General features: G+C 41.7%; 2 protein-coding genes and 1 pseudogene across 2 annotated transcripts; all 3 read left to right on the top strand.

Annotated features, from left to right (window-relative positions):
- The first annotated feature begins 13,751 nt into the window (after window positions 1-13,751).
- Window positions 13,752-28,106, top strand: SLC38A2 (solute carrier family 38 member 2). The gene is made up of 16 exons (XM_060024631.1): window positions 13,752-14,089; window positions 15,222-15,419; window positions 15,710-15,791; window positions 15,937-16,052; window positions 18,979-19,052; window positions 19,155-19,247; window positions 19,378-19,459; window positions 20,883-20,965; window positions 21,363-21,421; window positions 21,513-21,680; window positions 22,089-22,168; window positions 22,285-22,385; window positions 22,956-23,080; window positions 23,432-23,576; window positions 23,681-23,778; window positions 25,086-28,106. The coding sequence occupies exons 2-16, from the start codon at window positions 15,304-15,306 to the stop codon at window positions 25,182-25,184; spliced, it is 1,521 nt and encodes a 506-aa protein (XP_059880614.1). The 5' UTR covers window positions 13,752-14,089; window positions 15,222-15,303; the 3' UTR covers window positions 25,185-28,106.
- Window positions 28,107-39,345: 11,239 nt separating this feature from the next.
- Window positions 39,346-40,683, top strand: LOC132433618 (4-hydroxybenzoate polyprenyltransferase, mitochondrial-like; annotated as a pseudogene).
- A 30,952-nt stretch (window positions 40,684-71,635) lies between these two features.
- On the top strand, window positions 71,636-139,728 carry SLC38A1 (solute carrier family 38 member 1). Its single transcript, XM_060024632.1, has 16 exons — window positions 71,636-71,793; window positions 94,223-94,428; window positions 103,232-103,307; window positions 103,594-103,709; window positions 125,172-125,245; window positions 126,699-126,791; window positions 127,098-127,179; window positions 128,162-128,244; window positions 129,630-129,688; window positions 129,810-129,926; window positions 131,175-131,254; window positions 134,394-134,494; window positions 136,762-136,880; window positions 137,388-137,529; window positions 137,632-137,729; window positions 139,519-139,728. The coding sequence occupies exons 2-16, from the start codon at window positions 94,307-94,309 to the stop codon at window positions 139,618-139,620; spliced, it is 1,464 nt and encodes a 487-aa protein (XP_059880615.1). The 5' UTR covers window positions 71,636-71,793; window positions 94,223-94,306; the 3' UTR covers window positions 139,621-139,728.
- The last annotated feature ends 4,451 nt before the right edge of the window (window positions 139,729-144,179 follow it).

The following is a 144,179-nucleotide window of genomic DNA, read 5'->3' as shown; positions in this document are numbered from 1 at the left end:
AAATGTTTTAATTTCTAATATGGTAAATATCAACAGAATAAGCCACCTGAAGAAAACTCTTCGTGGTCCTCAATAATTTTTGAAAGTGTGTGCATTTGGGCAGGGGGGAGCAGTTCTAAGACCAGAAAGTTTGAGAACGCCTTGTGTAGTGGTTAAGATCACAAACTCCAGAGCCAGGCTGTCTGAGGTCAAGTCCCACTTCTACCACTTAGGATTTGTGTGACATTGAGAACAGTTGCTCAACATCTCTGTGCCTCAATTTCCTCATCTATCAAATGGGGGTAATAATAATAGTGCTTACCTTATTACCTTGTCATGAGGCTTAAATGAGTTGATACGTGCTGTATGTTATCCATCATTCTCTTTGGTGTCTTTCCCTTCCTCTTCTCCACTCCGCAGTTCATTCTCTTTTATTCTCATTCTCATTCATTCCTCTCTCTCTCTCTCTCTCTCTCTCTCTCTCTCTCTCTCTCGCTCTCTCTCTCTCGTTCTCTCGCTCTCTCGCTCTCGCTCTCCGGCCCTCGCTCTCCCCCCACCACCATTTTTACTTGTTTGGTTTTGCTTGGTTTGGTTTGATTTGCTCTGCTCTAACTACTGCTGCTTCTGCCCTAGGCCAGCAAGTAGCTGTGACTGGCGCTGCTTCTCCAAGAGTTAAAGGCTTAGCTGCCGAGACCTTCCCCAAGGACCACAACGACCGCTTTCCTACCCCTGTGCTGTGGCAGCCAGTTATACTTTGAATTTGCCCTTCACAGACGCTCCATCAGCAAAAGACAACTGGAAAATCAAAGTAAGCAACACTAAGTTTTTAAAAACACGCTATGTCAGATGAAGTAGAATGTAAAGTAGAAACTTTAGCCTCAGGAATAATCAATGAAACAGAAGGAAGTAGAGAGAAAATGCAGGCAATTACATTCATTCCTTAAAGGAAAAGGTGATATTTATGCAAACTCTTGCCAAATTCGAACTGTTTTCTTTCACAGCCTTCCATCTCCTTTCTTAAATCTTTCTTCCACTTCCCAAAACGCCACCCCCCAACTCCTAGAACCTTCAAGCCATCAACTGGCCTCAACATTCTGATGAACTGATCAGATTCCGATCAGAGGCCGATCATGAGCACGTTCTGAGGGCCCTTTAACCTTGGGGTGGGGGTCAGGGTTGAGTTTTATTAAGTATACAATCACAGTCCCTTGTTTCTGTATTAATATTCTAATCTATAAAGTATTTTCACATAAATATTCCTTTAATTCTTGACAATCAGCATGGGATTATTCCTATTTTATACTTCTGGAAACTGAGGCTCAGAAAAGTGAGGCCACAAAACTTTGAACTCACAGAACCGAAACTGGATTACAAATGAAATTGGAGAACTGTGAAAGACTCGGGGAGGGGGAGAGAGACTTGGCCAGGAGGGGCGGGGCCTGATGGAGAAAGGTGGAGCTAGGCTATTTTTGTTAGGGGGTTACCACTTAAGCAAATCTGCTTTACTGTGGAATTAACCTCTATTAATTCCCCAGGGTTTTTCACAGCGTCTTTATTGCCTCCACAACTCAAGCTATCCATTCTCTAAAAATTCCAAGATTTATTTATTTATTTGTTTGTTTATTTATTTGACAAATTTTTTGTACAATGGCTACCTTGGCGATACTGTTCTAAGGAGGAGTTTAAGGAAGGTACACCCGTATGTTTTATATTTGTGCTGCTTCAGAATAGAGTGTTTGTAAATTGAGAACTGTCCGTATGGCATGTGTGATGTCATTAAATATATATTCGGTCAGTCCAAAAGTATCTGGCATTTGTCCTTTACCAACATTACTGAGTATTTTAGTTTCTCAGTCATGCGAGCTTAAACTGCACAGCCGAATCTAATGAATGTCAAACTTGTGCAGTGACTCAAGTCGATTAAAGTATTTTTAAGCAGAAAAAAATTAAGAGTCACAAAGGATCAATTGGGGTGAATAGTCATGTTAGGGGAATACAAAGAGGAATCCTTTTGAACCATCCGTTCTTCTGAATATGTTTAAATGTGCGTTAAATACAACTGTTAAGAAAAAAATGTTTATGTGAAATAACACACATCTGAAATGGGAATGTGTTGTTCTTTGTATGTAAAAGAACTGCTATGCAATCTGAAATATTTTTTAGTAATAGAAATTATGTAAGTTAATAAAACTATGCCCTTTTACCTATTTTTGATAACTATCAGCTCTGTCCAATAGTACTTTCTGCAGTAATGAAAATCTCTGCCCAATAGAGGAGCCACTCGTCACATGTGGCTGTGGAGCCCCTGAAATGTACCTAATGCTACTGAGTAACTAAATTTTTAATTTAATTTTAATCAATTTAAATTTAAATAGCCTCTTGTGGCTACTGGCTGTCTTAGAGAGTTATCAGGTTCCCCTCAGCTGTAAAAAAAAATCCTATGATTCTATCATTCTAAAGACCCCAAATTGTGAGGCCAGGATTAAGACTGGGGTTATTTATTAATTGGGTGCAGAAATAAAGTAAGCTAACCTGACAAAATTTTTCAGAGGTTGTTTTTGCTCTTATTTAATAAACATCAAAAAGTATTATGTGCAAAATAACAAGTTGGACAATGGGATATATACCCATGCTCAAAATATATATCCCTGACCGGGTAGTTTATATCTAGTGGTAAAGAAAGAAAGAAAGAAAGATAGATAGATAGATAGATAGATAGATAGATAGATAGGAAGAAAGAGAAAGAAAACAAGGAAATATAAGAAAGGAGGAAAGTGGGAGGAGTTTGGACAGAGACTATGTCCCAGTGGGTACACTGGTCTCACAGTTTCTGTTAAATCCCAACTCAGTACATCTAACAAGACAAGGCTGACCAGTAAACTCATCCTTTTAACTAGTATTGCTTACTAAGCTCCTATTTTAGGACAAACAACTGTGCTGAGCTCTGGTGACACACTGCTGAGAAAGACAGGATGCCCTTCCGGAAACTTAAGAATCTTCTAGGAAGTAGAGTCAGGTGAGCAAGCAATGAGAATACAATGTACCACTGCAGGCATAGATTCTAGGTGCCCCAGGAGCACAGAGAAGAGGCTTCTAACCCAGTCTTGGAGGCTCAGGGAAGGCTTCAAGAGCAGAAAAGAAAGTTCCAGGAAGAAAAAAAAGAAAAAACCTGGAGTATCTTCCCTATTGAATCCACCTAATATTTATATTTCTTTGTGGAAATTTCCTTTTCATTGGGCATTATGTCATCGACCATTTCAAGGGTGTTCACTTCTTGAGTACATTTCAATCGATATATATTATTCAAACTGATGATTGAACAGCTTCATCATTTTCCTGGAGGGCTTACCATGTCCTAGGCGCTAAAGGTATATGTGGAGACATTTCTCCTAAGGAAAATAAGTTCCCAGGTCAAATATTTCAATAATCTTCCATGCAAGAAAAATGTAATACTGCCCTGGGATGCATGGTTTCTTCTTAAGAGTTTCTTTTTTAAATTATGTGATTTTCTATCCAAACTAAATTTAGACATTTCTCCGAAATAAACTTTAGGAAGGCTAAATAAGTAAAAGGAAAAAAATCCCCAACGAAATGTAAATTTAATATTTCAATGCAATTATGCTTGTTAGTAGGGAATTTCTATAGCATTGTGACCACAACGTGGGATTTACCTCGGACAGTTTGGGTTCAAATTACAGTTCTTCCACTTACAAGCTGGAGGGGACTTGTTATCTAACTCGACTGTGCCTCAACTTCTTATCTCTAAGGAATGAAGTTAAGCTGGTTAATGGGACAATAACAGCTCCTACTTCACACAGTGGATGAATTAAATAATCGCATATTTATAAACAACTGAAAATAGTGCCCGCCCCAAGTACTACAAGGACATCAGCTATTCTTATTAATTACAATAATTCTAATTGCAGAAACCTACGAGAAAACAATACACACAGTTCTGGTGGGAAAGTTAAAACTGGTGTGGAAAAAAAGGGACATCCGGCAAGTCCCCAGTCTGTACTTTTGCCTCAAGGTGGGAGTGAGAGAAAAAAGCCCCCAGAACAGACTGTGAGGAAACCTGAAAAGAGCAAATCCATAACGCTGTCTTCCCAGGCAAAGCAGTCGGTAAACAAAGATCTTAACTTCCTAATTCGGGCTAGTATATATATATTTTTTAATTTGCTTCCAAGACTTTGACGGAGCGACTTGAGGAAAAGGAAACGGTCACAATTACTAGAAAGAACTTAAAAAAACACTGGAGATGAAGCAGTTGGAATACTTCTGGAACAAATGTTTCCTTGTAAGAGCAGAGATAGGGGCGGGGTGTCTGTGTAATGTCTACTGAACGCAATAGAAGGATCAGAGGAAATCTTCGCCGATTTCGATTTCCAAAAGTCTTAACGGGGAACCATCTGGAACCTGCTGCACAACAAATCCCACGTTCACCGAATCCTCGAGGATTTCCTCGTGGGTCCGGGAGTTTCATCTGACAAATACCAGTGTCTCTGGGACTCCCCGGGTACAAGGGATGGGTCAAGGCCTCTCACCCTTTCGTCCCTCCCTCCGGTGCACGCTTTCACAGCCACAGTACCCCCACGGCAAGAGCCACGTACACAGGCACCGACAGCTGCCAACAGGGCGTGATCGCTTCCCAGACTGCAATCTCCCCAGCAGGGCATTCCCACGCGGCCAGGGGAGTCCGTGAAAACTCCGCAGGGCCTCGAGGCCCCCTGCGGCTTTCCTCAAAGGACCCCGAGAAGAGCCCTGATGTTTAGAGCAGTGTAGGTTTTGCAGGTCGCAGGCGCGGGCTGGGCGCGCCCGGTGCAAGCCCGGCTGGCGTGCACTTGGCAGCCTCCCAGCTGACGGAGCTGGACCAAGGGGACATTGCGGGGGCCGAGATAAAGGCTCGCGTCTCCGCACCACTAGTCTCCTCTCTCCTGGACTCCCCGGCCTCCCCCATCACTTCACTCTTCTCCTCCCCCCCCGCCTTCCCCTCCCCGGTTCCCCTCCTCTCCCCTCCGCTACCCTACCCGGGGTCCGGGAGGCGGCGCCTGCTGAGTCACCGTCACGTGGCCCCGGGTGCGCAGGGGCGGGCTGCGCCTCGGCGGCACTGGCGCTCGGAGCCCTAGTGGAAAATTTTCGGAAACCTACTGGGGCTGCGCGCCCGAGGCCCCGCCTCTCTCCCCTCTGCCCCACCCCCACCCCCACCCCCTTCCCGGTCCCCGGCCTTCCGGCCGCAGCCTGGCGCGCCGCTGTGGAGGTTCCTTTCTCCCCGGGAGCGGCGCTGCGCACGCCCCGCCCGCCGCCGCCCCCTAGGCTGGCGCCGCCCGCGCCGCTGGCCCTCCGGCCGGCAGCCCTCACTTCCTTAGCGACCCTTCTTGGAGCTCCGAGCCGCCGTGCGGTCTTGCCCCCGACCTTGTGTGTACCCGGCTGGCATCCTGAGAGGCGAGGAGCGGCGTCCTGGCGCCTTCGCCTTCGCCTCTGGGGCGCCGCAGCCCCCTCGGCCCCGCCACCTCCGATCCGCGTGACACGGGTCCCCCCCATACCTCTTGGGGGGGGGGTGGAAGACAAAGGAAGGAGATGGTTCCAGTGGGCGTCTTGCCTTCTACTCATTTAACGCCCTGCATTGCCTCGTCGTTCGAACACATCGTGTACTCGGCCCTATTGTAAATAGTTTACTTACCCCCGTTTACCACCAGGAAAATAAACAAGTTGTTTTCCCTACCCCATAACATTCCCCACTTCGTTTTTCCAGCCACGAATAAAATGTATTCCTGAGACAGCAACTTTGGGGAGTTCGTTGGCCTCACCCACCCAGGGGTGACAAATGGTTACACAATGACGATATTTCACTCAAAAGGGGTGTGTTAATGTGCGTGGATCACTTCAAGAAAGCAAACATTTCACAGTTTCCTCGACTGGTGGACTCTTGGACTGTCCTTTCGGATGGGTGTCGCTGAATGGGGAGGGGGGTTGAGAAGTGGCGTCGGCACCAGGTGTCTCACGATGAGGTTAGTTAGAGGTGGACGCAGGCGTCTTAATCGGACACCAGGTACCAAAGATTTCGTCCAAAACAGTGGGAGTTTTACCTGAATAAAGATCCCGGAACCAAGCCCAGATATTAAAATGCTTTCCAGCTAAGAACCAGAATTGCAGGTATGTTAATTTTAATAAATCCTTATTTCAGTATCTTAGCTCTGGGCAAAGAAAGATACGGAAACTGACTGAAGGCCAGGAATATAAGTCCATGGTGGCTTAAGAATGTTTTGAGTAGAACACATCATTCAGTCGCTGTCATTTTTCTCTGGACAAGAAAACAGACTGTTAACAATTAAGCGTAAAAATAAAAGTATTTTTAAATCGCTCTATTTTGGAAAATTATGAGTCTGAAATTTTAAAGTCGCTTACTGCTCATTAGCAGGTGTCAGTTTACCCAGTGAAGGAACCATGGTCAATTTAAAACAATCCATCATCTTTCTGACACTGTTTTCATTCATATTCATTAGTATATACCACACCTACCAAAATGGACCATTCCAAGGTCATAGGAAAATGCCATTGGGTAAAAACCAGAAAAAGGTCTTTAATCAAGTCATTTCTTCCCCCTTTATTTGGTGAGGAGATGAGATAAACAGAGTACTGATACTCTAGGAAGTTCTACAGTCCTGACATAAATAAGTTTATACTAAAATGTCTGTAAAGCTATCTAAATATTGCTAAATTTTTTTAAGGTTGAGTTTCTGTGCACACCATAATTTTCTTTTTCAATGAGTGGTGAGGTATGCACTCACAAAACGTTAATGCTTGTGAACGTATGGATTCGTAATAAAAAGTGGTTTTTTTGCGTGACTATGTTACCATGCCAGTAGGATCAGAGACATCCACAGCAGTACTTCCCGGAAATATCATCTCTCTTAATAAAATTGACTCACAGAATTGGTACTTCTTTCTTTTTCAGTGGATGTGGCCCTGTCTGCACATGAGCCCTGAAACCACTGCAGCCAACGCGTGACCATGACAGGCAATAGCTCCAGCATGCTGAAGATGGCAGAATGAAAAGACGGTGAGCTCTTAATCTTTGAGGAGATTAAAAGGCCTAGGACTAGAGGCCTAAAAGAATTAACCTTAGGACTGCCCTATCTGTAGACTTCCGATTATACGAGATAGTAAGTGTCATTATTTAAGCCACTTATAATTGCATATTGTGTTTCTTGCAATAAAAACTCTTCTGCTACTGACAACCTCTCTGTGGTAGCTAGCCTCCAGAAGGCCCCAACGATCCTCACCTTCTGGTAGTCACATCTTTGTATAATCCCCTTGTACATTGGATCGGGGCTTGCTTTTGTGACTAGTAGAATATGGCGGAAATATAAAATGTGATTTCCAAGTCTAGTTTATAAAGGCATTGCCTTGATCTCTCTTGGATCACTTGCTTTGGAATCAGCCACGTACCATGTCATGAGGATGCTCAGTCAGGCTTGTGGAGAAACCTTCTTGGAGAAAAATCAACTGGCCAGTACCAACTTGCCAGCATGTGAGTAAGTGACCTTAGAAACAGATCATCCAACCTTAGGCCATCAGATAACTACAGAAATAGTTATCATATGGCTACAACCTCATACAAGACTCCAAGCTAAAACACACAATTGAATTGCTCTCGAATTTCTGATTCATACAAACTTTGAGAGTTTCAGCCACTGAGTTTTGGAATAATTTTTACACAGCAACTGCTACCTAGTAGAGTATCCTTCAATACCAGAAAAACACGCCAAAGTCACCTGGGTGCTCAGACTTACTACTATTGCTTGGGGCTTAGGAGCTGTCTTAACAAAGATAAAATATAGCCCTTCATTTGTTGGGCCCCTACTAAGCATAATCTCAAGAATAAAATATAAAATATGACAAGAAAAAAAAGAAAGGAATTTATTGAGGAACCTGGGAGAGATTAATGCTAAGAAAATATGGAAGTCATTGGAATAAAGGGAGGCATCTGAGCTGAAGGGAAATGGGGGGCGGGGGTGGGAGTTCACTATTCCTCCATAATGCCAGTGTCCATACTTGAATTTTCAATAACACTGTCTGGACAAGAATGTCAAAATGTGTACATTGCAAAAAGTCATATTAATTAGGTAAAATGAAGCCATTAGAAAGCAATTCTTGAAATCAGTTCTCATGCTTGTGGCTTACAGAAGACTGGCCTCAAGGAAAAATCTGTCCTTTTCCACCATCAAGTCATTGCAACAGACGTTTATTATGTGCTAGGCACTGACGGATAAAGTTAAATGTGCTAATTCAATCAACACTGTTGAACTCCTTCAGTGTATGAGGCACTGTTCTAGGCACTGATGATTCAACGATGAGCAAACCAAAAGACTTATCCTTACTTATCCTTGTCTCCAGAAAGGAGTTTGAGAGGGAAAATGCAGGAAGGGGGAAGAAATCATAGGCAAATAAACAAATAATGAAATAATCTGTTCTTATACCATGAAAAAATACAAAAACTAAAATACGACAATGAGGAAATGGAGATTGCATGCAAGGGGCAACTTTTGCTAGGATGGCCAAGGAAGACTTTTTTTTATAAGTTAGAATAATCTCTTTTTATTTTTAATTTTTAAATAAATGTATTTATTTATTTTTGGCTGCGTTGGGTCTTGGTTGCTGCGTGTGGGCTTTCTCTAGTCGCGGCGAGCGGGGGCTACTCTTCATTGCAGTGCGCGGGCTTCTCATTCCGGTGGCTTCTCTTGTTGTGGAGCATGGGCTCTAGGCACACGGGCTTCAGTAGTTGTGGCTCGCAGGCTTCAGTAGTTGTGGCTTGCGGGCTCTAGAGCGCAGGCTCAGTAGTTGTGGCACATGGGCTTAGTTGCTCCACGGATGTGGGATCTTCCCGAACCAGGGCTCGAACCCGTGTCCCCGCCGTTGGCAGGCTGATTCTTAGCCACTGCGCCACCAGGCAAGTCCAGAAGACTTTTTTTTTTTCAGGAGTGATATTTAAACAGACCTAAGTGATGCTACCCAAACATAGAGACAAGGAGATTTCCAGGTGGAAGAAACAGCAAGTACAGTGCCCTGAAAAGGGAATAACTTAAGAGTATTTCAGGGACAAAAAGAAAATCATTGTGGCTAATACATAGTGAAAAGGAACAGTATAAATCAACTGTACTCCAATAAAAAATAATTTTAAAAGAAGATAGAATGATGCAACAAAAAGAAAAGAAAAGAAAAGGAAAAGAGTGGCAGGAGACAAGGCTGAGGAGGTAGGCAAGGGCACAACCAGGTAAGGCCATGGTGAGTGAGGAATATGGACTTCATTCTGGTTGCAATTAGAAACCACTGAGGGCTTTCACAATTTATTCTTTTAAGCAAGGGATTTCATTTACGTTCTGAGAAGATCTTACTTTCTGCCAGGTGGAGAGCAGACAATGAACACCAAGAACGGAAGCCCAGAGATGAGTTAGGCTGTGGCGTTTGCAGTGATCCAGGAGAGAGGCGATGGCCGCTTGGACTAGGATCCGAGTAGTGGAGATGGCAAGATTCTGAATATATTTGGAGGCAGAACCCTCAAGACTTGCTGATGGATTGGGTATTTGAGGAAAAGGAGGGCTCCCTCATGAATGGTAGCATTATACTTCTAAATTGTAAAGAATTAGGAGAGGAACAGTTTTGCTAGGGAAGTCAAGAGTTCTGCTTTGGGCTTCCCTTTGGGCGCAGTGGTTGAGAGTCTGCCTGCCGATGCAGGGGACACGGGTTCGTGCCCCGGTCCAGGAAGGTCCCACATGCCGTGGAGCGGCTGGGCCCGTGAGCCATGGCCGCTGAGCCTGCGCGTCCGGAGCCTGTGCTCCGCAACGGGAGAGGCCACAGCAGTGAGAGGCCCGCGTACCGCAAAAAAAAAAAAAAAGAGTTCTGCTTTGACCAGTAAGGAATGAGATAGATGCTGTTTAGACATATTAGATAATATGCTTTCTACTGTGTACTCCTACATTTATTCATTCAACAAAAATGTATTACCAGGTACTGTTCTAGGTACTGGAGCTAACAGTGATCAAAGCAGGTTAAACCTCTGCCTTCATGGAACTTATATTCTAGTGAGGGAGACCAACAGTAAACAGATAAATAAATATAATTCGGGTAGTGGTAGGTACTTAAATAGGTACTTCAGTGTATTTCATTCATCCAAATACTCAAAAAGTACCTTCTTTTTACAAGTGACTAGGTCAGTTGTGATCAGCCAGATTCTACCCTAAAAGATATTAACAGAAAATGTCGTACATAGACAACACGAAAAGAAGTGGCACAAAAAGATACTTACAAAGCACTACGTTCAAAGTATTGAATAGAATGAGATCAGTTGCAAATGGGAGCATCAAATAAAGAGAAATTAATGAAAGGTCTGGCATTTAAGGTGGGCCTCAAAGGAAAGATAAGAGTTTAGATACATGGTGATAGCAGGGAAGAGGAGGTATGAAGAATATTCCAAGCGGTGGGTAAAGTTTGAATGGGATATGGGAAATGGTTCGAGAACAGTGGCAAACGCACAGCGTAGAAGAAGGGGAATGTATTAGTTATCAATGGCCGAGTAATAAACTACTGCAAAACTTAGTGGCATAAAACAACAAACATTTATTATCACTTATTTCTGTGGGTCAGGAATCCAGGCTGGGCTTAGCTGGGTCCTCTCACTAACGTATTAGCTGGGACTGCAGTCATCTCAAGGTTCAGCTGGCCATGACCAGCTTCAATGCTTACTCTTGTGACTCTTGGCAGGCCTCCCTGGGCTGTTGCCAGAGACGTTAGTTCCTTGCCCTGTGGGCATCTCTGTAGGACAGTTCACAAGATGGCAGCTGGTTTCCCTCAAAGCAAATGAGGGAGAGAGCAAGAGAGAACAAGACGGAAGCCAGAGACTTTTTGTAACCTAATCTTAGAAGTAACATACCATCACTTTTGCTGAATAGAAGCACATCAGTAGGTCCAACCCATATTCAAGGAAAGGGGATTACAAATGAGTATGAATATCAGGTGAGGTGCACTGAGCTTCATCTCAGAAGCTGCCTACCACAAGGAACAGTGGGGGATTAGGATGGAAATATAGGCTAGTGCCACTTCAAGGGAAGCCACGAAAGCCAACCTGAGAATGAAACTACTCGGCTGGACATGAAGGGTAGAGACAAGCAAAGATAATGTGGGAGCCCACTTCGGGCAAACTGAAATGCTGGATAAATAGAATTTTGAGGACCATCCTGAAGACGATCTTGTTCAACCACAGGTTGGGAAACAGCTAGAGCCCCCAGAAACAGACCCACTCTATTTTATTAGGTGATAATGGTCAAATAATTCTACAGAAGAGAGCTATCTACCCTCCCTAAAAACTTCTACCGACCTATCTTGACAATGCAGTGCATTCCTGAAAATCCAGAGTTGGCAACTAGTATTTGTGATTATTTTCCTGTCTTAGGATAGGTTTACTCTTAGTAGCTTTGAAAATTCTTTGATCCCAGCCCACAGTAAGGAATAGATTTTACTTCATAACTCAGAATATATACATATTTGTACATAATCCAAATTAGTTTTATAGAATAGTACTAGCATTACTATATATGGCATACTGATATTTTAAATTCTATTTTGTTCTATTGAATTAAAGAAAAAAAAAAGCGTGTAGTAATCCACTGAATTCATCACTGTCCTTTCCTGGGTCCCATTCTGCAGGTCTGAAAGACACTGTTCTGCTAAAACATTTGCTTAGGAATAGAGCAAAGTCATAGCACTTCTGACCAACAAGAATTTGGCGGTATAATTTCCTAGAAATTGGGTCAGGGTACTGTGTCCCATGCACTCTAGCCCAGGGCATAAGGGCAAAAACTCAAGCACATCAGGCCTCACTTGGAAGCCACTTGAGTAACCAGATATGCCTCAAGTGGCCTCTGAAAACATGAATCAAATTTGCAAACGAAAAATCAATGTTTCAATACCTCCCCCTCTTTTTTGTCATTTACTGTTCAGGTTCTTGTCATAGAGAAGTCAGAACAGGATTACAGGCCTCCCCCCAACACACACGCACACACCCCCTCAATTTTACAGGTTTCCTTAAGCCTGCACTGCAATCCAAACCACCAAAACATCCAATGGACAAGAGAACTAGTCTGAGAGTAGGATTTGCCAACCATAACCACCTCTGACTATGCAGGGGACTAACCTGGATGAAGAACTGATTTAAGATCTTTTGATTTTCATCAGTTGAAACCTGATAGAAAGGAACTTCCAGCGAGTCCTCTCTAACCCACTACTAAGATTGCTTTCCAGACAAGAGTTGATCGGTGTTATTAGGGAATGTGCGTGGAAGAAAGGTAAGTTTTTTCAGCCCCAAATGTGTATCAAGTGCCAAACTTGCCCTGGGGAGCTCACAGTCTCCCTGGTAAGACTACAAACTTGAACAATTTTGAGTACACGACAGCATAGGTTTTAAAAAGTCCTCGCCACATGGGTTAGAAAACAGTCCCTGCAATAAGAGGGGTGACGAGGGAGCCTTTCCTGAGGCTCAGTGACTAAGCCTTGAGTGATGGTGAGAAGCTGGGCACTAAAGCAAGCAAGAGTATTGTTTAGGTGAGACTGGTCTGACCAGTCGAAGGGGTGGGGGAAGAAAGCAGTATAAAGGGGAAATCGGGTCCCCCCACGTCAATCATGAACACTGGTGCAGGCCGAGGGCACCCGCAGCCTCACGTGCCACGGAAATAGACAGTTGTACAGATTTCCTCAGGAAAACATTGAAAGCAAAAATTGTGATCACACCCAACCCTGCCCAATCTCTCCCACGTCCTCAAAAGGAAGAGAGCAGTAAGTCAGATCGTTTGTTTATTCATTCATTCAACCAACAATTCTCTCTCCTAAGAGGCCTTTGTTTCCAGCCTTTCCGGCAGCACCGAGTATTCCACAGCGAAGGGGCCCCCTAGTTGCCTGGCTCAGCAAGACCACATCAACACTGGAAGGGGAGGACCAGCATTCCAACCGAGGCAGCGCCTATGTAAATACAAGGAGAGAGAGGCGAGGAGAGCTCTCCAATTGGGGTGGGGTGGTGGGATGACTGCAATGTGTTTGCGAAGGGAAAGTGGGACTCCTACACTTCATCGGAAGAGCGAAGCCCCCAACCAAGGACCCCTTTCAAGGAGTCTGGCTTATTGGGCAGGAGGTAGCTTTACCCTTAATAGGGTTTTCCGTGTCCGTATAGAAAGGATCTCCCGAAATGGAGCTGCCAACCGACCTAATCAGGCTAGTTTTGAAGAGTGAAAGCAGGTCTAGGAGGAGAAGAAAGAACGAGAACAGAAACCTACCATGGAGACAACGTTGCTGCGTTGGCCCAACTTTGCTAGAGAAAACCCCCCATGTAAATCACAAAAATAACCGGCAGGAAAGGATTGGGTGGGTGAGATGTGTCCCCAAAAAGCCTCAAGGAGAAAGCAAAGCCTGCTGGAAACTCGGACAAAAGGGTATTTGAAGGAGAAGGTTCCTGAAAGACAACCGCATGTCTTGGGCACCAGTCCGGGCTGAAAGGGACAGAGCGGGGGAAGCACGGGGGGCGTCTTTCCAAGGCTGACCAGGAGACAGCAGAGCGGGGTTGGCCCGGGAGGAGGGGGGCGCCAGCGGGCGGGGCTCGGCGGCCCGAGTCAGCCGCCGGGGACGGACGCGGGTGGGGCTGGGTGGGGCCTTGCGGGCCCGGGCGGGCGGGGGGCGGAGCCCAGGTGGTGTTGATACACAAAGAGCAGGCACCCGGCGGCTGGGGCCCCGCCCACTGACGCGTCCTCCAAGGGGGCCGCTATAACCCGCTGCTCGCGCCGCTGGCTCCAGAGCCGCGCGAGGCTGCCGAGCTGGAGCGCTTTTCCTGCAGAACCGCCAGCTGCCCGACCACGCGTTCCCGCACACTCGCTCCTTTCCCTTCAGACGGCGGACGCCGGACGATTGGAGCGGCAACTTGCCATTTCCTTGTTTAGTTAAAATTGCTTTCCTGCCTCTAGTTGGATTTTCCGTTTTGTTTTTCTTTTTTTTACAATTTTTGTTTGAGAAAAACTCACCGAAGGCGTTTGCGTGTTGGTTCCGGGATACAGGAGTCGAGCCTACCGAGGTAATGCGCGCGGGGGCGTCTGCAAAGGGCTCGGGGCCCGGGCGGGAGTGGGGGAGGGGCGTCCGGGAGGGGCCGCGGCGGGAAGGCAGCTGCCGCGGTCGTTTACTCCTGGGGAGGGCTTTTTCGGTGTGCTAGCCAGCCTTCGATCCCGGTCCGCACCGAGGTCGCGGCCCTCCTCCGGGCGAGGGAGGGGCGCGGGGGCCGCGTGCCCGCCCGGAGCGGAGCCGCATCCTCCTGTTAGGGGGAGGGGAGCCAGCCGGGCCCCGAGGCTCCGTTGCGACAAGTCTTGTGACTGAATTGAATTAATAAAAATAATTATATAAACGGGTCTTGGAATTTGGGGGCGACGGGAGTGGGTTCGGGCTTTTAGTGTAGCGCAGGCCAGGATTGGGGAAGACAAGCGGGAACGTTTGACAATCGGCGATCGATATTGCATCAGTTTCCTTTTCGGGCAGAGGAGGGGCCGGCCCGGCGAAGCGCTCGCTAGCCAAATGCCTGTGGACTGGTGTGCTCGAGGGCACGGGCGTGCGCGTGTAAACAAACCCTTGACGCCTCTGCGCGCCCTCTGCTCCCTTTCTCGGGAGAGGACTCATGTTCGCCCTTTCCGCCCCCTTCGAGTCTGTCTGCTGCTGAGGCATTTCGCCATCTGGGGGCTCCAGGTGTGAAAGGACGAATTACGCGGCATTGCTATTGTAAATGTTAGAAAGGGGGAGCTGTGCGCCTGGGCTACATGCAGTGCACACCTAGCCAATGCCTGGGTGGGATGTTTGCCCTGCGTGCCTGTGCACGACCTAGGAGGCTGCGGGAAAAGCAAAACAGAGCCCCCGCACCCCTCCCGTGAAACTTGAGAGAATGGAGAGGGAGAAACACTAAATTCCGTTGGAGAGGGTCATCGGGGTCCGGGGGGGCGTGGGCCTCTGCAGGCGCAGCGCTGCAGGGGGACCATCTTTGTTCTCCGCGGCTCCGCGGTCTGTACTTTTCCGCCCCTCGGCGCGCGCCCCCGCCCTTCGCGCTCGGCTGGTACTTTTCCACTCGCCTGGCCGGGGATGAATCAGCCTAGCAGCGCCGCCCGGCGGCGTCACGTGACCAGGGCGGGCTCTGCAGTCCTGACGCGCCGCCTCTACCTTCACAGGCAGCCGCGCGGGCCAGTGCATCTCCAAGGACAAAAGGAGCCGAGCGTTACTCGCTGCGCCTGATTCCTCCTGCCGACCAGCATGAAGAAAGCCGAAATGGGAAGGTTCAGTATTTCCCCAGATGAGGACAGCAGCAGCTACAGTTCCAACAGTGACTTCAACTACTCCTACCCCACCAAACAAGCTGCTCTGAAAAGGTGGGAGAAGTTGTGTGCTTTTTAAAAAAACAGCCTGTGTGCATCGGAGGTTCTTTACCTGGAACTCTTCTTCTGTTGCTTTAAATTACTGTAGCGTTTGGAGAGAGCGTGTAATCTCTGGAAGATTATCCGGTGGTTGCCATGACATGGTTTCGTGTGAAAGTCGACTACTACTTAATACGCATTTAAGTAAAGATGTGTGACAGCTAAATGCGGGGACCGTTTTCTGTTGAAGCATTCCTTTGTATATTTCAATCCAATTTAGGATTTTTTTTTTTCTTTTTTTGTAGCCATTATGCAGATGTAGATCCTGAAAACCAGAACTTTTTACTTGAGTCGAATTTGGGGAAGAAGAAGTATGAAACAGACTTTGTAAGTTAAAAATAATTTATGTTTCTGTGGCTTTATGGAGTAAAAGAATAGTTTTACTTTTAGATTTCAAATCTAACTTGCCCAAAGCTGGTTTTCTCCATTTAATTATTGTTATATGTTTGGTTATCGTTTTCCCTCTATGTAGCATCCAGGTACTACTTCCTTTGGAATGTCAGTATTTAATCTGAGCAATGCGATTGTGGGCAGTGGAATCCTTGGGCTTTCTTATGCCATGGCTAATACTGGAATTGCTCTTTTTATGTAAGTATGTGTAAGTAGTGAGTCTGCCATGCAGGGCAGTAAATATGATGATACAACATATATTTTGGCTCCAGAGACTGAATTTACAGTTGAAGTAGTTGGCTTAAAAATCATTTGCTTAAAAGTTAAAATATGAGAAATCTGAAAATCTCTTTATTCTGCTACGTAACTGCATGATATCAAAAAAGCCAATTAGGTAGGAAAAATTAGGACAACTCTTAAAACCGATAATTAAACCAAAAAGTCTTTAAAGTCAAAGGGGATAGTTACAGTTGAATAGGGCTTGAATATTTAAAAAGAACTGTTGATAAATCCAGGGTAGAATTTTTATTCTGGCAAACTCTGAAGCAAGAAATATTAAAAGCATGGTATCCTTCAAGTCAGTTTGGTAAATTGACAGTCTCCCCAAGGACCTGTGGCTCCTTTTGTACATAAAGAAAACAACTTTTTTTTTTTTTTTTAATGTATAGGGTGTGGTGGTATTTGTCTAACCTAGAACATGTTTTTAAGAAAAGTGAGTCAATTTTCTGGACCCTGAAAAGCAACCCATATGTGATTTTTTAATTTATTTTTTGTTTTCTTTTTAATATTTATCTCTTCCAGGTCTATGTGATTGCCACAGCAAAAGATGAATATTTTAATAAGTACCTGCTTTGAATTCCCTTTTTTTTCCCCCTAGTTGTCCAGTTAGAATTAGTTACTCCTGTGCTTTCCAGCGTAAATACCTAGAATAGAATTTTGGAGCTGTAGAAGACTTTAGAACAGCAGTTTTTAACCATTTGGGGGGGGGGGGTCACTGACCTTTGGAGAATGTAAAAGCATGGACCTTATTCCCAGGAAAAAACAAGCGTAAAAGAAAAATACATGTGAAGTTTAGTATGCGTTTTCAGTGATGTTTGTATCATAGCAACTAAGATTGGGCTTCTGTGGGCTCCTGGCTAAGGAACTTTCAGTGGAAGATAGTGTGATTTACTATCAGGCAAAGAAACCACATATGCACGTAGCATGGAATTGTCTCTTTGCTACAGATATGTTTTAGTTAACTGACTGGTGCCTTCTACTCAAGTTATTTTTTTCTAGCAGAGTAGAATGTTCATGAAAAGAAAAGCAGACCTTCGCAAAGCTCTGCTTCGTGGTGAAATTCCACGCTGAAGTTAAGCATGGCTTTGAGCTTTGGAAGCTAGGATTCACTCAGCTTGCTTCATGAGCATGAGACTTTTTGACATCTAAGACCAAGAGCCAGGAATTTTTGTAGAAAGGACCCTAGAGTTTCAAAGTTTTTAGTGGGGTACTTGAATGGCATCATTGTTAAATATTTGAAACCCTTCCTAACTCTTAATATAAAAACTGGAGGCAGTTTTTAAATGCTCCCAGTGTGGTTATGGTGCAGAATTTACATGAGATGACATGGCACCTTTGTTTCGTGAGAGAAAGCAAAATTCTGATATGTTACCCTTGCACTTTTGAAATTATTTATACTCTAATAGGGTCTGTATAAATTTGATGGTTAACCATTTAATAAATGGTTAAATAATATTAAGAGTGCTAAAGTGAGTTTTTAAATCCATCAGTATTTTACAACGTATATTTGGAGGTACAGACGTAAATGGTTCAAAAGCCACATGGCTGCTATCATCTGGTTAAACAACTCTTGTAGCTTACCCTATAACGTAGACTCAACTTGAGGTTGAAAGTGACCTCAAGGGTTATGAAGTCTGTTCATTCCTCATTGTCCTTTCTGTGTAAAAGAAAGGACTGAATTTGTCAGCACACTTTGAACATTGTCTTTGATTAAGCCATGCTTTGTCCAGTTAGAGATGAGGCTGATTGTGTCATTTCCACTGCAGATTAGACCCCATGAAACTTGGGGCATTAGAATGGCAGCTTAATGCTACCACCTATGTTTAACTAAGAGACATCAGTTTCTTTGCCAGTACCATATAAGGTACTGTATTCAGTTTGCCAGTAAAGAATTTGGAAAATGTGACTGTCTTCTTGTTTGCAGAGTTTTCTATGAGTTTCCCTGATTTTGATTTGTTGTTGTTCCTTTTAATAAAAAGAAATTTATATTCTTCTTGGCTTGCGTGGGGGGAAGAAAGTAAAGCTGGAATGAGAGAGGACGTGTGCCCTAAAGGAAAGCGTAGTGGCTTAGTAGAGAACTTTTGGTTCCTCTCTATTCTTTTTTTTTTTTTTCTCCTGTTCCATCCAAGCGAAAGTACTGAGGGAGGAGACAGCCCAGTCGGACTGATAGCCTGCTTGTTCTAGCGCAGGCATTGTTTAACTGACAATGCTGGGCCTGTCTTCCATACCATGGTGTGCAATGTAGTATATGGTTCCAGTAGTTACTTCTCTGATTTGTGCCCATTTGTTTGTAAAGCTGTGCCTGACACTTAACATGTCAGTATCTTTCCCTCCACTTCCTTTATAGTCCCATTCCTTTGCTTATCTACGTGGTCCAAGTAGTCTCAAGACCTTTCCTGAATCTGTCTCATTTGTATTTCACAAGTAACTGGCAGGTGTTAAAACCATTTTATAGATAAAAGGAACTATACAATGCAGAGAAGTGGCAAGTACACAGCTAATTATCATGGTGCCAGGATCAAAATATAAGTCTTGTAACTCTACCACTGAAAAGTTAGGTTTTCCAGTGTCTCCCAGCACCTTTGGTTCAGTGGGTGAACCCTGTTCTTAACCAGTACTGTAGAGTTATTACCTGAGACATGATGCAGTCATGTTTAGTGCCAGGTAAGAGAACTTGTTGACACTCTAGTCAGGAGAGTGAACACCTGTCCTTGGGGGCATTCTGTCTAGTACACAAAATATTAGGACAAGTTCCATATTTAATCTTTAAATAAAGCCAAAAAGAATTGTTTTTAAATATAGACGTGCTTATTTATAACCCTGTGCCTTTTCCTTCTCTCATCAGAATCCTGTTGACATTTGTGTCAATCTTTTCCCTGTATTCTGTTCATCTCCTTTTGAAGACTGCCAATGAAGGAGGTATGGTAGCATTTTTGATATTTCTAAAACAGGTATGCCTGTCATGATTTTCTTCCTCTTATAAAATACTTGCTTCATGCTTCTGTGTTCCTTAAATTACAGGGTCTTTATTATATGAACAACTGGGACATAAGGCATTTGGAATGGTTGGAAAGCTTGCAGCTTCTGGATCCATTACAATGCAGAACATCGGAGGTAAGAATTTTTAAAGGACGATTTGGGTAGACTTTTTTGCTCTTTATGTAGCGGAGAGTGGTGACACATTACTTTTGGTGTCACATGCCACATTTTGCACTTGTAATGGTATAATTTTGTTTTCCTCCAGCTATGTCAAGCTACCTCTTCATAGTGAAATATGAGTTACCTTTGGTGATCCAGGCATTAATGAACATTGAAGATACAACTGGGTAGGTGCTAAGTAAGGTTACTCCTAAGAAACAATTACAGTCTAAAATGGTTAGATACATTTTTATCAAAGTTGGATACAAAATGATTATCAGTAAATTATTTTTTGCAAATGCTCCTGTTGAAACTGACCAAGAAGTCCTGCCGGAAACTGATTTGAAACTTTGAGAATGAAAGGCCAAAGACAGTAGTTATAGGACAAGTTATACTAGTTCTATAACTCTGAATAACAAATTTCTAACCTGCGTGTGAAAACAGGTTTTCTGGAACTACTTCCCTTTTCTCTTTATTTTTACTGTCCCAAGATACTATAGTTGAATAACTCATACCCCAACCTAAGTTAGGATTAACATTTTGAATTACATTAAAAATCAATTCCTGTCTGATTTTTGTGAATTTGAAATTTCATATACTTAAAGTGCAGAATACCAGAAAATGTATGGCTATGCTGTACAAACCTTGTCCTTCTAGCGAAGTTATTCATCCGAGTGGACTAACAGGTTTTTATCTAAAGTACACATGAGGAGGGATAATGTACTTCACAGCTTACATGCAGCTCATTATCTCAAAATAGAGAGGTTTGGTTATCTCTGTGGCATTTGAAATTTAGTTTAGTAAGCTGATCTTTAAATATTAGTTTTCTGTGTGTGGGGGGTCTTTATTGCTGAAGTGAGCAGAGTACAATTGACAGGGCAATTAGAATTTGAAAATAAGTGATTTTAAATGGTGTAGTTGATTACCTAAAAAGGAAAAGGCATTGCTAGAATTCTTAGGAGAGATGCATAACATTTTCTCTTGAGTTCAGAAGGGATCTTTTTACTGTTGGAGTCAAGGTGGGTCAAGGTGTCACAACATACTCTTGGCAACCTGGAATAAGTTCTTGTTTTAGGGGACTGGGTTTTGTTGTTTTGTTTTTGCCTATGTATATTATCGAAGCCTGAGAAATTCCTTGTTGAAATGTTTAGTAAGTACATTTGCTAACAAATGTCTGAAAGAAACTTGTTATAAAATTTCCTTGTTTCCAGCATCAAAAAAAGTGAGCTAAAGCTATGATGAAGTTGGCACACAGTTTTCTAAAAATGCTTAAAGATAAGATTACTGGCTTAACAATGCCACTTTGTTCCCTACATTAGTATCAAGCCTTTAAGAAGCATTTTATGTTATGAATCAGCTGGCAGCCTTCCCAGAGCAAACAGTGGGACAAAAGTTACCCTGTTTGAGATCCCATCTCTAACCTGAGTGAATATTCATTGAGCGCTCAAAGTTAGAAATCTATTCTGTCTATGTGGGCTTTTTGAATAAGCGATACTCTTTCCAAACCTGTCTTTTTTTAAAGTATAAAACGAGTCTTGTGAAAAGAAATGTATGTTATTCTGAGTATTTTTGTGGCTGGTTGTGACCTTGTTTTTCTTTTCTTTAATTCAGATTGTGGTATCTGAACGGTGACTATTTGGTTCTGTTGGTCTCACTGGTGCTCATTCTTCCCTTGTCCCTGCTGAGGAATTTAGGTGAGCACACCCATCTCTAAAGAAAATTGAAATGAGCCTCACCAGCTGGTTGGCTTCCTTTTCATAGAAATTAATAAGAGCTAAAGAGCCCCGAAAACATACCTTTGTGAATTTCAGCATTCAGAACTTGTAGGTCTTTGAAAAATTCTAGCAGGATGGTTACCAAAGGGCCCAAATATTCTGTTGACATTTACAACATCTTGTGCTTTATAAAAATAAAAAAGGATAGTTGTTATTGATTTAGTTATTAACAAGTATTTTTAAGTTATTCTACATCTTACTGTATAAGCATTAGAAATTTGATGTGTCCACACTGAAGTCTTGCAAGCAGAATTGAGTTATATTTGCCCTAAACCTGTTTTAGTAAACGAATACCAATTTTTTTTTCTCCTTATAGGATATTTGGGGTACACCAGTGGCCTTTCCTTGTTGTGTATGATGTTCTTTCTGATTGTGGTAGGTATAATTTTTCTTTAAAGCTAGAGATTCTTTTTCTAAGCCCTGTCACATTATTCAGTCTAACAAATGCAAAATAATGTATTTTCAGGTGGTTTGCAAGAAATTTCAGATTTCTTGTCCTGCAGAAGTTGCTTTTCTTATTAATGAAACCGTAAACAGCACCTTAGCACAGCCAACAGCTTTTGTACCTGATGTGGCTTTTAATATGACTGAAGGTGATTCTTGCCAACCACGTTATTTTATCTTCAACTCACAGGTAACTATAATCTTTGTGTCCTCAGAGGAAGATTTTAGGGAAGAAAACAGGGAAAATACCCACTAGAAATTTTAAAACACTCCCAAGGTAAAGGAAGATCAGGTAATAGCTGCCCTTTAGGAAACATGATTAGCTCATTATTGAGGACTGAGAAGAAAGTGTTGGTTTGTAGCTTAAAATAGATTGAGAGATGAAATGATCATCTGATGTTCATAACTGATACATTGGGAAATGGAGGATATCGATCACACTTAGTGAAAAAATTAGAAGAGTGGGAGCTAATTGTGCCAGAAAACATCATTTTAGGCTTTGATTCTAAGATTAATAAATATAAATACAAGCTGCAGAACTGTGATAACATGAGTTTGTTATATCAGGATATTAAGAAAGTGTTTACGTTTTTTGCAGACTGTCTATGCTGTGCCAATTCTGACCTTTTCATTTGTCTGTCATCCTGCTGTTCTTCCCATTTATGAAGAGCTTAAAGGGTGAGTGCTTTTTACCTACTTTTATATACATTTATTGGAAAAACTAGAAAAATTTTCAATTATTGCTATAACTGCTGCTAAAGTATGCATCTGTATTTTCCTTTGAATTTGTATAGCCGCAGCCGTAGAAGAATGATGAACGTGTCCAAGATTTCATTTTTTGCTATGTTTCTCATGTACCTGCTTGCTGCCCTCTTTGGATACCTGACGTTTTATGGTAAATAATGTCTAGTTTACAAAAAGGATAGTTAACGAAATGGAATTGATACTTTTATATGTATACTTCTGTCACTTTAAAAACTCGGTCTGTTTTGGTATATTTCATATTTGTGATGAACGATTGAATTTAGAGCTTAGAATTTCCTGTAGCGTATATTGAGTCAGTGACTTCTAGAATCCACGTTCCCAAATCTGCCGTTAGCCATTCGAGGGCATTTTTTACGTGATGTGCTTGCATTTAGGTTCTCCCACCCCCTTCAGATTAATACAGCACACACACACACACACTGTAAGCCAGACCATGGGATTTAGCTATTTAGCTCCTGTTGTTTTTAATGGGGGTCATGTGGCTAAATCTCTCCTTGGTATTTCGAAACTTTTTTTCAATGTTATTTTAATTGCATTAACCCTAATTCCAAATTAATCTTATTAACCTCTTAGTTTGTGGTCGTTTTGTGAGTAGCTAATAACTTTGGTGCAGATTTTCCCGTTAAGTTAGATTTTCTAACTAATCTCCAAAGAGGACAGCACACTTGAAGCTTTTTCTTTTCTTGGCCTTTCTCTGTAGAACACGTTGAGTCAGAATTGCTTCATACCTACTCTTCCATCATGGAAGCTGATGTTCTGCTTCTCGTCGTCCGTTTGGCTGTGTTGGTGGCTGTCACCCTGACAGTACCTGTAGTTATTTTCCCAGTAAGTAACCTTTCAGTAGGAGTGAATTGTGAAACATGAAGATTTGTGTGATTTCTGTGTTTTGGGAGAAGGGAAACACTGCTACAGCAGTATCGAGTTGATGCGGGTTTTTGAAGGTTTTTTTTTTTTAAATGTTTCATACATCTTTAAAACATATCCTGGGACACTTTTTTCCATAGTTGAAGACACAGTGATCTTTCTAGTGTTCAGATATTTAGAAAACAGCAATTGAGGAGGGGTACAATTTTAGTATTTAAATAGCTGCTAGTTGATATATATATCCTGTTGTTTGGGGTTTGTTTTTTTCATTAATTAAATCTGCAGTTTTTATTTATCCACTTATTTTTGCAGATCCGGAGTTCCATAACTCACTTGCTGTGTGCAACCAAAGATTTCAGTTGGTGGCGTCATAGTATCATTACAATGTCTATCTTGGCATTTACCAATTTACTTGTCATCTTTGTACCAACTATTAGGGATATCTTTGGTTTCATTGGTAAGTTTTAGGAAGTATCAAAGTTGCTTGAAATATCAGGGATTTTAATGTTTATAAAATGAATAACAAGTGATTCTTAAGAACTGGTAAATGTTCTTTTACAGGTGCATCTGCAGCTGCTATGTTAATTTTTATTCTTCCATCTGCCTTTTATATCAAGTTAGTGAAGAAAGAACCTATGAAGTCTGTACAAAAGATTGGGGTGAGTGAGAGATTATGACTGGAGAAATAATAATAATCTAATGCCAGAAGTTCCTCAACTGATTTTAATTTTAGTCTCCTAAATGTCGTTTATTGTAGTTTCATTTTAAGTTTCTAGTAAACAAATATATCTGTAACTGTGTACTTCACAGATGGAAGATTGGGAGAGGAGGTGAGAGATGGCTTGCCATCTAATATGTATGCTTAAGTTAACTGCAAGAAAGTTATTAGATATTTTAGGAATAGAGATAGAGTGTAAAGTAAAAATAATACAGACTCAACTTTCAACGTTGTTTAACCAGTATTTGTTGGACTGCCTACTACTGTATGACCAGCACTTAAATGGGCCTGGAGTATATAAAAGAGAAATAATGGGGTATTTAGTCAAATGAGACTAACCATTTTCAAAGCAAAGCTTGGGGGTTAGGGAGGGGGCTACTATTAGACTTTAAAGTATAATAACGACTGATTTTACAAAGAATATATGGTATGTTAACCACAAATGATCCTGGTGGGGATATTTAGGAGAAAGACTGCATTTCAGTCCTTATTCGCCACTACTATTGTAGTCTGAGTAAACTACTAGAATTGTTTGTGAACCAACAACTGTCATCTTATTTCACCTAAAATATGTAGTGCAGTAACTGAAGGGGGTAGGATTAGGAGTAGACCTCCTCATGTCTCTTAGAAAAACCTCCAGCTTCGACTCAGGCTGCATTTTTAAGATGACTTGGATTTGATTTTGTAAGTTAAATTTTTTTCCTTCTAAAAAATGTAAAAATCCCAGTCCAGTTCTATTATATGAAATAATTTATTTAGCAAAGAAAATTGTTTACCATTTCATACAAAGGAATGAAAAGGGAAAGTTTGAGAAGGTTTCAAAGATACAGTTACTTAGTGCTCTATAGATAACCCCTTGATCACTCACTTAAGACAGTTTAACTATCTTTAGCAAGGTAAAACTGTAGCTCTGTGAAGTATTATGGACATGCTTTTAGTAATTATAAGCCCATTTTTAAAAGTAGAAAGAGGGGGCTTCCCTGGTGGCGCAATGGTTGAGAGTCTGCCTGCCGATGCAGGGGACGCGGGTTCGTGCCTCGGTCCGGGAGGATCCCACATGCCACGGAGCAGCTGGGCCCGTGAGCCATGGCCGCTGAGCCTGCGCGTCCGGAGCCTGTGCTCTGCAACGGGAGAGGCCACAACAGTGAGACACCCGTGTACCGCAAAAAAAAAAAAAAAAAAAAAAAAGGAATATTTAGCATATGTTTTGTTGCTTGCTGATCCGTTTTCTCTGTGTGCTCATTGCAGGCTCTGTTCTTCCTGTTAAGTGGCGTAGTGGTGATGACCGGAAGCATGACCTTGATTGTGTTGGATTGGGTCCACAATGCCTCCGGAGGTGGCCATTAACCAGCAGCACCACTAAAACTCGATAGTCCATTTGATGCCAGTGTTGAGTCAACTCTCAGCTACTATGAAATTTCACCTAATTTTTCAGTTTCACTTCCTTTTGAAGTGCAGATTCCTCGCTGGTTCTTCTGAGTGCAGAATAAGTGAACTCTTTGTTTGTTTTGTTTTGTTTTTAAAGAAACTATTCTGTATGATAGAAATGGATATTAACAACAAAACCACGAGTCTCGGGTTAAGGGAAGTGACAATTTTATTCCATTCCAGAGAATGGACGAACTCTTAACTTTAATCAAGCCACATGTTTGGCTGTGTCATTGTTTAACTTGGATATTTTATGATTTTACTTGAATGTGCCTAATGGAACCATTCGATGTGAGAAACAATTCTTCTTAATTTACAGCAAAGTATTGAAATAACCATTGGGAAAAATACTATTATTTTTTTGTACCAAAAATATTTAAAGACCTCAGAAGCACTATTCTTTAAAAATTGCTTTTTTTGAACTTTATCCAAAAGCAGTTGTCAGTGAATTCTGTTAAAAAATAATTCATTGTTATTTAAAAACAAATACTAGTATTATGAAATGATTTGCCTTTTTGTAGGCATACTAAGCCAAATACTTTTTTTACCCAAAATAATTTTTAGAGAAAATGATGTAATGAAACATTGTACCATGAATAGGAGCATAGTTTTTATTTCCATTCAGACTTCACCATGAAAGGATAATTGGTTGATTGTGGCTATACCAAATCAGATGAACTCTCATCATCACCTTTCTTCTCTGTCCCCAAATAATTTGGTTCATTTAGACTCTGAAGTATTTATGGCTTCAATCTATTAGAATGGAAGATAATGCAGATATTTCTATGGGAAATAAAATAACTAATTTTGAGGTACCAAATAGTGCAATTGGGTAAAACAGGGTTTATTCAGTTGCATCTGCCTCCAGAGTTGTGTTAACAGCTCTGGGTTTTTTTTTGGGCCAGCCCTTTTTTGGCATTGCTTCCAGCAGTGGAAAATGGGCATTTGATGGCTGTAGGCCAAAACTATTCTACCCAGAGAGTACAACTTTTCAAAATGCTCATCTGCTCCTGGAAGTGTGAATTACTTGACAATGTATGGTTTAGTTGTGTTCATGTTTTGTCTACAGTAGAGGTCTAATCCATAGGTTACACCAATATTTGGTACAATATAAGTTCTCTTCGTATAGGCCACTGGGTTTCTCATGCAGTAAGCTTTTTAAAAAACTCATGTGCACTGGCTTGTCATCTCATTCTCGTACAACATAGAATTACTTGTTTACATCCAACAAATGGTTAGCTAGGGAAAACAGTGCAACCTGAGTGTAACTATTGGTCCGACTGCATGACCACCCTTCCTATTTTAATCCCAGTTAGAAGTGAAAAAATTATTTGGCTTTAAGAGCACATTTATTGTACGTCATGGTGTATGGTGAATATATTATTAAATAATGTGGTACTTTGCTCATCAGGCATAATGTCTAAAATCTAATATACATAATTCCATTAGTGGTTGGGGGAAGCAAATAATGGAATCATTCATTGGTCACCTGGCTATAAGGTTGTTCTCTTGAACTAAACATTGCTAGTTTTAGGCAAGGGCCAGAAATGTGGCAGACATGATTTTTGTTATGCATTCTTGTATTATATGTGACTAAATTACAGACAAGATGCGTCTGTAATCAAAGACCCTTGTGGAACTGGAAGACGTCTTGTAGTGCTACATTGGGTGAAACCAATGGTCCGTTTTTGTTTGTTTCTACGAAAATTAAAGTGGGGACCATCTCGAAAGGCAGTGAGAAGACAGATTCTACAGCACTGCTTTCATTCAGTTGGGCTCTTGGCACTCCATTCGACTCCAGAACCTCACCTCTAGCTCAGACCAAGAATTGGCACTTCTGGTTGGATTCCTGGAAAGAATTGCTCGTTGTGTATCTTAAGACTTGACCAGGGAATACCAAGTAAAGAGTTGTTCTCTACAGTTTACATCCTTTCTTATGGGAGAAAATACCATGGCAACCAGGAAGAAATGAAAAAACAAAATTCTTCTCACGGCAAATCGATGTGGGAGGCTCCTCCAATCTCCTGGCTGTTTGAGGTTCAGAATCAACTGCCACGGGTAAATTCCATTGCATGATTTTCTTGGAGCTATCTCGTCTACCTGGAGGTTCCTAAACAGTGAATTCCCAGTAATGAGCAGTCTTCAGTATTAAAACCACTGTCGTGTCACCTCATTTTGCATTACTGTCTTCCGTGGATGTTTCAGTTATAACTGTAATGTTATTTATAGAACAGCATTAATCCATTAAAGCTAACCTATTTTTCAATATTTATGATAATCTTATGTACATACATTGTCTGTCCATATGTATTTGTAAATAGGTTGTATATAATGTCAGGTTTGGGTCTTGGGTTCAAATGTATATATTCCTATAAGTTTCTTAACTGCATTTTGATGAATTCACATTATGTATCTATAAGAATGGTCCCAAAAGTACCTGTACAGAGATTTCAATAAACAAATTGTGTAAACACTAAAAATTTAAAATACTGTGTAAATTGTATTTGCAATAAACAGACTGGCTGAACATCACATTTTTTTCATGAAAACTTGGTGCAAGTTCAGATCTCTTACTTAAATTTTAAATAAGGTCTAAATTTTCAAAATGCAGTAGTTAACAAAATGATCTAGTGTAATAAAATCAAATATGATCTAGTGTGATTTAAGACCTTTGAGAGCCTGGGTGTGTTAAGCTTTCTGTATATAATGTAAATATCCCCACTGTACTGTTAGAGGCCAACAATTCCAGTATGACTTGTTGGCAAAGAGTGCTACACCGTTTCAATGAAACATCCTATGTTTGTTTTAACTGAACTAAAATAAATACATGCTTAATCCTGAGTAGCGGTGTTTTATTTAAAGTAATGATAAGTCGTGTCTGGTGCATTTTGTAAGCACAGCAACCTAGCACTTAGTAGGGTTCCATATAATGTTAGTGATTATAATGAAGAGAATGGTCAGGAAGTTTAAGTTGCTTTTAAGTTCCTAATGATGATAACCAAGTGTGAGGAGGAATGAAAAAAATGCTTAGCATCTGGAAGACCCAGGCTTGGGCCTGCTCTAAGCAGTGCGTCAAAATCACATCTGGGGAGCTTTTTTAAAATGCAGCTTGCTGGGGACTTCCCTGGCGGTCCAGTGGTTAAGACTCTATGCTTCCACTGCAGGGAACATGAGTTTGATCCTCGGTTGTGGAAATAAGATCCCGCGTGCTGCTGGGCTCGGCCAAAGAAAAAAAAAAAGGCAGTTTTCGGGAGCACGTGTGTATGTAGTCTGATTCCATAGGTTTGGAGAGCACCTTTTCTCCCAGAAAGCTACTGAAGTGATTTCTGATGCACAAATAAAGTAAGAAACAGGCCTGGGAAGAAGTCGGGTGAGTTCAGCCTTTGTGGAGTAGTCCCAGCAAAGGAGAGGAAGTGCTATGGCTGGAGAGGAATCAGACCAGCTGAGGGTTACCTGAGAGATGGACACTTGGGAGGAAGGTTACTAAGATACACAGGGTAGCTCAGGTATGGCCTGCTGGTAGTCTTAAAAACTTAGGGCTTAAAAAGTGAAATAATCCAAAGCTGAAACAGAGAGGAAGTTAGAACAGGTGTGCTGGGGAGTGGTTCCAAAGGCAAGGGAACCTTAATGCAAGAAATTTATATCCATTTACTAACAATGTTCGAAAGGGAAAGAATTATTTGTGACTAGAAAGTACAGCAGTTTGCAACAAATCTCAAGAACAAAAGACGAGTAGAGTTTTTAGTCATTCATCTGAGAAGCTTTGATTGAACACCTGTGTGCAACTAACAGTGCCCATGGGAAAGAGGCTGGGGTAATGTGTCAGACTCGGGTTTTCACAGAATCCATACAGTTCTCAGTTAAGCCATTTTTTAAAAAATACTGAACTGAACCCAGGATGCCAAGTTATTGATCTGAAATTTAAAATACACGTTTGGCGGATGGGTCCCTTGGGATAAAAATTCAGTCCTACAGCCAGAGAGCCAGATATTTCCAGTAAGCCTGAGGAATAGCCGAGGAACATCTCGGAAGAACCAGGGCTGATTCTCAACTTGGAAGTGCTCTTACCTAGAGAATTGGCTTAGTTAAGTTTCTGGTAACAAAGTAAAGAAGATGCACTTAAATTAGCTTCAGCAAAAATGGTGGCTGAGGGAGAGAGCTTAGGAGGAGATTGGGGTACCTCAGAAAATTAGAAGTTAGATAAACAGGCTAGATTTATTCTAGAGACCTCAGTGACAGGTGTGGAGACTTCACTGTGGGGCTCTACAGTTAGATTCCGAGCACTTTCTTCAGCCAGCCTCTCGAGATAAACATTGGCTAATGACGGGTCCTGCTCTCTAGTCAGGTGGGCAGGTGATACAGCACAGCACGGCTGTGAGACCCACCCCTAAGGTTGGGAAAATAGTTCTCACAGGAAGAGTCCTGTATCCCGGGAAACACCTCAGTTCAGGCAAACTGGGATGGTTGGTCTAATAAAACAGCCCAGAGATACTGATAAACTGTTTCTTTGGATTTCCTTTTTCCAACATAACTGTCGAATGAATAAATATGCCCTTCACAGCAGAGTTTTGGTGAGGCTCAAAATTTCAGCAAAAATGTACTAAATGCTTGCAAAATAAATACAGCTAGTACCATGAAATCAAACACTCAGACTTCAAAGGTAAAGTTCAGTCGTCTTTAACGAGAGGGCTCCAACCGGAAGGCTTTCTTGCCTAGCCTATGATCTACCTCCAGGTACCGGAAGCCATCTTTAACCTCTACCACATATAAGTGAGTCTGTGGCTGTGACATCCTTTTCCAAATCCCAGCCTAATTTGGTAGTCCCCCCACGCAGGGTGAGGGAAACATTAACACAGCAAGCCTGATTGCTCACTACTTATGTCTTCGAGGGAATCATGAGTGACCGCTGGCCAGCTCCTGGGAATGCTGCCCTCAGAATGTTCGTTATGTGAGTGACTGACGATTTTGTTATATACACTTGAAGCAACGTATCATCCTCTACTGGCTTTTCAGGTTGCTTTACCAACACCAAGATTGCTGATGTGCACCTGATTTCATCGTTGGGGTTCTAAGTCTTGGTTGCCAAGTCTGGTTGCAGAGCAGAATAGGCCTATGGGACCAGGAGTACCGCCCCCCTCCGCCTCCTGCCCCCTGGCCTATAAAAGCCATGGACCTTGAGGCACATTAGGGCTTCCCCAGGCAAGGACATTCCGCACACGTCCCTATAGTTCAGTGCTGGGAAAAGAGCATTCTTGTGTGGCCTCGGACAAGGAAGGTCTTGGAAGCCCGTGACAAACCTCTCTGGACCCCCCCGTTGCATATTTTTTCCTGTTGCTTTTGTTCTGTATCCTTTGTTGTAATAAACCTTAGCATTGACTATTAACTGCTATCGAGCCCTTCTGGTGAATCACCAAATGAAACACTTACGGCGTCTTTTCTCTCTACATCATCAGTTGTCAAACCTCATCAGCATCTCTTGCCTTCTCCAGGAAGAACCTATTCACAATGAAAGCCCCAAAGCAAGTTTTACTAAATATTACCTGGGGTGTGGGGTGTTGGAGGGTTAGATAGTAAAGGGACTTTTGACACTGCACATGCCACCGTGTGCAACTTCAGAAAATCCCATTTGACATATTTTTCCCCCAAGTCGGCCTGGCTGTGCTGTGAACTAGAGATTTTCTCTGTCCGCCCTTCCTCCCACACCAATACTCAGCCTGTCCTCTATTCTCATGAGTAGTTCAGCTCTGTCCTCATATCTACCAGTTCATCTCAGAGGAACAAAAGTTTGGAGTCATCAGGACCCACCCTCCTGAGATAGCAGTTTACTGGTCATATCTTTTTATTTCCAGTCTGCTTTTGAAGATCTCACTTCTGCTCCCTCCCTTCCTAAATGACTTACCTTAGTATTCTTTCTAACCACGTATATTATTTTCCCTGAATGGAGTTCTGGTAAGTTTAACTCTTTCATCTGATTATTTTTTAAAACTACGTGACATAGAGCCCAACCTGTGAAGTAGATAAGAGCAAAGCTGGGCTGGTTGAAACAGTCAGAGGTGAGGTCTGGAGCCTAAGTGCTCTGCCTCCCAACCTCTTTGCACCTGCTTCATCCCTCCATAATGATCCACAAGACGAAGCCTTAACCTAGGGCTTTATGCAACGGGGTTTGAAAAACGTGACTCTAAATTCTTTCAGGAGTATGAGACCTCAAGATAATAGGAATCCTGCCAGCCTGAAGCTCAGCTGCTGAGTCCCCTCTTTCTCTCCTTATTGCCAGGATGGTGGCCTTGGCTTCCTGTCTACAACTCAATCGTCTTTGTCTCAGTACAATCCAAGAGCCTCAAGATGGACACGAAGTTCACACAGAGTTCCAGTCTCCTTGACTGTGAATGTGTTGCTGAGGAGATCCTCAAGTCCTTCTAGGTGTATCTAAGGTGGAGCAGGTGAAGAAATCAAAGTGGAAAAGAGACACAATGTCAACTAATCCATTTCCTGTCCCCTACTCAAGAATGATGCCATTGCCAAGAATTGCTTTCAGGTTGCCGAAATTGTAGTCTTTCTAAATAGGTAGGGTAAGAAACCTTAAAAAAAATGTTGACCTTTGGTTACATCTAGTTCTGGAGGTCTTTAATTTTAAAAGGACAAGATATCATAAACCCATCTTCTGAACCCTCTGTTTCTCAGAGATTTGGGGAATTATTCCTAGGTCCTAAGTGTATAACTTTAAGCTTCCAAAGTTATATACATGCTTACTGAAAATGTGGCAAAATCACACATCGACATAGTTTTTAAGAGTGAGGTATCTGGTCTAAATAAGCAATAAAATACCCAAATATATTGAAGATGCCACTTTAAGGATACAATTCTAGCAAGCAGCCGTTTAGTTTTCTTCAGGGGAAGGGCACACCTTAAGTTTTGGTAAATGATGTATTTTCTTCCAGTGTCTCCAATCTACTGTAACCTATCATGGAATCGTGGTGTGTTCCAAGCCGAAACCAAGCTATATTTCTTTTTAATTTCCTTTCATTTTCTTTGTATTTTGCCTTGAAAGTGACTCAAAGTCTCAAGAGATGTGGAACTCATGGTTCACAACACTTCTGCTCCAGATAGAGGGATTGTATTTTTAAACTGATCCCTAAATAGAAAGATCCAAAGAAGGAAATATGTGAAATATGAAAATCTCTTCTCAAAATGCATGAGAGCCTCATAAATTTGAAAATGTTCTTCCCTCATAAACTGTTCCAAAAAGAAATATTTAGTACTTACCACCTGCATTGGAGGCAATGAAGCAAGCAAGAGACCGCTCTTTCTTGCTCGTGGGGGAGAAGCTAGTGAAACAAGACTCTTTCTTCACACACACACACACACACACACACACACTACACACAAGCAATAATACTTACAAGGCCAGCAGAGATTTCACTGCGGTACTTATTGAAGAAGAGTTCATAATCAACGATGCCAGGAGTTGCTCCACACTGGTTGTCACTATGCCACAGTTCATGGAAAGCTCTCCTGGTCTAGGTGGAAAAGCATGACCTTGTAGCTGTGCAAAGTTGGGTTCAGGATCTGATTTGCCATTACCAGCTGTGTGATCTCCAACAAGTTCCTTAACCTGCCCATGCCTCATCTGGCTAACCTTTTAATAGAATTTAGCATAACTCCCATCAGGTAGTGCTTAGCACACACCAGGTACTGTGCTGAGCGTAGTCACTAGAGGCGGTCCTGAGGGAGATGAGCCAGAAGCCTCATCCACAGCAGCAACCTTCAAGTCCAGGACTTCTGGGCAATGTACAGTGGTCTCTTCATTGGGGCTGATGCCCTGTTATGTCTACATTAGGTCTGGGTGTGATTCTTCTTGCTCCAAGTCTTATGAACCAAAAAGATAAGTTATCAGCCCTCAATATACTATACACTGAGAGTCAGAGGCAGGATAAATGAGCTAAATACTCCTGGAAGTCCAGGTCTGTAGCAATTCTAAAATACTGCTGGGCCGGGCTTCCCTGGTGGCGCAGTGGTTGAGAGTCCGCCTGCCGATGCAGGGGACGTGAGTTCGTGCCCCGGTCCGGGAAGATTCCACATGCCGCGGAGCGGCTGGGCCCGTGAGCCATGGCCGCTGAGCCTGCGCGTCCGGAGCCTGTGCTCCGCGACGGGAGAGGCCACAGCAGTGAGAGGCCCGGGTACCGCAAAAAAAATAAAATAAAATAAAATACTGTTGGGCCAACCTGAGGAGGGCTTCCTACCCTGGGATAGGATAAGTTATTTAATTAAGTTCCAGTTCTGCCCTTAAGAACTGGATTCTTCCTTTTATGATATCCTGTTTAGCCTTATCAGAAGTGGGAATGAGTGAATAGCTCTTCCTTAGGTGTGAGGCAGTTTTTCCAGCCCATTTTCTACTCAGAGAAGGTTAGGCCCAAGGGTTGTTTTAAATCCTGAGCAGTCAATTTCTCTTCTCCAGGCTAGTGGTCCCTTTAGCATTTGAACTCACTCGAAAAATTTAGTCCTATTCTTGTCTGATTCCAGTGAATTTCATATGCCAATAGCCATACCCACAGTTCTTTGTGAGATATACTTCCTTTTTAAATTCGAGCTTATTTTGAGATAAAATTAATGTATCATACAATTCACCCATTTAAAGTATAAGATTCAATGGTTTTTCGTATCTTCACAGAGTTATGCAAACTTTGCCAGTACTTACAAAACGTTTTCATCATCTCAGAAAGAAACCCCACACCCGTTAGCAGTCACTCCCGATTTCCCCAACCTTCTCCCACCCCAGCTCACTCTACTCCCAGCAAGAGGCAAAAATATACTTTCTGTCTCTATGAATTTGCCCATTCTGGACATTTCGTATAAATTGGATCATATACTATATGGTCCTTTGTGCCTGGCTTCTTTTACTTAGCATAATATTTCCAAGGTTCATCCACATTGTAGCACGTATCTGCACTTAATTTCCTTTTATTGATGAATAGTATTTCACTGTATGGATATACAGTATTTTATTTATCCATCAAGCAATAGACATTTGAATTGTTTCCACGTTCTTTCTATTATGTATAATGCTGCCACAAACATTTATGTACAAGTTTTTGAAAGGACATAAGTTTTCATTTCTCTTTACTCATACATCTTGAATTTTCTACATGTCTTTGCTTTATTGCCTCTCTCTCTATCTCTGTCTCTTTCTTTCTCAACTGCAATTACTGTGGGCCTATCTTTGGTGAGAAAGACACACCTTAATTCATTCACCCTATTTGGTTGGGAAAGACACACCTTAATTCATTCACCCTATCTTGTCCAACTGAAAAGATATAGCAGGTGTCACCTTAACCCATACAGATTTTAACAATATACCTTATGGTTGTATCTTGCTTTGATCCTTGCTCCAGGGCTATTTTAATCAGACTTTGTTATCAGAGCATTGCTCAATGCTACTTTATACTGTTTGTGGATCAGAAATGGTTGCATTTTGCAACCTTATTAATTCCCAAATTTGTAGACACTCTCTATTCCCTTTCCTGCTCGCAAACTGACCAATTGTTTTCTGAGCTCATCTATTTCTTATAATACCTTGCCAAACATAGTCATTAACAACCAACACAGGCTATAAACATTCTATTTTCCAACCTCTTCTTCTAAGGCTACAAATTCTTGAGGACTTGATGTGCCCACCAAATTACCTCAGATGACAATTTTATCAAATGTTTTGCCACTGCATAATGTGGATATACATCCATTCATCCTCCAATAATAGTTTTCTGCCACCTGCTACCAGCCCCTAAGCCAGTACCTCATTGTATGGGAATTTAATTAAAATAGAACTCTCTATGACATCCAGGCTAGACTAGGTGATGCTCTGGTAAAAAAAAAAAAACCAAACCAAACCCCCAGCATCTCAGCAGCTTAATTTACAAAATTTAGTTCTTGCTTATGCTACGTGCTCAGTGCAGCTCACCAAGGCAATGAGAAAGTAAAAATAGCTTGGACAGTAAAAATCTGTCCTACCATTCATCAGATTGGAATAAAAGACACAGATAAAGCCAGCCGCATAAGTTAACAGGAAACAATATTTCCCCCAAGGACACACAGCAGCTGGAAAGTGTCATAACAATCCCCTTCGTTAAGTGACTACCACTTTCTTCCTCGCTGAGAAACTGTTCTCTAAAATCGGAGACTATCAGAAATGTAAGTAATTTGATTTAAATTGTTGTTTGAAAAGATATCAGTAAGAGAGGAACAACCTACTCTTGCTGGGCCGGGTTGGGGGGGTGTCTAAGTTACTCTGATGCAGAGAGCCATCTGGATTTGCAGCCCAGATGCAGAGTTTCAGATAAGGGGTTTCTGCACACAGTGTCCCACATCTATCTTAGCTTTCTTTTTTCCAGGGAAACAAGACCCTGGGTCTACTCTGCAGTCTGAGTCTGAGGCACTTTACACTGCCTTACTTTGCTTGGAGCCTATCAAAACACTGATTTATTTAAATTTAACTCAGACTCTACCCTGGCCCAGAATTCTCTCTATCCTAGTTCCATCTTTCACTTTGGTTGGTGAGATGCACCACAGTTTCTCTGCTTTATGATCTCCTTCATAGCAATGGGCCGATAAATTTGATTTTGCCTAACAAAGGGTTTGTTTTTGGTGGTTTGGGGTTGACTGGGCTAAGACAAGGGATTCAACTCATTGTAAACTTTTGACAATGGAAGATTTGTATTTTGTATAATGAAATAAATATAGTTCTTGTCAGGCTCTGCCTTGGCCCTAAACTGTCTTAGTTTTCTGAAGATGAGTTACTCCTTTCCTGGAAAAATGAAGCCAATTGGTCTATATGACACAAGCCCTCACTCACAAAAGCTATTAGGTTTAGAAATAACAATAGCTAAAGTCCTAAAACTTCAGGGCAATTTGAGCACCAGGCCATCTCTTAAAATTCCATTGGAGCACAGCCAGGCTGCCACTGAGCCCATTTCTATCTCTGTCTCTCTAAGACACTAATTCCCTAGATAGAGGGAAGCCCCGCACTGTGTCCTGGGTAGTTGACATCTCTCAGTAATACGTGTAGAATAAAAGAGAAGGGAAGAGTTGTAAATATGCAATCTTTTCTCCACTCTCTATCCATCAGTGCGGTTCTCCCTAAAGAATAAGGAAGTCGATATTGGGAACTGCACCAAGAAGCCTCAGAGTTAGAAATCAGGGACATACACAGAGAAAGGGGTAGGACACCAGCCATTGTCCCAACAAGAAACAGATGTGGACAGGATAAAAAGAATTAATAAGGGAAGATGAAGAATCTGGGACAAGCAATAGCAGGGAACCTTTATCACCACTTGTCTGAAAAGGCAACAGGAGGGAAATGTAGAGCCTATTAAAAGCCAACAAACTACAAGTCCATCATCAGTCACTTCTCATTCCTTCCTCCCCTACAGCCCCTGCCCTGAGCAACCACTAACATAGCTTCTGTCTCTACGAATTTGCCTATTCTAGACATTTCATATAAATGGAATCCTACAATACATGGTCTTTTGTGACTGGTTTCTTTCACTTGGCATAATGTTTCAAAGTCCATCCATCTTGTAGTTTACCTTGGTACTTCATTCCTTTTCATGACTGAATAATATTCCATTGTATGGATTATACTACATTTTGTTCGTCCATTCACCAGCTGACGGGCATTTGGGTTGTTCCCACTTTTTGGCTATTGTGAATAATGCTGCTGTAAACATTTGTATACAAGTTTTTCTGTGACCCTATGTTTTCAGTCCTTTGTAGTGTATACCTAGGAGTGAAATTGTCAGGTTATACATAATTCTATTTTTTACCTTTTGAGGAACTGCTAAACTGTTTTCCAAAGTGGCTATACCATTTTGCATTTCCACTAGCACAGTTCTAATTTCTCCATATCCTCAAAAATGTTTTTTTTGTCCGTGTTTTTGATTATTGCCATTCTTCTAATATCCATTTGATAATGTACTTGGGTTTCTTTTACCAGATTATTGAGTCAGCCTCTGGGATACGATAGGAATAGAGGTCTTGGTGGGGTAAATGCATCAGAGAGGGGTTAGAGCCAGGGTCTTCTTTTCTTTTGCATATATTATACGTGTGCATTTATATACACTCACAGATACGTACGAACATACATTTGAGTTTTCGGAGAAAAAGCATAGTCACGAACAAAGCGTCTTTTCATAGACATTTGTATTTGTAAAGTGTTTCAAGGTAGAAAAATAACTTTAAACTAAATTCTGCTCCTAATTGAACACAGTGGGCATAGTAGTTTTAGCTGCCTGTCACATACTAAACAAAGTTCTTGATATTGTCAGAGTAAAAGTTTTAATATTCACATATGAAATTCTTCAGGTTCCCTGTGTGAAGGGCCTCTTTTAGAATGATTTCAGAAAAAAAAAAGGGATTCTCAGTATACTGCAATAACAGCAAGGACTTATGACTAGGCCCACAGTTCTTACAGAAATACTTAACCCCTTGCACAGCCAACCCTTCCTCTCCAGTAAAACATGCAGCTTAAAAGCATTCTGAGCTTCAGACTTTACCGTGTGCACCCTGGAAATTGTGCAATGTTAGCACTGAGTCCTATGTCAGAGATACTACAACACCAGCAGCCAGAAACCCAGGACTTCTACTGGTTTACTGGATATTTAATCACAATGAACTCCTCAACAATCATAACTTGCTTTTTAATGACAAAAATGAAGTGACATCTCTTGGTCTTTACACACATGATAGGAATAGAGGTCTTCACGGGGTAAGTGCATCAGAGAAGGGTTAGAGTCAGGGTCTTTACACAGAGAATTGTGTAGTTGGCTTAGGAAGGTGATGAAGTTGATGACTTCTATGCTTTGGTCTTCCAATTCGGGATACATGCAGGGGATATATGTGTTGGGAGCAGAGCCTAATGGCGTCTCCCATTTTGATAGTCTCAGTCAGTTGTTTTTTTGCTTTCTGTTCTTTGGATCACCGGAAGTTCTTCTTCCAGACACTACCCAGGTGCTGGAGAAATCGTGATGCTGAGAAGTTCAGAGAAATCATGGCGGACAAACAGATAATTGATGTGGAAGTGGATGTGTCGTGGGAGAAGTGGTATCCTGTTTGCAAACACCAGGTTATTCGGTTCTTAGGCTAGCCCAGCTGTCTGTAGAATGTCTGGCAACAGATTGACCTACTCTGCTAGGCCCAGGTTAATATGCTCCCTCGGTCTGTGGGTGGCAGGGGGTTACTGGAGTGATTTGAAATTCTTTTTCCCAAAATTGGCATGCGAAAGGAGTAATGGAGAGACTGAGTCTATGGAGAGAAAAAGTATGCCTTGACAAGCAGAGTAGAGCGAGTGAGAATAAAAGCAAATAGGGCTGCTATGTAGAAGAGTAGTGCATCACTTTGGTGAATCACAGGTGTTAGAATGGTTTGGAACAGGTACTGGTGAAAAATGAGGCCTAATGTAGTGAGTCCCAAGGTATCTGAAGTGGGTGCAATAGTCCCTACGGGGTCTACAATGACCAGATGTCGTGGGTACCTAGTCATTGGGTCATATCAAGAGTGGGGCCATCAGAAGTGGCTTCCGAAGTTTCCAAATACGTCAGAAAGGCTTGTTGGGGGGCAGTTCTGGGTTCAGATATCTCTAATCAGGAAGGACAGGTAGCTGTCCCTGGAAATGAGGATCTTCTTTCCCTTCACTTCCACCATAGCCCTAAGGTGGTTTGGACCCAGGAAGGAATCATTTCATTTGACTTTAAAGAGATTGCAAAGGATTGACTCTGTCTCTATCTCTCTTTTAATTTATTTTTGTTTTACTCTGGAGCCTATGTTCTTAGAAGAGCTAGCAGTGAATTAGCTCACTGAATATTACAGGTAATTTCTGATAATAACTGATATTATAAGTTAATAATCAGTTATTAAGCCTGGTTGGCAGGCTAAGGAGATTTGTGCTGTTATTTCTAATCTGTTTTATGGATTAGAATTTGTTTTTCTCAATAAGTATAATTAAATGTATGATCCAAATAAGCTCTGAATCTAATCCCATGGTTTTTTCTGTGTAGAAATTTTTCTATAATTAAGAATGATCGGCGCTCTCCGGAGCGCCATGCTGGGCGCGGCAGGCGCGGGGCTCGTGCGGCGCCTACGGGCAGGGACGCAGGTGTGGCTGTGGGGCTCGCGCGGCGCTCCCTCACCTTACCGCACGCTGCCAGTGGGCTCCACGCGGGAGACTGGCGGCCCTCAGCCGGGCGGGGGCCGCTCGGGCGGCGGCCGAGCCTGCCTGCGGCGGCGATCGTGAACTCGGCGCCCCGCCCTCTGCAGCCCTACCTGCGCCTCATGCGTTTGGACAAGCCCATAGGAACCTGGCTACTGTATCTGCCATGTACTTGGAGCATTGGTCTGGCAGCTGAAACAGGTTGTTTTCCAGATTGGTACATGTTATCCCTCTTTGGCACTGGAGCTGTTCTGATGCCTGGAGCAGGCTGTACTATTAATGACATGTGGGACCAGGACTACGATAAAAAAAAAAGTAGATTCGTCCCAGAAAGCAACAGAGAGGCTCCTCTCAATTCTGCAGAGTAAGATGGTGGCATCACTTTTGAATGCCACATAAAGCAACAGGATCATTTAGTGTCCTCACTGAAACCCAGCGTGAGAAGCGCCTGTATCAGTTGAATAGCTGGTGTTGCAAAGTGCAGTGTGCTTCCTTTCTCCACAGAGGAGCGGCCATGGGGGCGAGGTTACAAGAACAGCACGTCGCCCAGTAGCTGCTGGAGACATTTCAACTTTTCAATCCTTTGCTTTTCTTGGGGGACAGCTGACCTTGGCACTGCGTGTTCTTCTGTGTCTGAATTACTACAGTATAGCTCTTGGACCAGCATCCCTACTTCTTGTCATCACCTACCCGCTAATGAAGAGAATTACATACTGGCCTCAATTAGCCTTGGGGTTGACTTTTAATTGGGGAGCATTACTTGGATGGTCTGCTGTCAAGGGCTCCTGTGATCCATCTGTTTGCCTTCCTCTTTATTTTTCTGGAATTATGTGGACTCTAATATACGATACCATCTATGCTCATCAGGACAAGAGAGATGATGCTCGGATCGGGTTTAAGTCCACGGCACTGCTGTTCCGTGAAGATACCAAGCAGTGGCTCAGTGGCTTCACTGTGGCGATGCTGGGGCCACTGAGCCTGCTGGGAGTGAACGTCGGTCAAACTGTGCCCTACTACACTGCTGTGGTTGTTGTAGGAGCCCATCTGGCTCACCAGAGTTACACTCTGGACATCCACAGACCTGAGGATTGTTGGGATAAATTCACCTCCAACCGAACAATAGGACTAATAATTTTTTAAGGAATTGTCCTTGGGAATTTGTGGAAAGAAAAGGAGACAGATTAAACAAAGAAAAATATAGATAATAGAATAGAAAATTAGCAAATTAAGTTTAACTGGGGATTTTTAAAACAAACTTTTACAAAATGCTCTCAGGTCTTATTACCACATAACTAGATTTGAATAACAGTCTTACAATATGTTAATGAATTACAAACCAGTAGATGAAGTTGTAGAGCATTTTTGCCTGGATTTTAGTTCAACTATGTACTAGTCAAATTCTTCCCCGTCACAGAAACCAGGAACTCTTCAGGATTTGCGATCACCTGGAGTATTTAAGTTATAATTCTCATCTGCAGTTACAGGAATTATATGAGTTTTGGCACTTTAGAAAAAAACTTGATGTGTGTCTCATCTAAATGACTGTCTCTGTAGGAAAATGGTCTCTCTTTTTAGGGCAAAGTAAAGGCTGCTACAGGAAGTTGAGGCTTATTGTTCTTTGCATTGAACTTTACTTACTGCCAAAAGCTGTAATTCAGGAAACCGTTCTGTTTTTTATATTTTAGGAGAATTTAAATCAGTAAATAAAATTTTTTACCTGTTAAAAAAAAAAAAAAGAATGATAATTAGCCCCACATATCAGTTGCCACACTTATAAGATTAAAAACATTGCATAACTTAAAACCTGTAATATTATTTCAATCTATCTTCTTCCTGGAGCATTTTTTTTTTTTTTTTTTTTTTTTTGTGGTACGCGGGCCTCTCGCTGTTGTGGCCTCTCCTGTTGCAGAGCACAGGCTCCGGACGCGCAGGCTCAGCGGCCATGGCTCACGGGCCCAGCCGCTCCGCGACATGTGGAATCCTCCCAGACCAGAACACAAACCCGCGTCCCCTGCATTGGCAGGTGGACTCTCAACCACTGCGCCACCAGCACCAGGGAAGCCCCTTCCTGTAGCATATTGATGACACTGTTCATTTTAATCCTTAGAGAGGATCAAATGGAAATACAATCAAAAACTCAAATTAGTTTTTCGAGTGGACTTTGTCATTGCTTGCTAGTTTCTCAATTTCTGGAAGAATTCATTGTTTAAATGAATTGGGCATGGAAAATGACTCATACCCTGGTAGAGAACAGAGGTAGAATTTGGAAGGAGCTTTGCTAGAACTTCATTAGTCATTCTCTTTAATTCTTCATGTCAAATGCATAATGCTGTTTTGGCATTACTCTTAAGAATTATTCAATCTCTCCAGGAAGCTTTAAATGTTCTGAAAACAAACATTGCCTCAGAATTTTCAACTGGTGAGTGTGAATAGAGAATGCAAACATTTCCATAATCCTCCAAGAGGGTTTGAGCCAATTTGCTGTTAATGCTCCCTGCTTCTCCCGGGAAACTCCTATTTCTAAGGTGAAGATGTTTTCAGAAAAAGTTGGCTTTATGTAAATAACCTTCAGGTGCTTTATGAAAATACTATAACACTTCTATGGTGAAATTATTTATAGACGTGATAACAAAGAAAATTACAACAGTTCCGTTAGAACCTAGTCGGCTCTTCTTTTCCTTTTTTAAAAACAGCTTTATTGAAATATAGTTCACGTACTATTAAATTCACACGATAAAATTTACCCTCTTAAAGGGTACAACTCAGTGGGTTTTAAGTATATTCACAGAGTTAAATATACTAACTACAAATTTGCATATTTTTATATATAAATATAAATAATTAATTACATAAAAATATAAATACATTCTATTGTATGGATATAACACATTTTGTTTATCTTTTCCTCAGGGGATGGACATTTAGGCTGGGGTCAATACGGGGCTATTATGAATAATGCTGCTATCAATGTTCATGTACAAGTCTTTGGACATATGTTTTCAATCCCAATCATATTTTAAATACGCATTTGTATCGGTTATTGACGTGCTTTCTTCTACTGTGTGCTTTCTTCTGAGACAAAGGTACTATATACTCATTTACACTGTCTCTTTCTTTAAGCCTAAGTGAGGAAGAGAGAAGCTGAGGGAGGTAAAAGGGAGGGTCACCCAGGGCCCCAAAACACTCTTTTCGTGATACGAAATGAAGGGGTAAATTCACCACGGCTATCTTCCAATTGCATGTTTCTTTTTTTTTATGTGAAAAAAATGTAAGTAGGCAAACTAAGAATATACACACACACATATGCATAAACCTATGAATATGTGTTTGTGTGTGTGTGTGTGTGTGTGTGTGTGTGTGTGTGTGTGTGTGTAAAGGCTTCATCCAAAAGATAAATAAAAAGTAATTAAGAAAGATTAGTTTTGGGCTTCCCTGGTGGCGCAGTGGTTGAGAATCTGCCTTCTAATGCAGGGGACACGGGGTCGTGCCCCGGTCCGGGAAAATCCCACATGCCGCGGAGCGGCTGGGCCCGTGAGCCATGGCCGCTGAGCCTGCGCGTCCGGAGCCTGTGCTCCGCAACGGAAGAGGCCACAACAGTGAGAGGCCCGCGTACCGCAAAAAAAAAAAAAAAGAAAAAGAAAGAAAGATTAGTTTCAAATGTAAATATCAATGTTTTGGGTTTTTTTTAAATAAATTTATTTTTATTTGTTTATTTTTGGCTGCACTGGGTCTCTGTTGCTGTGCGCAGGCTTTCTCCAGTTGCGGCGAGCAGGGGCTACTCTTCGTTGAGGTGCACGGGCTTCTCATTGCGGTGTCTTCTCTTGTTGCGGAGCACGGGCTCTAGGCATGCGGGCTTCAGTAGTTGGGACACACAGGCTCAGTAGTTGTGGCTCGCGGGCTCTAGAGCACAGGCTCAGTAGTTGTGGCGCACAGACTTAGTTGCTCCGCGGCATGTGGTATCTTCCCGGACCAGGGCTCGAACCTGTGTCCCCTGCATTGGCAAAAGGATTCTTAACCACTGCGCCACAAGGGAAGCCCGGGAAGCCCCTCAATGTTGTTTTTAAGAGTATCTCTTTTGAATATCTGATCTCCAGTTCTTTTTGGGAAATCCAATTTTGCACAACTAGGTCTTGAATGACTTTATTTTACCCTTGTTCTAAGAAGCAATATGCTTACTCAGGCCCAGTTTGTGATTATAGGGTAAACTCAAGGGAAATAAGGTTTTTTCCCCTGCTTGCATCTTTTCTAAATTTAATTGAAAAATCATTCTTTCTTTTATAAAATCGATTACCAATCCTCATTTTATTGATATCATCTGATAATTAAGCAATGATCTGTGTGTAATTCCAATTGCAAAGTGAACTGGCTGTGTTATGCTGACATGGTCATCTCAATAGCAAGCAGAATGAGAAAGAGTGAATGCTCTCACCTCCTGCTGGGACTTCTCAGTATAATGATAACAAGCATCGGCTCTTATTGGTGCCAGGCACCATCATCATATCATTTCATATGCATTTTGTTTAGTTATCACAAAATACTCCAATGGTACCTTATTATCTCCATTTCACAGATGAGTAAACTGAGAGGTTGCAAAAGTCCCCAGAGTCACATAGGTAGTTACTTCTGGAGCTCAAATTCAAACCCAGGTCTTTCTGACTCCAGAGTCTACTTTTTTACCCACTCCTTTATAGTGCCTTTATATGTAATGAACCTGGATGAGGGCAAATAAACCTATAAAAACATTTACCAAATGACCTCACCTGTTTAGAACTCAGCTATTAGACAAACTCCTTTGAATAGAACAGAACTAAGGGTTGGGAAAGAAACTAAAAGGACCAATATGTGGTCAAAATAGAGTTTATAAACCCCATACACTAAAATATATACACATTGCTTATAGGATAATCCCTCAGGCTCTCTCTCAGAGCCTTTTTTCATTTTTCTAAAATATACATAACGAAATACATGAAATTTACCATCTTAACCATTTAAGTGTACAGTTTAGTGTTACTAAGTACCTTCATATTTCTGTACAACAATTACCACCATCCATCTCCAGAACTATTTTCATCTTAAATACTGACACTCTATACCTATTACACAATAACTCCCCACTCCCTCCATTCCCCAGCCTCAGGCAACCACCACTCTACTTTCTGTTTCTATGATTTGACAACTCTATGTGCCTCATATAAGTGGAGTCATACTTATGGAGTCATACAAAGTGGAGTATTTGTCTTTTTGTGACTGACTTATTTAACTTAGCATAATGTCTTCAATGTTTATCTATGTTATGACATATTGGAGAATTTCCTTCCTTTTTAAGACTGAATAATATTCCATTGTATGTATTATCACATTCTGTTTTTCCATTCATCTGTCAGTGGACAGACACCTGTCTTGCTTCCATGTTGTAGCTATTGTGAATAATGCTGTTATGAACATGGGTGTAGAAATACCTCTCCAAGATCTTGCTTTCAATTTTGTGTATATACTCAGAAATGGTGTTTGCTGGATCATACTGAAATTCTATTTTTAATTTTTTGAGGAGCTGCCATACTATTTTCCACAGCAGCTGTACCATTTTGTGTTCTCACCAACAGTGCACAAAATTTCCAATTTTTCATATCCTTGCCAACACTTGTTATTTTCTGTTTTATTTTAATAGTAGCCATCCTAATGAGTGTGAGGTCTTATCTCATTGTGATTTTGATTTGCAGTTTCCTAGTGATTAGTGATGTTGAGCATCTTTTCATATGCTTGTTGGTCATTTGTGTATCTTCTCTGGAGAAATGTCTATTCAAGTCCTTTGACCATTTTTGAATTGGGTTGTTCTTTCTTTTGTGGTTACCATGGGGATTACTTTCAACATCCTAAAGTTATAACACTCTAATTTGGATATATACCAGTTTAATAACATACAAAAACTCTGCCCCTCTTTTTCAGTTGTTATCATAAAATTACATCCTAATATATTGTATGTTCAAAAACATAAACTAGTCTCTTAAATTATATAGAAAACAAAATGTGGAGTTATAAACCAAAGCTGCAAATAATATCAATACTAGCTTTTAGACAAATAATTCTTTAAAAAATTTTATGTCTCTTAAATCATGTACAAATCAAAAAGTGGAGTTACAAACCACTTTTACAGTAACACTAGATTTTATAATTGCCCATGTATTTATCTTTATGGAGCTCTTTATTTATTCACATGGCTTTCAGTTACTGTTTATTGTCCTTTCATTTCAACTTGTGAACTAACTTATTCATTTCTTGCAGGACAGGTCTAATAATAACAAACTCCCTCTGATTTTGCTTATCTGGGAATGATTTAATTTCCCCCTCACTTTTGACAAAGTTTTGCTGGATATAAGATATTGGTTAACAGTTTTGTTTTGTTTATTCCTTTTAGCACTTTGAATACATCAGCCCTCTGCCTTCTGGCCTCCAAAGTTTCTGATGAGAAACTTGGTGATTATTTTATTAAATCCCTTGTATGTGAAAAGTCACTTCTCTCTAGCTGCTTTCAGGATTCCCTTTGTCTTTTGATAGTTTGATTATAATGTGTCTTGGTGTGAGTCTCTTTGAGTTTATTCTACTTGGAGCCATTGAGCTTCTATGTTTATACTCATGTCTTCATTAAATATGGGAAGTTTTGGGCTTTTATGTCTTCACATATTCTCTCTGCCTCTCTCCTCCTCCTCCCTCTGGGACTCCCACAATATGTATGTTGGTCTGCTTGACAGTGTCTTACAAGTTCTTTAGGCTCCCTCTGTTGACTTTTCTTCAATCTTTTTTCTTTCTGTTCCTCAGACTTGAAAATTTCCATTTTCCTATCTTCAAGTTCAGTGATTCTTTCTTCTGTCTGCTCAAATCTACCTTTGAATCCTTCTGGTGAATTTTAAATTTCTGTTATTGTACTTTCCAGCTTCAGAATTTTTTTTAGGATTTCTATCTCTTTATTAATATTATCATTTTTTCATATCTGTTTTCTTGACTTTCTCCACATTTCTGGACTTTAGTTCTTTCAGCATCTTGAAGACAGTTGTTTTTTCTTTTTTTTTATTTATTTTTTTATACAGCAGGTTCTTCTTAGTTATCCATTTTATACATATTAGTGTATATATGTCAATCTCAATCTTCCAATTAACCACTGCACCACCACCACCACCGCCACCACCATTTTCCCCCCTTGGTGTCCATACGTTTGTTCTCCACATCTGTGTCTCAATTTCTGCCCTGCAAACTGGTTCATCTGTACCACTTTTCTAGGTTCCACATATATGTGTTAATATATGATATTTGTTTTTCTCTTTCTGACTTACTTCACTCTGTATGGCAGTCTCTATGTCCATCCACGTCTCTACAAATGACCCAATTTCTTTCCTTTTTATGGCCGAGTAATATTCCATTGTATATATGTACTACATCTTCTTTATCCATTCGTCTGTCAATGGGCATTTAGGTGGCTTCCATGCCCTGACTATTGTAAATAGTGCTGCAGTGAACACTGGGGTGCATGTCTCTTTTGGAATTATGGTTTTCTCTGGGTATATGCCAAGTAGTGGGATTGCTGGGTCATACGGTAATTCTATTTTTAGATTTTTAAGGAACCTCCTTACTGTTCTCCATAGTGGCTGTATCAATTTACATTCCCATCAACAGTGCAAGAGGGTTCCCTTTTCTCCACACCATCTCCAGCATTTGTTGTTTGTAGATTTTCTGATGATGCCCATTCTAACTGGTGTGAGGTGATGCCTCTTTGTAGTTTTGATTTGCATTTCTCTAATGATTAGTGATGTTGAGCAGCTTTTCATGTGCTTCTTGACCATCTGTATGTCTTCTTTGGAGAAACGTCTATTTAGGTCTTCTGCTCATTTTTGGATTTGGTGGTTTGTTTTTTTAATATTGAGCTGCATGAGCTGTTTATATATTTTGGAGATTAATCCTTTGTCTGTTGCTTCATTTGCAAATATTTTCTCCCATTCTGAGGGTTGTCTTTTCATCTTGTTTGTAGTTTCCTTTGGTTTGAAAAGGCTTTTAAGTTTCAGTAGGTCCCATTTGTTTATTTTTGTTTTTATTTCCATTACTCTAGGAGGTGGATCAAAAAAGATCTTGCCATGATTTATGTCAAAGAGTGTTCTTCCTATGTTTTCCTCTAAGAGTTTTATAGTTTCCGGTCTTACATTTAGGTCTCTAATCCATTTTGAGTTTATTTTTGTGTATGGTGTTAAGGAGTGTTCTAATTTCATTCTTTTACACGTAGCTGTCCAGTGTTCCCAGCACCACTTATTGAAGAGACTATCTTTTCTCCATTGTATATCCTTGCTTCCTTTGTCATAGATTAGTTGACCATAGGTGCGTGGGTTTATTTCTGGACTTTCTATCCTGTTGCATTGATCTATACCTCTGTTTTTGTGCCAGTACCATATTGTCTTGATTACTGTAGTTTTGTAGTATAGCCAGAAGTCAGGGAGTCTGATTCCTCCAGCTCTGTTATTTTCCCTCAAGACTGCTTTGGCTATTTGGGGTCTTTTGTGTCTCCATGCAAATTTTAAGATTTTTTTGTTCTAGTTCTGTAAAAAATGCCATTGGTAATTTGATAGGGATTGCATTGAATCTGTAGATTGCTTTGGGTAGTATAGTTATTTTCACAATATTGATTCTTCCAATCTAAGAACATGGTATATCGCTCCATCTGTTTGTATCATCTGTAATTTCTTTCATCAATATCTTTTTTATTTTTATTTTTATTTTTTTTTTTGCGGTACGCGGGCTTCTCACTGTTGTGGCCTCTCCCGTTGTGGAGCACAGGCTCTGGACATGCAGGCTCAGCAGCCATGGCTCACGGGCCCAGCCGCTCCGCGGCATGTGGGATCTTCCCAGACTGGGGCACGAACCCGCGTCCCCTGCATCGGCAGGCGGACTCCCAACCACTGCGCCACCAGGGAAGCCCCATCAGTATCTTATAGTATTCTGCATACAGGCCTTTTGCCTCCTTAAGTAGGTTTATTCCTAGGTATTTGATTCTTTTTGTTGAAGTGGTAAATGGGAGTGTTTCCTTAATTTGTCTTTCAGATTTTTCATCATTAGTGTATAGGAATGCCAGAGATTTCTGTGCATTAATTTTGTATCCTGCAACCTTACCAAATTCATTGATTAGCTCTCATAGTTTTCTGGTGGCATCTTTAGGATTCTCTATGTATAGTATCATGTCATCGGCAAACAGTGACAGTTTTACTTCTTCTTTTCCAATTTGTATTCCTTTTTCTTCTCTGATTGCTTTGGCTAGGACTTCCATAACTATGTTGAATAATAGTGGTGAGAGTGAACACCCTTGTCTCGTTCCTGATCTTAGAGGAAATGCTTTCAGTTTTTCACCATTGAGAATGATGTTTGCTGTGGGTTTGTTGTATATGGCCTTTATTATGTTGAGGTAGGTTCCCTCTATGCCCACTTTCTGGAGAACTTGTATCATAAATGGGTGTTGAATTTTGTCAAAAGCTTTTTCTTCATCTATTGAGATGATCATATGGTTTTTCCTCTTCAATTTGTTAATATGGTGTATCACATTGATTGATTTGCATATATTGAAAAATCCTTGCATCCCTGGGATAAATCCCACTTGATCGTGGTGTATGATTCTTTAAATGTGTTGCTGGATTCTGTTTGCTCGTATTTTGTTGAGAATTTTTGCATCTATAGTCATCAGTGATATTGGTCTGTAATTTTCTTTTCTTGTAGTATATTTGTCTGCTTTTGGTATTAGGGCGATGGTGACCTCATAGAATGAGTTTGGGAGTGTTCCTTCTTCTGCAATTTTTTGGACGAGTTTGAGAAGAATGGGTGTTGGCTCTTCTCTAAATGTTTGATAGAATTCACCTGTGAAGCTATCTGGTCCTGGACTTTTGTTTGTTGGAAGATTTTTAATCACAGTTTCAATTTCATTAATTGTGATTGGTCTGTTCATATTTTCTATTTCTTCCTGGTTCAGTCATGGAAGTTTATACCTTTCTAAGAATTTGTCCCTTTCTTCCAGGTTGTCCATTTTATTGGCATAGAGTTGCTTGCAGAGTTTCTGCTGCGAAATCAGCTGTTAATCTTATGGGAGTTCCCTTGTATATCATTTGTCTTTTTTCCCTTGCTGCTTTCAATAATTTTTCTTTGTCTTTAATTTTTGTCAGTTTGATTTCTATGTGTATCGGTGTGTTTCTCCTTGGGTTTATCCTGCCTGAGACTCTCTGCGCTTCCTGGACTTGAGTCACTATTTCCTTTCCCATGTTAGGTAATTTTTCAACTACAATCTCTTCAAATATTTTCTTGGGTCCTTTCTCTCTCTCTTCTCCTTCTGGGAGCCCTATAATGTGAATGTTGTTGCGTTTAATATTGTCCCAGAGGTCTCTTAGGCTGTCTTCATTTCATTTCATTCTTTTTTCTTTATCCTGTTCCACAGCAGGTAAGTCCACCATTCTGCCTTACAGGTCACTTACCTGTTCTGCCTCAGTTATTCTGCTATTGATTCCTTCTAGTGTATTTTTCTTTTCAGTTATTGTATTGTTCATCTCTGTTTCTTTGTTCTTTAATTCTTCTAGGTCTTTGTTAAACATTTCTTGCATCTTCTCGATCTTTGCCTCCATTCTTTTTCCGAGGTCCTGGATCATCTTCACTATCATTATTCTGAATTCTTTTTCTGGAAGGTTACCCATCTCCACCTCATTTAGTTGTTTTTCTGGGGTTTTATCTTGTTCCTTCTTCTGGTACATAGCCCTCTGCCTTTTCATCTTGTCTATCTTTCTGTGATGTGGTTTTTGTTCTACAGGCTGCAGGATTGTAGTTCTTCTTGCTTCGGCTGTCTGCCCTCTTGTGGATGAAGCTATGTCAAAGACAGTTGTTTTAAAGACTTTGTCTAATAGGTCTGCCATAAGGTCTTTCTCAGGAACAGTTTCTCTTTGCTTATTTTTTCCTTTTGAATGGGCCTTACTTTCCTGTTTCTTTGTATGCTTTGTGATTTTTTTGTTTTTGTTGTTGAAAACTGGACATTTGAATCTAATAATATAGTAACTCTGGAAATCAGATTCTTCCCTTTCCCTAGAGTTTGATGGATTTTGTTTTTGTTTTTCTTTATTGGTTGATTGTTGTGGGATGACTCTGTGCCAAGGATTGGCATGAGGAGTAAACTTAGATCTTCTCACGTCTCTTCTGAGTGTATGCCTTTCCCTGGGCATGTGCAATAACTTTCCAATGTCCCCCACTTTTGCAGTTACCTTTGAATATCTTAGTCTTTAATGTCTGGCTACCAGAAGGGAAGAAAAAAGAAAAAATGATTAGATAAAAAGACATTGGCACTTAAATCCCTTGTAAGTAACTTCAGCAATAGGGGGAGGGACTTACAACAATGGAGAGAGATGCAACAACAATGGCCACCCACCTCTTTGTACCTCTGTGCTCAGAAGCAGTAATCAGTCATCATAGTACAGATCTCCAGTATTTGTAAGACAGGACCCGTACTGCCCACTCTGGCTCCTACAAGCTGCATACAACCTTCTCCTGGAATGTGTGCATGGCTGCCTGCCAAGGGTCTGGGGGGTGGATACTGGGTACCTGCTACTGTGCTGTGAGGTAAATTAACCAAAATTAACTGCAATTTAACACCCGCACCTTCCTCTGGAAGTTTCAAGCCTTCAACAAATTCCAAAGTTCCAAAATGGTTACATCAGACAGATTCTGCCAGTCCAATTTTTTCTAGGTGGGAAGACATTTCTGGTGCTTCCTATTCCACTACCTTCCCAGGATCCTCCTCCTAGAGACTTTTTATTGTTATTTTACCACTAAGTCTGACAAGATTTGGTATCTAGTTTCCAAGACCATAGTAGATCAGAAGCAGAAATTCAGAAAGAGGACAGCAAGCAGCTACAGGTAGGCCCACTGCCTCACATGTCATCAAAGTGGTGCCCAGAGCATTGCTGTCCCTGTCTCAGCCATCCCTGTCCCCCCAATGGCTAATGCTCTGTTGCCCACAGGCTACTGTCTGGCCCACCGACTCTAGGGCTTTTTTCACTCTGTACCTGGTTGGAAATACTCACTTTTCCTGACCAGTTGTTTCAGAGAAAGATTGCTACAGCAGACATGTGATATGTTTTTCCTTTTTTTATTATCATCTTCTCTTTCTAAGTGCTCAGAAAGCACCAACTCTTTTCAGCAGTGAGACCTTGCTGTTGAGCTACTCCGTCAGAATACACTTTTATTCAAAGAGAATTTTTTCCTCAAAGGCTCAACTGCCTCTTCCTGAAGTTTAGTTTTTCTTCCTTCTTTTCTTCCTCCCTCCCTCCCTCCTTCCCTTCCTTCTTTCCTTCCTTTCTTTTTTGGAGGTTCTCTCTTTTACCATTAAAACTTCTTACACCTGATGACCCCCATTCATGAGCTGAACACTATTTCGTTCCCACTGAGTTCTTGGACAAATGCAAGTCAGGAGATACAGTTGGGCATCTGTTCTGCATATACCATGGGAGTTAAATTTCTGGAACTTTCTACAATAGTTAGAAACTTAGTCTGTCCATATCATGAAGAGTACCTCTCTAGGGAGCATTGCTTCCTAATTCCACATGCCAGCTTATCAGAGGTTTTGCCCTGGCTTAGCAAAGATCCTCATACATCATCATTAGCTTCTTACCAAATTAGTGAGCATACACAAACACATGTATGTGTGCACACGCACACACACACACACAAATTAACTTTAATATTTAATCCTGGCAATGGTGCAGTAAAAATATTGCTTTCAAATATTGATAATGACATTATAAGTTGGAACATGTCTGGAAATCAATATAGCAAAATGTATCAAGAACCAAGAAAATGTTCATTGACATAGTAATTCCATTAAATTGTGTATGGTCTCAAGAGATAATCTAAAATGTAAGAAAAGCCATGTCCTGCATTATTTATAATACTGAAAAATTATAAGAAAATTAATGGTCAACAATAGAGATATTATAGTACATTTATCTATGGAATCTTATATTGGTATTAAAATAATTAGCATAAAGTCTATGTAACAACATATGTATGATACAATAACTACCATATACTGAATGCTTTCTATGTCCCAGGCCATAAATTAGCAATGTTGAGGATATTACTTCATATCTGTCTCACAATAATTCTGTGAAGTGGGTATTACCCCCCTTTGAAGTCTCTTTTGAAGATTCTTCTTTCATTTCCCCTGCCCTCTTTCAGTGATCTCTCTGAGTGACTTCCCCTTTCCAGTTAATAGGAGGAGAACTCCTTAAAGAAGCTCCTACCTGACTCCAGAGCATGAGATTTTTTAACCATTATCCTAAACTGACTCCTACTTAATATGGTGTCAAACAGAAGAGCAAAAGAAAATCAGATTACAAATTTATTATATCCACCACAATTTAAATTTTAAAGATGTTGCCTCTAGGAAAAAACTTGGAAGAGGCTACACATAATTGACGACAGTTGCCTTAGGGTCATGGAATTTTAGAGGGATGATATTTTTTCTTCAGAATTTCTGTAATGTAATGTAACTTTCTTATACTATAAGCATAAACACTTTAAAGCCCCCCAAATGGAAATAATTTGGTTCTTGAGAGTGATGGATCATAATTTTCTTGCTATAAAGCATTCTTTATGGTCACTGTAATGCTGTTTTCAGAATTTTTAAATATGCTAAGCAATAAAAAGATTTTGTCTGCTGCATTTATGAAAGTCACCATGATTAAGTTTTAAAGTTTTAGAGCTTAAGGACAGAAATTGTCTCAACAAGTGAATCAATATAGTGCTTTGTAAGTTTCAGTTTTTTATGTACATGGACCCACTTGATCTTTCTGACATCTGAAAGGTAGAACTTCAGCCTTCTGAAAGTTGTCCAGAAAGCCCCTTCCTAGAGTTTCAGTGCAGCCACAGCTCCACTGCGTGTACTGACTAGTCTGCATGCTCCCGAAAAGGGCCGCTAGGGCACTTGACATACACATCCTCCAGCCCTATCCAGGCACAGCTGGAAACACAGCTGCAGGCTGCAGCTGGCGGAGTCCCTGGTGTAATCATCACTGAAAAATGCTGAAGAGGAAGGCTCTTCTGAAGGTTCTTCCTTCCCACCACCCTCTCTTCCTGTCCCTCTGGGCTGACTTTTCCACTTAATAGGAAGAGCAATTCTACTTAGTGTTGCTCAAAAATTGACAGCTGGTGATGATGATGAGCTCCTCTCTTCTTCCCTGAACTTAAGGCTCTCCCAAACAGACCAGGCAAATTCAGCAGAAACTGCTGCTTTCATTCAGATTTAAACACCTAACAGGAAACACAGAGACTCTAAATGTTGCTTTTCTTTTTTAAAAGCACGGGATTTTTCTGATTATAAAATGACTACTCAGCCTTTTAAAAATATGTGGTAAATATAAACATACATTTATATACATTTTACTTTCACCATTTGAGAATTACACTGCGTATACTATTTAGTTTCCTCCTTTATTTTCAGTTAGCATTTCTTGCATCTTCCCATTTTATTAACGATGCTGCAAAATACCTTTTTAATGCTTTGTGCATAATATCATAACTTTAGGAACCATTCCTTGCAGGTTTGTTGTAATACTGGTGCCATCTGACTCCTCTTCCTGTATCCTTTAACGCCACTGAATCCTCATGGGCATTTAACACTCTTCGGCTTCAGTGAGAATTAAGCACAGGAAGAGGAAAAGCGGGCCATCTGTGCAGGAAGGTAAAACCAGTGTAAATTAAATGGGGTGTGAAAAAAAACCACTTATGCTCTTTAAATATGTGCTACTTGAGAGAAATGCTCACCTATGTACAGAACTAATCACTGAACACACAGGCTTCAGGTGGATGGCTGGTTCTGAGTATTCTTTGTCCAAAAAAGCAAAAGCAATCTTAGTTTTCAAAAATAATTATTTATGGCTTCAAAATGATCCCAGAGATTTTGATCAAACCTTAAACATTTCGAGTATGGTAAACCAAAACCAAAACAAACCTCCATCTCTGGCGTGGGTACCATTTTTCTCCCAGCTCTGCTCAGCAGTTCAGAGTTATTTTGGACCCTTGTCTCTTCAGCCAGGGCTGTTTGCTCACTCACTGCCACTCTTCCTCCCTGGTGGGTTTTTGCTCATCCCTTTCTTTTCTATTTCTCCCTCCATACCCCTCTTCCTTGTCTTCACTGGAACACGTGTAGTGGAATAGCGTGGTGGTGGAGAAATTATGCAAATCGCTGATCCCCTCTGTCCTTCAGTTTTCAATCTGACAAATGGGGATAACAGTACCTATCTCAGAGGACTGTGGTGAGGCACATATGTGCTACTTTCTGTAAAGCACTTTTAGAAAAGTGCCCAGCTCACAGTGAGAACTTAATCACTGTTGCTATTATTATTACTACTAGAAGAGCTTCCTAGATATGTTCTCTGCTTTCAGTCTCTCAAGAGTAGTGATAGAATAACTCTAGCTACCTCTGTGACAGTTCACTGCTTCCTATGAGCCGACCCTGGTCTAAGCTCTTTGCGTGGTTTGTTTTTATTCCTTACAACAATCGGCACACTGGAAATGACCCTCCATTTGACAGATGGAAAAATTGAGGCTTGGAAAAGTACCAGTCCACCTTTTACAACTTCTTTAAGAAATTGCAACATCCTTTTTAGACATGTTGTTTCTTTGCTAAATGTCCACAAGATAGTCTCTTAGCTGCCCCTACATTGCTTCTGCTTTCCAACCATGGGTATTAGATTAGTGCCTGGTAACTTATTCTCACTGCTACCCAATATGGCCATTCCAAGTCCACACTTTCAGCTCCAGTCCTGAGGTTACTTTAGATTCTGCTCATGCCTCTTCCTTTCCTCATCACCATTTTTACCCTAAGACAAAGATTTAAATCTCCATCTTCTCCTAGAAGTACAGTAAGGTACTCTACCCCTCTACTTCTTGGAGGGTAGAGTACTTACATCACCCCTGTCTTGAGTGTCCCTGACTATACACAACTTTAAGAGAAAAATCAATGCACGCAGTCAAGGATAAACGATCAGTATATGTTGGTGCAATTTTGGAACACGATTTTAAGATTTTTTCAGCCACTGACAAGGAAGCATAGAGTGTTTGCAGGCGGCTGTGATGGGTTAATACAGTGCTTCTCAGACTTCAGTGGGCATAAGGATCACTTGAGGATCTGGTTAAAATGCAGGTTCTGATCCCATAGGTCTGAGATCCTGCATTTCTAACAAGCTCCCAGGTGATGCCTGTGGTGTTGGTTCTTGAGTAGCAAGGGTTCAGTAGATATTTTTAAGGAAGAAGTTGAACAATTAATTGAGGACCACAGAAAAATATTAGCTTATAAAGAGATAGGGAATGAAATATAATCTACAAAAGGCAAACATTTATCTAGGAAAATAAAGACCCCTCACCTAAACCTATGTCTCCCTCCTCTTTTTAATGTGTCCTCTGGCTCATTTCTTTTCCCCTGCTAACGATGTGAAAGTGTCTTATAAGAGAAAAGCCAAAGAGACGGACTAGATACCTGGTGATAACTTTTTTCTAAACGAACATAGCAGCCCTGCTTTGCCCCATCACCTGGGAAGTGAGCAGTACAGCTGATGTGGGTTGTGTCCTGGCAAACCTTGCACGTGTAACCCGGCACCTCCAGAGGAACAGCACCGAGAATAAAACCACACGTCCCACTGCTCCACTTGCTGCGAGCTCGTCCCACGACAGGACAGAAATTAAGGAGAAACGGGGAGGGCTGGAGAGGCAGAGGCAACGAAGCAGGCATTGACTTTTCCTCCTGTAAAAAATAAGAAGGCCCCCCTGGGAGGTTTCCTACCTGAAGTTATCAGCAAATACTTTAATTAGAGTTCATACTTAAGCGAAGGCTCATTGCTGAAATTCACTGAAACCAGGGACTGGGCACAGGGGAGGCCCCAGGGGAACAATGGCGGGTGGGAGTGATGGAAGGAAGGCAAGCAGGCCGATAAGGAAGGTGAAGAGGACACTAGGGTTACTCTCTGGCCTGTGCTGGCTGTACCACGAGCTGCACGTTCCTCCCGTCTTATCTTGACCTTAGATTCTGTTACAGAAGTCAACAAACAACTCAGGAGTGTCCCCCTCACCTCGCATTTTTACTCCCCTTAGATCACATTCTTTTACTTTGCCTCCATTAGAAAAAGGAGTCCCCCGTCCATGCCAGCAGCTTCTCCTTTCATCTCCAAAGATCCACCTCCGGGCCTACCTTATGTTTTTAATGTCTTTCAAATGTCAGCTTGTCATGCATTTAGGTAGCTCAGGCAACCTATCCAGGAAATTAATTGGATGACCATTTCTATTACTTTGCCACGGGTATAGGAACAAAATGGCAAAATCGATAGGCTAGTAATTAACAGGGCTGATAAGCACAGTAGATCTTCATGACTAATACTGTATGTTACTCATCGCTTTTTAATCCCAACAAATAGTGAAGTGCCTGGTAATCACTCAATAAATGTTCATTAAACCACATGGATGATAAAGCTGAGTGATGCTAGAATGGCAGGATGATTTCTAATTGTTTGGTCCTGTTCTATCCCTCATATTTATAGCATATAACAGAAAGAAACACAGGCACTGAGAGCAGACAGATGGGAGTTTGAATTCTAGCTCAGCTACTGTCTATAAAATCTTGACTAAGTTATACTCCCTCTCTGCCCTTCACATCCTCCCTCTGAAAACTGGGGCTAATAGTGCCTACCTCAAAGTTTGTTGTGAAGGCGAAACAGACAACACGCAAGCACGTGACTTAGAGGTGGGCACAAGTAGGGGTTTGGTCATTTTTCCTTCTGTTCCTTCCCCTGCAATCTTCCTCGGTCGGCACCTCTGCAACCCTCCTATTCTCCCCTCCATCTCTACCTGTCCCCTCATCCCCCAACCCCACTTCGTAAAGGTCAGAAGAATGAGCTATCTTTCTTAATATGGATAGATCATTATCAACATTCCCTGTTCAAGAATATATGTGAACCTTGATCCCTTACTATTTCTCCCTGGCTTCTTTTTGCTTTGCTGCTTCACCAAAGAAGACAATGAAAAGCAAAGGGAATGGAAAGCAAAATCCAAACGCTTCCATTATAGTTTTTCATGCCCAAGAGTCAGACAAGAGGACCTTAGAACCTTTCTTTTTTTTCATTTTAAGATTTTTTTTTCTTTTTTGATGTGGACCATTTTTAAGTCTTTATTGAATTTGTTACAATATTGCTTCTGTTTTATGTTTTTGGTTTATGTTTTGGCCACGAGGCATGTGGGATCTTAGCTCCCTGTCCAGGGATTGAACCTGCACCCCCTGCATTGGAAGGTGAAGTCTTAACCACTGGACTACCAGAGAAGTCCCTCTTTTCTATTTCTTATCTGTTTATGACATGGAGTACACTAGGCTGTGTGTTTTAAAAAATAATTCTCTCAAGAATTGTTTTCTACTGTTACAAATCTCATTGGATAGACATTGATGATACACGATGTGGAAATTATGAGGATGAATTTAAGTTTATGCTACAGAGGACACCACAGGACACTGTCCCTCTCCCCCTTTAGGACTGCTGCTGTCAGAAGCCCTCACTTATCCGCCCTCTTGCGGAAGTATCTCTGTGAAAGAAAGCTGAGTAGCCCGAGGTCACACTCTTTTCCCAAGGCAGCCTGCGTCCCATGACTGGTCAATATGGAGGTAAAAATATCCGGGTCCTCACCCTAACTCAAGGCAGCTCTGAAGGGCCACTGCAGCCTTGAGCTCCTTGTGGGGTTGGCTGAGGCTTTCGCTGAGACTGTGTCATAGCCCAACTCCTCTCTCTTCCCTAACCTTGCTTCCTTTCCTCCCCTTCCTCAAGTGTGGATCCCAAGAGCATCCCTAATAAACCTTATGCTCGTTAACCTCAGTCTCACACTGTTTCCCAGGGAACCCAACCTATGACAGGTGTCTAATTGGTTGATTTTCAAACACTCTTGGTGACTTAGACCAAGATGCTATTTTACTCCATGTAACAAACACGAGTTGTGTCTACCATGTTTACCTATAGAATAAGAATGTCAACCAATATATTGTGGATGGCTAGAAACCAAGTACATGAAAAGTACCTATTTATGCTTACCTGACAAAGAAATGTAATTTACTTAAAAATAGTGTCTTAGCTGTGCATGGTTAGGACAATTCATATTATTTTAAATAAATTTATTTATTAATTTACATATTTATTTGGCTGCGTTGGGTCTTCGTTGGTGCAAGTGGGCTTTCTCTAGTTCTGGGGAGTGGGGGCTACTCTTCGTTGCGGTGTGAGGGTTCTCATTGCAGTGACTTCTCTTGTTGCGGAGCACAGTCTCTAGATGCATGGGCTTCAGTAGTTGTGGCTCACTAGCTTAGTTGCTCCGTGGCATGTGGGATCATCACGGGGCAGGGCTCGAACCCGTGTCCCCAGCATTGGCAGGTGGATTCTTTTTTTTTTTTTTTGAAGGCTGCTGAGTGTTCCACTGTGCAGACATAATTGCTTTCACTAGCCCCCTCTGAATGAACATTTGGGATGTTTATCTTTCTGTAACCAGCAGGTCTTTTTTCTGTTTTTTTGCTCATTGCATTGTGGTCAGAAAAGATGCTTGATATGATTTCAATTTTCTTAAATTTACTGAGACTTGGTTTGTGACCCATGATGTGATCTATCCTGGAGAATGTTCCGTGTGCACTTGAGAAGAAAGTGTAATCTGCTGTTCTTGGATGGAATGTCCTATAAATATCAGTTAAATCTATCTGGTCTATTGTGTCATTTAAAGCTTGTGTTTCATTATTAATTTTCTGTTTGGATGATCTGTCCATTGGTGTAAGTGAGGTGTTAAAGTCCCCCACTATTATTGCGTTACTGTCGATTTCCTCTTTTATGGCTGTTAGCAGTTGCCTTATGTATTGAGGTGCTCCTGTATTGGGTGCATAAATATTTATAATTGTTATATCTTCTCCTTGGATTGATCCCTTGATCATTATGTAGGTTCCTTCCTTGTCTCTTTTAACATTCTTTATTTTAAAGTTTATTTTATCTGATATGATTATTGCTACTCCAGCTTTCTTTTGATTTCCATTTGCATGGAATATCTTTTTCCATCCCCTCACTTTCAGTCTGTATGTGTCCCTAGGTCTGAAGTGGGTTTCTTGTAGACAGCATATAGATGGGTCTTGTTTTTGTATCCATTCAGTGAGCCTGTGTCTTTTGGTTGGGGCATTTAATCCATTCACGTTTAAGGTAATTATTGATATGTATGTTCCTATGACCATTTTCTTAATTGTTATGGGTTTGTTTTTGTAGGTCCTTTTCTTCTCTTGTGTTTCCCACTAAGAAAAGTTCCTTTAGCATTTGTTGTAGAGCTGGTTTGGTGATGCTGAATCCTCTTAGCTTTTGCTTGTCTGTAAAGCTTTTGATTTCTCCATCAAATCTGAATGAGATCCTTGCCGGGTAGAGTATTCTTGGTTGTAGGTTCTTCCCTTTCATCACTTTAAATATGTCATGCCACTCCCTTCTGGCTTGTAGAGTTTCTGCTTAGAAATCAGCTGTTAACCTTATGGGAGTTCCCTTGTATGTTATTTGTCGTTTTTCCCTTGCTGCTTTCAATAAAGTTTCTTTGTCTTTAATTTTTGTCAGTTTGATTACTATGTGTCTCAGCATGTTTCTCCTTGGGTTTATCCTGCCTGAGACTCTCTGTGCTTCCTGGACTTGAGTCACTATTTCCTTTCCCATGTTAGGGAATATTTTAACTATAATCTCTTCAAATTTTTTGGGGGGTCCTTTCTCTCTCTCTTCTTCTACTGGGAGTCCTATAATGCGAATGTTGTTGCGTTTAATGTTGTCCCAGTGGTCTCTTAGGCTGTCTTCATTTCTTTTCATTCTTTTTTCTTTATTCTGTTCCATGGTAGTGAATTCCACCATTCTGTCTTCCAAGTCATTTATCCGTTCTTCTGCCTCAGTTATTCTGCTATTGATTCCTTCTAGTGTATTTTTCATTTCAGTTATTGAATTGTTCATCTCTGTTTGTTTGTTCTTTAATTCTTCTAGGTGTTTGTTCTTTAATTCTTCTAGGTCTTTGTTAAACATTTCTTGCATCTTCTCCATCTTTGCCTCCATTCTTTTTCCGAGGTCCTGGATCATCTTCACTATCATTATTCTGAATTCTTTTTCTGGAAGGTTGCCTATCTCCACTTCATTTAGTTGTTTTTCTGGGGTTTTATCTTGTTCCTTCTTCTGGTCCATAGTCCTCTCCCTTTTCATCTTGTCTATCTTTCTGTGAATGTGGTTTTTGTTCCACAGGCTGCAGGATTGTAGTTCTTCTTGCTTCTGCTGTCTGCCCTCTGGTGGACAATTCATATTTTATTTTAAAAACTAAAATTTGGTTGACAAATTTCCTTTTCTATAAATTAATTTAGGAAAAATTGCTATCTTCAGGCTGTTCAGGAGTGTGGTATATTTCTCATTGTATTCAGATCTTTATTTATATATTAGCAAAATTTTATACTTTGAAAAATATAGAAAGATAGCCTATACATTTTGTGATAAGAGAATCCTTGGGTATTTTAGGTTTTCATTGTAAATATTTTATGTGTGTGTTTAAATTGAATTATAGGTGTGACAAAAGTCCAATTGTTTTCTTTTATTGACTTATTAATAATCCTAAATTCATCTGGAATAATAAACAGTAATAAATAATAGCATCTGATAAAAGAGGCACCACAACTGAGGAGAGAAGAGAAGGCATTTTCACAACGGGTAGTGGAATAATTGGTTAGCGATTTGGAGCAAATCAGTTTAGATTCTTAACTCTCCCTAGATGGATTAAAGAATTAAATGGGTGGAAAAATATCTAAGTCATAAGAACTAAAGCCAAGTTCTGGTGTATATTATCTTTTCTCTGGATAAGAAATGAATTTGTAGGGCTAAGAAAAAAAATTTCAACAGTTCATTGACATAAAAATTTTGATGTCTGAACATAAAAAATAATAAAAGGCAGACAAAGGAAAAACTGTAGCTACAATTATGACTTTTAAAATATAAAAAGCTTACACAAATGGATTTAAAAACACTAAAATATTAGGAGAAAATGAGTAAAGCACATGATACACAATTCAGAGAAGAAATAAAAGGTCTAATAAGCACATTTTAAAAATTCAATAAAACTGGTAACAAAAGAAATGCAAATTAAACCCAGAAACTCTTGTTCACTTATTAAATTAATAAAAGTGAGTAAAATTATAATACCCAAGAATGCTGAAGATTCAATGCCATGAGCAGTTTCACATACTATTAATGTTTTAATGCATACTTTCTTTCTAGAAAGTGATTTTAAATTTGTAGCAAGTATTTTAAAACATAGATACATTTTAACCCTGGAATTTCACTTCTAGAAATTTATCTATGGAAATAATCAGAGATGAGGGAAAAGTTTAATACACTTATATAAAAAGTAAAAATCTGAAATCAATGAGAATGATTGCAAAACTGTATGATGGAATACTTTGTAGTCTTAAAATTCTATGTTTTTGAAAAATTTTTAATGACATAGTAAAATGATCAAAACTTAATGTCACCAAAATACAAAACTGGACATGATTCTGATTGTAATAATGGTATGCACATATACAAAATGAAGTAAATGTCAATAGTGGTTATCTAGAGTCTGTAAGCTTATGAATGATTTGGGTTTTCTTCTTTAATTTGACTGCATTTTCCAACTTTTCCACAGTGAGAATAAATTTTACAATTGTGTGTATGTGTGTGTGTGTGTGTGTGTGTGTGTGTGTATTTAAAAAGTGAATGGGAGGTAAAGAATTGGAAGCATATTGTTAACTGTTCGAATCTTGGCCCTTAAATAGAAGAAAGATGAGAGCTATAGCCAGAGAGAAATGTAAAATCAAAGGAAATTTCCTCCCTCCCCCCCACCGCCACCCCACTTCTCCTCCATCCTCTCTTTCTTTATTTTTAATGATGGGAGAGGATTGAATACTTTACAGTCGGTAGAGCAGAGGATGAAAATACCGTAGTAGAAAAATAAATGCAGGAGTAAGTTTCCAAAGGAGAACAGAAAATCAGATAAAGAACACTGCCAAAGGACTTAACTTTGAACACGTGTTGAACAAATGAATGAATGAACGAATGAACAAATGCCAAGCAATAAGACAATTTTTTTTCATTCTGTTCCTTTTCAAAATTGAAAAGGAAAGATCAGTGCATTTTTTTTTTGATCAAAGTTACAATATTGAATATAGAGAAAGAACTATTGAATTCATTATTAAATTGATATTGGTAAGTGCTTTGTATCTTAACTATAGGATGATGTCTAAATACTAACTGTTATGAGAAGAACAAGGAGGAACAACAGGACAATTAACTTATAACTGTTTTTTTAAATCACAAAATTTAATTAGACTCCATTTACAAATGTTAATTTCATACAGCAAATGTGACTTAGAGAAAGCTGGCACTTATCCAGGTAAGTCTGGAAGTAAAAACCACACTTGCTATTAAGGAATGATCATTTTTAGGTGGTTGGGGCTCTGAATTGTCCAGATCATTCCCATAAACTAGAACCCTGTTAAATTAAATACATTATTTAAAAGTTTTTTGTAATTTTTGTAATTTTTATTTCTTCTTGAAGTATAGTTGATTTACAATGTTTCAGGTGTACAGCAAAGTGATTCAGGGATATATATATATATATATACACACACACATATATATTCCTTTTCAGATTCTTTTCCGTTATAGGTTAATACATTACTTTTTAAACACAGGTTGACGTTCCTTTTTTCCTTTTAAAAGTGTCATTCAATAGACATTTACCCTTGATGTTTTAAAATGATAATTTATTCATCACAAGATTCCAAAAATGGCTATTCATTTGATTTGTATATATAGACTCCCAGACTTTAAAAACTTAGCTAAGTGTACATTTGATAAATATTTTATATAAATATTTTAATATTCCTTGTCATTTTAAGGACCTGACATTTAAATTCAATAGAAAAGAATTAGAGCTACTTAACTGTAAAGATATTCTATATATTCATTCATACATTCATTAATTGGACAAATATTTATTGAGCTTGTATTATGTCTGAGGTGCTTGGAAACAGTTAAAAACATGCCATTTTCCTTTATGAAGCTTGCAGACCTGTGGGGAAGATAGTCTCTGAATAAATCATTTCAATGGGTTTCAGAGACTGCCAACTCAGGCAAGTGACTTCTAAACTGTTGTGGAGAGATTATGTGGCCAAAAGTGGCTGGAGGGAGACCAGCTAGGAGGCTCTTGTGGAAGGCTAAGGCGGGGTAACAAAGTGGGCTGCAGGGAGAAAATATTGTTCCTCCTATGTAGATGAATAGATCAATGATGGCTCTCCCTCAGCCCACACATTAGACGGTCCCCGTCAATTGCAGCATCCCAGGTATCTTGAGGAAGGAGCACAGAAGGTGACAGTGGTGCCTTAGTTAATTCGTCCCCTTTCAGTATATTGCAATGTATTGCATTTCTGTATGCTTGGTTGAGTGAATTTACAAATTATATTTTCTGTTTTATCTACTTTAACGTGTCCTCCAAAAATGGACAAAGTAGATTTAAAAGATTCCTCTAAAGAAATTACAGCTGAAAAATAATAATAATTCAAGCCTAAGGAAATAAGAAAAAGTAGAGCTGACACTTTCACCCCTGTAGAGAGCTCTTTGGTCAGCCACATTGCAAGGTAAAGCAATGACCAGCTAATCAAATGTGATAAGAAGTCCATCAAAACAAATTCAGAATTATCAAGTAGGGCCCATGGCTCACTTCCATAACCATGAATGATGACCTCCATCTAAGTGTATCTTTGTAGAGTAACAGTGAAAAAATAAATCTTTGTCAATTAGTGGATAGGATTAAGAACTGAACAGCTTGATTTGATAAGTATAGCCAACAGTACACTGCCTCCATTGGGTCCCCGTGTCTCTGTGAGGTCTCTTTTCCAGTTATGACAGCCATTAAATTCAAGAGTCAAAAGTAACCAAATTTGGAACCAGACTCGTGAATTGCTGTGTGACAGAGTGTTAGACTAAGAGTTTAAAAATAAAGTATATTGAATTAAACTTATCTCACTAAAATGTTAATATTTTAATAATAATTAGAACTATATTTTAGTAATAAAAAATATTAACAAATAAGTGTAAAATACTGCTATTTAATTTTAAGTTTTGTGAATGTTTTTAATGCATATAATAAACAGGACAGTAATACAGGTGTATTACTGACAAGTATGTACAAGTACATATTATGTTGCAGAAGTAAAATCAAGATGTTTTTAAGGATGAGGTACGTTATCAACGCCTTTTGAAGAGAACTTTTCCCAGAAGTGTGTTACTAGAGGCTCATACTAGTAATGGCTGTAAGGAGTTAGGAAAAGGAACAAATGCTATGAGTATTTAGAAGGTGGAGTGATAGGACTAGTGATTATTCCTTTGAAAATGCTCACTGGATCATGTCCATCACCCCCTCCCTATTAAAACCCTCAGCATAAAGAGGATAGAATCCAAGCAAGGCTCATGTCTTCTGGGAAGCCTCCTCTGATTCCCAGCCCAGTGCATGGGCCTCTGTTACCCTAGAGAGTCATACTGAGTCCTTTTCCTCACAGCACTTCTCTCCATCTATAAATCGTACATTCACTGGTGAGATCATTGTGGAATGTTGGTCTTTCCAAGCTCCATGAAAGACTCGCAGAATGCCTGGCACTTAGGAAATGTTTGTTCAAAGAATGCATCAATTGGATGTGAAGGGTGAAGGAGACACTAAGATACTCCCCTACCTCTCGCCTGAGCTGCTGTGACCACGATGGTACGGTTTCCCAAGATGGGTTCTATGGGGGAGAGGAGAGTTTGGGTTGGGGGAAGAAAGGATGAGTTCAGTTTTGGACATGTTACATTTGAATCAAAAACTTTGAGTATTTTATCTTAGAAGTACATATATGTGTGTGTGTGTAGTTAGCTATAAACATATCAATAAATCTCTTATTAAAATTACCCCATTTGTGATTACGAAATAGCATTGGATGTCTAAAATACAACTGAATAAATAGTCCTTCAAAATCAAGCACACTGAAAATCACCGGGGTTTTCCTATTTTAAGAACAATTACTTCGAAAAGAAACATGTTAGTAAAGCGTGTGACTCTACTCAAGTAATGAATAGAGTTCTTCCCCTTTTATTGCTTCCCAGACGGAATAGAAAAAACGAAGACAAAAACCAACGCTTCCTCCCCAAAGCTAACTTTTCAGCAGAGAAGACAAAAATTATATTTCTGCCCAGCAAGATTTTAGCATCAAATAGCGCCCCCCCTCCAACTTCCTGAGATGACCCTGCCCTCGTCCTGGCCTGAACTAGCTCACGCTAGGCATCTGTGGCTTCAGATTCTTCTGATCTTGTCGTTCACTTTCTCATTTTCTCATCTATATCCCCACTTCCCTTGATGCCTTTCATCACTTGCTATCACTTTGATTTCTCTCACTCTTGGATGAAGATCCTTTCTCCAGCTGTATTGCCTTCGGACATCCAAACTAATAAGAAACCAAAAGTAACCACATCGGATCAGGACTAAGGAACAGTCAGCCCTGTATTCTGTTTCCCACAGTATCTCTACAGAGGGTTTATAGGTCTCCCCTAGCCTAGACACCTGAGTATTTACTTTTGATCTGTCATTTATGAATTTATGTTATCCTTGCTTTGAATGAATACGTTCAAACATGCTTTTTACCTTTACTTGCCTGATTCCAAAGCCTGTGCCCTTACCTTCTGTGCTATTTGTGAACATCTCTGTGCATTATTTTTAGGATGCAGACTCCCAGAAGTGACACCAATGGGATCTAAGTTCTTCCTATTTATTGTCAAATTATTTTCCGGTAATTAGTATTATTATTTATTAAATACCTGAGATAAGTTGTGACTTACTTTAAGTGTTTACACATATTAACAAACATATTTCATATAAGTGTATAAGGTAGGTATTATTGTTTATTTCCATTTTAAAGATGAGGAAACTGAGGCACAGAGAAGTTAAGCAACTCATCAAAGGCCACAGACGTAGTAGGCTGTGGAGCCAGAATTAGAACTCAAGAAAATTTGGCTTCAGAGCCCACATTCTTAATCACTAAATTGCTACCTCACATAAAGTTGTGCTAACTTACACTGGCACCATTAAAAAGTATAGATGTGATATTCGATTTGGGAACACTTCTACTTTTTAATTAATACATTTCTTATGTAGAGCCTAAACTACGCTTTCTCACTTTAACAGTAAGGTTTGGAGTTAACCTGAAGGACTAACTATTCTCTAATAAATACCTTGTCTCCTTAGTCCCGTAGTGGGAAGAATGGGAGTAGAGGTGTGGGCTTGACAGCTGTTTCGGTATGGAGTGAGCATTAGAGAATACTTTGTGCCTATAAACGTGGGCTTTGAATATTCATTGTCTTGTGCTTATTTCTGCAAAGTGTGCAGAACGGTAACAGATACCATTTATTGTGCACTTATTATGTGCCAAGCATTGTGGTGAATACTCTGGAGACACAGAGTCATTCGATCATCAGATGGGTCTCATTACCTCATTTGGTAACATGCTAGGGAGATCCACTCAAGTTGACCTGCATAACAATGCATACACGTCGGGTAAATTAGACATTAAACTTCTGGGACTGATCACTGGCCCTGGTTCTTTAGTTGAGCTTAAACGAATGAAACCGTATTGCCATATTGTCACAATACCTAACAAACCCCAGTCCCTGCTTCCCTAACTGTGACCCTACAAAACTGACCTGGGCTGAAATCAGAAACAATGGACATTTTTTTAAGAAGCCTGCTCTGGGATTTTAATTTAAATTCAGTTTAGAATCAGCGGGAGTTGTTGACCTCCTGCCAGAGCCAGTTACAAATCTGATGAGGTAGAATGTCCATCGCAACGCTGGCAGAGGTGACAGCAGGCCCTGTCACAGTGCTACCAAGGGGGTAGGAAACATGGTACCACGTATCTGCAGAAGGATAGGCCAGACAACTGGGGACTCTTTTCGTTGCAAATTTACTTTTTGCTCTGGCTGCTTTAACTAACTCTTATTGTCAAAATATTGTCATCTATGGATGAGCTCCAAGGAACATCAAAGTTGGTAAAAAAGGGTTAATCGGGCAAAGAGATGTGATTGCATCAGTCAAAAGAAGCACTAATAATTTTAAAGACCATCTGTTGTTTTAGGGCAGACCCTATGAATAGGAGTAAAAGACTGATTTCAAAATAAATAACTGAGTTTCTAATGAGGCAAGATTTTTTTCAGATGGCTGTACTGCTTCTGTCACAAATAGGAAGTGCTCAGGACACTTAGACTGTAATAACCGCACCAATTGACATTTCTGTTTTCATCATTGTCAAAATTCAGACTGTCCTATAACCAGTTAAAAAGGAAAACAGCTATACATATTCAGAAGGTAGTTTTGATCCTATTTCAAAATTCATGCACAAGAAGTCTACTGGTATTAGACCAGATATATTTAGACAGCTTTGAAAACCCATGGAGGAAAGCACCTTTTCTCTGTAAGCGCACAGCTGTCCTATTGGGCAACCCAGATGGAGAAGAGGTACAACCGGGTGAGTACAGGGTGAAGCTGGGATGAGAGCAGATGTGGCTCAAGTTCAGGCTGAATCTGCTTTGGGAAGCGGTTGATCTTTCTTCACAAAGCTGCCCCTCCTTCCTGGAACCATCCAGAAAGGGCCTATGGAGCTACTAGAAAACTCCCAGGTGACCTGAGGTGATTCAGTTCTCCTTTCACACTAGAGCTTCCTGCTCCCACCTCCCTTTCAGATACAGAATTTTTCTTTTCTCAGTTCCATAGGGCAGTCCACAGTATAACCCATTAAATGTGTCCTGACTACCTGAATATCTTTTGGGGAAATCTAGCTACTCAATTGCAAAGGTCCACAGTAACATTAGATCCGAATGACAATGCTCTTGGGGCTCAGAAACCTATTACAGAGCAAACTGAGTCCTGAGGTCTCTGGCAATAGGGAAGTGGTCCCCATGTGAAGGCAGAGGGGCCTGGGATTTGTCCTACCTCTTTGGAGGACCTCTTTGGAGGACCTGCCTTTGGTCCTCCAAAGGCGGCTGTTCCAGCATCGGGGAACATTTTAGAGCCAGGCACAGAAAACTGGCTTTGGCGTCAGCTCCGGATGTAAGACTAGATATGCCAATTAGAGCTGGGTGGACTTGGAATCAATTTCTTAACCTCTGAATCAGGGGGTAGGATGGTCTGCAACCTCTTAGGAATGATGTGAGGACTAAACGAGAGACCATCTGTAAGGTGCTTATCCTGTTGCTTATCTCTCGGGAAGCACACAGTGAATAGCAGAGTCATCATCACGACACCCCTTTCCCCCATTTGAGACCACAGCAATTGGGTTTAAGTGCTGGGCTACTGAAAGGACCGCTGAAAGGAAGTTTCACCTACCAGCAGTTTTGGAGGAAAAGCCCCACTGCAGTGACCAGGCACTCGTCCTGAACACCACCCACACTCTCCTTCCCCGCAATCCTCCCCACGGCAGCTTCTTCACTTCAGCCTCCATGTTGATGTCTACCCTTCAGTTCCAGGTTGTCAACTAAAAGCCAGAGGAGGGGTGAAGATCTTCGCACACTCAAGGCCCAAGAGTGTCTACCTGCAAATGGTCGTAGCATCATGGTTAAGCCTGAGCGTGGATTTTGAATTCAGGCCTGAATGGGAACCACTTCCCTCACGTCCCCTTTCACCACTTACTGTCTTAAGTGAACGTGGCCAACTTAGCCTCTTCAAACCTGCTTTCTTGTTTATACAAACAGGATAATACCGAATTGAGTAGTTGAAAGGATTACACGTAATAATATTTATATGTAAAGTGCTTAGCACAGTAATTGGCAAGGAGTGAAGTCCAACTCATCATTATTGAATCCAATTTTTAAAATGCTACTTAACTGCAGTCTTTGGTGCACAGAAACTAGCAAATAAGTTAAAACTGTAATCAAAAGATAAGCTTGCGATCAGATGCTCTCCAAACACTGGTGAATACACATGATGATAACAAAGGTAACCATTTCAACTGGCTTATGGAGCTATGCTCACAATCTACGTACTTTGCCTGTTCAGATTTCCTACCTTAGTCATAAGAATTATCTCTGCCAGGCAAGGTGCACACTACTTATAATTAGTAATTTCATCTTAAATTAGCTTCCTCTAGGAGGGAAGGGGGAGAAGAACCAACTTTCTGGTGGCCTGTAGAATATCACTATGAGATGGGTCCTACTAACTCTCTTTTTTACAAATCGGGAAACATGACTAAAGACAAAAGTTAAGCAGGCAAGGGACGCAGTGTTTGAGGCAGAATTTGATGGCAGGTCTGTCTGAACGAGGCTGCCCGGTATCTTCCCTTCTGTTTGCACTGCCTTTCCATTTCTCAGGTTTATTCAAGAGCTGGCCTTCAGAGTAGAGTTCTCTGATAGCCATTCTTGAACTAACGAAGACTGGACGGAACGAGGCTTTTAGTCAGTTACGAGGAGTTTGGTTGTATTCTCTCCTTTCCAGCGCTGACTAAAAAGCCATAGCCACTCGGTCACAGAGGCTACTCGGTCGGCCCCCTTGAAATGCTCCAGGTAGATTAATTTTTGACAGATGATTCACCTTCCCTTTCCTGTTTTGATGGAACACGGAGACGGAACCGTTCCCGTCAATAAAAGGCTCGAGTTTCCACCTCGCAAATTCGCGCTGTGCTGACAGTCTAATTGGCTGACGCGCAGGTGGGATTTCCTGTCGCCATTTTAAGGAAACACACTCCCCGGCAAGGAAGTGCCCAGTCAGTTCAAGGGGGCTGTGCCTGGAACAAAGAGTGAGCAAAAGAAAGGGAAATGGGCCCAGCTGTCCCAGGCCCCTCCATCCTGCGCCCTCGCTCCCCGCTGGCCCCCGACTTGGAGCGCCGGGCTCCCTGAACCCCGACGCGCCGAGCCCGGAGCGGAATCACGTGGGGTCTCCCCGCCGGGCCAGAGTGCACCCGCAGTTCAGCAAAACCACCCAATCCCCAAACAGAGCCCCCCAGAACAGATCTCGGGGAGGGCTGGCGAGGTCTGCGGGTGTTGGATCCGGAGGACAGGAGGTGCCTCCCACTGCGGGTTGCGGACAAAGGGTTTCCAGAGGTGCAGCGTTCCCCGCTGCCCCAGCCGCTTCGGCTCCCTCCCCGCCGACCCCGGCCATTTCGGCGCCTTCCCGGGGGAGCCGACACGCCGCTCCCTCTATACCCGCGGCTCCTGCGGCGCTAGCGGCTCGCGGGGCTGCGCGCCGACCAGCCACTCCCACGGCCAGCCTCACGCGGCGCCCTTCCCACAATGCAGCTCCCCTCGCTCCCGTGCCCCGGCCCGGCCTTGGCGCTGACCCCAAAAGCGCCCCCCCAGTCCCGCAGGGCGCAGCCTTCCTCTCCTCCTTCCGCGCCCCCCAAGCCGCCCCCACCTCCTCCATCCCCGAGGGCTCTCCAGCCGCCGCCGCAGCTGGGCTCTGGGCTCGCTGCCAGGCCCCAGGGGGGCGTGGGGCAGGTGTCCAGGCTGCGCGCAGCCTCTGCTCCCGGTGCCACTGCCGGCGCGCCCCGCACACGCACGACCCGCAACCCCTCCCTCACTCCTCCCTTCTTCCCGAATGCTCAGTCTCCGCCGGCCGCGGTCGCTGCATCCTCGGCGGGCGGTGACAAGGAGGTAGCAAGGGGCGGCCGCCGGCAGAGGCACCATGTGACGGGCACCGCTGAGTGACACGCAGCTTCGGTTAAAGAGCGGGCGTGCAGGAGGGGAGGCGACGGCACGCTGGACGCGGAGGAATAGCCTGACTTTCCCAGCTAAACCGTCACGAGCCATGGATGCACAGGGGCGACGCGCCCCCCAATAGGAGAATGACTGCGATTCGAGGCCCTCGGCGGCCGAGCATGTGGATGTAAGTGCGAGGCTGGCGAGCACCGTGTGGGTGGGGGTTGGTGGTGGGGGGAGATTCTGATGCAATCGGCTCCGAAAGGAGGAGAGACAGGAGAGCGCGGGCTGGGGCAGCCACGCCGCTCCGCCTGAAGGTCGCCGCCCTTCACCTTCCTCGGAAATCCGCCACGCCACGCTGAGCCTCCCTGCCCAGACCTCACTGACGGAGGCCACCTTTCCTCCGCTGAGGCAGCCAGACCTTGACACAAAGGACGTCGCACGGCCGGGGGAAAATCCCGGAAGGGCGGATACCTTGACGTCTCCTTTTGCCACTTTTCCTTTATTGCCCGAGGTAAGGTGATTTCGCGTTCCCGGGGAGAGCTGAGGGAGCGGCGGCGGGGAGGAAAGGGATGTTTTAGATGTGAGAGGAGGCGGTAATGCAGAAGTCATCCATGCGGCGAGAAAGGAAGGAGTGCGCGGCTGTGCCGGATGCGTTCGGATTTTGCTTTTAGGAAAAGTCCAGATCCCCGGTTCTCCTGACCGCCCACGACAGTGTAAGGAGGTGCCAGGGCCCCTTATTTCACCTTTGCATGGGCTCTGGCTTACTTTTGGAGTCTGTTTTCTTAGGGACAGATTGTGGCACCAGATCTGGTTCAGTCACACGGGGGTTAGGGACCACGAGGGTCTGGAGAGCCCGGCCGAGGTGAGGGCGCGACTGCATACCCGACGAGTGTTTGAATGCCGGGCAGTTGCGGGGAATTTCCTGTGTCCGCAGGGCCCCGAGGAGGGCATGTGATGTCCTCGGGACTGTGTGTGCGGCCGTCTGGGTCTCGGGGACTGGCCGCGGGTCGGGGAGCGGAGGCGCGGAGCCCGAGTAAACGGGAGCACGCTTGCCGGCCCTTCTCGAGCTCTGCCCCGCTCTCAGTATGAATAGGAGTGGGAGGATGCGGGTCGTGGGGTGGAGGTGAGGGGGTGATTGCTAAAGGATGCTGGCAGTGACTCACTGCCCTTTCCCGCCCCAAAGAAGTTCTTTCCCAAATGAAGAAGGAGAGAAAGAGAGAAGTGCCACTCTGAGAGCTGGGATCCGCTTCAGCTGGCGAACAAAAGGCCACCGCTTGCGCGGGGCGCGGGCGCGGACAGTCCTCGCCTGCACTCCCACCTCCTCCCTCCACCCCCGCATCTCGCTCGCTTCCCTAAACGTTGCCACAAAAGGCCTTTAACCTCGCCGCGGCCGTGCCCGGAGGAAGGTGTTCCTTCGCCCTGGTGCGCGTCCCCGCCCCGCACCGTAATCCGCCTTCCGGAGCATCGGGCTCCTCAGCGCCCACTGGGACCTCCAGGTTACAGGGCGGCCTGGGCGCCGCTTCCCTGCGGAATCGCCCGGCCCTGGGTTTGGGCTGAACTGTAGTCAGAGAAGGTACAAGTGCATATGGCGGCAAAAGGAATTTCGCGGTAAGCGCGTCACGGAGTTTCGGGTGCCTTTCACAGGCTGTCTTCGGCTTAGGAAGGTGGTGCTACAATTTTGAGAGTCCTTTGTGTCTCACTCTGCGGCGCGGACCCGGTTTTTATTGCACTGGTTCTACGGTGAAAACCTAACTGGCACCAGGATCACATACTTCCGCATACGAATCCCTGGTGATGTATTTCATGAGTGAAAAAAGACCCGAGAGCTAGGAAACAGGATTTATTTGCATTTGGAAAGGAATCTGACATCTCTGCCGTGGGTTTAAAAATTTTTAATATAAGGGGGAGGAGAGAATAAATCTATGGTTTGCAGACTGCTGGGCCCAACAAGGCTGTAATTTGTCACCTTGATAGAAGAAACTGTGCAGCAACTCGTGCTTCTTCTGACGTCAGAAGGACAACTGAAATAAAACCTGAGCCAGGCGGCTGGCTGGCCTCATTGTTAAATATCTCTCGCTGGGTGGGTATTCCTGAAATCTATGCGAAACAGCCGAGTCAGGGCTCAGATCCATGGTGGGCTCCCTGGATTTCGGTTTGGACCCCAATCTCAAAATGGCTTTACCCTTCAGAGTTAATTCAGTGTTCAGTATGTCGCCGTAGGCATCGAGAAACTCACCTAGTTTGGCTCGAGGTCTTAACCTTGACGTTTATTCACTTTTTTTTTTCCCCTCCAACATATTCAATGAGTTTTTCCTACTGAGGGTTTATGTGGCAGTTAGCAGCTAGCAAGATAAAGTTCCTGCTTCTGTGAGACTTCCATTCTCCTGGGGGAAACAGACAATAAATGTACCTATAAATGAATTTTGGAGATTTGTTCCAGCAATGAAGAAATAAAACAGGATCATGTGATGGGGGAGGGTGCTTGAGACAGATGACCCTCTAGGAGGGCCTGTGTGAGAGGGGACATTTGTCCTGAGACTAAGAGGCCAGGAACCTGGTTATTGCTAGGCCGTCTTTTCCTCCCTCTGGGTGATACTTGAGGGCAAAGACCAGTCTAATTCATTACTGTTCCCCTAATGCCCAGCACAGAGTAGCTGCTTAATAAATGCCTGTTGCATTGAGACCTTGGCCAAAACATCTTGTTCAGCACTTTGTGCTACTGTTGACCATCCCTTTCTTTCTGTATCTCATTATTTGTTCCCCTGTTAAGTTGAAACGTCAGAGTCTTTTTCTACTCTGCTTCTCCTTCTCTCTTACCTTCTCTCCGCTTCTGAGCAGTTACCAGGTGCTGCACATGCTCCACAGATCTGTTTTTTCATCTCCATTCCCACTGCCCGGGTTCAGGTCTCTGTTATCTGCCCTAGACAGGGCAATTGCAGCGGTCGGTTGGGATACAAGAACGGTGAAACGGACATTGAGGTGCCCCGAAGAAACCAGCGCTCAGGGGAGCAGATGCAAGCACAGCGCGTGGTAAAGAGTGAAGTAGCCAGCAAAGGAGGTGTGATGGGCTTCTAGCTGATCTCTGTACCAAGCTCTGCTCCCCTAATTCAATCTCGACACTTCCATGTGATCTGTGTTTTCAAAACTCATTTCTAAAACTCATCTTGCTTCTGAAAACCTTCAGTGGGTTCCAGTTGCCTACAATTGAAGTCTAAATTCCTTAGCTGGGCACTCGGGACCCTCCACAATCCTCACCTCTTTCTCCCAGTTCACCCTATACCCTTCCTTTCACTTTTCTGCCTCAATATTGATGTTGATTCCAAACTGGAATGCCTACTGAAATGCTATATATTTGTGAAGGCTTAGCCTACATGCCACTTTTCTACCTCATCAAATGTGTCCACTGATCCCCTCACCTTTAAATAAAGATTTATCTTTCACTTTTTGCACCATCGTCAGTCCAGGTGATGGAAGGTGGAGGATAAGGACATACACTTTGAATCAGTCCCAGGTCTCCAGCCTGGGGACCTTGAGCAAGTTTTGTGTTTTTTTAGCATTTCTGAGCCTCATTTCCCACCCCACCGCCCATTTGTTAAACGTGGTGGTAGTGGTACGATGAGTTAGTCAGAAGGTGTAATGAGGATAATGGTTGTGCAGTGCTTGGCATAATGTTAGCGGTCCATATATATTGAATTAAAAGGGACTTCAGGTTTCTCATCTATCAGAAGAGATGGGGGAAGCTGATCAGGAAAGTTCCCCTTACCTCTAATATTCAATGAATATTTAATCATTTGAAAATACTCTGAAAATAATACCTTAATGGAAACTACCTGAATGTTCTCAGTCCCTGGGAGAATGTGCATCTATGAAAGGTGGTGTGCAGGTTCGTGGAAGGAAGCACATTCCAAATAGCATAGATTTCACAGAAGGACAACTTAGAACACTTACCCTAAATTGAGTCTTTTAAAAACAGTGAGGCGGATGGACCTAGAGTCTGTCATACAGAGTGAAGTAAGTCAGAAAGAGAGAAACAAATACCGTATGCTAACACATATATATGGAATCTAAAAAAAAAAAAAAGGTTCTGATGAACCTAGGGGCAGGACAGGAATAAAGACACAGACATAGAGAATGGACTTGAGGACACGGGGAGGCGGAAGGGTAAGCTGGGACGCAGTGAGAGAGTGGCATGGACATATGTACACTACCAAATGTAAAATAGGTAGCTAGTGGGAAGCAGCCGCATAGCACAGGGAGATCAGCTCGGTGCTTTGTGACCACCTAGAGGGGTGGGATAGGGAGGGTGGGAGGGAGACACAAGAGGGAGAGGATATGGGGATATATGTATGTATAAATGGAAAAACTAACACAACACTGTAAAACAATTATACTCCAATAAAGATGTTAAAAATAAATAATAAAAAATAAATAAAATAAGGGAAGGGTTAAGTATGATAAGAAAAAAAACATTGTTACACTTATTTCTGGAAGTTGATCACATTTTATTCATCGGTTTTTCTACTCACCTCCTGTGTGTTAAGGTTACTACTAAGCATAAAGGAATTCAGTGATAGGGAAGCACCATGGTTTGGGGAAACTTTGCAGGCAGCCATGTTGCGATCAAGGAACTCTGCCTCAGGTGAAGCTACAGTGTGTCTTTGCCAATAACTAGCTGGGTCCACTGGGGCAACTCAGTTAACATTTTTTTTTTTTTTTTTTTTTTGCGGTACGCGGGCCTCTCTCACTGTTGTGGCCTCTCCCGTTCCGGACGCGCAGGCTCAGCAGCCATGGCTCACGGGCCCAGCCGCTCCGCGGCATGTGGGATCTTCCCGGACCAGGGCACGAACCCGCATCCCCTGCATCGGCAGGCGGACTCTCAACCACTGCGCCACGAGGGAAGCCCCAGTTAACATTTTTAATGCCTCGTTTTCTCATCTGTCCAATGCCGATGATAGTGTCCAAGCGGCCAAACTCACAGAGTTGTGAAGGTACGATGAGAACAGAGGTGAGAACATCCTTGAACAAGTTAAAAGAACTCAAGATGATAGTCGTCTGGAGTTAAACACGCTGCTAATCGGCAGTTTTAGGAGACGGGTAGAGATGAACGATTCTCAACGTGAGCGTCACATTAGGCTCACCTCGAGTCTTTTAAAAGCTACCAGTGCCCAGACTCCCATTTCCAGAGATTCAGATTTAGTCATCCTGCGGCAGAGCCCAGACATAGGAACTTAAAAAACAAAAAACAAAACAAAAACAATAACAACACCAGGGATAATTCTCATACGCAGTGGTTTAGATTTAAAAGCAAGCAAAACCGAAGCAGACATTAAATGAAGACTTCCATATATTGTTTGATAAAGTCTTGGTAATGTGAAATTATGAGCCTGACCGGCTTTTCCCCTGACTTGGCAAAGCTCACCAGTTGTTGACATCTTGGAGTCACAGCCTCAGGTTACAGTTTATAACCTGAATTTTCCCGGGCGTAGAAGCCCATCCAGTGATGCAGCCAGGGCCAAATAAAGATTTAATGTGTGGGTCTCAGTTTCCATGTCTTAGGAATGATGAAGATGATTGGAAAAGAGACAACGGAAAGGAAAAGGAAAGGGAGAGGTTATGGCCCAAGGTCTGGGAGGGGGAGGCTCTGAGTTGGGAGAGCAGCAGGACAGAGCACAGAGGAAAAGCTGGGCTTGGGTTATTGAACTGGTTTTGTTTATGTTGCAAACTGGTGGCTGCAGAAGCAAATGAAACCTGTGGGTAGATTTTGTGGGACCTCCATGTTCTCTTAAAATTGTTTGGAATTAGTTGTCAGCATTTAAGTACAGTATCAGAATTTCACTTAAAGCCTGGGGATTTCTGGCATTTCTTGAAAAGAAGCCAAAAGATCTGTCTTACTTTTACTGAAATAGATGAGACACATGTTCTCCAGTTTCTTGTGCCCAATCTGCTTTGCTCATTCAGCTTACCAACTTGGGCTCCTGCTGCATTTGTTTTAAACCCTTAGTATTGGATCGGCCAAAAAGTTCATTCGGGTTTTTCCATACCATCTCACGGAAAAACCTGAATGAACTTTTTGGCCAACCCAATGTAATCTGTAGCTCTTAATGTTGGCAGCACATTAGAATCCCCTACAGAGCATTTAAAATATCCATGCTTAGATTCCATCCTAGACCAAGTGAATCAGAAACTGGTGTGCGTTAGGGGGGCAGGTTATCACTGTTATTTTTCTAAAACTCCCAAGGTGATTTCTATGTGTAGTCAGAACTGAGTACTCCTAGTCTAAGTCACCTATTCAAAAGACTTGTCCACAAGCCCATCTTCTTATCTCTGAAATGAAAGTGATTCATTAAGAAACAGTCTACAGAATCATAAATTCAGAGGATTTTAGAAGTGGGAGAGATCTTTGAGAGTGCATCAGTTAATCTGAACTTCAGATTCTGTCTAAGACAAAGGTCCAAAGAGAAGAAAAAACTTGTTCAAGGACTATAACATCATTTGGTATTTAGTTATAGTGTGTTTTATTATATTTTCTCTTTTCAAATAATGGCACATTTTTTAATGTTTATATTTATAAATGAACCTCCTTACATGCAGTTTGAAAGCACTTTGTGGTGCTTTCAAATTGTCATTATTTCTGTTTTTCCTGGAGTATTTTGTTGGGAGTTAGCTGTCCTAACAGCTAGGACTTAAAAAAAATAAACTCCTGTTTATTGTTTTTAGTTCAATAGTAATCCTTGATCACAGATATTACTATAGCAAAAACATACATGTGCAAAGAAAAAGAATTTCTCAAAGGCTGTAATATGCCAAGCTGTTTTTAAACTGTGTATGTGATTATTTAAATCCATGAATTTTCAGTTGATGAGAAAGATTTTTACTTGTGTGGTATTCACACTGCTCAAAGACACTCACTGTTTTAATTAAATCAAACTTTAGTTTTTGTAATGTAATATACAGTCCGTCCTCCTATATCCAGAGTTACAGATTAACTTCATTAACTTCTAGAGTTTATTAATATTTTCTGACTTTGAGAAATCAGAATAGTTTCAAAACATCTGAATATGGGTAGGTTAACTCCCCAACATCGTAGGCTGGGCATGTTGATAACAGACATTTAAAAGATCATCTGGATGAGTCAAAGATTTTAATGTAAAAAATAAAACTGTAAAAGTTATAGAAGAAAACATGGGAGGGAACTTCTTGGGGGATAAGGAGTGAAGGAGGCTTTTTTCCCTGTAGACTCTTATGTACTCTATGAATGTTGTACTATGTACATGTATTACCTAGTCAAATATTTTCCAACAAAATGAAATAGTTAAATAAAAAAATAAAAATTAAGAAAATAAAAGACCATCTGGGAACCTGAACAGCCTTGTGGAGTGGTAGGAGCAGGTGCTGGGATACTGTGAATAAGACAGGACGCAGGGGGCAGTCTTTCCAGGGAAGTGAGCAGCTCGTCTCTGCCCCGTGCAGAAATGGTCAGTCTTGATCCTCTGGTGAGCTTCGTTTAACATGGGGCTTCTCACCCTCAGCACTCTTGGCATCTGGGGCCAGATGAGGCTTTGTTGTGGGCAGCGACCCTGTGCATTGTATGGTGTTTGGCAGCATCTCTCTCCACTAGAAGCCTGCGACACCCTCTCACTTGTGACAACAAAAAATGTCTCCAGGCATGGTCAAATGGGCACCAAAATGGTCCCCAGTTGAGAACCACTCCTTTAATACAACCCTTTCTCTGAACTTGTAGAAATCATGCCAAGAGTTCTCAAACATTCCAGGCATAGAGGCCGGGATGTTCATGATAAATACCTTCCATTCATATAGTACTTTACAGTTTTAAATGCACTTTCACGTAATTCTCACATGCCCGGATCAAATGTAAAAGAAATTAAGTGGCAGACTTAATGAAAACTGTGCTGTGGGGCTGTATGTGTTGCTTCCTTTAACTTCCCATTTTTGTTATGTTTTCCTGTGAAATTGTGTTTGTGAGGATTGCTGCTGTATTGTCTATAGACAGATTATCATAGCTTGCTTTTTCAATTTAGTCATCACCATTATTGTTAACATATTTACTATCACCGTGTGCTGGAGAGCTAAGAGGGCTGTGGTCCCTGTCCTCGAGAAGTTGAAAATGTATAATAATTAGGGAACTGGATAACTCCATAAGGAGATCATGAAAAGATATAAGAACTCTTGCTATAAGCCAGTGAGTAATCTATACAAAAGTGCTGTAAGAATTCATCACAAGTAAATAATCAGTCATGAGCTGGTCATTGGAGGAAGACCTCACAGAGAAGGTTGGCTTGAAATTAAAAAAAAAAAAAAAAGCATGCAAGCCAGCAAGATGGGCTTTGAAAGAAATGTACTTAAATGAGCATGAGCTTGATGGGGAAGGGGTTTGCGGGAAGTATGTTAGGACCAAGATGGTGGAAGCAAAGCAGAAAACTGCTTATAAGTAGGTCCGTCACAGGAATGGAAGGTTCAGAAGGAACATCGTGGGAGAGAAATTTAAAGAGAGAGGTAAGAGCAATCTGGGCCTTGAATTTGAGGTTCCAGGGATTCAGCTATTAGGAACAGTTATGATTGGCAAGGGGAGGGTGAAGAGGAATGTGCAAGACATGAATTTTCAGGGAGAACCTGCATCTTCCTGAAGTGGGTAGGGCTCAGTAGGCAGCACGGGGGGAAGCGACTGGCCAGGCTAGGACTGGGGAGCTGGAAGGAACGAGAGGAAGGAAGGGACGGTATGAAAGAATGTTGATAGGACCTGGGGACTGATTAGATATCCGGGTTCCATGTCTGAGTGAGGAGGGGAACGAACATTATCGTGAACAGAAATAGAAAAGCTGATGTGTGAGGTCGGGTGATGTGTTCAGTGAGGCACGTGGAGTTGGAGGTCATGGCAAACATCCACGTGGGGAGGGCCGGCGGGCAGCTGGGGTCTGAAAACAATTTGTGGAAATTTTTCTGAGCAGGAGGGAACCTGAGAGATTGCCCCTCCCCTGCAGCCTTCTCAGTTTACAGATGAAGAAACACATGCCATGTTAAGTGACGTGATCATTAGCAAGTAGTATTTATGAGGAAGATCCTATTTCAAAACGCAGAGGATTTCTAGTTTTGTAAAATGAAAAGGCCTGGGGGGAAAAAGATATGAAAGATGCCCTTGCGGGGTGAAGCCTGACACTTCAGGCTTGAAACTTACAAAGGAAAGAGTTTGGAGTGTGCGGAGGACGAATGGAGGGAGAAGGGCTGCCCGCACTGAGGCTGGGAGGAGGACAGGAGCTGGCAAAGGAGGCAGGAAGCAGCGTGTAGGAGGATGCGGCGAGGGGCAAGGTGGTGGAGGTCCGGAAACAGTGACCCTCCTGTGCAGGGAAGTGAAGGGATGAGGACCGAGAAAAGGCCACTTGCCTTGATTAGGAAGAGGTAGCAATAGTAGCAGTGACAGTCACCCTCGCTTACCAGAATCAGGCCGAGCATGGACCCAGTTATGGAGACTTTATAAGGACTCTGTAAGGTGGGTACTGCTTTATCTCCATTTTACAGATGAGGACACTGTGGTAAAGAGAAGTTAACCTACTTGCCCAGGGTCAGCACAGCTCCTGAAGGGTGAAGCCCGGATTTGCCAGTGGATCCTGGGTTCAGAGGAATGATGAGGTCAGGGGCAAGTTGTTCAGACTGTTTGCAGTAAAGACAGGAGGGAGGGGTGACAGTTCAAGGTTACTTTCCAGATATGAGGCTGAGCGTGACTGACAGAAGTCGGGGAAGCCAGTAGAGAGAAAGTGGGAGGCCAAGGCCTAGCAGAGCTGAGACATAAACACTGGATAAGTCATGAGTTGTTTTTTTTTTTTTACATCTTTATTGGAGTATAATTGCTTTACAATGTTGCTTTAGTTTCTGCTGCATAACAAAGTGAATCAGCTATATGTATACATATATCCCCATATCCCTTCCCACTTGAGCCTCCCTTCCCTCCCTATCCCACCCCTCTAGGTGGTCACAAAGCACCGAGCTGATCTCCCTGTGCTATGCGGCTGCTTCCCACTAGCTATCTATTTTACGTTTGGTAGTGTATATATGTCCATGCCACTCTCTCGCTTTGTCACAGCTTACCCTTCCCCCTCCCCATATCCTCAAGTCCATTCTCTAGTAGGTCTGTGTCTTTATTCCTATCTTACCCCTAGGTTCTTCATGACATTTTTTTTTCTTAAATTCCATATATATGTGTTAGCATACGGTATTTGTCTTTGTCTTTCTGACTTACTTCACTCTGTATGACAGACTCTAGGTCCATCCACCTCATTACAAATAGCTCAATTTCGTTTCTTTTTATGGTTGAGTAATATTCCACTGTATATATGTGCCACATCTTCTTTATCCATTCATCCGATGATGGACACTTAGGTTGTTTCCATCTCCTGCCTATTGTAAATAGAGGTGCAATGAATATTTTGGTACATGACTCTTTTTGAATTATGGTTTTCTCAGGGTATATGCCCAGTAGTGGGATTGCTGGGTCATATGGTAGTTCTATTTGTAGTTTTTTAAGGAACCTCCGTACTGTTCTCCATAGTGGCTGTACCAATTCACATTCCCACCAGCAGTGCAAGAGTGTTCCCTTTTCTCCACACCCTCTCCAGCATTTATTGTTTCTAGATTTTTTGATGATGGCCATTCTGACTGGTGTGAGATGATATCTCATTGTAGTTTTGATTTGCATTTCTCTGATGATTAATGATGTTGAGCATTCTTTCATGTGTTTGTTGGCAGTCTGTATATCTTTTTTGGAGAAATGTCTATTTAGGTCTTCTGCCCATTTTTGGATTGGGTTGTTTGTTTTTTTGTTATTGAGATGCATGAGCTGCTTAAACTTTTGGAGATTAATCCTTTGTCAGTTGCTTCATTTGCAAATATTTTCTCCCATTCTGAGGGTTGTCTTTTGGTCCTGTTCATGGTTTCCTTTGCTGTGCAAAAGCTTTGAAGTTTCATTAGGTCCCATTTGTTTATTTTTGTTTTTATTTCCATTTTTCTAGGAGGTGGGTCAAAAAGGATCTTGCTGTGATTTATGTCATAGAGTGTTCTGCCTGTTTTCCTCTAAGAGTTTGATAGTTTCTGGCCTTACATTTAGGTCTTTAATCCATTTTGAGCTTATCTTTGTGTATGGTGTTAGGGAATGATCAAATCTCATACTTTTACATGTACCTGTCCAGTTTTCCCAGCACCACTTATTGAAGAGGCTGTCCTTTCTCCGCTGTACATTCCTGCCTCCTTTATCAAAGATAAGGTGACCATATGTGCGTGGGGTTATCTCTGGGCTTTCTATCCTGTTCCATTGATCTATCTTTCTGTTGTTGTGCCAGTACCATACTGTCTTGATTACTGTAGCTTTGTAGTATAGTCTGAAGTCAGGGAGCCTGATTCCTCCAGCTCCGTTTTTCGTTCTCAAGATTGCTTTGGTTATTCGGGGTCTTTTGTGTTTCCATACAAATTGTGAATTTTTTTGTTCTAGTTCTGTGAAAAATGCCACTGGTAATTTGATAGGGATTGCATTGAATCTGTAGATTGCTTTGGGAGTAGAGTCATTTTCACAATGTTGATTCTTCCAATCCAAGAACATGGTATATATCTCCATCTATTTGTATCATCTTTAATTTCTTTTATCAGTGTCTTATGATTTTCTGCATACAGGTCTTTTGTTTCCTTAGGTAGGTTTATTCCTAGATATTTTATTCTTTTTGTTGCAGTGGTAAATGGGAGTGTTTTCTTGATTTCACTTTCAGATTTTTCATCATTAGTGTACAGGAATGTCAGAGATTTCTGTGCACTAATTTTGTATCCTGCTACTTTACCAAATTCATTGATTAGCTCTAGTAGTTTTCTGGTAGCATCTTTAGGATTCTTTATGTATAGTATCATGTCATCTGCAAACAGTGACAGCTTTACTTTTCTTTTCCAATTTGGATTCCTTTTATTTCCTTTTCTTCTCTGATTGCTATGGCTAAAACTTCCAAAACTATGTTGAATAAGAGTGGTGAGAGTGGGCAACCTTGTCTTCTTCCTGACCTTAGTGGAAATGCTTTCAGTTTTTCACCATTGAGGACGATGTTGGCTGTGGGTTTGTCATATATGGCCTTTATTATGTTGAGGAAAGTTCCCTCTATGCCTACTTTCTGCAGGGTTTTTATCATAAATGGGTGTTGAATTTTGTTGAAAGCTTTCTCTGCATCTATTGAGGTGATCATATGTTTTTTCTCCTTCAATTTGTTAATATGGTGTATCACGTTGACTGATTTGCATATACTGTAGAATCCTTGCATTCCTGGAATAAACCCCACTTGATCATGGTGTATGATCCTTTTAATGTGCCGTTGGATTCTGTTTGCTAGTATTTTGTTGAGGATTTTTGCATCTATGTTCATCAGTGATATTGGCCTGCAGTTTTCTTTCTTTGTGACATCCTTGTCTGGTTTTGGTATCAGGGTGATGGTGGCCTCGTAGAATGAATTTGGGAGTGTTCCTCCCTCTGCTATGTTTTGGAAGAGTTTGAGAAGGATAGGTGTTAGCTCTTCCCTAAATGTTTGATAGAATTCGCCTGTGAAGCCATCTGGTCCTGAGCTTTTGTTTGTTGGAAGATTTTTAATCACAGTTTCAATTTCAGTGCTTGTGATTGGTCTGTTCATATTTTCTATTTCTTCCTGATTCAGTCTTGGCAGGTTGTGCATTTCTAAGAATTTGTCCATTTCTTCCAGGTTATCCATTTTATTGGCATAGAGTTGCTTGCAGTAATCTCTCATGATGTTTTGTATTTCTGCAGTGTCAGTTGTTACTTTTCCTTTTTCATTTTTAATTCTATTGATTTGAGTCTTCTCCCTTTTTTTCTGGATGAGTCTGGCTCATGGTTTATCAATTTTGTTTATCTTCTCAAAGAACCAGCTTTTAGTTGTATTGATCTTTGCTATTGTTTCCTTCATTTCTTTTTCATTTATTTCTGATCTGATTTTTATGATTTCTTTCCTTCTGCTAACTTTGGGGTTTTGTTGTTCTTTCTTTAATTGCTTTAGGTTGTTTATTCGAGATGTTTCCTGTTTCTTAAGGTAGGATTGTATTGCTATAAACTTCCCTCTTAGAAGTGCTTTTGCTGCATCCCATAGGTTTTGGGTCGTCGTGTCTCCATTGTCATTTGTTTCTAGGTACTTTTTGATTTCCTCTTTGATTTCTTCAGTGATCACTTCATTATTAAGTAGTGTATTGTTTAGCCTCCATGTGTTTGTATTTTTTACAGATCTTTTCCTGTAATTGATATCTAGTCTCATAGCAGTGTGGTCGGAAAAGATACTTGATACAATTTCAATTTTCTTAAATTTACCAAGGCTTGATTTGTGACCCAAGATATGATCTATCCTGGAGAATGTTCCATGAGCACTTGAGAAAAATGTGTCTTCTGTTGTTTTTGGATGGAATGTCCTATAAATATCAATTTCGATCATCTTGTTGAATGTATCATTTAAAGCTTGTGTTTCCTTATTTATTTTCATTTTGGGTGATCTGTCCATTGGTGAAAGTAGGGTGTTAAAGTCCCCTACTATGAATGTGTTACTGTTGATTTCCCCTTTTATGGCTGTTAGTATTTGCCTTATGTATTGAGGTGCTCCTATGTTGGGTGCACAAATATTTACAATTGTTATATCTTCTTCTTGGATTGATCCCTTGATCATTATGTAGTGTCCTTCTTTGTCTCTTCCAGTAGTCTTTATTTTAAAGTGTATTTTGTCTGATATGAGAATTGCTACTCCAGCTTTCTTTTGGTTTCCATTTGCATGGAATATCTTTTTCCATCCCCTTACTTTCAGTCTGTATGTGTCTCCAGGTCTGAAGTGGGTCTCTTGTAGAAAGCATATAGATGGGTCTTGGTTTTGTATCCATTCAGCCAATCTGTGTCTTTTGGTGGGAGCATTTAGTCCATTTACATTTAAGGTAATTATCGATATGTATGTTCCTATTCCCATTTTCTTAATTGTTTTGGGTTCGTTATTGTAGGTCTTTCCTTCTCTTGTGTTTCTTGCCTAGAGAAGTTCTTTAGCATTTGTTGTAAAGCTGGTTTGGTGGTGCTGAACTCTCTCTCAGCTTTTGCTTGTCTGTAAAGGTTTTAATTTCTCCATCAAATCTGAATGAGATCCTTGCTGGGTAGAGTAATCTTGGTTGCAGGTTTTTCTCCTTCACCACTTTAAATATGTCCTGCCACTCCCTTCTGGCTTGTAGAGTTTCTGCTGAAAGATCAGCTGTTAACCTTATGGGGATTCCTTGTGTGTTATTTGTTGTTTTTCCCTTGCTGCTTTTAATATGCTTTCTTTGTATTTAATTTTTGACGGTTTGATTAATATGTGTCTTGGCGTATTTCTCCTTGGATTTATCCTGTATGGGACTCTCTGTGCTTCCTGGACTTGATTAACTATTTCCTTTCCCATATTAGGGAAGTTTTCAACTGTAATCTCTTCAAATATTTTCTCAGTCCCTTTCTTTTTCTCTTCTTCTTCTGGAACCCCTGTAATGCGAATGTTGGTGTGTTTAATGTTGTCCCAGAGGTCTCTGAGACTGTCCTCAGTTCTTTTCATTCTTTTTTCTTTATTCTGCTCTGCAGTAGTTATTTCCACTCTTTTATCTTCCAGGTCACTTATCTGTTCTTCTGCCTCAGTTATTCTGCTATTGATCCCTTCTAAAGTATTTTTAATTTCATTTATTGTGTTGTTCATCATTGCTTGTTTCATCTTTAGTTCTTCTAGGTCCTTGTTAAATGTTTCTTGCATTTTGTCCATTCTATTTTCAAGATTTTGGATCATCTTTACTATCGTTATTCTGAATTCTTTTTCAGGTAGACTGCCTATTTCCTCTTCATTTGTTAGGTCTGGTGGGTTTTAATCTTGCTCCTTCATCTGCAGTGTGTTTTTCTGTCTTCTCATTTTGCTTATCTTACTGTGTTTGGGGTCTCCTTTTTGCAGGCTGCAGGTTCGTAGTTCCCGTTGTTTTTGGTGTCTGTCCCCATTGGCTAAGGTTGGTTCAGTGGGTTGTGTAGGCTTCCCGGTGGAGGGGACTAGTGCCTGTGTTCTGGTGAATGAGGCTGGATCTTGTCTCTCTGGTGGGCAGGTCCACGTCTGGTGGTGTGTTTTGGGGTGTCTGTGGACTTACTATGATTTTAGACAGCCTCTCTGCTCATGGGTGGGATTATGTTCCTGTCTCGCTAGTTGTTTGGCATAGGGTGTCCAGCACTGTAGCTTGCTGGTCGTTGAGTGAAGCTGGGTGCTGGTGTTGAGATGGAGATCTCTGGGAGATTTTCACCGTTTGATATTATGTGGAGCTGGGAGGTCTCTTGTGGACCAGTGTCCTGAAGAAGAAAGAAAAAAAGAAAGAGAGAGAGAGAGAGAGAGAGAGAGAGGGAGGGAGGGAGGGAGGGAGGGAGGAAAGAAAGAAAGAAAAAGAAAGAAAGAAAGAAAGAAAGAAAGAGAAAGAAAGAGAAAGAAGATAAAGTAAAATATAATAAAGTAAGATAAAATAAAATAAAGTTATTAAAATAAAAAATAATTATTAAGAAAAAAAATGTTTTTTTTAAAAGAAGAAAAAAAAACGGATAGAACCCTGGGACAAATGGTGGAAGCAAAGCTATACAGACAAAATCTCACACAGAAGCATACATATACACACTCACAAAAACGAAAAGGGGAAAAAATAATAAATCTTGCTCTCAAAGTCCACCTCCTCAATTTGGGATGATTCGTTGTCTATTCATGTATTCCACAGATGCAGGGTACATCAAGTTGATCGTGGAGATTTAATCCGCTGCTTCTGAGGCTGCTGGGAGAGACTTCCCTTTCTCTTCTTGGTTCTCACAGCTCCTAGGGCTCAGCTTTGGATTTGGCCCCGCCTCTGCATGTAGGTCGCCAGAGGGCATCTGTTCTTAGGTCAGACAGGACGGGGTTAAAGGAGCAGCTGCTTCGGGGACTGTGGCTCACTCAGGCCCGGGGGGAGGGAGGGGTACGGAGTGCGGGGCAGGCTTGCGGCGGCAGAGGCCTGTGTGACGTTGCACCAGCTTGAGGCACGCCGTGCGTTCTCCTGGGGAATTTGTCCCTGGATCACGGAACCCTGGCGGTGGCCGGCTGCACAGGCTCCTCGCAAGGGGGTTGTGGATAGTGACGTGTGCTCGCACACAGGCTTCTTGGTGGCGGCAGCAGCAGCCTTAGCATCTCATGACCGTCTCTGGGGTCCGTGCTTTTAGCCGCGGCTCGCGCCCGTCTCTGGAGCTCCTTTAAGCAGCGCTCTTAATCCCCTCTCCTCGTGCACCAGGAAACAAAGAGGGAAAGAAAAGTCTCTTGCCTCTTCGGCAGGTCCAGACTTTTCCCCCAGACTCCCTCCTGGCTAGCCGTGGCGCACTAGCCCCTTGCAGGCTGTGTTCACGCCGCCAACCCTAGTCCTCTCCCTGTGCTCTGACCGAAGCCCGAGCATCAGCCCCCAGCCCCGTCTGCCCCAGCGGGTGAGCAGACAAGCCTCTTGGGCTGGTGAGTGCCGGTCGGCTCCGATGCTCTGTGCAAGAATCGCTCCGCTTTGCCCTCCACACCCTGTTGCTGTGCTCTGCTCCGCGGCTTCGAAGCTCCCCCCTCCGCCTCCCGCAGTCTCCGCCCGCTAAGGGGCTTCCTAGTGTGTGGAAGCCTTTCCTCCTTCACAGCTCCCTCCCACTGGTGCAGGTCCCGTCCCTATCCTTTTGTCTCTGTTTATTCTTTTTTCTTTTACCCTACCCCGGTACGTGGGGAGTTTCTTGCCTTTTGGGAGGTCTGAGGTCTTCTGCCAGCCTTCAGTAGGTGTTCTGTAGGAGTTGTTCCACGTGTAGATGTATTTCTGGTGTATCTGTGGGGAGGAAGGTGATCTCCGCGTCTTACTCTTCCGCCATCTTCCCCTCGTCCCCCAAGTCATGAATTTTGTGTAAGAAGAGAGAAAACACCTTTTCTTATGAGAGTGCTTACTGGGTCCCAGCCTTTCACTACTGAAGGCCATTCCCCGCCTCCCGAGGACCCCAGGTTTTCAAAGACTATCAATTTTAAGCTTTTTTTTAGTTGAAGTATAACTCTCTATCCTCTAGATACAGAGCTGGACTAGAAAGACGTGGGAACAAATATTGAGTGGGCCAGTCCATCACACAGTGTCTTAGCGATTGAAATTGTATTTTTGTTTATTTATCCCCCAAAGTAATTTTGGACAACGTTTGAGTTATAGTATATTCTTTGGTTTTTTTATATTGTGGTTTTCCCTCTACAATTTTTTAATCAGCTTTTGCTAAACCAATATAACCTCTTATTACTCAAGAACGTGTACCTTGCTCCCTCTGCTGTAGCGAGATTCATCTGAGTGGGTGTTCTGTGCACATCTGGCCTCCATGTCTTCGCCTGTGCTGTTTCCAGTGCAAGGAATGCCTTCCCTACCCCAGTCTAAATCCTACCTATTTTTAGACATAGTTCAAGTCCTAACTCTTTATAAAACCTTACCTGATTTCTGCAGGTTCCAATTTCCTTCCTCCCTCCCCCCACCTCCCTCCCTTCTTTCCTTCCTTACTTCCTTCTTTCCTTCCCTCCTTCCTTCCTGTATGTACATATGTATGTATGTATGTCTCTGAAATCTTTCTGGACTTATTCTTTGTTCTATTGTACAGTTTGGTCTCTATCACGCAAATGTTTTATGATACACTGTCACTTTATATGGGAAGGTCTTGCTTGTTTCAGTAGGTTGTAAGCAACGTAAGAAAGACCAAACCAGGTTTCTCTATGTATCCTCTCCTTTGATGCATATCACCAGGAAGAGTAGAGAAGAAGTTTCTGTATTTTACATTGGTACTATTAGTAAAACGTACCAGTAAGCATGGCAAGATAATAATGCTTCTTCAGAATACCTCACAAGATTGCAGTGAAGGATCAGAAATATTCTATTTGTAACCTATTATAAATGTTGGGAGATAGTAATTGTGGTTGGATTGGCATCAAGATCTTCACATGATGACCCCATTCGGTCTTTTAATTAACTGTATAGTCTGATAATTGCTTCAGTCTTTCAGTGAAACTATAATTCTTTTGTTTCTTAAACTCAACCTGCACTTCCTGTGTCTTTGTCGTTGGCCGTGTTTTCCTTCATTGAAAAGTCTCAGCTCAGGGCCCATCTCCACCTGTCAGTCTCCTGTCCACCAGGCAGTGTGACTGTCTAGCAGTAGTAGGTTGGATGTCAATATATGGCACAGTCAAGCGGTTAAGGAGCATTTGCCGTAATGGTGTAGACCCGTGTTTACGGACATAACTCAGGATAGGAGACCATATCTTGTTAAGTGAAAAAATATGTTTGAAAAACTCTGTGGTATGATTTCCATTTTTGTAAATGTATACATATTTTTAAAACATTTGTACTCATTCTTTTCATTTAACAGATATTTATCGAGTGCCTACTGTGTGCTAGGCACTATATCTATGTGTGTAGAAAAATCCTTGAAGGTTATACTCCAATATATATACAGTGATCATCTCTGCTTGCTGAGATAATAGGTGACTTTTTTCTTTTTATTTGTTCTTTCTTTCATTTGCAAGCTTGTATTTTCGCATTTTTCTACAAAGCCCTGTATTATTTATTAACAAGGAACTAATATACTTTTAAAAAACACTTCTGTCCTTCAAAATACGTACTATGTAATATTACATGAAAGACAGACTAAAAACAGGCTAAAATTCCAATGTTAAATAAAAAAGAGAGAGGAGAGAGAGCTAGAGAGGAAGAAAGAAAGGAAAAGAAAAAAAGAAGAAAAGAAGGGAGGAAGCACGTGAAACTCTAACAGTGACCCATTTTGGGTGGTGGGGTTTCTTGTACAATGTTCGCTCTGAAGATTCTACAGTGGGCATATATTAGCTTTAGAACCAGAAAATTTTTGCTTTCTTTTTCAAGAGCCAGTTCAAATGTGATTTTTCTGTGAAGCTGCCTCAGATCCTTTTCAGACTTTTAAAATCCTTTCATCACCTAGCACTCAATAAGTATATAATAAATGGAATGGATGGTACTTCCTAAGTGTGGCCTCAACCTTAGTGACAGATGTCACTAACTTTGTTAAATTTCCCCATTTTTCCAGTTTTTATTTTCAAGAATAAGTTAGATTTCAGATAGGTTATTTCACAACAATAAAAATTTATCCTAAATTTAAAAAAAAGAAAAGGAGGTTACAATACAGAGAACACACAGAAAGACGAAAGACCATATGAGGACAGATCGAGAAGACAGCTATCTGTAAGCCAAGGAGAGAGGCCTCAGAAGAAATAAAACTTGCCATTACCTTAATCTTGGACTTCTGGAACTGTGAAAAAATAAATCTCTTTAAGCCAAAGGCAAAAATGTATCCTATGTGATTAACTTAGAACTGGCATTTGCCTAATACTGACATAATTTTAGTGGCCAGAACTTACTCTGTTCTTTTTATTCTTTTCCTTTTTGGTCCATTGCACGTGTGTGTGTGTGTGTGTGTGTGTGTGTGTGTGTGTGTAGTATATATTTGTATTTACACACATATATTGATATGAAAGTTTACATTCAAACAGTAGACTCCAGATCTGTTGTTAGTCAACTTTTCCTCTTCTCAGAAATTTCTTGTCTAGTACCCTGTCTCCTACAAGTTTTTAGAGAGAAAAGGACTCCTTAACCCAGATTGGAAACGCCATCCACTGAGTGAACTTTTTTTTTCTTTTTTTTAAGATTTATTTTATTATTTACTTATTTATTTATTTAATTTGTTTCTTTGGCTGTGTCGGATCTTAGTTGCGGCACGCGGGATCTTTGTTGAGGCACGTGGGACTCCTCGTTGTGGTGCGCGGGCTCGTCTCTAGTTGTGGCGTGCAGGCTGTCTCTTCTCTAGTTGTGGGGCGCGGGTTCTAGAGCACGTGGGCTCTGTCGTTTGCGGCACGCAGGCTCTAGTTGAGGCACGCGAGCTCAGTAGTTGTAGCGCGCAGGCTTAGTTGCCCCGTGGCATGTGGGATCTTAGCTCCCTGACCAGGGATCGAACCCCTGTCCCCGGCACTGTAAGGCGTATTCTTTACCACTGGACCACCAGCTAAGCCCCCACTGAGTGAACTTCCTAGCAACCCCACGGTATCACCTTAGTGGCCTCTGAGGGAGTCATACAGGCAAGAGGCCGTGTGCCGAGACTCCTAGGGGTTACCCAGCCCAGTCCACTGTGCAGCTTTCTTCAGAGGGGGCCAAGGGGTGACAAGGGGGCTTAACCTTTCTGATGCACTTCAACTTCTGCAAAGTAAAGACAGGCTGTAAATGCTGCTGCTGTGTGAAGACACTAAAAGCAATTAGTCATGGCCCAGGCTCCAGCACTACCACCCTAGCTAGAAGAATCAGCCCTGAGCTGCCAGGTTAGCCTTAGACCAGGAGTTCGGGGAGCTCCAATCTCCCATCTCCTGGCTTCCTGCTTTCCAGGAGAGGCCCTGCCCTGCAGGAAGGGTGAGGCTCCTGGAATCTGAGGTATTAGACAGTATTTATCTTGTGGAAGCTGTAAAGGATCTTGGAACCAGGGAAGATTCATTCTAGACAGGAGACGATGTGAATGGAAAGGAGTAAGGTGGGGCCTAGCTGTGGGGAAGAGAAGAAGGAAATTCTTTTTTTTTTTTTAACATCTTTATTGGAGTATAATTGCTTTACAATGGTGTGTTAGTTTCTGCTTTGTAACAAAGTGAATCAGCTATACATATACATATGTTCCCATATCTCTTCCCTCTTGCGTCTCCCTCCCTCCCTCCCTCCCTATCCCACCCCTCTAGGTGGTCACAAAGCACCGAGCTGATCTCCCTGTGCTATACGGCTGCTTCCCACTAGCTATCTGTTTTACATTTGGTAGTGTATATATGTCCATGCCACTCAATCACTTTGTCCCAGCTTACCCTTACCCCTCCCCGTGTCCTCAAGTCCATTCTCTAGTAGGTCTGCGTCTTTATTCCCGTCTTGGCCCTAGGTTGAGAGGAAGGAAATTCTTAAAGAAGTATCATTCTAGGGTACTTTCTAGGGGTCCTGAAAATATTATCAGTTAGCAAAATGCTTCTTCGGATATACTAGGATGCTTAGATGGGCACATTGGAGCTTTGACTCTTAACTAGGTTACAGTTATCTATGGAATTCAGGATCAGACAAAATATCAAAACATCCTCCAAGATGGATCATGCATTGGAGGTTAAAAAGAGATCTCGCTGACATTCTGCTTCATTCCATGATCCCCATTGCCTCACCGAGATTATCTTAGTGAGGCTCCTATACCTTTACAGGCCTTACTTTTGAAGTTGCATTTACCTCTTAAAAGGGTTCCTGGACCCATTTCCAATGTGTGTGTGTGTGTGTGTGTGTGTGTGTGTGTGTGTGTGTAGGCTTCCCCACACCCACGATTGTCAACTCAATTCTGACGCTGTCCAGTGGTAGATAGAATGAGATTCTACGGGTCAAGGGCTCCATGCCACAAGGCTGCCCTTCACTTCAGACACCAGTCACAAGCCCAGGTTATTGCCTTTGCTCCTGACTGACTGGCCATAAATCAGAGGTTCCCATGACCCCCTCCTTGGGTTCCATTAATTTGCCAGAACAGCTCACAGCACTCAGGAAAACCCATTTACTCACTAGGTCACCAGTTGATTCCAAAAGATATCAGAGGACACAAATCAACAGGCAGATGTAGAGATACACAGGGCGAGGTCCTCAACACAGAAGCTTCAGTCCTTGTGGAGCTTGGTGCCCAGTACGTGGTGGCGTTCTGGGTCCCTTGTATGGATATTCTTTGAACCTCCTCCTTTTTTTGCTTTTTATGGAGGCTTCATTACATAGGCATGATTGATGAACTCATTGGCCACTAGTGATTGAGTCAAGCTCTGGCCTGTCTCCTCTCCCCGGAAATCACGGGGTGGGACTAAAAATTCCAACCCTCTAATCACATGTTTGGCTCCACTGGCAACCAGCCCCCATCCGTAGGTGCTTTCCCAAAGTCACCTCATTAATATACCAAAAGACATTTATCACCCTCAACACTTAGGAAATTCTAAGGGTTTGGGGAGCTGTGAACCAGAAATAGGAATGAAGACCAAATATGTCTTCTTTATAATAAATCACAGTACCATACCTCTGTTGCCACCTGCTTTTTGATTTGTGATGCTGTGTGTCTGAAACTCTCTACCCCCTTCTATATTATTGGTGACCACTCAGAAATTTAAATCACAGTCATCCATGTGGGAGAAAATGTGAACTCGGCAAGTCTTTCATTTCTGTGAGGAAATACAGTTTCAGGTGGATTAACCTAAATCCCCTGAGTATGAGTTTTTAATTCCCTAACTCCCTGACATGGAGTGATTTCACTGAAGAGACTGATTTAATCTCTTGCAGTTGATGGATAAACGGTTTGCTAAATTTCGGAACACAGATATGTCCTTTGCTGCTTGACCTCCAGGTTGGGTGGTTGATCCTACATGATGCCGTTTATTGAGGATTTGCATTTTTATTAAACTGGGATTGCTAAATCAGACGTGCTTTTGTGCCTGTTCAGTCTGTACCCAGCTATATGTGTGCCCTGTGGTCTGACGCACTAAAATAACCTATTCGCTTTCCTTTTAAACACACTGCTTCATAAAAGGGCATCTCTGTTGCCTACAGATCACATGGTATTCCTATGAACGTGAGCATAAAGATTATGGGACATGACTCATTTTATAGTTAAAAATGGAGGAAGATTTATGAAAGACAGAAAATTTACAGCCTCTATAACTTGATGTACCAAGATTGCTTTAATGCTTTGAATAGCAAAATGTAAAATTATGTTATCAGCAAAGCATTTGTGTGTAATAGCTTATGTGTAATCAGTGGTGATATTCGTATGTTTAATTATTTTTCCTTGTGTTGTATTTTAGGGGTGTGAACCTTATATTTTTGCTGCTATCCATTTGTAAATACACTCAGAAAAGGAGGATTTGGACGACAGGTACTTTCTAAACATGATGCATTTCAAAAGTGGACTCGAATTAACTGAATTGCAAAACATGACAGTGCCCGAAGATGATAACATTAGCAATGATTCCAATGAGTTCACCGAGGTAGAAAATGGTCAGATAAATAGGTGAGTATTTTTCCACGAACAGTTTCTCTCCAGTGAAAGAAATGTCTCTAAAATATCATTCTGGTTTTCAGTTATTCTCTTGAATATTCATTACTAAAGTTATGCTCCATTTGAAGATGTAATTTGAATTTCATATGTGACATCTGTTGGGCATCGTCTGCAATAGCAGATGAAGCAAATAGGAAAGTAATTTATTCATCCTTTCAAATCTTTCAATTGAGTCTAATAAAAATGTATAAATACATTGGACCACAACCAGCCCTAACTTTTCAAAAGCTCTGTGTTTATGAATCAGACCAACTGTTGGAGTTTCACTGCGTGCCATATCTGAATGTGTACTACAGTCATCTGGCCTTGCACACGTTAATCAAGGAATGGTCAAAGTCGCATTTGTCAATGTTCCCATGTTAAAATGACAAATACGCCACTACAAGCATCGTTTGTAATATGGATTTTAAGTAATAATAACACAGAGCCAAATGGCTCTATGAGAAATAGTAGATGAAACAGTACATGAAACGGAGAAATAGTACATGAAAGAGAAAGAAAAGAAGAGATACAGTGAGTGAGGGGAGGTAGGGGGCGGGTAGGAAGAATGCTGGCCTGGCAGCTCTCACCCTTAGCTGTGACCTCAGCAAGTCCTTCCAGCCCTTGGGTCCTGTGTTTCTTAAGTTACAAGAGTAGGACCAAATATCTTTTTTTTTTTTTTTTTTTAATGATTTGGGGCATTCTCTGACCTTCTGATTTTATTTTTTAATTATTTAAAAAAATGTATTTTATTGAAATATAGTTGACTTACATTGTCATGTTATTTTCTGGTGTACAGCAAAGCGATTCAGTTATACATATATATATATATATATATATATATTCTTTTTCATATTCTTTTCCATTATGGTTTATCACAGGATATTGAATATAGTTCCCTGTGCTATACAGTAGGACCTTGTTGTTTATCCATTCTATATATAATAGTTTGCATCTGCTAACCCCAAACTCTCAATCCACCCCTCCCACACCCGCTTCCCACTGGCAACCACAAGTCTGTTCTCTGTGTCTGTGAGTCTGTTTCTGTGTCGTAGATAAGTTCATTTGTGTCATATTTTAGATTCCACATATAAGTGATATCGTATGGAATTTATCTTCCTCTTTCCGACTTACTTCACTTAGCGTGATAATCTCTCTAGGTCCATCCATGTTGCTGCAAATTCTGACCTTCTGGTTTTACAGCCAGCTTATATGGATCCCTTAGCAGGAAGCTTTCCAGCTTGGGAGTTAGTGGTGAGGTTTGTTTGAAGCCTAAGGTCTCCTAAAAGGCTGGGAGGAGAGAGTGGAATATACGGAGACTACTTACTAGAACACCAGCCATGCTACGCTTGCGGGAGCGGGGTCAAAAGGAAATTGGGAGGAAGATGAAAACCAGGCATCTTCACAGAAATCATTTCTGATAATCTGCTCTGCATTCTGATACAATGTGTCATTGACTGGGCTGCCATCATTTACAGACACTCAGAAGTTTCAGCCCTGCCCCTCCTCCTTGTACTGTTCCTTACATATTCTCAGAGGTTAAGTCTCCAACCCAAATACTTCCTCATTGCCATCCAAGTATCATTCACCATGTGATACTTCTTAGTGTTGAACTCAAGTTTGCTTTTTTCACCTTTTCCGTGTAATTTTTTTTTTTCTTTTTTTGCGGTGCGCGGGCCTCTCACCGTTGTGGCCTCTCCCGTTGCGGAGCACAGGCTCCGGACGCGCAGGCTCAGCGGCCATGGCTTACGGACCCAGCCGCTCCGCGGCATGTGGGATCTTCCAGGACCGGGGCACGAACCCGTGTCCCCTGCATCGGCAGGCGGCCTCTCAACCACCTTTCTGTGTAATTATTAAGAATAACTACCATTTCTTGAGTGCCAGATGTGATTACATATATTACCACTTATCCTTATAACATCCTTCAATGTATTCTTTTGCAAATAAGGAAAATTTAAAAATTCAGTGTACCATAAGAAAATGGGGGCTCAGAGAAATAAAATAAGTTGCTCAAGGGCACACACAGGTCTGTCTGAAATCCCTGTCTTTCCTCTCAGTCCTGCTGCCTCTGATTAAACTGCTCGGGCGTGAATGAGAAAGATAGTCTCTACTATCAATTAAACTCTGCTAAACTCTACCAGTGCTATTTTCTGCTCTGGGCCCCTGGGGTGTTCTGTAGTCACTGCTGACCTGCAGTTAACGGTGGTGGATGGGATTCCAGCTATTTCACAATTAGCACATTATAGGTTTATAACAAAGCTTCATTCCCAAAGCAGTGTAAACCTTGAGGACCTTAAAATGAGAGTCTTTTATAATATTCAGCTTAAGATCTGAACTTGATATTTAAAAGTTTTACTAAGAAAAAGTATTGTTTGGGAGGTGATAACCTCTTGCGGTAGGGAGAGGCACCCCTTCTCGCCCCTTGGGGTGCCTGCCAGGGGAGCTCACTTCCCCAGAGACCATGACTAAGACATGGACTGTACAGCCTCCTGATTTTTGGAATTTGGTTCCACTGTCACAAGTGTGGTGTGATGCGTTTATTGCTTTATTTTATCTCCCCTCTTTCATTGACATGGTTTATGAATTTTGCTTCATTTCTGGCTCTAGAACAATGAAAATTTAAAAACAACATATTACAGCATGAAGCCAAAAAGGTAAATAAAAATCAGAGAAGACACCCACCCACACACACACACCCCCGTGATTTCTGCAAAGCTACACCTAATACTTCTGACTCTTCTGTTAGCTTTTTCACATTGGTGGGAGGAAGGTAGGCCCAATTATATGAATCTACGAAAACCGTCTCCCAAAACAGTGAACTTCTAGGTAACAGTACCTTTTATTAGGAAGCTAGAGAAAATGTTGAAAACAAATGTTGACTTCTCATTAGCTGGCGTATAACTGATAGCTTTGCCTGGAAACTCCCTACTAGGATACCTTAAGAATCATTTTATTAAGTTTAGTTAAAAATAGAGTAGAGGGGCTTTCCTGGTGGCGCAGTGGTTGAGAGTCCGCCTGCCAATGCAGGGGACACGGGTTTGTGCCCCGGTCCAGGAGGATCCCACATGCCGCGGAGCGGCTGGGCCCGTGAGCCATGGCCGCTGAGCCTGCGCGTCCGGAGCCTGTGCTCCGCCATGGGAGAGGCCACAACAGTGAGAGGCCCGCGTACCGCAAAAAAAAAAAAAAAAATAGAGTAGAGCCATTTGGGCATTAGGACACCTGCTCTTATTCCAGTTCAGTTGTTTTATTTCATGCCCTAATTTGTGGGTTGTAGTCATAGAAACCTATACCTGGAACAGCAAAGCCTTTTTTTTTTTTTTTTTTTTAACATCTTTGTTGGAGTATAATTGCTTTACAAAGCAAAGCCTTTTGAAATGTCCACTGGACCAGTACTGCTGACATTTTAATGTGCATGTGAAACACCCGGAAACTTTGTTAACATGCAGATTCTGATTCAGTAGCTCTGGTACTGGGCCTGAGATTCTAATTTCTCACAAGCTTCCAGGTGATGCCCTTACAGCTGGTCCATGGACCACATTTTGAGTAATGAGCTCTAGACATTCCTCTAGATGTGAGCTTCTTGAGAGAAGGACCCATCTTAATCATTTTTATATCTCTTGTACCTTGTAATGATATGGTAATAGTGCCTGGAGAAGGGCAGGCATTACAAAGTATTTGTTAAATGAAAGAAAGAGACAGAGACAGACAGAGAGAGCAGTTAAGTGCACGGTTTGGATTGCAACTTATATTGAATCCTGGCTCCATCCATAGGTCTTGTGTGATCTTGTACTTTAAGCCTTAATTCCATCCCTGTAACACAAGGATAAAAATAATACCTGACCTCCTGGGATTGTTGGGGAATATTAAATGCAATGCTGTTTGTAGGTTAAGGACTCAGGCTGTACCATCAGCCTGCTTAGGTTCAAATCATGGCTCAACAGTTTAGTTATAATGTAACTTTGGTCAAGTTACTTAATTTCTCCAAAATGGAGCTAAAAATAGTACTAACCACATGCAATTATTGTGAAAAGAGATGAGGAAGCTCATGTAAAGCACTTGACACGGTGTCTGGCAAGAGTAAGTCTTTTAGTACGAGGAAAGTCTCTAACAGTAAACGTGCACCCCTCTTTCTTTGGCAAGCACTTCTTTCTTCTCCACCCAAGGACTAATAATACTGTTTTAGGTTTGGGGTGATTGTTGGTTATTGTTATCTTAAAGTCGTTGAAATATTAATAGATTATCCTAGCTGTAGCCAGGCAAATATTCACATATTTTAATATTTATCTACCGTTGCTCTAATCTCCATGAATACTTATTGTTGTTATGACCCAGGAAGCTTCTAACAAAATTTGAGAGTCTTTCATTAAGATATTTCTTAATGAGGGACTCTTGTCACTACACCTTACATCAGCCTTTTTGTTCCTTGGTCCCTGTATGTCTTCCGGAGTTCATGAACTACATTTGTATCATCGGGAGGACCCTTGAAAAGTTACCCCTTCTCTTCTTCTAATGTCTTTTCTATACCTTAGGGAAGAAGATACCATAACTTCTTCCCATATTCAGTTTTCATTTCAGAAAATTCTTCCCTGGCTTTAATTGCTCCTGCTACAACGAAAAATCTGTTTTCTCCTATTTTGGGGAGAGTTTATCCACCAGATAAGGCTTTTCTCACCTCTCAGTCTTCTCTTTAAATGCCTTTAAATGCCTATTTCTTTAATTCTTTCATGTTTTCCAGTCTCTCAGTTACATGCTTCTTTCCTCCTTTTCTCTTTTCCTTTTTTATAGACTGTTAGTTTCAGGGAAAGAGCTAGGAAAGGTCATTTAAGTTCAACCACTCATCTCTTTCGTGTTATAAATCTTCCAATGGAACACTATAACCTAGTAAGAACCTGACTGGTAGAGATTAAAATAGGAGGATTATCTTCCCATTGTACAACCCATCCTTAACTGGATTGTTGTTGTTGATTGATTTTTGGCTTCAAAGAACTGCTCTATATTGCTTGTCTCCCTTCACACTACCTCAGTATAACGCCTACATCCTTTTTAAGGCTTTGTCTGTTGAAGGTCAGCATGACAGCCACTGTAGATTTTTGTTTTGTTTTGTTCACAGAACAATTGGCTACCTAAGAGTTGATCAGATTCTGCTTTATGGGTACAGAACGACCCACTGAAAATGCTTTTTTAATAATACTTTTCATTCCCAAGACCGCATGTCAAAGGCACCTTCTCCAATAGCTCATTTTTAAGTCAATAAAGAGGTCTTTGCCAGAGGTCAGTGCTTTTTAACATGAAATTGCATTTTTAAAATGGTGAGATAACAGAAACTTGTGATAAGCTGCTTGACCTAGTTATTATAAATGGACTTTTCCATTACAAAAAAAAAGGTTGGTTTTATTTTGTTTTAAGAAAAAGTTTGCAGAAATACAAAGCAAAGATCGAAAGGCAGAAGAACAAGTTGAAATACCGTAAAGAGAATACAGAGGCTTTATCTGAGTACTCCGTTCTTACTGAGCGAGATTTCCCTGCAGCCTAAGCTACGCCCTAGTTCCTCAATGGAAGAGGCGCATTTGGTTTTTGGAGGGTTCCTCTGAGCTGCTAACACATGGGCAGGTACATAGAAGGAGGAGCTAAGGGAGTGAGAACATGACACCACCACTCTGGATGCAAGATGAGCTTAGTGCCACAGTCTGTGCTACAGAAAAATCATAAGTAGGTCAGAGTCAGAAAACTGCGTTCAGACCAGAACATCCGCAGACTCATGGAAGATGAGGGTTGTGAACGGGCAGGAAGGCATTGGCAGGGAGGAGGATGGAGGGTCTCTTGAGGGGAGAGTGGATTCCTAGCGGTACTCGTTTTTCAGTCTCTATTCTCATAATGCCCTGGTCTTATCTTGATCCTCACCGCCTCTTGGGAAGACCATTTGGAAGAGCAGGGGGAGCTAAGATTGAACAGTGGGGCAAAATCAAATTCAGCAGTACCTGGAATTTGCAGGGCGAGCAGTTTGGACTCGAAACTTTTTCAGTGGGAGCACCAGTGAAGATATTTGGGAAAACCTATTAAGTCTTACTGTAGAAAATAGACAGAAAGAGGCAGAATCGGGAAGCACTCAAAGCACTATTTGTTTTAATGTGCTTTTTCATGGTTACTCATCACAACAGCTCTGCAGGTCACTTGCATTATTCTCATCCTGCAGAAGCGCTGCCGCAGAGAGCTGGCAAGCATGCAGGGGCCTCTTCTTCCTCCCCTTCCGTTGCAGTGTTTGACCCTGTTGAATGCCCCTGCATCCAGGTGCCTTGATCCGGTTCTTCTCTATCAGTCTTCAGCCGCAAGTCTGGGGAGCATTGGCAGGCCAAGAACTTAGATCTGCCATAATAGGAGGTTTACTGGTGTTTGGTTTAGTTTCTTTGAAAACGTTCGGGCTTTCCCCTTAATTTAAAAACAATGGAGATTCTCTTTGAAAAGCAAGTCTCTCTGCAAGAAAGGCAAACAGGGGACCTTCTGGATAATGATTTGGTAGACTTGAGTTGATTGTTGAAATTAGCCTGATTGCATACAGTCTTTTATTTAACAGCCACACTAATATGAGTCAATTTCAGTTTGGAAAGTCCAGCACCCCCATTTCCTTGGGCCACCTGGGTGAAAAGGAAGGCTGCTCTCCCGGTCCCTCTCCAGCCAGATCTGTAAACCTCAGTTCTTGGGAAAGATTGAAAATGTTAAGGGCAAAAGAAGAGCCAAGGCTAGAGAACTGCCAGACGGGTCTCCAAAGACACAGCTTTCATTATGTCACTCTCTTGCTAAGACCCTGCAATGCTGTTTCTCAGGCCTCGGCCCTTTAGTTTCCTCGGGCTAATCCCACCCAATAATGGTTTTTCCTTCTCCGGCTTCCTTATCTCATCTCCATTTTGCATGGCCTGATGTTCCTATTCTGGTGTTAGCTGGTCTGGTCTCTCCTCAGCTGGAATGTCAGCTCCTGGGTTTCCGGAGACCAAGGTTTTCTTCACTGCCTTTTCATCTCTGACAGTCACTGGACAGGTCCTAGGCAAAGGCAGATGCTGAAGGAAATAAACCGCAGGCTGCGCCACTCATACCAGGTGGTGGCCTCAGGGGAAGTTCATAATATCTATGTTGCCTGGCTTTGGTTTCTCCTGGCGAAATAATGCAGACCTGAAGAATATGGATTAAAGATGAAAACGGTAGACAGATAAAACCAACATTAATGATATATATCTTTCATTAAAACATGGTTTATGGTGAAATATAGCCTCATTAGAAAAAAGCATATGAGGGCTTCCCTGGTGGCGCAGTGGTTGGGAGTCCGCCTGCCGATGCAGGGGACACGGGTTCATGCCCCGGTCTGGGAAGATCCCACATGCCGCGGAGCGGCTGCGCCCGTGAGCCATGGCCGCTGAGCCTGCGCGTCCGGAGCCTGTGCTCCGCAACGGGAGAGGCCACAACAGTGAGAGGCCCGCGTACCGCAAAAAAAAAAAAAAAAAAAAAAAAAAAGCATATGAAAATATAATGTATAGTTTAAAGATATATGCCTCTTTAAGATAGTCCAATTCAAATGGCTTTATATTTATTAGTGGAAAACGCACTGATTATTTCTTACTTAGACCAGATAATAAAACTTCCAGGAGAGCCGAAAAGCACCCCTAACATGTCTTAACTAATACATGTGCAGTTTGCTTATGAATAGACTTTTCTTTGACAATAGCACTTAAAGTTCTGATATTAATCCCGAATGTATTTGCTGGTCCTTCGAGCATTCCGAATTCCTCCTTCTGTATATTTGTGTATACTTTACTCCACTCACCCTGTCTGAATCTTTCCCACGTGTTGCTCTTCCTCTGTGCCTGGAGCTGTACTTACGTTTTACATGTGCTCTCATTTAATTCTCCCAGTAACACTATGAGATAATATAATAGCGTCGTTCCCGTTTCACAGATCAGGAAACTGGGGTAGCATACTCAGGCCTTCAGAGCAAGTGAGAATTTGAACTCACGTTCTGAATCCCATGCTTGCTTTAAGCCCTACTAGCTCTGCCTCTAACCATGGACCGTATGCCCTGCTTCCTCCACCATAATTTCCTGTGGGCTACTGCTGCATCACTTATTACACACCCCCATATCTCCCACATTGCCTGGTCTAGTGACTCGCATATAAGCAGGTGCTGAAAGAATGTGTGATGGGAAAAGAGTTGTTTTCCTTTTTGCTGGGGGGAGGGAATTCCTATGTAATACCTTTGTGCTCCAGGAATGTGAGCTCAGAAGGAATCCTGCCTCCAATATTCTTTTAAATGCCAGCTTTATAGTATTCTTGACATCATCTAATTTTCCGTTAGAGAACAATCTATGTAAAAGTTAACTTGCATTGCATATAATGTTTTAATTTATTAGTATTAAAATGATTCAAAATCTATAGCTCTTTTTGACTTACGGTTGTCTTTCATTTCCTCTCAAGATGAGCACCTGCTGTTTGCATTGTTTTGTGCTAAGTAGAGTGAGGGATATAAAAAGGAATGAGGCAAGGTGTCTGCCCTTGGAGCACATTTAGTTTATTTGGTAAACCAAGAATGTGGACAACTAACACTGGCAAAAAAACCCAAACCAAAACAAAAATGAGGTAGGGAGAGTGGTTGAATAGGACTATAAACTCTTAAGTAACTGGTTGATAACTTTTTATGTGTGATGTTTTGGTAAGTAATAAATCATTTAGTCATGATGTTAAATTTTCAAGTCATTATCATGAAATTAAATCATAATACGTCTCTTTACAGCAAGTTTATTTCTGATCGTGAAAGTAGAAGGAGTCTCACGAACAGCCATTTGGAAAAAAAGAAATGTGATGACTATGTAAGTGTCATTATAATAAAGTTTGCTTATTTTTTAAAATTACGTAAATTGTGACAGATGTTTAATTCATCCAGCATAGTACCAAAAACATAGCTATTTATTCACCGGGTTATTCCTCGGAGCCTCTGTATTTTCTCCTAAAACCCATTTAAAAAAAGTAACTAGACCACTAAGAAAGGATTCCTCGAACTTCATTTCCCTGTTGGTTCCTGGTAGTGCTTTCTTTAAAGGCTTTGGCATGACGATCTGTCTTGAGGACTCTTTTGCTTAATGTGTCTCTGTTCAGATTCCAGGAACAACCTCCTTGGGCATGTCTGTTTTTAACCTAAGCAACGCCATTATGGGCAGTGGGATTTTGGGACTCGCCTTCGCCCTGGCAAATACCGGAATCCTACTTTTTCTGTGAGTGTTGACACTGCCGTGCCTTTCATTTAAAAAACTGTATTTTCTGTATGTTTCTGTTCATACACAGAAGACATTGGAAATATTTCGAAATAGTTCTTATTTCTTTCTATGTTTTACTAACTTGGCTAAGTTACAGTGTATCCTTCTATATTGTTTGTTTGAATGATTTTCGAGGAAACACCTCATATTTACAAGAAAGTAAAAGGAGAAAATGTTTTCATTAATCAAAAATACCAAAATAAGCACTTGCAAAAAAGATAAAAGATTTGAAAATAGCACTTTTTGTATTTTTGGACTCTAGACTTGTCACTTTAAATCTCAGCTCTCAATAAATGGTGAAAATATTGAGGTGTTTAATCCATCCAGTCACCACTTTGGTATTGGATAGCTGTGGAACACATACTATATCCAAAGGTAACTGCAAATTCGTTTGTAAGAAATATTCAAGAAGCATAGATGTTTTCAGTGTTTTAAAGATGAGAAATTATTCTGTACTCTCCCCCTGAGATTCAGTGAAAAGAAAATGGGCAATTTTCTTCTGAAATAAGTTCATCTCAAACTGTCGAATGAGATTTTCTGCAAATGTACAGAGGGCTGAATTTCAGTTGGAATGAGATGAAGACAGATCATTACAATTTATACCAGGAAAATTCCCACCCAGCCTGATTTCTCTGACCTCAAAGGAGTAACAGTGGTGCTTTCACCCCTGACGACACTCATGCTCTTCACTGGGCTTGCCCAGTAGTCATCATTGTCAGATCCATCATTTCCTTGGAAGCAGTGACCAAAATGTCTACTAATCCTGCAAGTTGTGTTTATTCCTTTAGAAAGACTTAGAAGACTGTGATGGAAGTGCATTGCTACCCATTCCACTACTCAGGCATCAGAAATGCCCATCCAGGCTGCACCATATTGGTCCACAGCACTAGGGATTAATAGTCATACTTTTGTGTGTAAACCCACTAGAGGTATCCCTCCTAGAATCAGAACAGCTCTGTGTAGGACAGCGAATCTAATACATTACCTTCCTCTTGTCAACCTAACCAGTAAACCCAGCTGTAGCCTCCTCGCTTTATTGCCCCGGCTGGATCTTTCTAGGTGGTCTTTCTGTTTACGTATATCATGAGCCAAGTGGCAGGTTTTAGGGTAAAATGACAGGAGTTGGATAAAATATTTCTGTGGTGATACTTTTTTTGTATATGTGAAATTCTGACCTTGTGACGATACCATAGATGGAGTTTGAGTAGCTACGCTTGTGAAATTCAGTGCATTGACATGAAACACCTGGCTGCTAATCTCAACTCCTCTTCTGAATTGGCTGTATAGTCCAGCAAGTTACTTAGCTATTCTGAGCTTCAATTCCCTACCCTTTGAAACAAGGAAATTGCACTAGAAAAATCTCAGAACCCTGTTCACCTCCAAAACCCTATGGTCTGTGACAATTTTCAGTCATTCCAAAGCTGGAAATATGTTTGGTTTGGACATGTGTTTTACACTGATTGCTTTCTTTTTAATTATTGTAATATATCAAGTAGTTATATGTTAACATAGGATAAAGAGTCATTTCTTTGGTGATGATAACAAGAACAGCTCTTGTGGCTCTTACTCTATGCCAGAAACTGCTCGGTGTTTTTGTTTTGTTTTGTTTTGTTTTGTTTTGTTGCGGTACGCGGGCCTCTCACTGTTGTGGCCTCTCCCGTTGCGGAGCACAGGCTCCGGACGCGCAGGCTCAGCGGCCATGGCTCACGGCCCAGCCGCTCCGCGGCATGTGGGATCTTCCCGGACCGGGGCACGAACCCGCACCCCCTGCATCGGCAGGCGGACTCCCAACCACTGCGCCACCAGGGAAGCCCTCTTCATCTTTTTTATGTAGCCAGGGCTTTTGTTTTTATTTTGTCTTTTCTGGACACTTGCCAAATCCCTTTGTTCCCAGTGTTTCACAATGCTGTGTCTTGCTGTGCGCCTTTTTTCCTCCATTGTGTCAGGCAGCTGGTACATCTTTTCTTTTAGAAATTCATGGTCTTCAGTTCTGGGACATTTTCTTACATTGTTGTGTTGATGAATTCCTTCCTTCTCTTTCTCTTTTCTCTCTTTCTGGAACTGTTAGCAAGATTTTGGACCTTCTGGACTAGCCCTCTAACTCTTTATTCTTTTCTTTATTTTCATTTCTAAAGTTTTTCACTGTACTCTCCGGAATATGCCACCAATTTTTTTCCAACTCTTTACTGAATGTTTTATTTCTCTTATTATTTTTTTATTTACAGGGGCTTTTAAACTTTCTTTGAATGTTCCCTTTTTATATTATTTTGTTTCTGTTTTACAATTTCATTGTTTTCTCTGAGGATTCTAGTAATGGTTTTTCTCTCTTATGGAAAATTTCAGACATCAAGTAGAGAGTCTAAAATATCCCTGTATTCCCTTCATCTCATGACCATGCTTGTTTAGTCAGCCCCTCACCCAGATTGTCTTGAAGCAAATCCCAGCCATCACATCGTTTCATCCATAAATATTTCAGTGTACTTCTCTAATATATAAGGACTGTAAAAACATAACCATGATATGCCGTACCCAGAAAATTAACCACAGTTCCTTATATCATCAAATACCCAAACAATATTTAAATTGCTCTGCTTACCTTATTTTTAAAAAGCAATTGGATTGTTTAAATCAGTACTCAAATAAGGTCCATATACTACAATTGGTTGTTATGTGGTTTAAGTCTCTTTCACTCTATAGGTTCCCCCATTTTCTTCTGTTCTTTTCTGCGCAGTTTATTTGTTGAAGAAACCGGACCATGTGTCGTATAGTGTTTCCCATAATCTGAGTTCTGCTGATTGTATCCCTGTGATGCAAGTTGATTTTTCTGTTTATTTTGGACTCTTTCATTTTAGAATCTTTCCTTAGATGTCAGGTTGCCCTTCTCTGTCTGCTGTATTCAAGAATTGCAGGGGGTGGACTGGAACAAGGCTAATTGGAGCCTGGTACACATGAGTGGGGTTTGTTGGAAATAGCTTCACTAGAGGTGCTGTCAGTAGCCCTTTCCTTGGGGAACCAGCCGTGTCAGTTTCTTCTTGGCTCTTCAGATCACCCAGGGAAGATCTTCCAGTCACCTGCCTGTAGGGTCTGGGCACTGCTGCCATCTTTATGGGAACCAAGTTGGGGGAAAGGGCTTGGGTGCATATCTCTGTGCATGTGTCCACCCAATCCTAGTTTTCATTACAGAACCCCTCCCTCACAAGTTGTGCTGAGTCCCTCGCTCAGAGACTTACACTTTATACTTTTCAGAGAATATATTTGCTGTATATTTATGTATCTTTTGCCAAGATGGGAGAGGAGCAGTCACTCTGCTTTACAGAGTAGGTGCCTGGTCTGGGGAATCTAGCTATTTCTTGAAAGAAGTTCAACAGATGCTCTTTATTTTAGTTCATGCTGTCCATTGTTCCCTGCTTCCAGTAATGCCACCAGGGCCTTTTGGGAATTCTGTGGTGTAAATTGGATTGGTCTTGGCTTTCTCCACTGCCAATTTAAATAAGACTCAGCTCTGTCCACTTTCCAGCTTCCAAATTTTTGTTACTGTCGTCTCTTCTCTGCTGTTCTTACTATCCTAGCAGTTTTATGCCTTAAGAAATCGCTTTACTGGATTACTGGGGCCAGGGGAGCAGGAGTAAATTCTTGTTTTCAACCTACCATTCCTGGAATTTGGTTGATTTTTAGTTATACTGGTTCAGGGATAAGTGATCTCTTATCTCATGACTTCAGTTTCTGATTGAGACCAAGAATTGGGTAAAGGTGACTTTTAGAGTTGCGGGAAGATTTCCTCTGGGTAAAACTCTCATAGGTTGTTTGGTTCTTTGCAAGACGCATGAATAGCAAAGCACAACACACCAAACCTTCAGGTTAAAGCTCATGAAGGTAGTTGTATAGAGACCCAGACGTACAAGTTTTTCACAGAATGCAGAGCTCTCCTACCTCAGAACAAGGGCTCCCTCTGTGTTATAAAACCAGCTGTTCCCACAACTGCTCAAGCCAAGAAGCAGTTGGCAGGAAGAAGATAATTCATCTGGTGCAGGGCCCCGTTCCAGACTCATCTTGGCCAAGGCAGAGAAAGAGCCCAAGGCTGTCCAGCCTTCTTTAGAAAAGCAGCTGGGAAGGCTCCTCCGTGTCTCACTGAGGCTGGGGTGCTGGGCTCCTCATTGGAGTCATCTGGAAACTTGCTGGGGTGATTTCTTTTTGCTGGATGAGTTTGGGGCTCATTTTGGGGGCCTGACTATAATGGCTGTCATTCCTGTTTAACACACGTCTGATTCAGTTCGATTCAGTGAATTCAGCCCTATTATGAGAATGCTGTGAGGTTTTGTGTTATCCTAAATCCTGAGGCCTTATAATTGCATCAGAGGAACCGGAAGTATGCTAGTGGTGAATCTCAGTGGACAGTTGTTCTGAAGGTATATGTTCTCTGTTGGCAGTAAAATGGGGCTGTTCCCTGAGGCAGCAGTTTGGGGATGTGCTGAGGCACGGGTAAGGGTAAAATGCACCTGTTGAATTGAGTTTTCCTGAGTGGGATCCAAGGGAAAGGCAAAGGGTGCTGAAGAAATCTCTTTCCCCTGCATCCTCCTCTTCTATTGCTACTCTTTTCCCACAGCTTCCCCATAACTCCATCATAGCAAAAGTAGGAATTAAAAGTAAATATTGGGCTTCCCTGGTGGCGCAGTGGTTGAGAGTCCGCCTGCCGATGCAGGGGACACGGGTTCGTGCCCCGGTCCGGGAAGATCCCACGTGCCACGGAGTAGCTGGGCCCGTGAGCCATGGCCGCTGAGCCTGCGCGTCCGGAGCCTGTGCTCCGCAACGGGAGAGGCCACAGCAGTGAGAGGCCCGCGTATCGCAAAAAAAAAAAAGAGTAAATATTAGCACAGAAGAATGATGGCTTTTGTTTTGTTTATTTCACATTACCATCTCCCCAAATAGGAAAGTTACATTTTCTAAAGATTTCTATTAAACGCATACGTTTTATAGAGAATTAATCTCTGAAGAGCATGTGATCTCCTCACTGTGCTAGGTAAATGAGAGGTTTATTACACCGTATGGAATCTGATAAAGTAATAAATGCTTTATATTTTCCCATAACTTCTTAGCATGTATCATTATTATTTATTATTATTTTAATCATGTAACCTTTAAGTTTAAAACCATGAAAAATGAGAATGTAATTCATGACATTGCTGGGAGCTCAAAAAGATGTCATAGTTTATCATAAACACTGAGTTTGTAAACAATCTGTTTGAAATGATAATTGTGAAACAACGTTACAATCTGAATGAAACAATCGTTTAAATTTTATTTTGGTTGATTATAATTCCTGCCTTTTTTTGGTGTCTTCCATTTTCTTTCTCACTGGGGTAGTGGTTGTGAGAATAAAAAAGATAATGTATCTAAAAGCACACTTTGAAAAGGGGCACGCAAGAAGACATTTATTAGTTAGTACAACCCTATAGGGCTGCTATAAGAAACTGAGTGAGCGTGTGTGTGTGTGTGTGTGTGTCTGTGTGTGTGTGTGTGAGAGAGAGAGAGAGAGAGAGAGAGAGGGAGGGAGGGAGAGAGAGGGAGAGAGAGAGAGAGACGGAGATGGAGAGTACCAGCAGTGCCTGGTACATAGTAACACTATGTACTAAGTGTTTGTTAAAGTATTAATTAGGTAGTTACCAAATGATAGTTAACATTTATTGAATGGTAACTATATATACCATGTTATCTCATCTAATCCCCACCAACAACACTATGAAGTAAATGTTAGCCCCATTTTACAGATGAAGTAACTGAGGCTTAATAACAACTTAGAAAATAGGGGAGCCAGGGTTCCATGTTCCATCCAGGATTTCTTGAGTCTAGAACCTGAGTGATCTAAGACACTATACTGCCTTTTAGTGATGCCTTCAGAAGCCAAACTTACATTATTAATGTACTTCTTGAGACAAATTTTATTCTTACCAATGGATACTTGCAAGTTAATCCTTTAGCTCTTTAAAGTCACCTTGTAAAATCAGTCAGTGTTCCTGAACTATTTTACGACTGTTCCACCAAGAACCGTCACCTTTATTGTAATGAAAATCGTTCAGCAATACCAAGGGTACGAAATTGTGTATCAGGGGTGGTCACGTTCCTGGTCGCAGCAAGTACAATACATGCCTCTAGTATATTGTAAAACCAGTAAACTTTTTGAACTGCTTCATATTGTCATATCTGTGCCTGACTTTGCCTCATGTGCTATTTAAGATTTCCCACTGCCCTTGAACTTAATTCCTTCCAGGGCTTTAACTAAACTTATTGTAATTAAGAATTGAAAACCAAGAAATAGCAAAGGCAAATAACACCAAGTTCGTTATTAGGGAATTGGTTAAATAACCATAGTAGTTCCATAAAATGGAATATTAGACTACTATTTAAAGGAGTAAGATAGACTTACATGTACTGGTATTGAAAAATTAAAAACAAACTGAATATGGGGTGGAAGTGAGGATGGGGGTAGATTGCGTAATATGTGCATATATTAGACTGTTCGGGAGGGTAAACAAGAAAACTGTTGACAGTGGCTACTTCTGGAGGGTGACACGCGGTCTGGGGGTGGAGTGGGAGTGGAAAGTTTACACTCTTTAAAGTATCTTTTTACCATGTGCTTTAGGGGAAGAACCTAGTTGAGAAAACTGTTTTTTAGAGAACTTCAAATCACTGCGATAAGATTTTTCCTCTTTCTCTTTCCTGCAAAAAACCTGAGAAAAAATATTTTCGGTGTCACTATTTAGACCACAAGAGCTAGAATGAGCGATCAGTACAGTGCCACCTGCTCCAAACTGCATTTTCACCACACTTGCCTGCAGACGGCCTTTGCATCAGCTACACCAGCCTCCCTCTCTTCTGTAGGGGCCGCTGGCACCGTGCCCATCACCTCGGCCTTTCTGCCACCCCCCTCCCATGCCGTCCCTGTGCTTCTGAATCCTGATGGTCCCATGAGACCCAGGTCCGATGCCATCTCCAAAAGTGTTTCTCTGATCCTCCCAGGTGGAAGGAAAGATCTCCCTTCCTTCTCTTTTTGGTGTAGCCTTTATCTTTCTAATAGCAAGTATTACTTCCATTATTTAGGCGTATATATTTTGTTCCCTATTGAACACTAAGCCCTACAAGGGCAGGATTAATGTCTTCCTTGTCTCTCTCCCCACAACAGGATCTAGAACAGTGGTTGCCTATAGCTGATTCTCAATAAAGTTTCCCTGAAATGAAAGAATATGTAAAAATTAGCATAGTCTTACATAGTCTTACAAGGCTTTAGGGCAAACAATGGCTCTCATAATTTTGCAAACTTAGCAGAGGGAAAACATCAACTCTGAGGTTTAGTTCACCTTCAGATTTAAAGTAGGCTCTGGAGATGTAATGAAAATTATAGAAGTTTAGGAAGGGACTCACCACCCATTGGTTACTTTCCTGGGAATGCCTCCTTCATTTGAAAATTCAAAATAGTTAGAGACTGTTAAGGAATACTGTAGGAGGTTAGCACTGCATTGCTAAAAGGGCGTTTGTTGCTAAATTGCTGTTTGCAAAAAGGACAGTAATTGTCATTGTCAGTTTACAGCAATTACCTTCACTTTGTGGTGGATTGTTTGTTCCAGTTGTAGGTGAATTCTTCTCTCTCTCAGTATTTACCTTTGTGGACCATTATCACTAATCATTATCCTACCAAAAGATGCAACATTGTATTGTCTATAATCACAGTGTTTACAAACAAATCAGTATATAGCCATGCCGGTAAAGATAAATCTATAAAATGAGGACTCTATAAACAAAGATCAGACTACCAGGTGCCTTCTCTCTTTAAATTCGGTGTTTTACAATTCAGCCTGCATAACGGGTAGGCAGAAATGGAATTAGAACAACAGACCCATCAACACGTTGCCCTAAGTCCTGTTCAGATATTATAGTTATTTGATCGTTACTATCGTGTCACAAAAATGGGCTTCTTGTTCTTTCAAGAGGTTTGCAGTCGCAGATAACTGCCTCAGCATAGCTCTCTGGAGTTTCTCAATCATTTTCAGCAAATTCTACCAAATTGGAGTGAGATTGCAGTGTACCTTTGCAAATACTCTGCATGTTCTTGAACTGTCATTGCTCTGTTACTTTCCATATATTCCCAAAAGTTTGAATCACACCCACCAAGGTGATAATTTTGCTTTTAGCAGTAACAAAGATGGTTTGTGTGATATCTCTCAAGTCATTCCTGGTAAATGTTAAGTTGTCTTCTCTGTGGGCTCCTAAGCAGGCAATGCTTTGCCTCCTAAGGAAGGACCAAATTGGATTTTGTGATACCAAAACAGGGCGATGAAGAGGAAGTCAATAGGAAACGCTGCTCTTCTGATGATCCGAGGAGGTCCCTGGGTGGAGGCACACTCATCTTACGTCTTACGTCAGTCGCTTACTTGTTTTCAAAATTCTTTGAGTTATAGTCTCCGTTCCTTAGAAATGATTTGAAGAGAAAATTGTTGTCCTTCAGCTGGCAGCAAAAATCATTGGCATCAGAGTCTCTTCTTTGGGAACAATAATACTGGAAGGGGAGCAGTGGCACATTCAGGCTTGCCAGCATTAGAAATACATGTAGAAAGGACAGCGGCAGTGCCATTGAACTCTATTGAAATTCAGTGGATGAAGAACTTTTCAGAAATGGGCAAATAGGAAAGGGGGAAGGGGTGTTGTGCTCAAAATGAGTGCCTGTTTTGTAAACAGAGTTGGCAAGTGTAGGCGATGGGTCCCACCCACTGTTTTTAAAAGTTGAGCAGTTATGCTTAGTTGATGAGTCATCTGATATGTGTCTGATAAGGGGGGTTCCAAGAAATTGATTCTCTTGGCCCCAGAGACGTAGGAGTGTGGTGTGTGTGTGTGTGTTTGTGTGTGTGCGAATGTGCGAGAGCGTGTACACTGAGCTCACTCAGTCCTGCCTGTGCTGTGTTGCATCGGGTGCCCCGGTACTACCCAAGGACAGCAGCGTGGCCCCCATTTTGGGGCCCCGTGTTTTTCTTAGTCTGCAAGAGGCAACTTAACTAAACTGTCTAAGGTTTTAACAGTACTGTTCACGGCCGTGATGTGTAGAATGCCTTTAACATTTACTCTTACGGGTTACAGTAGGACAGATGTGTATCTGCACAGTTGATCCAAATAGTCCAGAAATTTGGACTTTCCAGAGTAGCTTGAACTTTTCTTACTCATAGAGTGGTAGTTGGTTTAGTAGATTAGAAAACTGCCCTGATGTGGGCCAGTTAGTTTTGCTTTGTTCTATGGCCACACGCTTCACCTTTCATCAGGCACATGGTATTAATGATCTACATCTGTATCGGGGTCGGCAGACTATAGCCCAAAAACCAAAGCCACCTGCAGCCTCTGTTTGTATGGCTTTTACTTTTTTAAAGGGTTAAAAAAAGAAGGTAGTTATAAAGTATACATTGTTTCATGGAATCTTTATAACAACCCTATTTATCATCCCCATTTTACAGATAAAGAAGCTAAGATTCACAGAGGCTGAGTAACTTGCCCAGGATGACACCAGTTGGGGGTGGGATGGGGGAAGGGAGGGCAACGAAGGTGTATTCCTCTTAACTCTCCCATCTCTCCTTAAATGTGCGTTGCTACCATGGAAGCAGAGTTGCAAAGTGTGAATGGAGCCCGTAATCCATCATTCCTACTGGAATGGAAGTCCAAAATGCCCACCAAGTACAGCATGTTCCTTTACCTAATGGTTATATGGAATTCTTGTCACTCAGGAGTCACAGCTTTAGAGTGTGATAAAGGGGGCATCGTTTTGAAAGGTAAGGATCTAGGTTTGAGGAGAAGAGAAACCAGTGATCCTTGTGGAATGGAAGAAGAGGAAGGAAATGGTGTCTAGAGTTATAAATGGAGTGCCCACAAAACCGATAGCCTTCTACCAAGGACTGTAGGTAAAAACAGGAAGTGGTGGTGGCATCTGGTTTTCTTTCTTGCTGGTACAACTTCCTCATTTAAACTCAGCCCTCCTCCTAACTTTCTTAACTTCTCAAAGCATCAACTAAACTGATAAATTCTATTTCTCTCCGCAAATCTCTTTTAAACACTTCTTTCTCTTTAGGATTGTATTAGATATTATTTGGTTTGGTCACCAGCGATGCATATTCCTTTCCTCAGACAAAACAAAATATCTAATCAATAGTGAGGCTAGTTTAAGAGAAACTTTGCAGCACAGAAGTTCGATTTGCCTACACGGAAAGAAATGGAATTGTACAAATAATTGATCCTCACCTGTTCCCTGCCCAGCCTTTAAAAACCATCCCTTTCATTCTCTAGTTCAATTTGTAAATATTACAAATAATCACATGCTACTAGATCCTAGTGTGCTGGTCCTCTGACCCTCAGAATGTTGAAATTTAATTAGGATGTAGTGATTAAGAAGTCTACTTTGGGTCTGAATAATTGGATGTTTCTGCTCCTTTCCATAAGCATTTCTTGAGCTCCTTAAATGAAATAGGGACTATATTAATGAGCTTGGGGCTTAAACAAATGCACACACCCCAAAAAGGGTTTGGAATAATAATACTTTTCATTTGAAAGTTTCCTTTATTTTTCATTTTAATAGTGTTATTGCAAAAGTAAGATAATCATTAAAGACCGTTTTGAAAATGCATAAAATAAAGTATCAAGAAATCACCCAAAGTCTTACTGTTAAAACAAGCTCTGTTAACATTTTGATATATTTTACTCTAAGTTTTTTGTCTTCTGCTTGGGTCTTGCTTTTTACACTGGCATCCTTCCGTGCACACTTGACTTTGGCAGACAATAGAGCATGGTGGGTAAGGACTCGAGTCAGACTACCAGGGTTTGAGGGCTCTGATGCTCACTTTGTGACCTTGGACAAAATACTCAACCTCTCTGAACTTCAGTTTCCTTATCTGTAAGGTAGATAGTAATAGTACTACTCATAAGTAAAATATTGTAAAAAGTGCTTAGTGTGGGCCCAACATAGTGAATACGCTTAAATTTATTATTAGTGGTGATCAATAAAGTGTTTTATTAATTATACTGAATTCTCATTGAAGTAAATGAAAGCTCTAGGGGTACATTTGTATGTAAAATATAATTTTGAATTTGTCAAAATATTTATAACTTCCTCATGAATTAGAGTCTCAGAACAGCTTGTCCCCCTCTCCTAATTTTCAGATGTGTCTTCTTCCATCTAAGCTCTTGTTAAATAAACTTTCTCTGTGTGCCCTTTCCTCTCCACGTAAGCCTCTCCCACTGGCACCGCACAGGAACAAGGCTGCACCACCTACCTGCACGTACCTTCCAAACACCCTGCTTCGGACTGCAGCCTCCTCTACTTCCCTCCAAGGGCCCCCCCTTGGATACTCCCACTGTGCCTGGCCTTAAATGTCATTGAGGACCTCTGTGCTTCCTTCCCTGTCCAGCTTAGATGCCACAGTCCTTCGCTTAAACCCCTTCAGGTCTTCCCCACACCTGAAATTCCCTTCCTCCACCGGTGCTCTGTCACACTGGCCCGGAAAAGCCCTGAATCTGAGCTCTCTCATCATACAGATGGGTGACACTTGAACTTCATCCTCGGTGAGCTCTCCAGCCCTTCCCTCATCCCCCACTGGCACTCTCTTCAGCAGTGTTTTTAAATCTTTATTCACTTCATAGAGATATTTCTCATAGGAAGAATGGGGGTGGAATGGAAGAGCAGCAGAGTGAGTGGAGATCAGAGGTGAATGAGAAAGTGGGGAGGAAAGTGCAGGAGGGCAGAGACAGCCTGGAAATGTGGAAGAAAGGAAGGAGGTAGAAGAGAGCTTGGGAGAGACCCGCACCCCAGGGAAGGACTGGAGAAAGATGATTGGCCAGAAAACAGAATGTTTCCTACCATTTGTCCAGTTCCCTTGTCCTGGTGTTTTACATTTTCTTGCAGGTGATGAGCATCTATGTCTGTGAGTTTAGGAGTGAGGGGCTGTGGTTTGCTGGGAGATGATGTTAGATAAAAGCAGGACGAGCAACAAAGACCACTTTTCGTCCAGCAAGGTAGTTTTTATGTGGGCTCTTCTAATCATGAGGATGGTAAAAGTTTTATATTTTTTAATCAAATAATTCATTTATTCATCAAATATTTATTGGTACATTTTATGTGCCAGACACTCTCCCTGGCACTGAGGATATCAAAGAATATATAAACAAAGGTACTTGCATGATTAAATAACATTAGAACGTTAGGATACTTTTCAATTCAAGAAGGATTTTGTGGGCACCAAGGGGCGGAGCATGGGTGCTCCGGCCCTGCCTCGGGTGCCAGCATGCATCTGCAGAGCCCTATGGCTCAGAGACACCCGTGAGCACAGGCTGAGCACGGTGGGAGCCGCGGCCACGTGAAGCCTCAGCGTAGAGATGCTGCTGAGACCAGCCTTTCCTAAATGACTTGGTCTGTCTTGGTCTCAGAGAAAAACACCAGCTTGTCAGTCGGTTCTCGGGCAGGGGATCTCCAGAACTCAAAGGAAAGTTGTGTGATTTTCTGGTGAGAAAAAGAAGAGGAACTACAGTAACAATTCATGTAGTAATTGCTTACTTGGATGGAGTGCCTCCCACGTGATAAGAACGAATTGCTCATCCCTCCTTTCTAGCTCTTTCTTCTTTGATTTTTTTTAAATTTATTTATTTATTTATGGCCGAGTTGGGTCTTTGTTGCTGCGTGCGGGCTTTCTCTAGTTGCGGTGAGCGCGGGCTACTCTTCATTGTGGTGCACAGGCTTCTCATTGCAGTGGCTTCTCTTGAATCGGAACACCGGCTCTAGGCACGCGGGCTTCAGTAGTTGTGGCACGTGGGCTCAGTAGTTGTGGCTCGCAGGCTCTAGAGTGCAGGCTCAGTAGTTGTGGCGCACGGGCTTCGTTGCTCCGCGGCATGGGGGATCTTCCCGGACCAGGGCTCAAACCCATGCCCCCTGCATTGGCAGGCGGATTCTTAACCACTGCGCCACCAGGGAAGCCCTCTTCTTTGATCTTGACCCTCTCCCAGTTTCTGCCTTCTCAGATGAACAGCTCCTACTAGCTTGGAATGTTATTAATGAATTCTTCCCCTTGGACCTTCTCCCAGGAGGATGCAGTGGCCCTGTGTTCCTAGAGGAGCACCACTCACCAGCGTAGACCTGACTCATCCCTGCTGTGGGCTCCGGGGCCACTGGAGCTCTGCTGAGATGCCTGTGCCCACCCTTGGTTACCGATGTTCCATTTTCTTCTCAAAGCAGAACTAAAAAGAGACAAGAAATTAACAGAAGCCTGGCTTTTTCCTAAGAACCTGCAGAAAGAGCCGTGCCCTAAGGTTGGGAGTGCAGGTGGAGGACAAATCAGCTAAAAGTAGGCCCCAGATCCACTTTGCTAGGCCCAGCCTCAGCTCCTTGTTTGGGCTGAACTGACCACAAAAAGGAAGGTTATAGCTGTGCTCTTAGGATTTGGGATGGAGGGCTTGGCCTAGGGATTCACAGGGTTTCAGCCTCTCTCAACCAGGTGTCAGGGTCTCCCAAACGATCTCAGGCCTTGCCCTTGTGGCTCCACCCATGGCACCCTGTCAACCAAAACCATTTGTTTGGAAAACCCAGCCCCTCCCAGTTAGACGTTGACCCCATTGCTCCTTGCTGAGTTGTATTGTTGATTTGTAGTTCAGAGGTACAAAATTAGTGGTAATTAAACTGTTACTTGATGTCACCAGCCTGAAATGCAGTCAGCTGGTAAGAAATAAAACAAGCATCTCTGGACATTATTAAAAAGAAAAAACTTTTGGGCTTCCCTGGTGGCGCAGTGGTTGAGAGTCCGCCTGCCGATGCAGGGGACAAGGGTTCGTGCCTTGGTCCGGGAAGATCCCACATGCCGCGGAGCGGCTGGGCCCGTGAGCCATGGCCGCTGAGCCTGCGCGTCCGGAGCCTGTGCTCCGCAACAGGAAAGGCCACAACAGTGAGAGACCCGCATATCACAAAAAACAAACAAAAAAAAAAAAAAGAAAAAACTTTTATACTTTCAGCCACGTTTAGAAGAGGAAGGATTATATAGTGTGGTGAGCCTCGGGTCCCTTTTGGAAGGAAAGACATGGCAGTGTGGGGAAGAGTGTGGAGTTGAAAATACTTTAAAAATATATATCCTGGTGAGGTAAGTAATGCTCTACTACCCTTAGGAAGTCGACCAAAGGAAGCAGACAGGACTCGCTCTCACACTGAGCGCCGGTCAGGGACTCACAGGAATGGTAATGGTTCAGCTGTAAATGCTTCCCTTCAGTGCAGTCTCACCTGGACAGCGGTGGGATCCGTGTCGCAGGTATTCACGCTGAATACCTGCAGGCAGCGTGGCGGGCAGTGTGGTGGCGCTGGTTCGGAGGTTGTGAGAAACAGAAACACTGAGATGGATATGCCGGGGGACCAGAGCTGGCAGCTTCCCATCCCGCCTGCTCCAGGCCGGTCCATGGACCAGCAGCATCAACACTGCCTGCGAGCACCAACAGAACCTCAGGTCCCATCCCAGACCTACAGAATGACAGTCTTCATTTTAACAAGCTCCTAAGGAGATACGTATATACACATTGAAATGTGAGAATAGCTGCTTTGAACTCTGGCAAAGGAGAGGACAGGAGGAGTCATGCTGGGAGGGTTGGTAAGGGTTCTCTCTTTTTTGAGAGGAGCGGGTCCTGGAAGAGCTGAAAGCCCTCACCTGCGTGGCAGCCTTGAACACCCCCATCTGAGCTATTTCTGGATCCGCAGCAGTGACGGCTGCTTCATCTTCACCTCTTTCAAGGACTCTGACGCTCGGTTGAAGGATGTCGTATGATTTCTCGTTATATAGCTGGGCTGTTAAAAGATAGTCTCATCTCCCTTAAAGTGCTGGGAGGTTGGGTTTTTTTCTTTTTTCTTTTTTTTTTTTTTGAGATATAATTTATAAAATTTCCCCATTTAAAGGATAAGATTTGATGAGTTTACCCAAATAGAGTTGTGGAATCACCACCACAACCATGACATAGAACATTTCAGTTGCCTTAAGTGTGTTGGTTCCATTTATTGTCACAGCTTTCCATTTCATTAGCATAAAATACTTTAAAAAATGAAATTTTTTATAACATTATCCATATAATCTTTGGGTAAATTATAGAAGAACAAGAATCGTAGTCCTATCAATATGATTCAAAACAATGACAGATAAATGTTTTTAAGATAGATGTTTAGATGTTCGTTGTTTTAATGTGTGAGTCAAAATTTTCTTGCAGCAAATAGAGTAAAAATATCTAGGAATATTTAAGAAATCATGGAGGGACTTCCCTGGTGGCACAGTGGTTAACAATCTGCCTGCCAATGCAGGGGACACGGGTTCGAGCCCTGGTCCGGGAAGATCCCACATGCCGTGGAGCAACTAAGCCCGTGGACCACAACTACTGAGCCTGCACTCTAGAGCCTGTGAGCCACAACTACTGAAGCCCGTACACCTAGAGCACATGCTCTACAACAGGAGAAGCCACTGCAGTGAGAAGCCCTCACACCGCAACGAAGAGTAGCCTCCACTCACTGCAACTAGAGAAAGCCCGCACGCAGCAATGAAGACCCAAACTCATCCAAAAACAAATAAATAATTTTTTTAAAAAAGCATATGAATTAAAAAAGAAAAATCACGGAGTATTGCCAGAGGACTGGAAATGGGCCAATTTCATCCCAGCTTTCAAAAGTAGTAAAAAGTGTATCCCAAACATTATTCTAGAGCAGATTATTAAATAGCTTATTTACATGCAATTACTGCAGAAAATACTGCTCCCTGGGGGCAAATAAGGTTTTCCTAAATAGTCGTGCTAACCTAACTTCATCTTTTGAGATAAGAATGAACTGGTATAATAAGAATCTGCTGTATAAATAAATTAATTTAATTAAAGTTAAAAATTCAATAAAAATAAATTCTTTTTCAGAAAAAAAAAGAAAGAGTGAACTGGTAGGTCACCAAACCGGCTTAAGCAGAGTGTACCTTGATTTTAGCAAGATATTTGGCATCTCACGTGGCTTACAGATGAGATTCTAATCTTTGTAAATTCACTTATACTTAGCCAAGAGTCCGCTATGTGCTGTGTTTGGTATTGGAAGCAAACAGGTAAGTAGGACAGGCCATGACTGTGAATTAAACCATCGTGGCCTGTCCTACAGTCTAGTGGTGAAGAAACATAATAAAGCAATAGAACAAAAAGATACCTCTGGCTGCTGGATGGAGGATGGATCAGAGGGGTCAAGAAAAGGGAAACAGGTTATCACAGTTGCCCAGAAATTAAAGATGACAGTGGCTTGGATTAGAGTAGTGGCTGTGGAGATGGGAAAAAAAAGAAGCATATGGATTTGGGATATATTTTAGAGGCGGAAATGATAGGACATTTGCCGGTGAATTAGAGATGAGCGATGAGTGAGTAGATGAGAAGTCAGGGATGACCTCCAGGTGTCTGGCTGGAGCAGTTGGCCGGACAGTGGGCCATTTTCCAGATGGGCTTGTTCCGTTCAGAAAGAACCGGTGACTTGGATGAAGGCAGACTCAAGATAGGAAGCTGGATGAGGTAGTTGATACGTAAGTAAAAAGGATAACAATTTTAAAAATATCACAAGACTGGAAAGATAAAAGGTAATGAAAATAAGTGCAGAGCCTTATACTTGGCTTAAAAAAAAAAAAGAAGTGCACAGGATGGAACCAGGAAGACTGGCCTAACAGCAGTTCCCCCAGAAGCTCAACAAGAATGAAAAGTGTGACTTGCTTCCATAAAAATGAAAACCAAAATAGTTTGCCTTAAAAGAAGCAGGATGACTCCTGGGCATATACCCAGAGAAAACCATAATTCAAAAAGACACATGCAGGACTTCCCTGGTGGCGCAGTGGTTGAGAGTCCGCCTGCCGATGCAGGGGACGCAGGTTCGTGCCCCGGTCCGGGAAGATCCCACATGCCACAGAGCGGCTGGGCCCGTGAGCCATGGCCGCTGAGCCTGCGCGTCCGGAGCCTGTGTTCCTCAATGGGAGAGACCACAACAGTGAGAGGCCCACATACCGCAAAAAAAAAAAAAAAAAAGACACATGCACCCCAGTGTTCACTGCAGCACTATTTACAGTAGCCAGGTCATGGAAGCAACCTAAATGCCCATCAACAGACGAATGGATAAAGAAGATATGATACATATATACAATGGAATATTACTCAGCCATAAAAAGGAACGAAATTGGGTCATTTGTAGAGACGTGGATGGACATAGAGGCTATCATACAGAGTGAAATAAGTCAGAAAGAGAAAAATAAATATCGTATATTAACGCATATATGTGGAATCTAGAAAAACGGTACAGATGAACCAGTTCGCAAGGCAGAAATAGAGACACAGATGTAGAGGACAAACATATGGACGCCAAGTGGGGAAAGCAGGGGTAGGGGAGTGGGGTGGAATAAATTGGGAGATTGGGATTGACATATATACACTAATATGTATAAAATAGAAAACTAATAACTAATAGATAACTAACCTGCTGTATAAAAAAATTAAAGCAAAAAAAAAAAAGACATACAGATGGCCAAGAGGCACATGAAAAGATGCTCAACATTACTAATAAAAAGAATAAAAAAAAAAAAAGCAGGATGTCCAACTCAAATTAGTAATCTTACTGTGCTTTGCACGGTCTGGATCAAAACTAATGTGAGAGCATCCTGCTTTTCTAGGCTCACAGCCGTTAAAAAGGATGGATGAGAAACTGGACCACGACTGAGCTGTAAACAGCTGAACACTCCATCACAGGATGAAGAGCTGAAAGTACTGGAGAAGTTAAAGTCAAAGAGCACCATCTTAAAATGAGCACCGTCAGATGGACCTTTAGGTGGAGGAGGGGCTAGATTTCAAGTAGATTCAAGTAGGTCCAGAGGGTAAAATAAGGACCCAAGATAAACATAGCAGCAGAAGTTTCAGCTCAGCCTCAGTTCCAGTGCACAGCACTTTCCAGAAGCAGGGTGGGTTGCATATGTGTCCCCTGACAGAAGACTTTGCAGACCTGGATGCCTAAGTGTGGGCACAGAGCATAGAGGTTTCCCATCCTGCCTGAAAAGCTGGGCAGGGTAGTCTCTGAAGGTCTCTCCCCAGTCCAGGAGTCTAGAATTCTGTTTCCTAACCAGCCTCTTTCTTCTCGGGACACAAAATCTACTGGAATGTCCCTGCACCACGTTTTTCAAAGTATCGCTGACACATGAGGGTTCTCAAAATCCCTGAACACGTTCTTCGCGAGACTGATTCTCCCGCCACTGCTTCCCCAGGGCCCGTGTTCAGTCATATGTTCTAGGTCCCCTTCTCTTCAAGGCTGAACATCAGTCTGAACTATTAATACCTTGACAATTCAGTTGCCTGTTGTTGAGGTTTGGTTCCCATTGAAACATGCCTTTTTCAGCGAGCAGCTTTTGCCCCAACCATATGGAAACTTTTGGTCAATGGTTAGCTGTGTGAAAGCTTACATGATACCCAGATGAAATGAAAAAAAATGAATCACTTCTGTTCCTCTTAGCACAGGAATACCAGCTTATGTTTCTCCTCCAGGAAACCAAACTATATGTACAAATATTTACTTGTGTAAATAGGGGCACAGTCATGCTCAAGATAGAAGAAATGTTCAAATAAGTCCTTAGTCTCACGAGTCGTTCTCCCTGCTCTTTCTTTCAGATGTCATCTCCGACTGGATCCTCTTAAACTATTCTAGGATCTGTGATAACCAATTCGATATTTTATTGCTTCTTTCCAAGAATCTAAATAGGGAGATACACTTTTCTAAATTTTAATTCCATTAATGCTAGATTCTGTTATAGGCTAAAGCAGTGATAGAGTTTTACATACAGAAGTTGCCTTTTAGTGACCTGATAGAAAAAGGTTTTTGCTTTATATTAGTTTTGAGTCTTGGAAGGGAAGGTCTATATGTTGGGAGGGATGGAGAAAAGGGTCTCCAGGGATTGGCTGTCAGACTTACTAGGGGTCGTTTGGCCGGGGGTGCGGTGTGATGTCTCTCAGACGTGAGAGCAAGGGGCTTGTCATCGCTGTGGAAGGATCTCATTCTGCTGCTGTTAAGTTTGGGGAAGAAGATAGGTGAGCTCCCTGCTAAAATCTTCCCTGATCAACACTTTTCTCCCACTTGGAAAAGAAAAAGAGGTGAAACGAGTTTATGAAGAAATCCTTTCTCTTTTGCCGAAGGCCACAGGCCAGCTGAGCATCCTCTGCAGAGAAGTCCACCCAAAAGAATGGCTCAGAGCCGCTATGTGCAAGAACATGTGGTCCCAGGGCTACCAGCTGGGGGAACAGATGTTTCTGTAGAATGTTTCTTTTGCTACTGAGGACCCAGTTCTCCCTGGCTGAGGGCCTTTGGTTACCCATTAGGTAGATGCTAGTAATTATCCCTCCTACAATGTACATATTTCGAAAGCTCATACTCTTTACTCATTAGCCTGGGGCCCAGTGGTAATATGTCCTCTCCTCCCCAGGTCAGTCCCAGGAGAGTCAATTCAACAGAGGACAGGGTCACTTCAGAAGAGCCCATGGCTAATCCTCAAATTGCATCCATTCTATCCCCAGTTGGTAGCCCAGGATCTTCTGTGCCACAGAAATCCCCTGTGGCCTGTCACAGGCTCTTGTGGAAGTTGCCACTTAGGGTTCAGTATCAACATGAGTGAACTCTGAGTGAAACTCAAGGCTTGCTTCCTTAACATAAATATTATCTTATAAGATGAAGGAAAAATCATACCACAGATGTGTCCTGTCTCTTACCCTCCGGCAGAGCATAGCAAATCATGTTTCATTACAGATCTCAAAACTGCTGGATTGCTTAATAAATGCTTGCTCTCAGTTTTTCGTGTCCCTTAACCAGAATAGGTAATAAGGGACTTACCCTCTCATTCACCCTCTTACTCAGGGATCTGAGTCAATATATGTCCGAATGTACTTCTTTACAATCATATCTTAACCTAAATTCCCCTTTATTAGCCGGTCAGTTGGACTTTCACCTGAAGTGTTAGATTTTCCATTCTTCCTCCCATAGATTTTCCATTCTTTCTCCCAGTGTTTGTTTTACTTCTGCCGAGCCCTGTCACTCTTTTATGGTTTCTGGCCAGTCTCTGGCAGTCCGTCTGCTCTGCCCTTGGCTGTCTGTACTCCCCCGTTTATTTCCGCATGGTTGAAACAGAGGAGAAACAAAATGCCGCGAGACAAGAGAAAGCTAAGAAGCAGTGTTTCTGCCTGGGGCAAGGGAAGGTACCTGAGGAGGTGACATCTGAGCAGTGGTTCAGCAGGTGTGCGGAGTGGGGGAAGGGCTGGGAAGAGGCCCACGCAGAGAGAATTGCACAAGACGCCAAGCACCGCTCAGCAGTACTTGCTAGAAAAAGAATTGCCTTAATTACTCAAACATGGAATCAGTTGCAGTAATGCATTGTTCCTGGGACATATTTCCCTACATCAGGAAGTGAGCGGTCTTATCTAGGGGGCTGGAATTTAGTTCTTTAAATAAATAAGCTTTATTTGCAATTCTTAGGTCTGTTTTAACCAAACGATTCAGAAATAATCTATGCCATCTCCCACATCATTCTAACTGCTTTTTCTCGAGGAAGGTTTGATAATGAGCCAGATGTACTAAAACAAAAACATGAGTTTGTCGTTCAACAAAGTCTTTTCATTCCGCTTGGTTGTCAAACTTTTCCCATCCGTTAAGAGAGGGAAACTTATTATTATTTTAAGAGGAACCGGGTGCAAAAAAAAGTGAATTATCTCAGTGGTCTAATGTATAGATTCAAAGATAGCCATAAAGTAATTAGGTGAAAAGAACCTAGACACCGTTTGGCCTTCTGTTATAGGCGAGGGATGGGAGACATCAAGCAAGGTGTCCACAGTCACGTGATCCTGGACCTAAGGGTCACTGAAAGCCTTTCCCTCAACATCCCCACTCACCCCACTCCCACCCTCACGCCCCTCTCTCACACTTCCTCACGGGGGTGTCACAGCAAGTGCACCGTAGACCACAAAAGCTTTCTTTCGCAATGTTTTAAAGTGGCCTCAACTGAAATGATCCCAGAAAGCTATTTCGTTTACGCTTAGGATTACAAAGCATTTGAATTCTTGGAGTTACATTCTAATGAACAGTTGTTTACTTGGTAGAACGTTTTTATTGAGGATGTTAAGGAGGGTGTGACTAATAGGTTCCAGTATCTGGATCCTGTCAATGACTGGCATTAACCGTATAACATCTAAATCAGCCTTGGCCTTTCTGTTGGTTTGGCCAAAAAGTTTATTCGGGTTTTTCCGTAACGTGGTACGCAAAACCTGAACGAACTTTTTGGCCAACCCAATGCAATGTGAGGTCAGGGTCTGTGTTCTTTACAGTTATCACAAGACTTATTTTCTTTGCTTTAGGGTACTTCTGACTTCAGTAACACTGCTGTCTATATATTCAATCAACCTTCTGTTGATCTGTTCAAAGGAAACAGGTAAGCTGATAGCACGTCTAGTTTTGTGAAGCCAGGGTAACTGATTCTCATGGTGATACTGTGAACAAATGATACTCTCCCTGTTCAGCAACTTGGTTATTAAAGAAAAACAGTACTTTGACCTGTCGTCACTGGAAGACCTGTAGAGGAATTTACCTAGAGGAGTAGATAGAGCAACATATAAGTTAACTTGTTATGAGCAATGAGCAAATAACATTGCCATTTAAAGAGAACCCTCAGTTATACCTGCTTTTCTGGTTTAAGATGACTTCATTTTAAAGGCCTCGGCTTTTTCCTTAGGTCTTTATAAAATCAGACCAAGGATCCCATGTGTTTATATGATAGCCTCCAAGGTTTCAAAAGTAAACAGAGCTTTCATTCCCTTTCATGCATATTCCAAGGAGAAAACGTGATTCCCAATGCAATGTGGGAGTGAGTGTGCTGTGAAAAGACTTCAGGTTCTCTGGGCAGTGTAACACCTGAAGTGTTTATTTTCTGTTCCTGGGACACTGGATTATGTGTGTAATACTTTGACTTTTACTCTAGCTAAAACCACATTGGCCGACTATTACTGTAGGTGATGACTCCATTTAACTGGAACATTTTCTAATAAACTGCAGATCTAACCATTGTCTAGTTTAAACACCAGTCTTATGAGAGAATAAACAAAAGTTTAATTGTAGTCTGACTCATATTGCTTCCTGTGAACCTTTTGAAAAACGCGAGCTGAACTGTTACAAAGAAGTATAAACCCATTTTCTTAAATGAATGGTTTAACATTTTAGTATTTATTGAGATGAGCCGGTTGAACACTTCAGAATTTTGCCATGGCCAAATTATTCTCTTGACAGAGTTATCTGCTTCCCTCTTTTGTGAGTTGCAAATCCCTGAACTAAATTTTATCAAAGGTCAGAATTCTGATGTTGTGGTTATTACATGTTTCTAAGCTTGTTACTGTATTTAGGACCCATGAGGCATTGTTGGAGTATTACTAAGATAATTCCTTGTTAGCCTAATCAGTTCAGGTAATTCATTCAAAAGGAACTTTTCTTCCCAAGCATCAGGATTTTTATTTTTAAACCAAATTTTTATTTTAATGATACACACCAGACCTGAGAATAAGATCAGAGTGGGAACTTCCCCCCCAGTAAAGCAGGGAGACTTTTGAGACAGGAAAACAAGTAAGTCTTATGGCCTCCTCATTTATTTGCAGTGCTTTTGTAGCCAACCTGAAAAAGAAAAAATCGTGGTCATGTCTGACATTCAAAAATGTCAAGGGGTTGTTTTGTAATGAGAATGCCTTAACCCTTGCAAAGCCAAGAAGGCTATTTGTGTGATTTTTTATAAAGACACAATAACTTGGGGAATCGTCAATAGAATGATGAAATCTTGGCTATTTCTAACATAGGGAACTCTGTCATTTCTTCTGTTCTCAACTGTGGTTTTTAAACAGGCTGCATGGTTTATGAAAAGCTGGGAGAACAGGTCTTTGGCACCACAGGGAAACTTGTCATCTTTGGGGCCACCTCCCTACAGAACACTGGAGGTAAAAAGATCGTGTTTTTCTATACATTAATGTTGTGAACATTATTATTTCTTTCTAATCCCGGTGGTTGGGTGGCCACATGAATTTTAACATAATTCAAGCAGTATCATTCTCATTGCTAAAATGGCGCTTGGAAAGTCCAGCAGGCACAGTAGTCGCTTAACAACCAAGGATACTGGGACAGTGTCTACAGCTGTCTTTGTGTCTTATTGAAGGTTAGTCTAGGAACAGGCTGGTGACCTTTTATATAGCTTGCAACATGAGCCTCAGTATCCTCTTTCTAAAAATGTTCTCATTTTCCTCTAGCAATGCTGAGCTACCTCTTCATAGTAAAAAATGAACTACCCTCTGCCATAAAGTTTCTAATGGGAAAGGAAGAGACATTTTCGTAAGTTATAGACCGTTGTTTGCGAGATAACTAAAATGCTTTTAATTGAAATGTGGGCTAACCAACGTTTTTGTTTTATGACGACTGCAGAAACAAAGTTTTCCCTAGGCTGTTTTTTCTTGGTTTGTTGTTTCTGGGGGTATATAAATGAAGGAAGCAGGCAGAGCCATTTGAACCTGAGCATTTAAAAGGTAGATTCATCGGTCATGCTGTAAACGCTAGGTGCTGCAATTTCCCAAGAGCTTGAAATCTACATCCAGTTTCTATGAAATAGAACAGATGTGGAGTATTTTTGACACAGAAGTGGAACAAGCAAGATTAAGACCCGAGTCTCTTCCTTAAAGAAGGGACAGAGCATTTGGGGAGCAGAACTGACGTGAGCCAGCCTCCTTAAAGATGCAGCTAACCTTGGAAAATGTTGCAGCTGCGTTCAGTGCATCCTGTGTTTTGACTACCTCTTGTTTAACAGTTCTTGTCAGTCTTAGTTTGTCTGTTTTCTTTCAAGGGAGAATCGTAGAAACCAGAGTTCCTAGTGTTCTTTCATCAGGATTCAAGGTCAAATACAAGGGATTAGGGAGAAAGCAATGGCTACCTGTGGTGACTTGTTTTGCGATGATATTAGCCAAGCAAAACAGAAAGGAACTTTCTCTTTAAATAATTGATAAGAGAAGTTGTAATCTGACAGAACGTAATGTGTGCATCAGCTTTGAAACGATGTAAATAATTCAGAGGAAAGACATGCTTAGCCAGTGGGAGTGAGGGGGGGAAGCAGTATCTCTTCTTCTGCTGCCTGGGGAGAGAGATGATAGTAAGTGACTAGTGGTTGGGTCAAAGTGGTTGGATAAAACCTGAATAATGATAAACGTTAATGGTAAACATTAGTAATAGTTAACAGAGTTTAAATACTGTGAAATTTTATGTGTGAGGAAAGAAAAGTCACTTTCTAAGAAAATGTGACCTAACTGCTTACATGCCTTTTCAGAGCCTGGTACGTGGATGGCCGCCTTCTGGTGGTGGTAGTTACCTTTGGCATAATTCTCCCTCTGTGTCTCTTGAAGAACTTAGGTAAGAGCTTGCTTTTCTCATAGTCTCTGCAATACCCAGGTGAATCAGAAACCTAATAAAAACGAACAACTTTGCCCTCTGCTTTCACTTGTAGGGTAAAGATTAAATGAGTGATAAATTACAAATATTAATCAGGCTTGACTTTAACATGGGATAAAAACACTGGTTGGTATGTGACTTCCTAAGCAATCCCTCTACTAAGCTGTGGAGGGAAGAAGGGAGGTCCTGGGACCAGCAACAGACAGTGCTCTGTCCAAAAGCACAAAGTCCAGGAACTGGAATTCTCCTCATACAAGGTCTTACATACTCTGATTATTTAGATGAGCAGAATTTCACATCTGATATCAAGACAGAAAGTTGCTTATATTTTTACCCCAAAGTATTATGAATCACTCTTAAAATTATCAGAGTCTAACCGGTCTCAATTATTTGCTTCACTGAAGGGAGAGAGAGAAGCAAAAAGTCAAAAGTGGTAGATAATCACTAAGTCATATCCATTTGGTTTTGACATTTTTGTGTGTGTGTATTTGGAGACCAGGGTCCCTGATGTTATGGACATTTCGTGTGTGGAATAATGCAGCCAGACTGCCGTCCAGTCCAAAGCCTCTGAAATGCATTTCCTTTAATTCTGGGCTCGTTCAAGGCAGACATTTAACGTTCTTCCCAAAATGATTGCTAACCATAATTTTTTGTTTTGTATGAAAAATACCCAGCCTCTGTAGCTGTTCTGTGAGACCTATAAGTAGATTTTTTTTTAAGCTACTTAATTATCTGGTTTCCGAGTCTGTGTTTAAGCTTTTCTGTGTATATACATGTAGCTCTTTTCAGTGCTAGTGGAGAAGGGCTCTTCTCCCCCAGGGGTGAGAATAGTGCAGCCCCCAGAGACCACTGAACTCTGCCTTTCTGGAGAGTATGGTGCTTGGAGATCTCCCAGGCATTCCAAGGGGAGCAAGGTGGAGATCCTCAGGTGTTCAGTTTCTCCCTAGAAAGCACTTCCTCTCCTCTGCGTATATTCAGTGTTTATACAGTATGTGCATAATCAAGAATTATTGAATGGATCAAGGAGTAAAGGGGATTTGGCCATAGGAATCCATCCGAGTACAGCAACAGAGACCTATGGCCAAATTTGGGAAGGTCTTTTCCCCTGGATCCTGGGAATCTGTGTTCTCTATCTAGTGTGTCAGGAAGAACTGGAATCAAAACACAATGCTATAATGTTTTAATTTCAAGTCACCATTTTTGCCAAGTAAGGTAGCACTATCAAATAATCTTGTATTAATACTAGCGTGTATAAATACTATTGGAACCCCAGACTATGCTTGAAAGAATGCATTGAAAGAGGTGATGGATGAAATCATAATAATTCTTTAAACTTTTTTTTTTAGGCTATCTTGGCTATACTAGTGGATTTTCCTTGAGCTGTATGGTTTTTTTCCTAATTGTGGTAAGTGCCGATTGAAATGGTTGGCTTGGTTTTGCTGTAGTATGATGCTATGTAATAATTATGCATTATTTGGCTTTATGTGATAACGTCTGATTGTTTCTCCTTTATTTTTTAATACTAGGTTATATACAAGAAATTTCAAATTCCCTGCATTGTTTCAGAGCTAAATTCAACAATAAGTGCTAATTCAACAAATGCTGGCATGTGTACGCCAAAATATGTTACCTTCAATTCAAAGGTAAGTTTCTTATCCTTTAAATATAAAAACGAGTGTTTCTGCTAAGGGCATTTGTATTTCTCAGACTTCTTTTGATTAAACTGTCTTTGATGTGTTTGTTCTCAAAAGAACACTGTATCACTGCTTCCAACTGCCACAATCCATTTAGGGACCTTGGAGAAATATACAAATTGTATATTTCATCCTCCCTTTTACCCAGTTTATGTGTAGGACAGCCTTAAGTATTCCCTGTGAAAACCTCTTTCTGGATAATTGTCTCAGCTCTGTTATTCCTTGTGGATCTTTAAAAACAGATTAATAACTAACATCCTTAGCCCACTGCTTCTTATCTTGTGGTGACAGAAAGGAACACCTCAGACTTCCCCAGCAAGTACAGTTGAAATACAGACGCCACCACAAATTGGCACTTAAGGAACGTTCATACGACATATTGGGAAATGATGGACTATGGAACCAGTCAGGCTTGGATTTGAATCCTCAGGCAAATTATCAACCCCATTTGTAAAATAACTATTCTATTCTGTATCTTACAGGGTTTTGTTAGAATGTGCCTGGTACAGTGCTTAGGCAAAATTAGAGCATGAGAAATGTTACTTTTCCCTCCTTCTCTGCCAACTTCTTTTTGCATAAGAAGTTACTATATTGAATTTGGGAGTTTTAAAAAACCTTATCTAAGAAAACGAATTTAGCTCATTCTCTCTCTCTCGCTGTCTTTTAACTCTCAAGGATACAGCCAAAGCAGTGAAGTGATTTTCTTTTTAGAAAGTAACTTTCTTTTTAGATGCCATATTTAAGTCTGATTGATGCGCCTGGTATAGTGCAAAGAGCAGTAAAACGGAGGTGGAAGTTCTGGGCGTGTTGCCTAGCCTGTCTTGGAGGGAGTCAGGAGAACAGCACTGGTCTGCCTCAGGGTTGCTGTGGGGACTCAGTGAAATAATGTAGGAAAGTGCTATGTAACCGGCTAGCGCCACATAAGTACGGGGTGACGCAGTGCCTGGAGGTTGTAAAATACACTGTGGGTGAGCCCAGCTCTAGAACCCCTGTCTGCCAAGTGCCTAACGTCTCAAGCTAGATAAGCTCTCTTAGAGAAGCTGCTCCTATTTCGATACCAAAGCTCTCCTAATAACCAAATAATCCAGGGATTCTGAAGGGCTGTCAGATGAAAAGACGGCTCAGAAATACTGGAGCTGTACAGTTTTTATGGTAAAAATGCCTTTCCGTAACATTTATATTTTTTCTTTCAAATAGACCGTGTACGCTTTACCAACAATTGCGTTCGCATTTGTCTGCCACCCGTCTGTCCTGCCAATTTACAGCGAGCTTAAAGAGTAAGAGATGTGTTTAATTTTTTTGCAAACTGAATCATTTTAGGGCCCCTCATTAATAGGCAAGTACTGTATTTAAAGTAAATGGACTCATATGATGAAGCCCCGCTGACTCATCACCCAGCTTCAACATTTACTTTCTGCCATTCTCAAGCAAGAAAAATCACAAACCTACAGTATATTTTGGCCATAAATGTATAAAGCGGCTTACTCTGTGGGCTTTTTCTTGTTGATTTGGTTTTTCAAATTCTGTATTACTCAAGAGAGTTCAAGTATTTGTGTTGCTTTATGTTACTCATGATTATTTTGCAAGTGGATAATAATAATCTTCATACCCATCTGTGAGCCACTAAATACACTGCATCTGATTTGCCTTTTGGTTGACTTGGAAAAGGCTGGTAAATCAGGCAGGAAGAAATTAATGTTAAGACCACAAACTGGACAAAAGAATATTGGTGTTCATTTCAAACGACTACAGTGATTATATGGATTTGTTTTTGATTACTGTTAGAGAAAACGAAAGCCCTGCTTAGAAATTCCCTCATGGGTTCTCTTTTTAGCCTATTGTTATCAGACTTTCCACATAAAAATAGTCATCATGGCATAGTGTCTTTTTTTGAGGTAACTGGTTTACAACTTACATAGGTTTCATGTGTACAACCTAATATTTCTCCTTCTGTATACATTACATCTGGCTCACCACCAAAAATTTAGTTTCCATCCATCACCATAGAGTTGATCCCCTTTATGCATTTTATCCTCCCCCAGCCCCTTCCCCTCTGGTAACCACTACTCTATTCTCTGTAGCTACCTCCTTGGTTAGTTTTATTCCTAGGTATTTTATTCTTTTTGTTGCAACTGTAAATGGATTGTTTTCTTAATTTCTCTTTCTGCTAGCTCATCTTTAGCATACAGAAACATGGCAGATTTTTGTATGTTGACTTTGTACCCTGCAACTTTACTGTACTTGTTTATTATTTCTAATAGTTTTTTGGTGGAGTCTTCAGGGTTTTCAATACATAAAATCGTGTCACCTGCAAATAGGGACAGCTTTCCAATTTGGATGCCTTTTATTTCGTTTTCTTCCCTAATTGCTCTGGCTAGGACTTTCGATACTAGGTTGAATAAGAGCGGTGAGAGTGGGCACACTTGTCCTCTTCCTCATTTTAGAGAGATAACTTCCAGTTTTTCATCACTGAGAATGATGTTAGCTGTGGGTTTGTCATATATGGCCTTTATTATGTTGAGGTAGGTTCCTTCTGTCCCCACTTCATTGAGTTTGTATCGTAAGTGGGTATTTTGTTAATGTGGCATATGTATCACATTGATTGATTTGAGAATGTTGAACTATCCTTGCATCCCTGGAATAAATTCCACTTGATCACAGTGTATGATCCTTTTGATGTATTGTTGTATTCAGTCTGCTAGTATTTTGTTGAGGATTTTTTGCATCTATGTTCATCAGAGATATTGGCCAGCAATTTTTTTGTGTGTTTTGGTATAAGAAATCAACGAAACTATTTCTCAGACATTGTGTGTTTTGGTATCATGGTGATGTTGACCTCATAAAATGTTAGGAGGCATTCATTCCCTCCTCTTCAAAATTTTGGAAGAGTTTGAGAAGGATAGGTATTAAATCTTCTTTAAATGTTTGGTAGACTTCACCAGGGAAGCCCTCTGGTCCTGGAGACTTGTTTTTTGGGAGGTTTTTGATTACTGTTTCAATCTCTGTACTAGTGCTCAGTCTATTCAGATTTTCTATTTCTTTATGACTCAATCTTGGAAGGTTATATGATTCTAAGCATTGGTCCATTTCTTCTAGGTTGCCCAATTTGTTGGCATATAGCTTTCATAATATTCTCTTGTAATCCTTTGTATTTCTGTGGTATCCATTGTTATTTATCCTCTTTTGTTTCTGATTTTATTTATCAGGGCCTTCTGTCTTTTTTTCTTAGTGAGTCTAGCTAAAGGCTTGTCATTTTTCTTTATCTTTTCAAAGAATCGGCTCTTGGTTTCATCGATCTTTTCTATTATCTTTTTAGTTTCTATTTCATTTATTTCCACTCTGATCTTTGTTTCCTTCCTTTGGACTTTGTTTGTTCTTCTTTTTCTAGTTCCTCTAGGTGTCAGGTTAGATTGTTTATTTGAGATTTTTCTTGTTTCTTGAAGTAGGCATCATGGTATAGTCTTAAACTCAGAAAGATATACAATATAGCTATCTGTTTCCATTTTGAAACAAAAATAAAGATGATGTTATTTAGCATTGAATTCACTCATTAGTCTTCCTCTTTCATATTTAATTGATATATGAGTAAACTTTGAAGTATCGGTATTTACATCTACCTATCTATGTGTTCATCAGGCTTACTTTATGACCTTATATTTAGGGTGTTTAAATACGTCTTTGGCATCTTTTAAATTTAATAGTTCAGCTTTTAGTTTGTAATTTCCTCACATGGGTACTTCTCAATTTTTCTCGTTTTCCATACTCCCTTTTATGACACATTCAAATGTTGTGACTGTTGGTGGTCGACTGTTGGGTACAAGTCTTGTGGATTAATTGTTTGGGCAGTTAAAGAAACTTAGAGGTTCATGCAAACTCCCAGAGTAAACTTGACCTAAGAGAGAAAGAGAGAGCCCTTCATTATCCCAGCTGTGAGCTCTTAGGCACTCATTGCTCTGGAGACAAACAGGCTTCCCTGGGGCTATTCAGTGGGAAAACCGGAACTTAAATAGCAGCTTTAGCAACTGAACACCGAGGTCAAGTTGTAGCTCTGCCCCGAGGTGAGAGAACAGCTTTGGAATTTATTCTGCCTTTTTCCTGTGCATGCTGAGTGTAGAGATAGTATCAAACAAATGTTAAAAAATACTCTTTGCTCTACAGATGAGAACTCCATGTTCTTTCAAAAGAATGGGGAAGAACATTCAACGGATTGTTCATTACATGGCTGTCTCTCTCACAATACCCATTTGGTGTAAAAGAAGTTATTATAAACTGGCATATTTGCTGGGGGTAACTTCAGGTGGTCAGGTCAGCCCCAGCCTGATAGAAAGTTAAGTTCTATTCTTCAGTGTTAACACTGGTGCTTACATTCAGCAATGTGATTTTTAATTTTTCAAATTCCTTTATCTTTGTTTTTAGTCGATCACAGAAAAAGATGCAGATGGTTTCAAATATCTCCTTTTTCGCCATGTTTGTTATGTATTTCTTGACTGCCATTTTTGGCTACTTGACATTCTATGGTAAGTACCTTCTGTCAGTACATAAATATAGGTATTAGTAAGTAAATTAGTAAAAATCGATATCAAAATAACTTTTAATATGATAGCCCAAAAAGCAACAAATCTGTCCATTGACTTGGTGACCTTTTCTTCTACTTAAAGCAAATGGCAGTGGTTCCTTTCCATATTCATGCAGACTGCACAATAGAATAATTACTGAAACAATATACTGTAATTTTTTTCTCCTAATACTGTCCTTAAAAGAAATTGCATTTTATAAGCACGCCACCTTTACTGAGGAAAGTTTAAAACTATAATCAGAGAAGGCTTTCCTAATTGCTGTTGAGAACTGGGTCAGATTCCATTAATAGAAAAGAGAGACAGATTTTGAAAGTGAGAAAGAGTAGAGTGCTACACTCATGACACTCTGCATTAATTAAAAATAAAGCACCTGGGGCTTCCCTGGTGGCGCAGTGGTTGAGAGTCCGCCTGCCGATGCAGGGGACGTGGGTTCGTGCCCCGTTCTGGGAAGATCTCACGTGCCTTGGAGCGGCTGGGCCCGTGAGCCATGGCCGCTGAGCCTGCGCGTCCGGAGCCTGTGCTCCGCGACGGGAGAGGCCACAACGGTGAGAGGCCCGCGTACCGCAAAAATAAATAAATAAATAAAAATAAAGCACCTGATCCTTCAGCTGCAGGTGGAGCCTTGCAACGATTTGAAGCAGTGACATAGAAAGTTAAAAGAAATGAAACCTGAAAAAGAACAAGGTTTCATTTGTAACTTTTATTGACCCTGTATGAATAGTTTACCTTCTTTTACTACTTCTTCATCCTCTTCTATTCCAATCATCCTGCAGCTTTATTTAACATCTTTCATTATCATTATAATTTGGGACCTAATATAAATTTAAATACATAAATTTCACATTCTCTACTAAATAATATTTCTTGGGGGCATTTTTTCATAAACACAAATGTCTCAAAACTTAAACACGTTTAGAGATGATCAATTCATCCTAGAGAGGAAGGGAAGCACCAAGTCCTAACCACTGGACCGCCAGGGAATTCCCTTATTAACATTCTCACAAGCGATAGAGAATAGCATTGTCTAGTGAGTCCATAAATACCACATTTAATTTCTGCATAAAGATGGTGTTCTTAAGTTTCCTGCAGAGTTGTAGGGATTAGGGTGGGTAAAGGGAGGGAGAGAGAGAGAGAGTGCCTAATGTTAGTTGAATGGTCTCACTGCAACCTTGTTTAAGCTATGATTTTTCTTGGCAAATCCATTTTTTTCCCACATAGAATAGAATACCAAACCCTTTCATACTCTTAGGTCAAAGAAAAAACTCAGCTATTTTTAGACGGTTATGAATTTTGAATCAAGGAAGTTAGAACTAAGGAGATTTTTATTATATCCTAGGGCCCTTTTTCTAAAATTGAGACCCATCTCTGGCCCTGACTAGAATTGGAATTCCACACCCTGAACCTTGAGAAGGGAGGGAAACTATCTTTCGTCAAAGGAGTGAGCATTTTCCAGTTGGAGATAAGATGGCAGAGTAGAAGGACCTTGAGCTCACCTCTTCTCACGAGCATCCTCAAATCACAACTAACTGCTCAAAAGTCATTGATAAAAAAGACACGAGTGAGCATTCTTGCTCTCAGTGGCTGCCATTCTAGCTTTGGTTCTCTTTGAAATGACACTTCCTGAAGTTCAGAGTTGAGAAAAAGTTCAAAGTGGTGTATAAGCTAAGTACTTTTTTTATGAGGAAAACATACCTGGAAGAGAAGAATGATGAACTTCACCATGGTGAAGTTCCATGGGTACCTCTGCCGCTTGGACATTGAGTTATAAGAGGAGAGTTTGAAAGTGGCCCCGTGGGGCCTGCAGTCCACTTAGCGAGAGCGAGGCTATTCTGTGTTGTTTGATGAGTGACACCAAGTCGGGGAGAATCTAGATGAAGAAGGGCTTTGTGCTTCAACCGTATGGTATTTCTACCCCCAACTTACTCTTAGGTTTAGTGTAGTGTAAGTTAAGCTCCCCACTTGGTGTAACTTCTTCTAGTGATTACTGTACATTCCTTTTTGCTACAGGTACGTGTGGACAGGTGGTGCCCATCTCACACAGGGGATTTTTCTTTTCAACTTTATAAATTGTGAATAGACACTTCGATACCCAGAACATTGCTTTCCTTGCCCTTTAGTTTACAAATTCTTTGTGGCTCAGAAAACCCGTCATTCCGTGATGTGCCTTTGTCTTGTTTTAACACCCTCTTACGTTTCCCTCGTTTTAGAAAACGTGCATTCGGACCTCCTCCACAAGTATCAGAGTAAAGATGACATCCTCATCCTGACCGTGCGGCTGGCTGTCATTGTCGCTGTCATCCTCACGGTGCCGGTGTTATTTTTCACGGTGAGTAAAAGGCCTCAGTGCAACTGGAGAAAAGCTGAGGTCTCCTTGCAGAGCAAGCCTGCTGCAGGGAACTCTCCTGCATCATTGAAACTGCATCAAGAAAGGACCCCAAAGCTCTTTGCAAAAAAAGTGGGATCAGTGAGTTAGGGTAACCTTCTGATGGAATGAATCTTCGTTCTAATTTATCTGTCCCTCTTCTTTACAGAGAAATGTAGATAGACCGTTTGAATCCCAGTCATCCATGACAGGGGAATATAGAAGAACCGTGAAAGAACGCTCAGTCATAGATAAAACAGAAACTATCCCCATTTTATTCGTAAAGAAAAAGACTTCCCATCTTAAGTCAAGCCCCCCTGCTTCCCAAACTGTTAAAGCTATCTATAAACTCACTAGGTGTGACAAAACATGTCCCAAATGCCTGTGCACCAATCTTTCAGTCACTGCCGAGAAATGTGAAAGGCAGCGTGCTGTGGGCATTACGGAATTTTTTGTTTTCTTTTCCTGCAGGTTCGTTCTTCTTTATTTGAACTGGCTAAGAAAACAAAGTTTAATTTATGTCGTCATGTCTTCGTGACCTTCATACTGCTGGTTATTATCAACTTGTTGGTGATCTTCATACCCTCCATGAAGGATATTTTTGGAGTCGTAGGTACGACTTTCTGACTTTCTGCTTATTCTATTTACAATAGCTGTTTAGAAACCTGAAGTTTCACGATAACAACCTCAAACTTTGTTTTTCCTTATTTTTCAGGAGTTACGTCTGCTAATATGCTTATTTTCATCCTTCCTTCGTCTCTTTATTTAAAAATCACAAGCCAAGATGGAGATAAAGGAGCTCAACGAATTTGGGTACGTCTCATGCCAGCCACTCTCATTTTTCTGATTAGTTTTTCACTGAAATATATCAAATACATAGTCCATCTCCACCAACTAATACTACTTTTAGGGATCTCAAAAGTAGGCAGCAGTCCTAGTGTTTGCCCATTTGGGAAATTTAAAATATCAGAATTTTCTCCATTCCCTCAAAATATTTTCAGGTTTTGCTCTTTTGTGCCTTATTTTGCTCTGCGAGGGCAGGGCCAACTGAGAGATTAGACGTTTATCATCCTGTGTCTCTGTAGGGTAATGCCTTGTCTTTAGCAAGACCTGAAGTGGAAAGGGCCTCAAAGATTTTATGCAGTCTGCTGTTTCGGTACAATTCCTAGTCCTGTAACTCCATGCTACAGCCCAGGGAACCTGCAATGCCTTACTTTAAATGGCTGAGTTAGTGTAAAGAGTCTTTTTTATGATTTGACAGAAATGCTTTGGAGCAGCAGACCTGGATTCAGAAACTACCTTTCTATATTGGGATTCTTGTTTCCAGGTCTGGTGAAGTTCAAGGGCATCTTGAAGGTGGTGCACTTGGAGACAGTGAGGGAAGCAGGGGTGAAGTGGCTGCTACATGAGTACCTTCTGGAGCACCATTATGTTTGGCTTCGGAGAAGGCTTCTCAGCCGCCCTCCCAGATAGTGTAAGCACTCCAATCCACGTTACCTGAGTCAACAGACCCGGATGAGAGACATAGGCATGGGGGATCATCGCTGTGCATGGAGGAGAAGCAGCGTTGATGCTGGTAGAGCATCTGCTTCCCCAACAGGATCATCCCTAAAGCCATAAATCCTCAGTCCTTCTAGAGCTGACCAGTGGGGACTTCATGAGGACAGAGAGGAAGAGCAGTCACTCTGGCACAGCAGTAACGTAAACTAAGATTAAGTTTGACAATGATGGAGACCTACTGCCCGTGAATTCTCTGGGCCTCTCCAGCCCTGCTCCCGTTTCAAAACTGCTAGGAGGATCTACCAACTAGCATTAGACAAGGGATCCAGTCCATGTGGGGACCCAGTGGGAGTTACACCAGACCGGTGATGGTGAGCCTGTGTGCAACCCTCCCAATGCCACCCTTCACCTTCTCCCCTTCCCTTACCTCTGTCTCCCCATCCAGACTCTAGTCCAGCCCCCCTGGCTCTCATGTTGCTTCATCCTTCTCCCTGAATTTCAGCTCTCATTGGAAACTCTCAAGGCCAAGCAGTTTATAATCTCGAGTTCTCCAGATTCTAGAGTTGGGAACCTGCCCCCTGTGGCCTTCATCAACCCTTGAAATAACTTTGTTTTGGACACCCATTTCCTATGTTCACTCTAGCAAATCTACTTTTCTTTTTGATATCCTTTTAACACTTTTTCAAACAGAAATGTTTGCCTGCCAGCGATAACCTAGGTTGGTTGGTAAAGAGTAATGAAATGACCTGTATGTTTTCTAAGCCCATTCTTTTTTTCGGTTGTCGTCTTAGTCTGAAAGAAGCTGTGAGGATACCGTCAGCTGTAGAACAGATTCACTCTGAGGTGACTGTGAAGTCAAAGGACAGAATGCAGAGGATGGTTCTGATAGCTGGTTTTTCTTAGTTTCCCATCCCTGGAGAATCAGATGCACACAGTTTTAGAAAGATTCTCACAGTTCGGCAATAGTTGTAACAAACTTTGTAACAAACTCCAAATACAGAGGGACTCAAAAAGAGCGGGAAAAGCATATCTGTTTTTTCCCTGGTATGTGTGGGAAATGTTTGCTTCCCTGAAAATAACCGTTGCCTTTCTGTCACTCCAGGCTGCCCTTTTCTTGGGTCTGGGGGTGGTGTTTTCCCTGGTCAGCATTCCCTTGGTTATCTACGACTGGGCCTGCTCATCAGGTGGTGATGAGGGCCACTGAGACCAGATGGAGAAGGAAACGGTCAAGTTACCACTCATCAGCAAGCCCTCATCGCATCCTTTGCAAGTTTACAGAAGCAAACAGAAATTTACAAGATACACAATGGAATAACACTTTGGTAACAAAACAGAGACCTGTTTCTATCATGGTTCATGTCCCTCCAAGATTGGGGATCAATTTTAAGGATTATGGATTTCTTTTGTTCCAAATTGCACGCAATCACATTTTCCAGTACTTTTCCCAATCAGTTATTTTTCACTCTCCTAACTCTGTTTTCTGTGATGTCATCGTCTCTTAGAACTTGGAAGACATGATCATCCGTCATGTTTATTTATTACACATCCAGATTCTGACATAATTTTCCTACTGATGTTCAGCTTATAATATCTGTACCTTTTTAGAAAAGAAAAGAATCTTGAATTGTATATATTTATTTTGCTTTACAGAAAAAAAAAATGGTTTCGTAAATAATTTGCCTATTTTGGTTAACATAGCACATAGGGATAATCATATGAGAGTCACAGGGCGTGCACCCTTGCTGGACCAGAGGATGCCCAATATTTGAGGCAGCTCTGATCACCTGGCAGCCGAGCTTCTGCAGCCCATGGCCTCGCTGGCACTGCAGCCCACTCTGTGCAGAGATATTCTCTGGCGACTGTTCTCAGCTGGGAAGGGGATGGGAGTGATTCTTACCTTGGTAAACATACTAATCTACACATCTGGGTAATCTAGCAAATGAAGTTTTGTTTCCCCCTTGACAGTTTCTGTCAGAGTTACTCTAAGCTGCGTCAACTTCTATTGGGGAAGACCCATGATACCTTTGTAACAAATTGAGAAGCGAGAGTCCTACAAAAAGATTGTCCAAAATGCCTAAGGAAATATTCCTCGGGTGCAGGTAGCCTTCAGCCCTGCATCGGTATTGTTGAAGGGGGAAAAGCATTTTCTTAAATTACAAACCCAGCAGCTTTTACTCATGTCCACCAGCTTTTTGCACAGAGAATCATGTGTATCTAACCAAGGATGATCTAGGATAAGTAATTCCTGTTTTATATTGGGTACCTTAGGGGGGTCTTTAAAAGACTTGTTTTATATCTATAAATTTAGGTTATTACAAATATAAGATTTTTGTACCTTAAATAAGCCTCATTCCTATTTCTTCTCCATTAACCATCCATCCAGTCTTGAAAAAAGAAAACGAGCCCTCAGAGATGGTCTTTGAGAAGAACACGTGATGAAATCACTGTGTACCTTTCTTCCCCCAGATGGGGCCTTTGGCGTCTGTGCTCTCTCTCTTCTCACCCCTAGTCAAGGGTGGGCCGTTACTGCCCGCCTGACGTGAACCACACAGGAGGACAAAGTTGCCTCACACTCTTACCCCAGCCCCTCTCCTAAAGCAAGTGAAGGAAACTACAGAGAGGCTGAAAAAAGAAGACAGTTTGGGACAAGGTAGCTTGGAAAGGCGTGGGAGACAGTATAGAAACCCAGCACCGCATTCTGCCTGAGCTGGGCCATCACCTATGATTGGATTGTCCGTATCACACAGTGAGAAGTGTGTGTACCCTGTGAGCTGGTCACTTGAAACAGGACTTGTGTTTTATCTGCATCCTAGTTGAATTCCACAGACACGTAAGTTCACCGAGCACAGATTTCTTATCCAGAGATAAGTGGCCTCTAACCGCAGGCTCCTGGCAGAGTTTCCAGGCACTTAGCTCTGGGCTCTGTTCCTCCCCCACGGAGACCCCCAGAGGCCTCCACACTTGCCGGGAGTAACACGGAAATGTCCCCTTCCCTTTACAGACTAGTGTCCCATAGAGAGCGCAGGCATCAGAGCACTTTCTCGTGATCCTCCTGGGGGAAAAGGAGAAGTTATTTCCTGCATTTCTTAGTGGGATCATCATAGCTTTTACCATAATGCTCCAGAATTACATGCACATTAGGTCAGAGTTCAGGTGTTTAGATACGAGTACCTACCTATGTATGACTTCCTAACCTAGTAAAAGCCACAGCCCTCTCTGTCCTTCTCAGCAGTGTCTTCCATGTTAGATGAGCAGGAGAGAAACTCAACAAAACAAGTTGACTGGCCCTTTGAGCTGTCCAGGGCACCAAATAATGAAATAGCCAGAGAGTGGATGACCCTCCATTACATAAACTACAAATGTAGCCTGCAAGCTATATTATGCTGCTTTTCTTCGTTAATTTATAACAATTCATTTTATGCCCACAGAGTCCATTTAGAAGGCGATCATTAGGTCTTGGGATGTGTAGTGATATTTTTGGATGTCTGGATTTTACGTGTCAGGACAAGGGATTTTTATTATTATTTAAAATATAGAGGAGGCACATTGCTGTGAATGTCTGTGATACTACAGGATTTTTAAACCTTCTTTGTAATGTTTATCTAAGTTTATTGTTGACTGAATATAATAGACCCTACTGTAATTTGTCAAATATCACGGACTAATTACATCATTTGTGTGGGATTAGCTGTAAAGTGTACTGCCCTTATTCTTCTTATTCAGAACAGTGAACCGGTAGCCAAAAATACATGTACCACAGATGTTAGGTAGAATTTAAATAACACAGTCAAGTGCTGTAGAAGTTTTTCTGCTAAATGAGTAGACTAACGAATATTATACCTTAGCCTTTGGGAGCAGCACGTTTTCCTTTGGTAGATAGGATCTCAGCACTAGTGAACGGCGCCAGCTTCGTACTTTGGATTATGAACTGTTCTCTAGTTATAATAACACAGCACACTGGAAATCCCTAGTTTCCTTCATGTTACTTACTGGAAGTGGGGTTGCAGAGTATAGACGGGAAAGAAGTCCAGTCTTGTTAAGCACGGGCAGCCCCCAGTTTGTAAGCAGACCAGTTGTAAAACTGTCAGTTGTTTGCAACCTGGAATGCATTTTCCTTTAGAAACCAGGTTATACATGATGACTAGGCCCCCCAGACCAGCTAGAGAAAACGATCTAAGCCCATAGTTTAGCTGAAATAGGATAATATAACAAGATTGCTAAAGAACCTACGCACTAAATATAATATTGTTTCTAGGGGGTATTTGCTCAGAGTTGCCAAGAATCCCTCACTCGTTGTTACTGGAATCTGGATTGCCCACTCCAGTCACACACCACCAATTAGAGGTGCCCAGAGTGGCCTGAAGCTAGGTCTCCAGCAAAGGAGGGGGACCAAGTTCAGGGCCACCAGAGACCTCGTGGTAGGAGGAGGGTTACGGAGGATGAAGGGTCCTCCTGTGGGCCGTAAACCGCCAGGGACGTTCTCCGCTGCTACCCTTTCTTTTCTCTGGGGTCTCAGGCCTGGCCTGCCTGTTTCTATTTGTAGGACCTCTTACTCCTGGAGTTCGTCTCCTTCCCTCCTGCTACCAAAAAGGATGCCACGGCATAGCTTCTCCCACATGCCAGTCATAGAAGCCAGCACACAGCACTTTTAATGGGTTTAGTGCTAGTAAACCATGGTTTAACTGCCCAGTAATCAAATGGGGGTAAAAAAGCTCTCTACCCACTTTTCCTTTTTTACATTTGCAGACCCTGTTGAGACGGGCATCCATGGGTCATGGCCGCGGGGCTTGGGGTGGACAAAGGACTGTGGTAAGGTGTCACGGTATTTCAGAGGACACCTCAGACAGTTACCCCAGAATTGGCTTCTTTCTGGAGTTGGCGTCAAGCCTCCAAGCCAGTGGTTCTCAAAGTGGGGATCCCCAGACCAGAAGCATCAGCATCACCTGGGAACTCATTGGAATGCACATTCTCAGGCCCCACCCCAGACCCAGTAAAATCAGAAACTCTCAGGGTGGAGGCCCAGTAAAAAGCCCTGCCAGGGAGCCAGTTTGTCTCTCCTTTTCCTCTTCATTAGTCCTGCCCATAATTCTCTGAGGGAGGTTCCTAGGACTCACGGACAAGAAGTGGGAAGCAGGACTTAGGGAGGGGAGGAAGGGGCCTCGTCTCAGCCCCCTTCCCACTGGAAATGCTGGTACAGGTGCATCATTGTAAGCGGGGCTCGCGCAGGCTGACACACCATAAGATTACAGTTACGGCAGCTGTGAAGAAATAAAAGTGAGGTGTTTGGGGTTTGGGTGGTTTTTTTTTTTTCTTTTTTGAAAGGAATTAAATGATAATACCGTTTGTAAACGCAACCTCAGAGGAAATACTGAATTCATGTCAGGAGTAAATTCTCCAGAATGTTTGGGTTCAGTGTATGGCGATCAATCCTGTCCTCCCTTTAAAGTGAATTCTCTGCTGAAAGTCCTGCACTGCAAGAGGGGCTACAAACCGCTCCGAAAAGATGAGTGCTCAGCTCGGTTTCAGCGGATCAGAGTGCTGGACAGCACGTTTTGTTGGGGTGGGCGTGGGGCGGAGGTCAGTGAAATGATCAGATACATGATTTTATGCCTTAGTGCAAAAGCCATCAATCAGTTCCTCTCTGTTTATCAGTGTAAGTGGCATGAGGCTTAGAAAGGGTGTAAACTTTAAGAATGTTTAATTCCTCCATTCCAGTTCACAGTAAACTTCTAGCCCCTTTCAGAATAAAGACGATGGAGACTG

This window comes from Delphinus delphis, chromosome 11, assembly GCF_949987515.2.
Source record: "Delphinus delphis chromosome 11, mDelDel1.2, whole genome shotgun sequence".
NCBI classification, from domain to species: Eukaryota; Metazoa; Chordata; class Mammalia; order Artiodactyla; family Delphinidae; genus Delphinus; species Delphinus delphis.
Note: the sequence above shows the minus strand (reverse complement) of the source record. Positions and strands in the feature narration are given on the sequence as shown.

Bases quoted from the DNA above. Each gene is read 5' to 3' on its own strand.
- SLC38A2 (XM_060024631.1), top strand. From the start codon at position 15,304: ATGAAGAAAGCCGAAATGGGAAGGTTCAGTATTTCCCCAGATGAGGAC. The intron at 20,966-21,362 runs GTGAGCACACCC...TTCTCCTTATAG, and splicing joins GTCCCTGCTGAGGAATTTAG to GATATTTGGGGTACACCAGT. The intron at 22,169-22,284 runs GTGAGTGCTTTT...GAATTTGTATAG, and splicing joins ATTTATGAAGAGCTTAAAGG to CCGCAGCCGTAGAAGAATGA.
- SLC38A1 (XM_060024632.1), top strand. From the start codon at position 94,307: ATGATGCATTTCAAAAGTGGACTCGAATTAACTGAATTGCAAAACATG. The intron at 126,792-127,097 runs GTAAAAAGATCG...ATTTTCCTCTAG, and splicing joins CTCCCTACAGAACACTGGAG to CAATGCTGAGCTACCTCTTC. The intron at 137,530-137,631 runs GTACGACTTTCT...CTTATTTTTCAG, and splicing joins GGATATTTTTGGAGTCGTAG to GAGTTACGTCTGCTAATATG.